The sequence below is a fragment of the Budorcas taxicolor genome, chromosome 6 (assembly GCF_023091745.1).
Source record: "Budorcas taxicolor isolate Tak-1 chromosome 6, Takin1.1, whole genome shotgun sequence".
Lineage (NCBI taxonomy): Eukaryota > Metazoa > Chordata > Mammalia > Artiodactyla > Bovidae > Budorcas > Budorcas taxicolor.
In genome coordinates this window covers 75,259,564-75,403,742 of record NC_068915.1, presented here as the reverse complement: position 1 = coordinate 75,403,742, position 144,179 = coordinate 75,259,564, and the positions used below count along the sequence as shown (strand labels likewise).

The 144,179-nt window shown below is 36.9% G+C and overlaps 1 pseudogene; it reads right to left on the bottom strand.

Moving 5' to 3' along the window:
- Positions 1 to 31,674: 31,674 nt before the first annotated feature.
- On the bottom strand, positions 31,675 to 125,856 carry LOC128049521 (condensin-2 complex subunit D3-like; annotated as a pseudogene).
- Positions 125,857 to 144,179: the final 18,323 nt, after the last annotated feature.

Sequence of the window (144,179 nt, the reverse complement as noted above, 5' to 3'; positions counted from 1 at the left end):
AAAGGATTCACAGCATCATCTTTCAGGATTTGAATAGCTCAGCTGAAATTCCATTACCTCCACTAGCTTTGTTCGTAGTGATGATTCCTAAGGCCCCCTTGACTTCACATTCCAGAGTGTCTGGCTGTAAGTGAGTGATCACACCATCATGATTATCTGGGTCATGAAGATCTTTTTTGTACAGTTCTCCTGTGTATTCTTGCCACCTCTTCTTAACATCTTCTGCTTCTGATATGTCCATACAATTTCTGTCCTTTATCGAGCCCATCTTTGCATGAAATGTTCCCTTGGTATCTCTAATTTTCTTGAAGAGATCTCTAGTCTTTCCCATTCTGTTCTTTTCCTTTATTTCTTTGCACTGATCACTGAGGAAGGCTTTCTTGTCTCTCCTTGCTATTCTTTGGAACTCTGCTTTCAAATGGGTACATCATTCCTTTTCTCCTTTGGTTTTCACTTCCCTTCTTTTCACAGCTATTTGTAAGGCCTCCTCAGACAGCCATTTTGCTTTTTTGCATTTCTTTTTCTTGGGGTTGGTCTTGATACCTGTCTCCTATATAATGTCACGAACCTCCATCCATAGTTCATCAGGCACTCTATCCATCAGATCTAGTCCCTTAAATCTATTTCTCACTTCCACTGTATAGTCATAAGGGATTTGATCTAGGTCATATCCAAATGGTATAGTGGTTTTCTCCACTTTCTTCAATTTAAGTCTGAATTTGGTAATAAGGAGTTCATGATCTGAGCCACAGTCAGCTCCCAGTCTTCTTTTTGCTGACTGTATAGAGCTTCTCCATCTTTGGCTGCAAATATAATCAATCTGATTTTGTTGTCGATGTCATTGTTAGTTATCCATTTTAAACAGAGAAATGTCTACCTGTCCAAATGGGCATAATATGAAAATAGTGTGTGTTTACTACCATAAAATAGCTAATAGCAAATTGTGGGCAAAATACATTGAGATAAGATGAGCATCACCTATACAAGCGAATAAGGTTTTTTTGTTTGTTTGTTTAATCCCTCTCAGTAGGTCATTAATTACTTAGTTAAGAGTAAGACTATGATGTACCAAATATGTAATGGACAGTGTTTTCATGATAGAAACCTGGATAGGAAAAAGGCAATGACAGACTGATGTTTCTACATATAGATTAACAGTTAATCTGATGGTCATGAAAATATTGCTTTTCTATGGAAGCAGAGAGGAGGATGGGTAAAATATATACCATAAATATTAAACTTTAAACACTAAAATGGAGGGTTTCTGAAGACACACTTGAATACTTCATTATTTGCATGTTTCAGGTTAGTAATCAGAGAATGGTGCAATTCACACATTCATTCAAGGAATAAATCCTGTGTGATATAAGTATGTAGAAAGTATTATTAAAGTTGCCTGATTCTATAACACCTATCTTTTCTTTTTTTTTTTTTTTCTTTCTCTCTCTCTTTTTTAACAGAATGAATCAGTTTCTATTAAATCCTAGAGGGTAGAGCTCATGTCTGACACATCTATGTGTTCTTAGTATTTACCACTGTAATTGAAACATTGGAAGGTATATGTTGTTCATAGATGGATGAATGAATGAGATATTTCCAAAAACATTGTAGGTTAGAAATTGGGACATAATGAAGCTTCTAAATATGTTTAAAGAATGTTTGCTGCTTTAGGAATACATTGTCAAGGAGGATAATATTTCTCTTCATTCAAGCTCTGGTTGGACAAATTATTAGAGATGTTTCTAAACAAAACATGCCAGCTATTCTTTTACTCATTAAATATCTTAATTGGAAACACATTAAAATTAAATTTTGTAACAAAAAATTCATTAAGTTTTACTGATTTTTTTCCTGAAATATTGTACAATTCAGTTCAGTTCAGTCACTCAGTTGTGTCCGACTCTTTGCGACCCTATGAATCGCAGCACGCCAGGCCTCCCTGTCCATCACCAACTCCCGGAGTTCACTCAGACTCACGTCCATCAAGTCAGTGATGCCATCCAGCCATCTCATCCTCTGTTGTCCCCTTCTCCTCCTGCCCCCAATCTCTCCCAGTATCAGAGTCTTTTCCAATGAGTCAACTCTTCGCGTGAGGTGGCCAAAGTACTGGCGCTTCAGCTTTAGCATCATTCCTTCCAAAGAAATCCCAGGGCTGATCTCCTTCAGAATGGATTGGTTGGATCTCCTTGCAGTCCAAGGGACTCTATATTATACTCATGTTTTACTAGACTAAAGAAATCTAGAATAACATGACTAATACAATAATTTTTTTTTCAAATGCAGTGAAAATAAAGTACACAATAATTTTAATGAGCTGGAAATCTGTACAAAATAATAATTACTCCTGGTGGAAATGCTTTTCAATTAAGATTTTTCTGTGTACCAATTCTAGAATATTAGCTATGCATTTATTTACCTAGACATTTTGATATTAGGAGTTTAGAAAGTAATCTGATAAGTGAAAAAAGATATTTATTTGCTGAATTTTTAATATCTCTCAATTTGTTTACCAAGGGAAAATTAGGTAAAGAAATAAAAACATGCCCGTTTATTGGACTGCTTTGCATTTATAAAAAATCAATCATTCTTTATATGCTGCAATAGAAGGATGTCCAACATATATTAAGTGACATATATTAGAACCATAGAACATCATTTAATTTCTGTTAAAAAAAAAAAGAAATAATTAACAATCATTTTTAAAATTTTTCATTTAGGGGAAGAATAGTTTTACCTTTAACGTAAAAAGTATATTTCTCTTTTAGAACATATCAAAATTATAGGTGTATTTAGAAACTTTAATATATCACCAGTTTCAGAATGATTTTGGTAAATACTCTGAAATTTTTTTCTAAATTTGGTTTGATTACTCAAGAAGAATTATATGAGGTATAAATTTATATGATATGTTAGGTAGTTAGAATAGGATTAAGGAGGCCAAAATGGCAGTGGCTAAAAGACAAAGAAAGGAAAAGCCCGCTAAAATGGAACAAAGGAAAGGTCTGACGACCAGAGTGGGAACCTCAGGTGAAACAAACATCCCTCCTGCCTAGCCCAGTTTACATAGGGCAGGCTCAGGGGGAGGAGGAAAAGCATATTAAAAAAAATTGAGCCTCTGGCTCTCTTTGTGTCTTTTGTGTTGGCCCACCCTCACACCTCTAGGATGTATTTTCCTTTGCTTGCCAAATAAAGCTGAGCTGTGACACTGGGTCTGTCCCTCGCTTCAAATTTTTGTTGTGGAGAGACAGAACTGAGGAAATTACAAACTCCCCCAACATATATGGTGCCATTTCTTGGATTTAAACTGGCTGAAACAACCTCAGTTTGGCCCCAGTGAGGCAGAGGCCAAAAACAGCAGAAGTCCAACTCTGTGAAAGCTCCTACAGTGGAAACTGAACCCAAAAAATACCCAGCTCAGTGGAAGTGACAGGAAGCCCAGCAGGCTGGAAAGCAGGACAGCAAAAACAAACTCAGCAGAAAGCTCACACAGCTCAGTGTCAGATTCCAGGAAAACTCTGACTGAGGTAGAAAGTCCTCACCCCTATGACTGGAAGGACATATGGCTAACAGAATCTTGATTCCTATATAATCTCTCATTCCTTGAACCCCCTGTGAACAGGTGAGCAGTAGTAGATGTACCAGGGTGTCCTGAAGGCTCTACATCTGCTGTGCCTTAGTAGTTGTTGCCCAAGCTGGTGGGGGTTTTTCTGACCTTAAGTTTCTTTGTGTCAATGATCAGGCCAATGAAAAATGTGAGTGCAGGTCAGGTATTTAGCAGATTTCCTGGCAGGTTATGAAGGGGATTCCTTGGCATGATTTTTCCCTGTTGCTTTTTCCTCCTGTCCTTCAGCTCCCCTTTCCTGGGACTTGAGCCTGGCCAAAACCCATGGTGCCTGGTTTTAGGACATAATGAACTCAGGCTCTTGATGTCTCATTGCAAAATTTCAGTGAGAGAGACAGAGATTGGTAACAGGTGGATTTGTTTGCATTCAGAGAGAAGCATACTCCACAGGGGGTGAGCCATAGCAGAGGGTGAGTGCAGAGGCCATGGAATGTGGTGTGGTTAGTTTTCCCTAGCTGGATGATTTCCTATGCTAATAAATGGCAGGATCATTTCAACAGTTAGGGAACCACCCACTCCTTGGTCTTTTGATAGTGTCTTAGGATTGTCCCTGCAATCTTGATTCCAGCTTGTGTTTCTTCCAGTCCAGCGTTTCTCATGATGTACTCTGCATATAAGTTAAATAAGCAGGGTGACAATATACAGCCTTGACATACTCCTTTTCCTATTTGGAACAAGTCTGTTGTTCCATGTCCAGTTCTAACTGTTGCTTTGTGACCTGCATACAGATTTCTCAAGAGGCAGGTCAGGTGATCTGGTATTCCCATCTCTTTCAGAATTTTCCACAGTTTATTGTGATCCACACAGTTAAAGGCTTTGGCCTAGTTAGTAAAGCAGAAATAGATGTTTTTCTGGAACTCTCCAGCTTTTTCCATGATCCAGCGGATGTTGGCAATCTGATCTCTGGTTCCTCTGCCTTTTCTAAAACCTGCTGGAACATTAGGGAGTTCACGGTTCACGTATTGCTGAAGCCTGGCTTGGAGAATTTTGAGCATTACTTTACTAGCATGTGAGATGAGTGCAATTATGAGGTAGTTTGAGCATTCTTTGGCATTGCCTTTCTTTGAGATTGGAGAAATATCAATGACCTCAGATATGCAGATGATACCACCCTTATGGCAGAAAGTGAGGAGGAGCTAAAAAGCCTCTTGATGGAAGTGAAAGAGGACAGTGAAAAAGTTGGCTTGAAGCTCAACATTCAGAAATGGAAGATCATGTCTTCCGGTCCCATTACTTCATGGGAAATAGATGGGGAAACAGTGGAAACAGTGTCAGACTTTACTTTTTGGGGCTCCAAATCACTGCAGATGGTGACTGCAGCCATGAAATTAAAAGACGCTTACTCCTTGGAAGAAAAGTTATGACCAACCTAGACAGCATATTCAAAAGCAGAGATGTTACTTTGCCAACTAAGGTCCATCTAGTCAAGGCTATGGTTTTTCCTGTGGTCATGTATGGATGTGAGAGTTGGACTGTGAAGAAGGCTGAGCGCCAAAGAATTGATGCTTTTGAACTGTGATGTTGGAGAAGACTCTTAAGAGTCCCTTGGACTGCAAGGAGATCCAACCAGTCCATTCTGAAAGAAATCAACCCTGGGATTTCTTTGGAAGGAATGATGCTAAAGCTGAAGCGCCAGTACTTTGGCCACCTCATGCAAAGAGTTGACTCATTGGAAAAGACTCTAATGCTGGGAGGGATTGGGGGCAGGAGAAGAAGGGGACCACCGAAGATGACATGGCTGGATGGCATCACTGACTCGATGGACGTGAGTCTGAGTGAACTCCGGGAGTTGGTGATGGACAGGGAGACCTGGCGTGCTGTGATTCATGGAGTCTCAAAGAGTCGGACACGACTGAGCAACTGAACTGAACTGAACTAGGATTGTCCTGGGGCATCTGGGTGTGTCATTTAGCTTGCAGATTGAGGATCAAGGTTTAGTTGAATTTAACTTGTCTTCTTGGACCTATTTGATTTTAATTGCTTTATATTATGCCCTTGGATTTGTCATTCTTTCAAAAGTTGTGCCCTGCTCCTTTCCCTCCTGTTTCATGCTCTTCTCCTGAGCCCCTTCCAGGCCCACAATGTTCCCTTACAATCTTCTGAAAGGACAACCAGAAAATAGCTGGCCTTTTGGAGAGAAATAATGTATAATATCCAATTCGTCTAGATATTCAGGCCTTCATCTTCCATGTTTTCTACAACGTGTAACAACAACATCTCTCAGTGAACCCACTAAAAGAAGTCCTCTAAAAATTTACCAATATGTACTTAGGCTTTTTCAAGGAACAGGTGATTTTTAAAGGACAAATTCCTGTCCCAATGTCCATCAGACATCAAGATAAAGTTACAACAGCTACAGGAACAAGACTCTGCTGCCTCATTAGAAGAGATGGTCCAGACAGCCCCCAGTACCATTTATAACAGAGAACAGGAGGAGGAGGACAAAGCACAGGAAAGGGAGAGAAGGAAAGAGATAAGGCATGTCCAGATGCTGGCTGCCCTCCAGGGAAGCCCTTTGGCAAACCCGGAATCCTTGAAGGACAAGGCAAATGCCTAATCTGTAGACAGGCAGGACAGTAGGCCAAAGAGTGTCCACACAGAGACAGGTCTCCTAAAAGCACTTGCTACAAATGCCATCAATTGGGATATTGGGTGGCACTCTGCCCTTGGGACCCAAGAGCCTCAAGGTCAAGAGCCAAACCTTCTTGCAGGATGGTTCAACAGGACTGAAGTGGCCCAGCCAGTCTGCCTGTCACCGATAACCATCATGTCATGGGGCTGGAGCCAAGGGTGCAACTGGATGTGGCAGGGTAAGTCTGAGAATTTCTTGGTTGATGCAGGAGCTACCTATGCTGTGCTGACCTCCTATTCCAGAGACTTCTCCTCCCAAACCTGTACCATTTTGGGTGCTACAAGAAAAACAATTACAAATGATTCATCCGACCACTTCTTTGTTGCTGGGATGGACAAATATTTCCCCACCAGTTTCTGGTGGTACCTGGATACTCCCTTATTGGGAAGAGATCTCTCCCTGCCTTCAAACTCTTGCAGCTATTGCCATCCTGATAGAAGATGCTTTAAAACTCTCTTTTGGGGGCAAACTATTTTTACCAGCTACCAAGTGAAACAACTCCTAAATGGGAGAGGCCATTTATGGATGTCTGATCAAAGAATCCTCAGATATCAAGTAGTGCTGATGGAAAACCCACACCTAACTATAACCCTTTGTGAGGTTCTTAACCATGCCATCCTCCTGCCTACCCCCGAGGGCTCTCTCTCCGTTCACTCTTGCCTAATGCCCCTACTAATCCTTGTTATCACCATATTGATTCTGCTTATGATTGCTCCATGTATTATCAATCGTCTAACCTGTTTTTTCTCTGCCCAAGTCAACAAGCTACAACATGGAGTGCCCGTTCAACACAGATATATAATACTACACCCAGCCATGAAAAATACCATTCACCTTAGATTTACATTACTATAAGGACTGATGCTTGAGACTAGCTTGCTAGTTCAGCAGAAAGTAGCCAGAGAGACCTCAATGCCCTTATTCCCAAAGAATCGGGCCTCTCATCTCTTGAGGGGAGAATGTTAGGTAGTTAGAAAAGGAAAAAGGAGTCCAAAATGGCAGTGGCTAAAAGACAAAGAAGGGAAAATCTTGTGAAAATAGAATAAAGGAAGGTCTGAGGACCAGAGTGAGGACCTCAGGTAAAACAAACAGCCCTCCTGGCTAGCCCAGTTTACATAGGTCAGGCTCAGGGGGAGGAGAAAAAGTATATAAAAAGAGGAGCCAAAACTGAGCTGGGGGCTTCCCTTCTCTTCATGTCTTTTGGGTCAGCCTGCCCTCACCTCGAGGATATATTTTCCTTTACTTACCAAATAAAACTGAGCTGTAACAGGGAGCTGTAACACTGGTCCATCCATCACTTCAAATTTTTGTTGTGGCAAGACAGAATTGAGAAAATTGCAAACTCCCCTGACAGAAGTATAAATTCATAAAGAGAAAAATAAATTCAATTAATAAACAATAAATTTGTCCCTATATCTGATGTTGTTCATGTGCATATTGTCTAACTTCTGGTGTATTTTTTCCACGTGGAGGGAGTTTCAAAAGTGCAACATTAACTAGTCTCTGCTCTCTACCTCTCGCAACTCATTCCTTTTCCAAAAATTAGTGACTTATTTAGGTATTGAGTTTAAGAGCAGAACTTGACATTTATGAAGGCTTGTTATTTCTTTGCTGTTATTTTTTTGTGGGAGCCAAACTCCCACACAAACAGCCATTCTCTTCTAACTCCATGTGATGAGTTTCACAAAAGCAGGTGTATTAGAAATGGTCAAACACTACCTGTGACTGGGGAGTCTTTGTTGTTCTGTGCTTAGTTGCTCAGTCATGTCTTACTCTTTCCGACTGTAAAGAGTTGCAAAGTAACCCCTTGGACTGCAACCCACCAGGCTTCTCTGTTCATAGGGATTCTCCCGGCAAAAATATTAGAGTGGGTTGCCATACCCTTCTCCAACTGATCTTTCCAATCCAGGGATTGAACCCAGGTCTCCCACATTGCAGGCTATTTCTTTATTGTCTGAGGCACAAGGGAAGCCCAACAATACAAATATGGGTAGCCTATCCCTTTTCCAAGAGAACTTACCAACCCAGGAACTGAACCAGGGTCTCCTGTATTGCCTGCAGATTCTTTACCAGCTGAATAACTCGGGAAGCCTGTAACTGGGGAGGGAGGACATCGAATTTTGAAGTTCACTATTAAATCAACTAACTTGCAGATGCTAGCTTTATCTGTAACAATGTATTTTGACTTTGCGCATTCTGTTCCTATTTTTGCTATGTTTCTCATTTAGTTCAAACTTTAGGTAGAAGAGACATATTATTTATTATTTCTCTAAGTTTACGAGTGTCTTGGATTCTAGATATTGAAAACATAACTCAAAATTTCTCCCCAAAAATCTTGTTGTTATGTTTTTTTTTTTTATTTTGTTGGTTTTATCTAATTACAGAGCTAAATATATATTGCTGGGAATTTACTGAGAATAAAATGTAAGAAATGTAATAAACATACTCAAATATAAAAGAATAACATAGAAGAAATACAATAGCTTATTCCAACACTCAGGAATAACTTTAGCTAATACGCTGTCATAGCATAATATGTTCTTAATTACTATTTTAAACATTTGTGATTATGTCAAAAATACAATTTGCATATTGGTAAATCAATTAACAAACATGATAAATACATCCTTTGCTCATAAGATGCCCAATAAGCTTGACTTTAGTTATCCCATTATTGTCTACTATTGAGATGCATCTTCCTTTAAATTTCCCATATATTAGGGATTTTTGTACATAGTGTTGTCATGAATATCTTTGTACATAAATCATTGTTTGAATTTCTTTGCATATAGACCTCATACAAGGAAATTGCTGAATGTAAATTTACATGGCAAACTCAATTTCCAAAAGAGTAACAGGAATTTAAATTCTTATAGAAGTGAAAATCTTAAATGTTTTCCTTAATTTTTTATCAAAAAAAAGTAATGAATGTTCATTATAGCAAAAGAATTTGAAGCTTTATAAAGATAAAAAGAAAACAAATTGAAGTTTTAGAAAATATGTATTAACTTATAAAAGTTTTATATGTGTTTTTTTTTAGTTTTAATATAAACCTGGCCTCCCTGCTTATCCTTCCTAGAGAAATAGGATAGCTGCGTTTTCCTAGGTAATATATCTTCAGGATTAACTACAACATTGGGACATACATACACATTCTACTTGAATCCCTTAAAGGATCTGTCTTGTCTAATAACATACAACATGCTTAAAATTGAACTCGCTTAAAAGAAGAAAAAAAAAATCCAAAATAACAGTTGCAAAACTCAACCTGCTGTGGCTTTACGATCACCCTTGTGGAATGTCTTTTTTTCCATTTCCCTAACTCAAATACCTCAGATCATTCATGAAGCTATTCTTGATACTTCCAGGGTAATGTTCAGCATCCCTTGAGTTGAATTATTAGGCTAAGTCAGGGAATATGTATTTTCCTCCCTCGGTCTGATGCATTCAGTGATGTCACTTGGCACTGCTCTCATTACACCAAAGCATTAGCCATATTCCCAAACATAATAGATATTCAACTGTAACTGCTGCTTCACATCTATTAAGTATTTAAATTTAAACACTTTAAAAATAAAGAAAAACACCAATACAGTATACTAACACATATATATGGAATTTAGAAAGATGGCAATGACGACCCTGTATGCAAGACAGGAAAAAAGACACAGCTGTGTATAATGGACTTTTGGACTCAGAGGGAGAGGGAGAGGGTGGGATGATTTGGGAGAATGGCATTCTATCATGTATACTATCATGTAAGAATTGAATCGCCAGTCTATGTCTGATGCAGGATACAGCATGCTTGGGGCTGGTTCATGGGGATGACCCACAGAGATGTTATGGGGAGGGAGCTGGGAGGGGGGGTTCATGTTTGGGAACACATGTAAGAATTAAAGATTTTAAAATTAAAAAAATAAATAAATAAAAATAGATCTCAGTTCCTTCTCCTTATATAAACATATTTCTAAATATATTTATCTAAAACATATCTAGATATGTTCACTGTCTTGGAGAAGGGCAGCACCCTTCCCCAGTTTTATGTGTGTTCTAAGTTGCTTCAGGCATATCAGACTCTGTGTGACCCTATGGACTATAGCCCATCAGGCTGCTTATCCATGGGATTCTCCAAGCAAGAATACTGGAGTGGATTGCCATGCCCTCCTCCAGGAAACCTTCCTGACCTAGGGATGGAACCCATGTCTCTTATGTCTCCTGCATTGGCAGGTGAGTTCTTTACTGCTGGCACCACCTGGGAGAGGGGCACCACCCTTCCCCAGTTGCTAAAGTCAAATCCAAGAGGTCATCCTTCACTTCTCTATTTTTCTGTTTATTGACTTCTAATCCATATATCAGTTTTTTCCAAAACATATTTCACATGTTTCTACTTCTCTCCAGCTTCTCTGTATTTTTAGTCTAACTTAGACTCTTTTTGAATTTTTTTTTAATTGGTGTACAGTTGCTTTATAATGTTGTTAGTTTCTTCTATATAGCAAAGTGAAGCATTTATATATATATCCATTCTTTTTCTCATTTTCCTTCCCATTAGGTCACCATAGAGAATTGAATAGAGTTCCCTGTGCTATACACTAGATTCTCATTAGTTATCTATTTTATTATATAGATATAGTGTATACATATATATATATATATATATATATATATATATATATATATATGTCCATCTCCATCTCCCAATTCATCTCAGCCCACCTTCCCCCGTTGGTGAAAGTGAAAGTCACTTAGTCATGTCTGATTCTTTGTGACAGTCCATAGAGTTCTCCAGGCCAGAATACTGGAGTGGGTAGCCTATCCCCTTCTCCAGTGGATCTTACCAACTCAGGGACTGAACCCATGTCTCCCACATTGCAGGTGGTTTCTCTACCAGCTAAGCCACATAGGAAGGCCAAGAACACTGGAGCAGGTAGCCTATCCCTTCTCCAGGGGATATTCCCAACCCAGGAATTCAACTGGGGTTTCCTGCATTGCAGGTGGATTCTTTACCAGCTGAGCCATCAGGGAAGCCCTTCTCACCCACCTTGGTAACCATTCTTTTTTTCCTACATCTGTGACTCTACTTTTGCTTCACAAATAAGTTCATCTGTATCATTTTTCTAGATTTTACATATGAGTTTAGTTCAGTAGCTCAGTCATGTCCAACTCTTTGCAACCCCATAGACTTCAGCACACTAGGCTTTCCTGTCATCATCAACTCCCAGAAATTGCTCAGACTCATGTTCATCGAGTTGATGATGCCATCCAACCAACTCATCTTCTGTTGTCCTCTTCTCCTCCTGTGTTCAATCTATCCCACCATTAGGGTTTTTCCAAAGAGTCAGTTCTTGGCATGAGGTGTCTGATGTATTGGAGGTTCAGCTTTAGCATCAATCCTTCCAGTGAATATTCAGGACTGATTTCCTTTAGGATTGACTGGTCAGATCTCCTGGCAGTCCAAAGGACTTTCAAGAATCTTCTCCAACACCATAGCTTAAAATCATCAATTCTTTGTCACTCAGCTTTCCTTATGGCTCCTCTGTCCATGGATTTTTCCAAGCAAGAATGCTGGAGTGGGTTGCCATTTCCTTGTACAGGGGATCTTCCCCACCTAGGTATCAAAACTGGGTCTCCCACATTGCAGGCAGATTATTTCTGGTCTGAAACACCAAGGAAGACTTACAAATGATAGATGTTATATATATGCCTTCATCTGACTTCATTCTGTACAACAGTCTCTAGATACATCCATGTCACTGCAAGTGGCATTATTTTGTTCATTTTTATGCCTAATATTCCATTGTATATATGTACCACATCTTCTTTATCTACAGTTTCTTTAGCTATTTCTCTATTGGTGGACATTTAGGTTGCTTCTATGTCCTGGCTGTTGTAAACAGTGCTTCAGTGAACATTGGAGTGCATGCATCCTTTTAAATTGCAGTTTTCTCCAGATGTATGCCCAAGAGTGGGGTTGCTAGTTCCTATGGTAGTTTTATTTTTAGTTTTTAAGGAGTCTTCATACTGTTCTTCATCGGAGAAGGCAATGGCACCCCACTCCAGTACTCTTGCCTGGAAAATCCCATGGACAGAGGAGCCTGGTGGGCTGTCATCTATGGGGTCACACAGAGTCGGACACAACTGAGTGACTTCACTTTCACTTTTCACTTTCATGCATTGGAGAAGGAAGTGGCAACCCACTCCAGTGTTCTTGCCTGGAGAATCCCAGGGATGGAGGAGCCTGGTGGGCTGCCGTCTATGGGGTCGCACAGAGTCGGACACGACTGAAGTGACTTAGCAGCAGCAGCAGCAGCTGCATACTGTTCTCCATAGTGGCTGTACAAGTTACATTCCCAACAACAACGTAGGAGGATTCCCTTTTGTTTGCACTCTCTCCAGCATTTATTATTTGTAGATTCTTTGGCCACTTTGGCTGGTGTAAGGTGATACCTCATTGTACTTCTAGAAAAGTGTCTATTTAGATCTTCTGCCCAATTTCTGATGGGTTGTATGTTTTTTGGCCATCTATATCCATTCTTTTGATTCTTGGATCTCAATCTATTGATAAACTTAATTCTAGTTACGGCAAGTAGAAATAATTTTGCTATTTGTAACTTGTTAGGTTTTGTGTTTAGCAATTCTTACCAAAAGAGAATGCAGGCAACAAAACAGACTCTTAAGGAAATAGGGATTGGAGATGGTTATCTGACATGATTAGTGTAGAAGATAGCAAAAACACTATTGTCATTAAAGGATGAATAACTGAGAGAATGAATACAGATATAGAACTTTCACCTATTGATGAAAGCCCATCATTGATGAGTCAAGGTACAGCTACTGAAAACCACTAACTAGCACAGGAATGGTTTAAACTGCAGCCTTATCTGGTCTTTTTTAATGAAAAGTAGTATGTCGATTGGTAAACAGAGAGATCCCACTATTGTAATTGAGACATATTGGTGGATTTAAATAGATCTTTATAACCCAGGGTCCCTAACTTCATAAGCTTCTTCTAGCACAAGCTGCCTCCTTACAAGTTCAGTGAAATAGTCCATGCTCTGAAAAACATGTAACAGCATCACCTGCACGATTTACATTGTCATTCTCCTCATGCCCTATTCCTCGTATCCCTCTATAATTACATCTAGATTTATAACTAGATCAGATCCTAGCTTTCACAGGATATTGTACACAATTTTTTTAATTCAAAAAGAAAAGCCTTTTATATCAGAATAATCTCAAAATTTTATTTATGTTAGTGTAAATCTTGAGAGCATGTGTAGAAATGAATTAACAGAGCGCTACATGAGAGAAGCTGACTTTAAATTAAACAGACTTTATCAATAAGGGTGCACTAATAATTTGTATCAGAGGTGCCAACTCTTGTTTGGTTGACCAGCATCTGGACTCAATGTTGGTCATTGCAAAATGCAGTTGAGTTGTTGGAAATTTTTAGTTAATGAATCCTGGAAGTAAAACCTGAATTGTTGGCTTAAATATCTGATTAATAAAAACTAAGTAGCATGTCAAATCTTTTCGTAATCATGGTAATACCTTAGCAAACCCACTAATGGCATTTGCTAGCTGGAGAGTCCTTCCCCCCAAAATCATTTTAGCAGGCTATATCTGACATATTCAGGAATATTTTGGTAAGTACGTTTGGAATCTATGAATTTTGAAATCTTTGGGGAGGGGCTTCATGGAAAATATCACTTAAACTATGTAACTATTGGAATATAAAATAAAGCTATTTCATTGACCATGACCAAAATAGCTTCCTTTTTTAGTAACACATATCACTCAGGGATCTCCTATGTTAAATCTGGGCCAAGAATCATCCTAACATGAAAAGTCAAGACATGGAGAGTGGTTTCAATAGCCCAGATCCACATTTCACTCAGGTTTCACTATGATCTGCATCCTTGAAAGTATTACTACAGTATTAATACAGAGCAAGGCCACTTATCCTCATTGTTAGTCTGACATTCTGTATTATCTTGGTATCATTGGCTGTAACTTGAATGTGTAGGCAACAGCTATTTGGAAGGCTGGAAAAATATAGGCTAAGCTCTGGACTGTCAGATATCTCACTAGAAATAGAAAATTTACTTATAAAGGAAGAAGGGAAGCCTGGATACTGAGGCAATTTGGCTGTTTCTAACAGAAGGTAAAGAGAAAGAAATCAGAGCCCTTTTTAGGGACTTCTGAAGAAGACTAATGATGGAACAGTCACTTGGCAGAATGATCAAAATTGGATCATAGATGGACTTCTGCCCTGAGCTTAAGTGTCCTGATTGTGAGCTCCCATCTTCCCTCATCTGCTTCAGTCACCATCATGGCAAATCTTCTGTAACTCACTTTGTTCATCTGCTACAACAGACAGAAAAACTTTGCAGTTGGTTTTTAGCACATTCAACCATTTGCTTTCAGTCATATTTTTGAAAAGTGAAAAGTAATTTTGACTGTAGAAATTTCTTCCTGCACCATGAATGGCTTTGGTTTTGTTGGTATAGTTTTAAGAAACTTTAATTCCTACTGTATAATAAGATGTTTACTTTTAATACCAGTTAGCTTTCAAAAAGTTTCTTAAATTTCATTCTTTATTCTTAGTAGTAGTGTTAGTCACTCAGTCATGTCAAACTCTTTACAGTACCATGGAATGTAAGATCATCAGGCTCCTCTGTCCATGGGATTCTCTAGGCAAAAATATTGGAATGGATTGCCATTCCTTTCTCCAGAGGATCTTATTCTTAGCATATATTTTAATATACTTCAAGTAAAGAAACTCCAAAGTTTTGACATAACACTGTGCAAGAACATACCTTAAGCATGTTTATGAAATTATTAATTAATATATCCATTCACTGAAAGCTATCTATTAGGGGCAGCAGCAGCATTGTATTCTATGGGCTTTATAAAGTGTTTATAAAATGATCAAATTTTTTCTTATCACATGTTTGTAGTAAAACTTCCACATGAAATCCAGACCACACCAATCTTAAATTATTGAACATTTTGGGAAATACTGAGATGGATTTCCAGAGTTTATATAGACGGAGTACTAAAGAGCTTGCAGGAAATTAATTTACCCTCCAATGTAAGAAAGAGATTAAAGTCTAAAAAAAAGTCTTCAAGAACCAAGCAGGGAATTGTATTAGGATAGAATATAATAATTAACAATAAGTCTGTGGGTAATTGAATTAGAGGTCCAACTTAAAGGTACAAGAATATTTTCTGCCACCAATACTAGTTCATAATCTCTCTCCTGAACATAAAGATTTGGCTAAAGGTCAGTCAGTCAACCATTGTGTTTGCTCCAGGAGAAAGCTAAAGCAGTGTACAGTAAGACAGAAAGTAGACAGATGATCTCTTTGACTAAGTCAGGTCTCTGTGGGACAGGGAGATTGCCACAGCATCAGCACCCTCAGAGACAGTGGTCCCTGCTGGGTTGGGAGCAGTGCCAACAGCAAGCACGTCCTCAGAACATCCATCGGTGCTCACAGCATCAGGACTTGGCACCTTTCCTGACAAAGATGCCTCTGGGAATTGTTGAGCTATAGTGTGATAGCAGTAAATTTGGAACCTGTAGCCAAATGATGACATTAGCTGTCTATGACGCCAGAAGTTATTGCCAATGGTAATAGAAAAGATGCTCAGGGCCTTCCTATGGGCCGCACTCATTCCGAGGGCTTCCACATACTGACTTGCTGATTCCTGTGACCTTAGCCCTCTTGTTCAATGTTGCACATAACATATGCTGACCTAAGATTCAAAAGCAAAGTCTGTGCTTGCAAACACTAAGCTATGCTGAAAGAATGTATAAAGAGACATGTTAAAGATTTCCAGGGACTCTCAAAATGAGTTGGAAAGTTTAGAAGTTGGCAGGCATGTGGGTTACATGGAGGAGATATGGTACAGCCAGAGAAAGAGTTTAGGGTCATGGATGTAACCTTCTCTTTTCTTTTAGGATTGCTCAAGGGAAACATAGGTTATAGCTTATTAGATAAAATGGATCCTCTTAAGTAATTCAAAGATGAATTGTTTGCCTATGACGATAACACTGACCAAGTTTCAATTATAAAATGGAAATATTTCATTTCATTTTTTGTATTCTATCCACAGGAAAGATATACAGGGGCCCAGGTTAACAAAGAGCTGCATTCCAACAGTTTCCAATTAAAGAGTCTCAAAATAAGTTACAACATCTGGAAATCAGCATTTACTTGAGTAAATAGTATTGCATCCATGGCCTCAGGAACAGACTTTTTTTTCACAACATAACAGATTATGGTTTCAGAACAACATCTATTTCTGCTTTATTGACTATGCCAAAGCCTTTGAGTGTATGGATCATAATAAACTGTGGGAAATTCTGAAAGAGATGGGAAAACCAGACCACCTGACCTGCCTCTTGAGAAACTTGTATGCAAGCCAGGAAGCAATAGTAGGAACTGGACATGGAACAACAGACTGGTTCCAAATAGGAAAAGGAGTACGTCAAGGCTGTATATTGTCACCCTGCTTATTTAACTTTTTTGCAGAGTACATCATGAGAAACGCTGGATTGAATGAAGCACAGGCTGGAATCAAGAACGCTGGGAGAAATATCGATAACTTCAGATATGCAGATGACACCACCCTTATGGCAGAAAGTGAAGAACTAAAAGGCTTCTTGATGAAACTGAAAGAGGAGAGTGAAAAAGTCGGCTTAAAGCTCAACATTCAGAAAGCTAAGATCATGGCATCGTGTCCCATCACTTAAGGGCAAATAGATGGAGAAACAGTGGAAACAGTGGCTGATTTTATTTGCGGAGGCTCCAAATCACACAGCAGATGGTGACTGCCGCCATGAAATGAAAAGATGCTTACTCCTTGGAAGGAAAGTTATGACCAACCTAGACAGCATATTAAAAAGCAGAGACATTACTTTGTCCACAAAGGTCATCTAGTCAAGGCTATGGTTTTTCCAGTAGTCATGTATGGATGTTAGATATGGAATTTAAAGAAAGCTGAGTGCCAAAGAATTGATGCTTTTGAACAGCATTGTTTTTGAACAGTGGCCTTGGAGAAGACTCTTGAGAGTCCTTGGACTGCAAGGAGATCCAACCAGCCCATCTTAAAGGAGATCAGTCCTGGGTGTTCATTGGAAGGACTGAGAGTCTAATACGTAGGCCACCGGATGAGAAGAGCTGACTGATTGGAAAAGACCCTGATGCCAGGAAAGATTGAGGGCAGGAGAAGGGGATGACAGAGAATGAGATGGTTGGATGGCATCACCGACTCAATGGACATGAGTTTGGATGAACTCCGCAAGTTGGTGATAGACAAGAAGGCCTGGCATGCTGCTGTTCATGGGATCCCAAAGAGTCGGAAACGACCGAGTGACTGAACTGAACTGAACAGATTATAATCAGTTTTGTCAGATACTAATTGCATGGGAATTATGTGATAAGTATTAAAAAAAAAAAGTTTCCAGTTTGTATAATTAATATATTTTACTTTAAAAATAGTGACATTTATAGACTGTTTACTAGATTTGGATTGAAGTCCTTATTACTCAATTAGAAGTAGATTAAACTAAATTCACATTCTCACTAAAACCTTAATTAAGTGTGTCATCTCTTAGAGCAATGGTATTTAAATTTCAGAAAAAAATTCCAAACCTTTTACTAAATAATTTTTAGTAAATTATTTTACTAAAATATTTTATTATTTTACTATTTTGCTCTATTTTATTATTTTACTATTATTAGTTACTAAATTGTTATTAACCAGTACTCTAAAATATAAATATGTTAAATTGTATATGGGGTGACTATCCTCATATGGCAGGGCTTCCCTGGTAGCTCAGACAGTAAAGCATCTGCCTGCAATGCGGGAGACCCAGGTTCAATCCCTGAGTCAAGAAAATCCTCTGGAGAAGGAAAGTGCAACCCATTCCAGTACTCTTGCCTGGAAAATCCCATGGACCAAGGAGCCTGGTAGGCTACAGTCCATGGGGTCATAAAGAGTCAGACACGACTGAGCAACTTCACCATCCTCAGATGGCACATGTTTTATAAACTTTATCAGAACACTCACAAGTCTTTAAGAGGAAATAGTTTTATAAATATATTTCTAATCACAAGAAGTTCAGCACATTCTTAACTCAGAAATTAAACCACAAGATAGGGCACTGTTTATTTTTAAATATAAATCCCTTTTTCCAATAATCTGATATTTTCCATCTGTTGCCAATCTTTTATTAGATACGATTAAAATAATCATCATTTTGTCTCATGATATAGCAGATGAAAAGCTTTAACTGGAATATACTAAATGTCCTATCTGCTTTTTTCTCATTTTGTTTGAATCACTGGTGCTATTTTTAATAAGTTGTTTCCTTACAAGAATATTTTAAGATCCTTAGGTCATTATTCAAGATTTATTTAGCTTAAGCTAGCCATTATAACATATAAATCATGTTAATCTGGCATATGTATGCTGTACTTTGTCAAAACACAAAGAGAGAAAAGAAGCTATAGAGGGTACAATTTTCACCTACTACCTCATGGAACTTTACACTTCCTTAAGGATATATCCTATTCTGAACATCACACATGACCTTCTGATAGATATGGTCTTAGAAAATGTGCCATTATTGGTCAAAATATTAAATGTTAGTAAAGCATAATGCCTTTTTATTTTTACATTCAAAATTTAACGGAGCAAAAGGAGAGGGAAAAGGTACTTCCTGTCAATGCTGGATGCTAAATAAAAAATAGAGTTCCTTCAAAGGAAGAAAGTTGTCCTTCATCATAGGTAGTGGGATAGTTGACCTCTTCTGAAGAGAAATAGTAAGCTATTTAAGTACTATAGTCCTTAATAGTATTTTAATCAAACAGCGGTTTGATTGTGTTATCTATTTCATTGGTCATGCCTCTGTAACCATTTATCAGTGAGTGCAAGGACTTGCCCTGCACCACTTTCTCAGAGAAATGAACTCCTGTTGTAGGAAGGCAAAGGGAAGAAATTCCTTGGTTGGCAATAGAAGCTTATTATTATTATTAAAAGATAGTATATGCTGGAAACAAAGTACAAAGTCCCTATAAAAGCCTAAATAAAATAGGCAACATCCTGGAAAATCTGTACCTAAGGCCTCCAGTTCCAGTGTTGCTTCTGAAAGCCAGGTGAGAGGGGACCTAACAGGAGGGAATGTCTCTGTCCAGATGTGCTTCTCTGTCCAGATGTGCTTCTTAACAGATGAAGATCTATTACTCGAGGTCCATTTGAGTCACATAGGATCCATTTCATTGCAAGAAAAGATACTTGACTTGAAGTATGTTAAATAATAGAAATTTGCATTTCCATGTTAGCGCTAGTCCATGCTAGGAAATTACAGACCTGATACAGCACTTGAACAAATAAGTTCTTCATATTCACTTCTTTGGTCTAGTTTTATTTATTCATTTTGGTTATAAGAAAACTGCAGTAGCCTCTGAGTACCATTTCTTTGTTTCAGTTACTGAAACAGAAAGGTGGAAAGGATTGTTTATTTGTTTTGCTTGGAGAAGAAAATCATGCCTGGAAGATCTGCATCCACTTCCCATAATTAAATGCTAAGCATGTGTCATATGCTCACTCATAGGCTAATTACTGGCAAGTGACATAGAGGAAATATGTTTCATACCCTGGCACATGGAACATTGCCACTCCCAAATGAAATAAAAGACACAAGGAAGAAGTGGGTAGCTTTTATTGAAGAGGAGCTAATCTGCACTACCTAGCCCATTATTACCTAGCCCATTATTTTTGTCATTATTTTTTTCCTCCTTGGCTCTCTTTGTACCTTGGGATCAACAACAACAACAAAATTATTTCATGGGCTTTCATACATTGTTTTATTAAACATCAATTGTGTTTGGGTGCTGGACACTGCAAATATAAATCTTTATATGAGACAGATCATAGTAGCATATTCACCTTACCTAGTCTGGAAGACAAGATACAAATAGAAATGAAAGGTTTTCAGTATGAAGGGTCTGAGTTTTAAAGCAGAGTAGATATTGTCTATGTAAAGGTCAGGTGATGAGGATTGGCATTTGCAGGGGGACGGGAACAAAATTATGAAGGATACAACCTACAAACAGCCAGTTTTGAGTACAGGGATTATAAGCAGGTTTGTGTTTCTGGAGAGTGTAGGTTAAAGCTAGAATTTGCTAGATATAAGGTGGTTGACTGCCTCTTTAAATTAACTTTGTAAAGTTATAGATTAATAGGTGATTATGAACTGAATCGGAAAAGGCAATGGCACCCCACTCCAGTACTCTTGCCTGGAAAATCCCATGGATGGAGGAGCCTGGTAGGCTGCCATCTATGGGGTCGCACAGAGTCGGACATGACTGAAGTGACTTAGCAGCAGCAGCAGCAGCATGGACTGAATGTCTTGGTCCTTTCCAAAATTCATAAGTTGAAGCCCTTATGTGATGGTAATTGGAGATGGAATTTTAAGGAAGCAATTCAATTTATGTAAAGTCATGAAAATGAAGTTCTCGTGACAGAATGAGTTTCCTTATAAAATGAGACTAGAGAGCTTGTGCTCTCTATCAAGGTACATCAAAAAGCCAGCCATGTGCAAGCCAGAAAAAGAGCTCTCATCAAGAACCAATTGGCCAGAATCTTGGTCTAGCATGCTCTAGCAATCAGAACTGTAGTAAGTAAATTTATATTTTATTTAAGCTACCCAATCCCTGGATTTTTTTAAGATAACAGCCAGAGCTTAAGACATGCATATACAAAATCACTGGGATACTTAAATCACCCAGGTAAAACTGAAGAAACTAGTGACTCAACTGAGAGCAGAATCGTAGATAAGAAGCACAGCACAGAAGTTATTTAGCATCAGCAAAAGCCTTTAAGGACAGAAAAATGAAGGCAATCTAACACCTGGTATAAACAGGAAAGCAAACTCTAGTTATCTAACCATCATATCAGGGATTCCCTGGTGGCTCAGCAGAAAAGAATCCACCTGCCATACAGGAGATGTGGGATTGATCCATAGTCCAGGAAGATCCCCTAGAGGAGGAAATGGCAACTCACTCCAGTATTCTTGCCTGGGAAATTCCAAGGACAGAGGAGCCTGGCAAGCTAGAGTCCATGGGGTCACAAGAGTCCAACATGACTTAGCAACTAAACCACCACTACCAAGCATCATATCATGGTAAAGAATACTGAGGTCACTACCTTTGAAGTCACTTCTCTTTCCTAAGAAAGAGAAAGGTCATGCTGGCTTTCTGGATATTGTAGCAGCAAAGACTAAGGGGGTGACAACATCTCCTGTCGAATGTTGAGATATGTAAGTTGTGAGGAAAAAATGTCACTGCTAAAAGCTCTGCTGGGGAGACCTTGGTCTCTGGGGACAGACAAGTTATAGTTAGAGCAACCAGGTGGTGGGCAGGTACAGACAAGTAATAAAGTATTGGGAAATTTTGCTGGGGGACCAGATGAGGGAGAATATGCCTCTCTTTTTGAGAATTTTCTTAGGTAGTTATGACTAGGTGGTAATGATCTTCTTGTGAGATTAATACTGGTGTCTTGTGTATTTTGCTCTTCCCTGGTGGCTAAGAGGTTAAAGTGTCTTCCTCTAAGGGGTGAGACCTGGGTTTGGTCCCTGGGTCGGGAAGATCCCTTGGAGAAGGAAATGGCAACCCATTCAGTATTCTTGCCTGGAGAATCCCATGGACGGAGGAGCCTGGTGGGCTACAGTCCATGGGGTCGGAAAGAGTCAGACACGACTGAGCGATTTAACTAACTTAACTTGTGTATTTTTAACGTGGTAATCCAAGTCTATGCCCCAGCCAGTAATGCTGAAGAAGCTGAAGTGGAATGGTTCTATGGAGACCTACAAGAGCTTTTAGAACTAACACGTGAAAAAGATATCCTTTTCCTTATAGGAGACTGGAATCCAAAAGTAGGATGTCAAGAAACACCTGGAGTAACAGGCGTATTTGGCCTTGAAGTACAGAATGAGGAATGGGCAAAGGCTAACGGAGTCTTGCCAAAGGAACACACTGATCATATCAAACAACCTCTACCAACAACACAAGAGAAGACTCTACGCATGGGTATCACCAGACGGTCAACACCGAAATTAGATAGATTATATTTTTTTTCAGCCAACGATGGAGAAGCTCTACACAGTCTGCAAAAACAAGACCAGGAGCTGACTGTGGCTCAGATCATGAACTCCTTATTACAAAATTCAGACTTAAATTGAAGAAAGTAGGGAGAATCACTAGACTATTCAGATATGACCTAAATGAAATCCCTTACGATTATACAGTGAAAGTGGGAAATAGATTTAAGGGACTAGATCTGATAGACACAGTGCCTGATAAACTGTGAATGGAGGTTCAGGACATTGTACAGGATACAGGGATCAAGACCATCCCCAAGAAAAAGAAATTCAAGGAAGCAAAAGGACTCTCTGAGGAGGTCTTACAAATAGCTGTGAAAAGAAGAGAGGCAAAAATCAAAGGAGAAAAGGAAAGATATACCCATTTGAATACAGAGTTCCCAAGAATAGCAAGGAGATAATAAAACCTTTCTCAGTGATCAGTGCAAATAAATAGAGGGAAATAATAGAATGGGAAAGACTAGAGATCTCTTCAACAAAGTTAGAGATACCAAGGGAACATTTCATGCAAAGATGGGCTCAATAAAGGACAGAAATGGTATGGACCTAATATAAGCAGAAGATATTAAGAGGAGGTGGCAAGAATATACAGAAGAACTGTACAAAAAAGTTCTTCATAATCCAGATAAGCACGATGGTGTGATCACTCATATAGAGCCAGACATCCTGGAATGTGAAGTCAAGTGGGTCTTAGGAAGCATCATTACAAACAAAGCTAGTAGAGGTGATGGAATTCCAGTTGAGCTATCTCAAATCCTAAAAGATGATTCTGTGAAAGTGCTGCCCTCAATATGCCAGCAAATTTGGAAAACTCAGCAGTGGCCACAGAACTGGAAAAGTAAGTTTTCATTTCAAACCCAAAGAAAGGAAATGCCAAAGAATGCTCAAACTACAGCACTATTGCACTCATCTCACATGCTAGCAAAGTAATGCTCAAAATTTTCCAAGCCAGACTTCACCAGTATGTGAACTGTGAACTTCCAGATGTTCAAGCTGCTTTTAGAAAAGGCAGAGGAACGAGAGATCAAATTGCCAACATCTGCTGGATCATTGAAAAAGCAAGACAGTTCCAGAAAAAAACATCTACATCTGCTTTATTGACTACACCAAAGCCCTTGACTGTGTGGATCACAGTACTGCTACTGCTAAGTCACCTCAGTCGTGTCCGACTCTGTGTGACCCCAGAGATGGCAGCCCACCAGGCTCCCCCGTCCCTGGAATTCTCCAGGCAAGAACACTGGAGTGGGTTGCCATTTCCTTATCCAATGCATGAAAGTGAAAAGTGAAAGTGAAGTCGCTCAGTCGTGTCCAACTCCTAGCGACCCCATGGACTGCAGCCTACCAGACTCCTCCATCCATGGGATTTTCCAGGCAAGAGTACTGGAGTGGGGTGCTGTTGCCTTCTCTGTGGATCACAGTAAACTGTGGAAAATTCTGAAAGAGATGGGAATACCAGACCGCCTGACCTGCCTCTTGAGAAATATGTATGCAGGTCAGGAATCAACAGTTAGAACTGGACATGGAACAACAGAGTGGTTCCAAATAGGAAAAGGAGTACGTCAAGGCTGTATATTGTCACCCTGCTTATTTAACTTATATGCAGAGTATATCATGAGAAACCCTGGGCTGGATGAAACACAAGTTGGAATCAAGATTGCTGGGAGAAATACCAATAACCTAAGATAAGCAGGTGATATCACCCTTATGGCAGAAAGTGAAGAGGAACTAAAGAGCCTCTTGCTTAAAGTGAAAGAGGATAATGAAAAAGTTGGCTTAAAGCTCAACATTCGGAAAACTAAGATCATGGAATCAGGTCCCATCACTTCATGGGAAATAAATGGGGAAACAATGGAAACAGTGTCAGACTTTATTTTGGGGGGATCCAAAATCACTGCCGATGGTGACTGCAACCATGAAATTAAAAGACACTTACTCCTTGGAAGGAAAGTTGTGAACAACCTAGACAGCATATTAAAAAGCAGAGACATTATGTTGTCAATAAAAGTCTGACTAGCAAGGCTATGGTTTCTCCAGCAGTCATGTTTGAATGTGAGAGTTGGACTATAAAGAAAGCTGAATGCCAAAGAATTTCTGATTTTGAACTGTGGCGTTGGAAAAGACTCTTGAGAGTCCCTTGGATTGCAAGGAGATCCAGACAGTCCATCCTAAAGGAAATCATTCCTGAATATTCATTGAAAGGACTGATGCTGAAGCTGAAACTCCAATACTTTGGTCACCTGATGTAGAAAGCTGACTCATTGGAAAAGACTCTGATGCTGAGAAAGATTAAAGGTGAGAGGAGAAGGGGACAATGGACATGAAATGGTTGGATAGCACACCGACTCAGGGGAGATGATTTGGGGTAAACTCTCGGAGTTGGTGATGGACAGGGAGGCCTGTCGTGCTGCAGTCCATGGGGTTGCAAAGAGTCAGACATGACTAAGAACTGTACTGTGCTGAACTGTACTGAAGCTGTGTACTTACAGGAAAAAGTTTATCATGCATAGAACAAAAGACTCAGTGGGCTCTCTTAATTCACATAGTCGGTGTTTCTAATCTACTGAATGGAAATTAAATGTGTATATTTATTGTTACTTAAGAGTATTTAAACAGTACTACGTTTACTTGAACATTTTTCTTAGCTTTCGGTTCAGTTCACTTCAATCGCTCAATCGTGTCCAACTCTTTGCGACCCCATGAATTACAGCACGCCAGGCCTCCCTGTCCATCACCAACTGCCGGAGTTCACTCAAACTCACATCCATAGAGTCGGTGATGCCATCCAGCAATCCCATCCTCTGTCATCCCCTTCTCCTCCTTCCCCCAATCCCTCCCAGCATCAGGGTCTTTTCCAATGAGTCAACTCTTTTCATGAGGTGGCCAAAGTACTGGAGTTTCAGTTTTAGCATCATTCCTTCCAAAGAACACCCAGGACTGATCTCCTCTAGAATGGACTAATGGATCTCCTTGCAGTCCAAGGGATTCTCAACAGTCTTCTCCAACACCACAAAAGAATTAATGCCACCATGTCTAACATATTGTAGAACTCCAGGATGAATTTGAAACGTGTACCATAGATTTGAGACTTTTAGTTGGCTTAATGGTAAACAATCTGCCTGCCAGTGCAGGAGATGCAGGTTCAGTTCCTGGGTAGGGAAGATCCCCTGGAGAAAGAAATCACACCCTACCCAAGTATTCTTGCCTGGTAAATCCCATGGATAGAGGAGCCTGTTGGGCTATAGTCCATGGGATTGCAAGAGAGTCAGACATGAGTTAGCAACTAAACAACAAGAAACCACAGACTTGCTCCATAGCATTTGGAGAACAGGTGTTCTTTCCTAAGTACAGAATAAGTAGTGTTCAGTTCAGTAGCTCAGTCATGTCCTACTCTTCTCGACCCCATGAACCTCAGCACACCAGGTCTCCTTGTCCACCACCAAATCCCGGTGTCCACCCAAACCCATGTCCCTCGAGTCAATGATGCCATCCAACCATCGCATCCTCTGTCATCCCCTTCTCCTCCTACCCTCAATCTTTCCCAGCATCAGGTCTTTTCAAATGAGTCAGCTCTTTGCATCAGGTGGCCAAAGTACTGGAGTTTCAGCTTCAACATCAGCTCTTTCAATGAACACCAGGACTGATCTCCTTTAGGATGGACTGGTTGGATCTCCTTGCAGTCCAAAGGAGTCTCAGGAGTCTTCTCCAACACCACAGTTCGAAAGCATCAATTCTTCCATGCTCAGCTTTCTTTATAGTTCAACTCTCACATCTTTACATGACCACTGGGAAAAAACCAGAGCCTTGAGTAGACATGCCTCTGTGGACAAAATAATGTCTCTGCTTTTTAATATGCTGTCTAGGTTGGTCATATATTTCCTTTCAAGGAGTAGGTGTTTTTTAATTTCATGGCTGCAATCATCATCTGTAGTGATTTTGGTGCCCCCCAAATAAAGTCAGCCACTATTTCCACTGTTTCCCCATCTATTTGCCATGAAGTGATGGGACCAGATGCCATGATCTTAGTTTTCTGAATGTTGAGCTTTAAGCCAACTTATTCACTCTCCTCTTACACTTTCATCAAGAGGCTCCTTAGTTCTTCTTGGCTTTCTGCCATAATGGTGGTGTCATCTGCATATCTGAGGTTAGTGATATTTCTTCTGGCTATCTTGAATCCAGCATGTACTTCTTCCAACCCAACATTTCTCATGTTGTACTCTGCATATAAGCTAAATAAGCAGGGTGACAATATACAGCCTTGACATACTCCTTTTCCTATTTGGAACCAGAATATGTAGTTTATGAGCTGTTAAAAGGTAAATTTAGGTACAATGTAATTTTTCAAATGTTTATTTGAATGTGCATATATTTCAGTCCAGCAGTTCCAAATAAAAAGTGGTAGGATCACTCCAGTGACAGGAGCTTGGGGAGAGATTTTTTATAGAAAACACATGAAAGCAAAGCAAGGAAAGTTATTTGATTGTCTATATCTTAAGCTGCCCCCTTATTTTGCAGAGTCTCCTTGACTATTTACTATTGATTGCCATTGTTTCATTTTCTTGGATTCAAGTGCATTGACTCTGACTTAGATTTTGGTTTGCTTATGTAGGTTACCAAGGAATTAGAGCCACTTCAGCCTTATGACCTCCTTGTTTAAACGCTAATACAATGGGCATGAGTTTGAGCGAATTCCAGCATATAGTGGAGGAAAGGGAAGCCTGGCATGCTACAGTCAATGGGGTTGCAAAGAGTCTAAAACAACTTAGCAACTGAATGACAATAGCAATAGCACTGTTGAAAATAATAAAAACACAAATATTTACCATTATGAATTGTTGAGGATTTCATTCAAAGGATAAATATGACACACCTTCAAGAACTGTTTAATCTACATACTAAAAACTCTATAATGTGTTTCATATATTGTATTTATAAATCACAGGTTAACATCTGAACAAAATAAGTTTTATCCAGATGTAAATTATATGTTAATAAAAATGGTCTATTTTTATTGACACAGTTATACATTTATTTATTTTACCCACAAGAATCAGTATTTACTTTGATTTTATTTTGTCTTGTTTTACTTTATTCTTTATAAATATAGTGTTTTATTAAGCTTGGTGTGCATTGATACTTTGAAAATAATGACATTAAATGTATTAAATCATGTAGAATACATTATAGTAAACAATTCTTTTATTAAGTACCTATTAATATTTTCATTTTAGAGCAATCTTAGGTTTACAGTAAAATTGAGCAGAAAGTGCAGAGATTTCCTGTCCATTCCTTGTTCCACCTCATGCATAGCCTCCTCCATGGTCAACATTCCCTGCCTGAGCGATTCTTTTGTTTCAATTGATGATCTTATATTGATATTATCAATCAAAGCCCATTGCTTATGTTAGGGATCACCCTTAGTGTTGTATATGTTTGGGGGTTGGACAAATGTATAATAATATATATCCATCATTATAATATCACAAAGAGTAATTTCACTGCCCTAAAACCTCTTTTTATATATATATATATATATATATATATATATATTTACAAAATAATATGTTTGTGCATTTTGTCTCATTAGTATGATTCCACTTTACTGTGTTTTCACTCCCTAAAAATAAAACAATTTAAAAGATTACCATGTCTTTTCACAGTGAGTAGAGACACATTTAGAAGACCTTGTTGTGTGTCTCACCATTATCAAAAACATTTCTTCCCCTACAAGAGTAGTTAACTCAAAAGAGGGAACAGATGGTAAGAGAGACATAAACAGAATAGAATTGATTTGTGCAGGATTGCACCTGGGCAAATCATACCTTTGACCCTGTCTTGGAGAATAGGAGAAAGGAGTTCCAGGAAACATTTTCTCTTTTTCTTGTTTCCTGTCACAGCATTATTAATCATCTTTTAAACCCATAAATTAACTCCAGAGAGTCTTAGAAAGATGATCTTTATCTTGTAACTTAGCCCATGTAAATGTCACTGGATTAAAATCATGCTCATAATCACTCTATGAAATTATAAAGTCTGGGTCTTTACTCTGAAAGCCCTTTTTACTTGTCAAGGTGATAGGTGACCTGATTAATTAAAGTTAGGTCTTTAGGATAAAGGCTTCTGACTACCTTCATTGATTTAAGCCTTGATTTAATAACTGTCAACTTTAAAAAATCAGTTTTCTATATCAAACAAAATATTAGAGATATCTGGAAATTTTATTAAAGCTGGTAAAAAGTATATGTGATTGAATTGTAAATATTAGAAATATTTTTTTAAATGTTGAATAAAAATCTGGCTAGTGTACACCATATTTTTTATGTCAATTTATATTATGTCACAATAAGTTCCTGGGTCTAACAATAAACTAAAAGTCAGTAACATGGAAAACATCTTTCCCAAACAAGGGGAGAATTTGTTTTGTTTTTCTTTAAAGAAATGGCAATAATCTTTTATCATGTAAGACTCTCAACTGATGGATCAAGAAGACTCGAGTCTGTTTAAGAAGACAAATTTTAAAGCTTTACGCATATTTTCAGTTGTTTTTTTTTAATATCCAAGATTTAAAATCATCTTATGTCTCTTTAATGACCCCTAAAACTGAAGGAGTAAATAGACTCTATGAAATAATATGCTGTGTAAGCTGACTTTTGCAGCCACAAAATGGAAATACTTGAACTCTTTTTTCTTCTTTTTTTTTTTTTAAATTTTACTATGTTTTACAGAAATGCTTGTGGTAAAATAAGATGTGGCATTCTATTGGAGAAAACATATCAACATCAAGCTCTTTACTCATCATGAGACTGTTTGTTTGTTTGTTCATTTGTTTTTGTTAATGTTGTGATTTCTTAGATAAACATATGGTATCCGCTTCCTCTTTTTAGACTTTTAGTGTCTTTATTACACAGATGTGATCAAGGCCTTCCTGCAGAGAGTGTCTGAAAACTAAGCAAGAGAAGATGAAAATTTCATTGTTTTAATACTCCCTGCTTTTGACATTTTAAACAGGATTTGGTTAATACTTCTAGTTCACTTCCCATAAAGTTTAAAGGAAAAAAAAGTACTTTTCAAGATATAATCCAGAATTATTTTGTTACAGCTGAAATAACAATTCATTTAACTGGCAATTTGAAGTCTGGTTATGTCAGAAAAGATAGATGATTAGGAAATATATATTAATCTAAAACAAACCCTATTTGAGGGCTAAATCCTAAGTAATCCATTATGTAGTAATCCATCTTGCACAGTTAGATTCTCCTTTCTCTGCAATTCCACAGAACTGGGCTAGCTTTTTTTCTCAGTATTATAGTTGTCCATTTGCCAGGCACCCTTCCCATTATACTGTTCCTCTAGGTCACGAGCTATGTCTTATTCTTTGTAGACATTCCAGTGCCTGGATAGTGAATGATTGAATAAATAAAGATAAGATCACACAAGTAAATAATGTCAGTAAGAAAGATTTGAAATATAACTTGGGGTACATGATTATTCAAATGTAAAATAATGTATTGAAAATGATAAATTTAAAAAAGATATTATGTAAGTAGTGAAATGAATTGTATATAATTTTTTTCTAAATACTGAGTTATGGGAGTTGAAAGGAATTAATATTTATTGGACTTCTTGGATGATCTAATTAGTCAAAGAAGGAATGGGGAAGGGAGGAAAAATATAACGATGAGTAATCAAATTTTATTAATCAGGGTTGAATTTTAACCACAGAAACCTATCTAGCTTGTGTATTCAAATAAAGCTGAAAATCAGTTTTCTGCCATGTAAACTTTGGACTTTTTTTTTTTTTTTTCACGCTTAACCTTAATCAATTCAAAGAATTAATGGCTGTGAATTGTGGTGCTGGAGAAGATTCTTGGGAATCCCTTGGACAGCAAGGATATCAAACCAGTCAATCCTAAAAGAAATCAACCCTAAATATTCATTGGAAGGACTAATGCTGTTTCATCTGAAGCTGAAGCTCCAATAGTTTGGCCACCTGATGCAAAGAGCACACTCATTGGGCAGTAGAAGATGAGATGATTGGATGGCATCACTGACTCAATGGACATGTATCTGAGCAAACTCTAGAGATAGTGAAGGAGAGGGAAGCCTAGAGTGCTGTAGTTCATGGAGTTTCAAAGAGTTGGACACAACTTAGTGACCAAACAACAACCACCTTTATTTATTCGAACAAACGTCAAAAAGTTTGCAAAATATAAATAACATTAGAAACATATTAGGACTTCCCAGATGGGTCAGTGAATAAAGAATCTGCCTTCAATGCAGGAGATGCAGAAATATATTATATATAGGATTTTGACATCAGATATAGAAAGCTAGGTACAGCTACCAAAAGCTGGATTTACAGAAGAGAAAGCTCAGTATTAGGACCAGAATAGAACTTAATAGAATAAGCCAAATATTTACAAATATTTAAATTTGTATTAAATGCATGAGGCATTTCTCTAGTATCTTACGGTATCTTACAGTTCCAAACTAGGTATTGACCAGCCACACAGGTGAACAGATAGGTGGCCCTGATGCTCCTAATGGAGGCTTCCAGGGAGAGGTGGTCAGTTGCCTTTTTCTTCCAGGCCTCACAGTCCAACATCCTGGGGGTTGTCACATTCCATTGAGAAGTCTAGGATGGCTGCATGGTCTGCAAGTCAGGCAGTGACAGACACAGAATGTTGTCCCCAGGTTTTGTCTACCTCTGACTTCCCAGGGTGAGCCTACTGGACCAGGTTGGGAGGGTCTGGCCTCTGGGGGAAAAAGATGAACCCAATGAGAGACATAGCTGATTTCCTCTCAGAACATGACATTCTGAATGGTCCACTCAGGGGTCCTGACCCCTCACTTCCTTTTCAGGTCAATAGCTCCTCTGGACTCCATCTCTAAGCCCTTTAAGGACTCATATTGACCAGATTACCCAGGCTCTCAGGACATATGTCTAAGGTTTATAGCTCTACTCTCTAGCCACAAGACCAGCTCCATGCCTCCCCAAACTTCCTGAAGGAACTCAGGATGACATTGGTGCTCACTAACATGAGCCTGTCTTTGGACACCAGGAAGAGAAATGCAGTCATGTGGGTAGCATGGGGCCTGGATGTGGATGGATGGTCTGCAGCAGTGACCATGGAGTCTTTCTTGGCCAGCAGGAGTTGACATTGTTTCCAAACTTGGAACAACCTACCTGACTTGTGCCTCCTTGGAACCTGAGACCATCCTGTCTGTGGCTGCCTACCTCCCCAGCTCCTACTCCTAAGTCAGCTGCTCTTAGTAGCATCTGGTGTCCTACTCAAGTTTTGTGACCAGCTGCTTGTCAACTGTACAAAAGTCCTTGATTTCATCTCAGTAATCCCACATTGCTCCCTGAGGTAGTGCATGAGTTCCCAAAGAGCTGGGATCTTGTTCTTCTCTAGGGCAGACTTCAGGGAGATGATAATTGGAATATTACTTTCTAGGAAATTCCTCCTTTGAACTTAAAACAAGCTCCTTCTGCACTTCCTACATGAACACTTTGGCTTGGGCCAGGTCCTTGTCTGGCTTAGCCCTCAATACCTACAATCTGATCTCCTTCAAACTGAGCCCCTCAAACATGTCTGAGAGGAGTTTGCTGTCTTCTGTGTCCACAGGAGGTCACTGTCAGTGAAGTATGCCAGGATGTCGCTGAAGACTCTCGAAGTGATGTTGAACCCCTGCTCATCAGTGAAGTAGTGTTCCAGGAGAAACTTGTAGATTTTCATCTACTTTTCCTTGTCCATATTCCCTTTCAGGGAGAATAGCCACTTCTCTCTCTCCACCTGGGGGAACCTATTGAAACTTTTGTGTTTCTCAAAGTTGTTGAAGAGCAAAATGAATGCAATGAGGTGCTGGAAAAATATGTTTGGGTTCCTCTTCAAGAGCAATGGGCCAGACAGACTGCCCTGGTGCTGGTGACCTCTGGGTTCAGGTCTACTGGTGTGCTGATGAAACAGAGGAACAGGCAACACTGTCACTTCATGAAGTTCTCCTGCAGGGGTCGGGTGAACAAAAGTAGTGTATGCTTCTGGAAGAAAGGGTTCAGGTCCTTCAGATGTGTGCGGATTTTGGGAATGTACTTGTTTGTTGGGGCTGTGTAGTGGACACAGAGGTCACAAAGGATAATGTTGTTAAGGACATTCCTGCCCATGCCCACCTTCTAGCCCCTCTTTCAGGTTCACGCGAGTCGTGCCCTCTGTGATCAGAGGACAAGCCATCATCACCTTGGGAAAGCTGTGCTTACAGCCCGAAGACCTCATCAAGAATAGTGTCCCCATCTTGGTGTGAGAGCTAGAGGTGGGCATAGACAGGAGCTCTCATTGTCTATCACACCCAGGATAACCCCCTCCAGCCAGGCCTTCTGTAGATGGACACACCAGGATTGGGCCATCAGCGGCTCGGTAGAGATTGCAAAGCCTGCTTGCCGCAGACATGGTAATATCAAAACACTGATTATGCAGGACAGGCAGCTTGTCTCTCATACACAAGATGGTACAGTATTTCAAGATGTTCACTAAGACTTGGATTGCAGATTTCCTGATGCTGATCTTTTCATCACTAACCCTGTTCCTCAGCATCATCATGAAATCCTCTTCTGTTGAATTTTTCTGAGCACTCTTTTGGTGGCCCTCTACTCCTGAAACTGCAGGAGTGTTATCCAGAAATGCCTCCATGCTGTCCAATGAGGACATGGAAGAGGACTCTAGGCCATGTGCAAAACTGGACACAGCTTTGCTATGGACCACTGGGTCCTTGTCTATACAACAGGCAAACAAGATTTCCTGAACCAAGAACTTAAGAACTTCTCATGCTCCAGGGGAAGTGGGTCATCCACCTCTTGTCAGGTAGTTCCAGAAGAGCCACGGCCACATCTAGAGTGAAACATGGAAGAGACTTTGGCATCTGGTGCTAATTCATAAATCTGGGCCATGAAAGAAGCATATTCCTCACAAGGAAGCTTGTTGAGCTGGCCCAGAGAATGAGCCGCATAGGTTTCAGTTCAGTTCAGTTCAGTTGCTCAGTCATGTCTGACTCTTTGTGATCCCATGGACCACAGCATGCCAGGCTTCCCTGTCCATCACCAAGATGCAGAGATTGCTCAAACTCATGTCCATCAAGTCGGTGATGCATTCCAACCATCTCATCCTCTGTCGTCCCCTTCTCGTGCCTTCAATTGTTCCCAGCATCAGAGTCTTTTCCAATGAGTCAGTTCTTTGCATCAGGTGGCCAAAGTACTGGAGTTTCAGCTTCAGCATTAGTCCTTCCAATGAATATTCAGGACTGATTTCCTTTAGGATGGACTGGTTGGATCTTCTTGCAGTCCAAGGGACTCTTAGGAGTCTTTTCCAACACCACAGTTCAAAAGTGTCAATTCTTTGGTGCTCAGCTTTCTTTATAGTCCAACTCTCACATCCATATATGACTACTGAAAAAACCATAGCTTTGACTAAACAGAACTTTGTTGGCAATGTAATGTCACTGCTTTTTAATATGCTGTCTAGGTTGGTCTAGCTTTTCTTCCAAGGAGCAAATTATCTTTTAATTCATAGTTGCAGTCACCATCTGCAGTGATTTTGGAGCCCAAGAAAATAAAGTCTATCACTGTTTCTATTGTTTCCCCATCTATTTGCCATGAAGTGATGGGACCAGATGCCATGATCTTAGTTTTTTTTAATGTTGAGTTTTAAACCAGCTTTTTCACTCTCCTCTTTCACTTTCATCAAGAGGCTCTTTAGTTCCTCTTTGCTTTCTGCCTAAGGGTGGTGTCATCTGCATATCTGAGATTATTGATATTTCTCCCTGCAATCTTGATTCCAACTTGTCCTTCATCCAGCCTGGCATTTCGCATGAGATTCTCTACATAGAAGTTAAATAAGCAGGGTGACAATATACAGCCTTGATGTACTCTTTTCCCAATTTGAAACCTGTCTGTTGTCCCATGTCCAGTTCTAACTGTTTCTTCTTGACCTGCATACAGATTTCTCAAGAGGCAGGTCAGGTGGTCTGGTATTCCCATCTCTTGAAGAATTTTTCACAGTTTGTTGTGATCCACACAGTGAAAGGCTTTGGCCTAGTTAGTAAAGTAGAAGTAGATATTTTTCTGGAACTCTTGCTTTTTTGATGATCCAATGGATATTGGTGATTTGATTTCTTGTCTCTATGCCTTTTCTAAATCCAGCTTGAACATCTGGAAGTTCTTAGTTCACATAGTTTTGAAGACTTGCTTGGAGAATTTTGAGCATTACTTTGCTAGTATGTGAGATGAATGCAATAGGTTTGATATTTAGATTTATTGAACACCTTGCCACAGATATGTTGTAGCAGAATTCAAAGGACTGGATGTATATAGGGTTTCTTTTAGCTCACCCAGAACTTACAAGCTGGATGACCAGGTTTCTACTGCTGACAACTGGAGACATGATGGCAAGGGGGCTGTGATGGCAGTCTTTGCTCAGTTGTTTCATTAATATAATGTAGAATATTTGATGGAAAACACATCTGAGAATCTTGTTTCCTTCTCTGTGAATAGGGAAGCAAAGCAAACACAACCCATGATAGGCCAGTTCTGGTATATATTTTGCTTCATGGAGATCTCCAGCTTACATAACATGAAATTCATTAAGAACTGGTTCAAAACTAGCTAATGCAACAAAGACTTTCTACACAATTATGTAATACACTCTGGCTTCTCTTCTAGGGAGAACTTGGGAAGAAATCTTGAAAGCTCTTCAAACATGAAAGATGGCATTTAGAATTTGACAATGGTCTTCAGAAGAAGAAGAAAAAAAAATCTCTTTATCTCCTTTGTCTCTTCATCCTCTTCTTTAGTAACCTCATCCGTCTTCATCACCTCTTTCCTGCAGGCCTCAGTGTTTTTGGTTGCTCTTTTTTCTTTTCTCATCCAAGCTGGATTCTTGAGCCCACTCCTCTTTAGAATCTGAACATATTTGTCAAACAGCAGTGGGTGGAAAACTTGATTGAATTACCCTGTCTGCTACTTCCAGAACAAGAAGATAAAAAGCCTAGCAGTGTGAAGACTGAATTCCTGCTGTTGAACACTGTCATTTTTCTTAACCACCTTATGAATGAAGTGATGAAACATGGCCATCAGCATGATGTGGGAAATTCTGTTCTCTCTAAAAAAGGTCTAAGTGCTCTTATTCTAAAGAGATTGGCTTGCCTTTTTGGAAGTCTTTGGTCTTCTGCCTGTGTTCAAAAGATGTTCTGTAGGAGCTGTTCCATATGCAGATGGATTTCAGATGTATTTGTGGGGAGGGATGCACTCTTCCTGTCTTATTCCTCTGCCATCTTGGAAGGTCTTCTGGACTCTTTTTTTCTAAAGTAATCTCTGTTATTTTATGTAACAGGGTCACAAGGCAGCCTGCATTTGCTTATCTGTTTCTTGTAAGATAACCAGAAACATGAACTTGTTCTTCCTTCTATTTAATTAACATTATAATTCTTAGTATAAAGGATAATGCAATTTTCCTGCACCTATTATATTAAATATTCTCATGGTTGTAATCTGTCATTAAAGGATTACATTAGAAGATAGCTGGTAGGAAACACACTGAGGAAAAAAAAAGTTGTTTTTAACTAAATTCTAGAGAACCTCTGTTGTGGAAATTTGATCCTTTGAATACTGGAATAATATTACTATGGAATATGTTATTACTGGAATACTTGGAAACAATTACTATGGAATACTGCATAGTAATTGTTAAAGTGTATTGAGCATAATCCAAGGATAGTTTTATGCTCTGTAATGACCAAAATGGGAAGGAAATCCAATAAAGAAGGGATATATGTATATGTATAGTTTATTCACTTTGCTATACAGCAAAAAAATAGCACAACATTGTAAAGCCATTATACTCCAATGAAAATATATATGTTTAAACAGATCACTTTTGATAAATTAATACAATGAAACATAGTTGTTACTGTTACTTTCATATCCTAGCTTTGCTACTTGCATATTATTTGGAGAAAATTACTATGCTTTCTCAAAAATAATCCCAATTTATAAGATAATGCTAGTTTTTAGTCAAGTTTATTATATTGTCATAAGACATATTTCAGAAAAGGTACATAAAATGCCTATGGATCATGTGGAGGCATACAACCCACAATGCCTGGCTCAGAGCAAATGTTCTATGAATAGTATGTATATACTCACTCACTTCAATGTCTAGAGATTTTAAATCATTGGTCCAAATCATACATCTTATATGTTACACTTTTAACCCATATCAGATAATAAAGTCCTCTTCTGTCTCTATAGAATGTTTTCCACTATTCTCCACAGGCTTCTGTAATATATGAATTTGAAAATTAGCAGTCCTGAAAATGAAATTTAGAATAGTTCTCTATCTCTTAGCGACAGGGATTTTTCTCTCACCTCAGGTTATCACTACTAAGTTAAGTCACTTCAGGTTATCACAGGTTATATCAATTCAGTTCAGTAGCTCAGTTGTGTCTGACTCTAGGTGACCCCATGAAACGCAGCACCCCAGGCCTCCCTGTCTATCACGAATTCCCAAAGTTTACTCAAACTCATGTTCATCGACTCAGTGATGTCATCCAGCCATCTCATACTCTGTCATCTGCTTCTCCTCCTGCCCCCAAATCCCTCCCAGCATCAGAGCTTTTTCCAATGAGTCAACTCTTCGCATGAGATGTCTAAAGTACTGGAGATTTAGCTTTAGCATCAGTCCTTCCAATGAACACCAAGGACTGATTTCCTTTAGAATGGACTCGGATTTCCTTGCAGTCCAAAGGACTCTCAAGAGTCTTCTCCAACACCACATATCAAAAGCATCAATTCTTCAGCACTCAGCTTTCTTCACAGTCCAACTCTCAGATCCATACATGACCACAGGAAAAACCATAGCCTTCACTAGACGGACCTTTGTTGACAAAGTAATGTCTCTGCTTTTGAATATGCTATCTTGGTTTGTCATAACTTTCCTTCCAAGGGGTAAGCATCTTTTAATTTTATGGATGAAATCACTATCTGCAGTGATTTTAGAGCCCAAAAAATAAAGTCTGACACTGTTTCCACTGTTTACCTATCTATTTCCCATGGGGTGATGGGATCAGATGCCATGATCTTAGTGTTCTGAATGTTGAGCTTTAAGTCAAATTTTCCACTCTACACTTTCACTTTCTTCAAGAGGCTTTTTAATTCCTCTTCACTTTCTGGCATCAGGGTGGTGTCATCTGCATATCTGATGTTATTGATATTTCTCCTGGCAATCTTGATTCCAGCTGGTGCTTCTTCCAACCCAGTGTTTCTCATGATGTACTCTGCATGTGAGTTAAATAAGCAGGGTGACAATATACAGCCTTGACATACTCCTTTTCCTATTTGGAACCACTCTATTGTTCCATGTCCAGTTCTAACTGTTGCTTCCTGACCTGCATACAGGTCTCTCAAGAAGCAGGTCAGGTGGTCTGGTATTCCCATCTCTTTCAGAATTTTTCACAGTTTACTGTGATCAACCCAGTCAAAGGCTTTGGTGTAGTCAATAAAGCATAAATAGATGTTTTTCTGGAACTCTCTTGCTTTCTCCATGATCCAGCGGATGTTGGCAATTTGATCTCTGGTTCCTCTGCCTTTTCTAAAACCAGTTGAACATCTGGAAGTTCATGGTTGACGTATTGCTGAAGCCTGACTTGGAGAATTTCGAGCATTAATTTACTAACGTGTGAGATGAGTGCAATTGTGCAGTAGTTTGAGCATTCTTTGGCATTGCCTTTCTTTGAGATTGGAATGAAAACTGACATTTTCCAGTCTTGTGGCCACTGCTGAGTTTTCCAAATTTGCCGACATATTGAGTGCAGCACTTTCATAGCATCACCTTTCAGGATTTGAAATAGCTCAACTGGAATTCCATCACCTCCACTGGCTTTGTTCATAGTGATGCTTTCTAAGGCCCACTTGACTTCACATTCCATGATGTCTGGCTCTAGCTAAGTGATCACACCATCGTGATTATCTGAGTCATCAAGATCTTTTTTGTACAGTTCTTCTGTGTATTCTTACCACCTCTTAATATCTTCTGCTTGTGTTAGGTCCATACCATTTCTGTCCTTTATTGAGCTCATCTTGGCATGAAATGTTCCCTTCTTATCTCTAATTTTCTTGAAGAGATCTCTAGTCATTCGGTTATTTTCCTCTATTTCTTTGCATTGATCAATGAGAAAGGCTTTCTTGTCTCTCCTTGCTATTATTTGAAACTCTGTATTCAGATGCTTATGTCTTTCCTTTTCTCCTTTGCTTTTCACTTCTCTTCTTTTCACAGCTATTTGTAAGGCCTCCTCAGACAGCCATTTTGTTTTTTGCATTGATTTTCTTGGGAATGGTCTTAATCCCTGTCTTCTGTACAATGTCACGAACTTCTGTCCATAGTTCATCAAGCACTCTATCTATCAGATCGATTCCCTTAAATCTATTTCTCACTTCCACTGTATAATCATAAGGAATTTGATTTAATTCATACCTGAATAGGAAAAGGAGTACATCAAAGCTGTATATTGTCATTCTGCCTACTTAACTAATATGCAGTGTACATCATGAGACACACTCCTCCCTGCCCTCCTGCACCTGGCAGCCTCTGCTCCTTGGGCGTGGGGTAGCTCCTCTCATTATATAAGGTTATATACAGGTTATATAAGATTGATAAATTATATTTGTCTCTTATAAAGAATGAAAGTTCTCAGCAGTTTATATTTTCTAGTAGTTGCTTGTACTTTCTGCTTGTTTTATTTTTATGATTCTGAAATTATTATTATTGATCAAGTAGGAACGCAATTATCAAATGTAGTTGTGTCTTCTTAGAAGAAACACTTTAAAGTGCTCCTTTTAAAGAAACAATTGCAATTTTAAATTCTCAGATGACTCATCCATTGTCTCTTTTACTTCTATTTAATAGGGGGAAGAGAGAGGTTTTATTTTTCATCTCAGAGAATTTTTTCATTATTTTAATTTGTTCAGTATTCCTGTGAACAAAATGTTGGAGTTTGGGATACGAGAAGGTAGAGAAACTATACCAAGTTCCCAGATTATAAACACCGCCTATACAATAAAGGATATTAGATACACCTGGTTCAGAAAATAAAGCATCTGCCTACACTGTGGGAGACCCAGATTTGATCCCTGGGTGGGGAAGATCCTCTGGAGAAGGAATACAGTCCATGGGGTGATAAAGAGTGGGAAACGACTAAGTGACTTCACATCATAAAATAAAGGAAAGGGAACACTGGTGTTACGTATTAATCATTTCGTATGTTCCATAGAAAAATATAGAATAATAACAACTATATTTTGTATCCCAGGTGGTAACTCTGCATTGCTGCCAACATCTGCTGAATCATTGAAAAAGCAAGAGAGTTCTGGAAAAACATCCATTTCTGCTTTATTGACTATGCCAAAGCCTTGACTGGGATGATCACAGTAAACTGTGGAAAATCTGAAAGAGATGGGAATACCAGACCACCTAACCTGCCTCTTGAGAAACCTGTATGCAGGTCAGGAAGCAACAGTTAGAACTGGACATGGAACAACTGAGTGGTTCCAAATAGAAAAAGGAGTATGTCAAGGCTGTATATTGTCACCCTGTTTATTTAACTCACATGCAGTGTACATCATGAGAAACATTGGGTTGGAAGAAGCACAAGCTGGAATCAAGATTGCCAGGAGAAATATCAATCACCTCAGATATGCAGACGACACCACCCTGATGGCAGAAAGTGAAGAGGAACTAAAAAGTCTGTTGATGAAGGTGAAGGAGGAGCGTGAAAAAGTTAGCTTAAAGCTCAACATTCAGAAAACTAAGATCATGGTATCTGGTCCCATCACTTCATGGGAAATAGATGGGTAAACAGTGGAAACAGTATCAGACTTTATTTTTTCGGGCTCCAAAATCACTGCAGATGGTGATTGCAGCCATGAAATTAAAAGATGCTTACTCCCTGGAAGGAAAGTTATGACCAACCTAGATCACATATTCAAAAGCAGAGACATCACTTTGTCAACAAAGGTCCATCTAGTGAAGGCTTTTTTTTTTTTTTTTCCCAGTGGTCATGTATGGATGCGAGAGTTGGATTGTGAAAAAAGCTGAGCACCGAAGAATTGATGCTTTTGAGCTGTGGTGTTGGAGAAGACTCTTGAGAGTCCCTTGGAGTGCAAGGAGATCCAACCAGTCCATTCTAAAGATGGTACGGAGAGGGAGGAGGGAGGGGGTTTCAGCATGGGGAACACGTGTATACCTGTGGCGGTTTCATGTTGATGTATGGCAAAACCAATACAATCTTGTAAAGTAAGTAACCTCCACTTAAAATAAATAAATTTGTATTAAAAAATAATATTAAAATAAAAAGAAAAAAATAAAAGAGATCAGTCCTGGGTGTTCTTTGGAAGGCATGATGCTAAACCTGAAACTCTAATACTTTGGCCACCTTATGCAAAGAGTTGACTCATTGGAAAAGATTCTGATGCTGGGAGGGATTGGGGTCAGGAGGAGAAGGGGATGACAGAGAATGATATGGCTGGATGTCATTACCAACTCTATGGACGTGAGTTTGAGTGAACTCCGGAAGTTGGTGATGGACAGGGAGGCCTGGCGTGCTGCAGTTCATGGGGTCACAAACAGTTGGACAGGACTGGGCAACTGAACTGAACTGAACTGAATCAGAGTTCAGTTATGCAGTTAGTATATTCTTACTATTGCCTTTTTGATCACCAAGAAAATGGCTGTTTTAAAGTTAAAGACTCAAAGGATTCAATTACCATGTAAATAGTAGGAAGAAATAAAGCTTAATATACAGCTCATGTATTATTATAAGATAAACATTGCTACCATAATGCAGGGTAACTCAAACCAACTAATCTTATTTACTAACGCAATAGTAACTAGATTTACATTGTCAGATAAGACACCTACAAACACAAGATAAAAGACAGTACATATACAAAAATGGGAATTATAATCTAACATCAAGGGATTTTTCTTTAAAACATATTAGCTTGGATAATCAAGAGTTTTTTCCTTCATCTTTAACATTTCTATTAGTATGAACTTATGAATAGATATATTTCAATGAAATAATTTAAGAAGATAGGACAACTTAAAGAATAAATCAATTAGCTGTAATATTCAATTCCATTAATAATTTTCAATAAATGATTTACAGTTCATTTTATATCACTGGGGCATAGTAAGGCCACAGGTTTTCTAATGTGTTTTTATTGCTGAAAATCTGCTAAATGTTCTCAGAGATTTGCAAATTCCTAACTCATGGTCAACATTTTGTTGAGGTTTATTGTCTTGTTACTGTGAGCAATTTTTCCTAATTCCACTTGTTTACACAAAGCCTAGCTGTCTGACTACAGAGGATACTCAAAATCTTCAGTCTATAATTTTTTATGTCTGAACACAATTATTCCTCTTACAGAAATATGATGAATCCCATAAATGCCTAAAATATAACTAAGTAGCAAAGCAAGCTTGATGCCTGGGACCATGAAAACAGCTGGTTTATACTGTTTTCTGCTACACTCTGTTCTTTCAGTTTTAAAGAATCTGTTAAAGAGTCTATGGACTGTTCTGTTGGGATTGTCCCTGTGAACTTGAAGCAGAGAAAAAGGGACACCGTGAACATGGAATAGAGACTTCTCTTCTAAGTCTCTCATTTACCCTAAAATAGGGAATGGAATTCATATTATAGGTAGTGTCTGCTATTATACGTGGGTTTCCCAGGCAGTTCAGGATAAAGAATCCACCTGCCAAGCAGGAGACACAGGTTTGATCCCTGGGCCAGGAAGATCCCCTGGAGAAGGAAATGGCAACCATTCTAGTATTCTTTGCCAACAAAGGTATATCTAGTCAAAGCTATTTTCCAGTAGTCATGTATGGATGTGAGAGTTGGACCATAAAGAAGGCTAGGTACTGAAGAATTAATGCTTTTTAACTGTGGTGTTGAAGAAGACTCTTGAGAGTCCCTTGGACAGTGAGTAGAACAAACCAGTCAATCCTAAAGGAAATCAATCCTCAATATTCATCAGAAGGACTGATGCTAGAGCTCCATCACGTTGGCCACCTGGTGAGAAGAACTGACTCAAAGAAAAGACCCTGATGCTGGAAAAAAATTGAAGGCTGGAGGAGAAGGGGTTGACAGAGGATGAGATGGTTAGATGGCATCACCAACTCAATGGACATGAGTTTGAGCAAACTCTGGGAGATGGTGAAAAACAGAGAAGCCTGGCATGCTGCAGTCCATGGGGTCACAAAGAGTCAGACATGACTGAGTGACTGAACAATAACAATCAATATTATTGCCTGGGAAATGCTATGGGCAGAGGAGCCTGAAGAGCTACAGTTCTTGGGGTCTCCAACAACACATTGTGCATGATTTTTAATGATAAGTAAATGGATACATAGAATTATTTAGACAGAAAATTAGATTTGTATGAGATCTTACCTCAAACCTTGAAGATAGGTATTTCTTTGCTCTATACTTCACAATATATTAGTATTAATTTTTAAGAATCTCAGATGAAGCATAGTTTATAGCATTATTTCCTTTTACATGAAAGTCTAAAGGGAGTGTGCATCGTTCAACCCCCTTTCATGCATTGCTATATTTTAGGTAGGAGTTCTGGTTGATTGAACTATATAAAGAGAACTAAACAAAAGAGATTATACATGGATATTTTTGCTGGAAAAAAGTGTGGCACTTAAGATATTTCTATAATTCTTTTGAATTTTGCCAAATTAAGATGCTACAATATCAAAGATCACCAGTCAGTTCAGTCGCTCAGACATCTGACTCTTTGCAGCCCCATGGACTGCAGCAGGCCTGCTTTCATGTCTAGCACCAACTCCCAGGGCACGCTAAAACTCATGTCCATCAAGTCAGTGATGCTAACCAACCATCTCATCCTCTGTTGTTTCTTTTCCCTCCTGCCTTCAATCTTTCCCAAAATCAGGGTCTTTTCAAATGAGCCAGTTCTTCGCATCAGGTGGCCAACGTATTGGAGTTTCAGCTTCAGTATCAGTCCTTTCAGTGAATATTCAGGACTGATTTCCTTTAGGATTGGCTAGTTGGATCTCCTTGCAGTCCAAGGGACTCTCAAGAGTCTTCTACAACACCACAGTCCAAAAGCATCAATTCTTTGGCCCTCAGCCTTCTTTATGGTCCAACGCTCACATCCATGCATGACACTGGAAAAAGCATAGCTTTGACTAGACAAACCTTTGTTGGGAAAGTAATGTCTCTGCTTTTTAATATGCTGTCTAGGTTGGTCATAACTTTTCTTCTAAGGAGCAAGCATCTTTTAATTTCATGGCTGCAGTCACAATGTGCAGGGATTTTGGAGCCCAAGAAAATAAAGTTTGTCACGGTTTCCGTTGTTTCCCCATCTATTTGCCATGAAGTGATGGGACTGGATGCCATGATCTTAGTTTTTTTAATGCTGAGCTTTAAGCCAACTTTTTCACTCTCCTCTTTCACTTTCATCAAGAGGCTCTTTAGTTCTTCACTTTCTGCCATAAGGGTGGTGTCATCTGCATATCTGAGATTATTGATATTTCTCCTGGCAATCTTGATTCCAGCTTGTGCTCTACCCAGCCTGACATTTTGTATGATGTACTCTTCATATAAGTTAAATAAGCAGGGTGACAATATACACCCTTGACATATTCCTTTTTCTATTTGGAACAAGTCTGTTGTTCCATGTCCTATTCTAACTGTTGTTTCTTGACCTGCATACAAATTTCTCAGAGGGCAGGTCAGGTGGTCTGGTATTCCCATCTCTTGAAGAATTTTCCACAGTTTGTATCATAGTATCAATTTTATTTCAATATTTAAAAATAGTGTTACCAAAAGTGGGGTCTGGCTTCTCACAGCTCTAAAGTCAATAAAGGAAAGGAAAGGAAAGCAAGTTTGCTTTAACTTAATTTCAAAGGCTGGCAACAGAATGTGGGGGTCTCTCCTGTCCAAAGGCTGACTCCCCCTACTGACAATCAGCATTCAAGAGATTTTAGAGGCAGAGGGAGGGGCTACATGCAGAAATGGCACAGTCAGCTCTCACAGTCATCTTAAAATTGGTCATGTTGTGATCTGATGAACATCATATTGATTGTTTTAACCACAGTTAATCTTCAGTTCCAGGGTCAGTCTTTTTCCCTTTCTTTGAGGCCAGTTCTCAGAATTGTGGCAGCTTATATCATGGTTATAGTCTGGTCATCATGTAGTTAACTTCTTCACCTGGATGGGGGGAGGAGAGTGGATTCAGTATCTACATGACAGCTCAAAGATCCTGTAGACACTTTTATCTCAGTTGTTGCCTAGAAGTGGAGGGGAGGACTAAGGAGCTATTGTTTAATAGGCATAAATTTTCAGCTTTGGAAAATGAAGAATGTTTAACGAATGGTGGTGAAGTTAGCTAAAAAAAGGTGAGTGTACTTAATGCCAGTAAAGGGTACACACTTTTTTTTTTTTAACATGGTAGGAAAATATACTATACTTTCCTCTTAAGGCTGAGATAGAACAAAGTACAAAGATAGAATTTTAAGATCTCATTCTTTAAGCTTGTACTATTTCTTTCATTATTGTGTAGAATTATCTGTATCTGTTTGGGATCACTATTTACATCCATTTTAGTTAACAAAAATCTTGTTATTTGACTGCATTGTTTATCTGTGATGACTGTAAACTTCTGACTAATTTTAAACAAATTGCAAGAGAGTTCCAGAAAAACATATTGTGTGGGTCACAATAAACAATGAAAATTATGAAAGAGATGGGAATACCAGACCACCTGACCTGCCTCTTGAGAAATCTGTATGCAGATCAGGAAGCAACAGTTAGAACTGGACATGGAACAACAGACTGGTTCCAAATAGGAAAAGGAGTACATCAAGGCTGTATATTGTCACCCTGCTTATTTTACTATATGCAGAGTACATCATGAGAAATGCTGGGTTGGATGAAGCACAAGGTGGAATCAAGATTGACAGGAGAAATATCTATAATCTCAGATATGCAAATGATATCACCTTTACGGCAGAAAGTGAAGAAATAAACACCCACTTGAGGAAAGTGAAAGAGGAGAGTGAAAATGTTGGCTTAAAGCCCAACATTCAGAAAACTAAGACCATGGCATCTGGTCCCATCACTTCATGGCAAATAGATGAGGAAACAGTGGCTGACTTTATTTTGCGGGGCTCCAAAATTACTGCAGATGGTGATTGCAGCCATGAAATTAAAAAACGCTTACTCCTTGGAAGGGAAGTTATGACCAACCTAGACAGCATATTAAAAAGCAGAGACATTACTTTGCCAACAAAGGTCCATCTACTCAAGGCTATGGTTTCTCCAGTAGTCACTTATGGACATGAGAGTTGGATTATAAAGAAAGCTGAGCACTAAGGAATTGATGCTTTTGAGCTGTGGTGCTGGAGAAGACTCTTGAGGGTCCCTTGGACTGCAAGGAGGTCCCACCAGTCCATCCTAAAGGAGATCAGTCCTGGGTGTTCATTGGAAGGACTGATTTTGAAGCTGAAACTCAAGTACTTTGGCCATCTCATGCGAAGAGCTGACTCATTGGAAAAGACCCTAATGCTAGGGAAGATTGAAGACAGGAGAAGGGGACGACAGAGGATGAGATGGTTGGATGGCATCATCGACACAATGGACTTGAGTTTGGATAAACTCTGGGAGTTGGTGATGAACAGGGAGGCCTCGTGTGCTGGGGTTCATGCGGTCGCAAAGAGTCGGACACAACTGAGCAACTGAACTGAACTGAAACAAATTGCAACCAAAATTTAGAATATTCACAAAAAATGTAATGTTAAAATAGAAGCTAGATTAATTTATAAAGTAGTTCCTCAAAGGTACAAATATTTTCAAAGTCTTATTGATAGCAGGCTGCAGATAGAAAACATATTCTTGCATGCATATATTTATGTTTTATCTCAACATTTTTATATAACAAGTATAATAGGCATATGAAACATTTTAAACTTTTGACAATTTTTACTTTAATATTACAACTTGTTTAGATGCAATTTTTTAATTTTATGTTCCTAATAATTGCATATATTTAATTCATATTTTTCTAATTTACTAAGTGATTTGTTTATCAAGGTCATGTGCTATACCAAAACTTGTGTTTGTGTTATTACAAAAATAATTTGCCTGAAATTTGAGCTTTCCAACTGAATTTATATTAATAATCCCAATGACATAAAATGTTTCATGTTTAACCAGGGTGAAATTCCAAAAGGTTTTTGATTCCATGAATTAGTTGAAAAAATTAAACCATTGTTGGAATTAATTCAGCTTCTTTTCTATTTGAAGAAATAATATTAACAATTTGTTAGTTCTGTGTAAACTTCTGCTGCTGTAATGAAGCCTACCAATTAACATCTATCCATCACTTACAACATATTCAAATAAATAAGGTTATTGCAGGAGAATAGTTATTTAAGTGAAAAGTAATGTTTCATAAAGAAACATATGAATCTAACTTCTATAATTGCACTTGGGAACAGGGCCCGGCCCAGGTGGCTCAGTTGGTAAAGAAAACACCTGCCAGTGCAGGAAATGTGTCTTTGATCCCTTGATGAGGCCAGTCCCCTGGGGAAGGAAATGGCAACCCACTCCAGTATTCTTGCCTAGGAAGTCCACATGGTTATAGTCCGTGAGATCCCAAAGGGTCAGATACAACTGAGCAGACATGGACACAACAGTATGTTCAGAGATGATGACTTAACTATCTAATTAGATGAAGCTCATCTACTTTATGGAGGATAATCTGCTTTACTCAAACCGATTTGAATGTTAATGTCATTCAAAAAGTTTACCTCCTTAGCAACATCCAGACCAGTGATTGACCATATATCCAAGCACAGTGGAGTTGTCAAGTTGATACATAACCACAGGTTCATTGAATGAAGTAGAATTGCTGCAATGAATATAGAATGTATTTCCAAAAAGAACAATATATTTATTTCCTGATATGACTGCCTATTCAACCAGAAAAGTAGTTTTAGGTTGAGAAAATGGGAGGCATGGGTCTTATTCTTTTGATTTCAGCAAGCTTTAGCAAAGCAGGTCTTGGGGGTCAAATTCCATTAGCCAGCTTTTTTGTAAATAAAGTTTATTGGAACAGCCATTCACTTAAGCATCGTGCACAGCTGCTCTCATGCTACAAAGGAAGAGTCCAGTAGTTGTCATGCAAACTTGGTGGCCCAAAATCTAAACTGGTTACTACATTTTTATCTATAGAAAATTCTAATCATTGGTCTAGAATCAAAACATCCATGTGTTACCCAAAAATTCTAGAATTTTAATATGAAACAGATAAAATCCAGGAAAAGTAAAGCTATAATATTCATCATACTTTCCCTCTGTCAAATAATGGGGAATAACTTCAATTGGTGGTAAATTTGTGCTCTTCGTAATTTTGCAGTAATTATAGTGTGTGTTTGAATGTCTTATTATCCTTAGAAATTGCAACCAAAGTTTTCAAGGGAAAACTTTTGTATTTGAGATGTTATTGCTCATTGAAAGAGCTTTACTAATATATATATATATTTTTTTTTTTTTTTCTTTCTTTGTAAGGTCAGATTTACTACTCTCAATACTTGCAAAATGGATCCTTGGAACAAAAAAATGAATTATGTGAACTGAGTGGATTATAAAGTGTGACCAGATAGGCTGTTAGGAAATGAACTCACTACTAGTTTTCCGGTTGGAGGCAACTTATGCTTTTTAATCTCTAACTTGCCACATCCCACTATATTTTGCATAGAGAATAGTACATTCAATAATTTGATTTCAAAGGCTAATGTGGTCATGAAAATTCAGTGTTTGTAGCCACTCAAGCTAATTGTTCCATTGAAAATATAATGAAGAAGCCATAAAGGAATTTCATAGATTTTTCAAAGTGCTGGAGCAATAAATGATCCCTCGTGGTTCCTCTTTGAAACTTTATTTTCTGTGCTTCACAGCTCTTACTAACAGAATGAGAAATATCTGGAATGTATTTATGCATTAAAGGAATATGGACATTCCTGGCCAAGGCACAGATGGTAGAAATTAAAGTTCATTCCCAGGGACAGGATTCAGTATATGAATATAAACATGCTGATAAATGATTTAAAAAGTTGAAGTTTACCATAGAGTGTGAAATCTTTCTAAGAAACATGTGAATCTATAACAGTATTACCAGGTAATTCTCCAAATGTGTTTTCATATATCTCTTTAAAATAGATTACATTTATTTTTAAGATATAAAATTTTTAGCAGATACTTACACCATTTAGAAAGCAATAAGCAAAGCATGTATACCAATATAATAAGGAAAAACTAAAACTGCTTACATTAAAATAAAAGCTTATATTATACCTAGTATTTAAGCTAAACTGCTGTTGTTAAAGCCAAATATTAGCTCCCTTCATTAAATCAAGCCCACCGGTTTAGAAACATCTAGTCTGAATTCAGATCATCAGTATTTTGGTGACCATACTAAGGCTTAGGCATGAATTTTGATGTTTCTTGTCATCAAAATTAACCTACTATTTCTTACATAAAATAATGTAATATTTATAGTCTATTTTTAACTGTCTTTTATGAGTATATGTTACTTGCCAACTATGTGTTTAAAGCATTGGCTTTGGAAAGGAAAGAAAAAATGCAGAATTCTAGGATGACTGCCAATGACCAAAACCATTGAATAACCTTTGTTATTTTATTTAAGCAGAACCTCTGAATATGATGGAATATCACTTCCATGATTAAGATATGTTATATGACAAGCAAAAAAGTAACCTGATATTTTGAGAGAAGAGAGCAATTAGTAAAAAGAATATAACATTTGGCAATTTTCTTAATCCAGAAGAAAAAATAAGTAATAAAAATCCATAACTTACTATCTTCATCAAATTATTATTTAATTTAGCTATAATTTATAAAATAAATTGTTGGTTCTAGATATTGATAAATAATGGAAAATGAAAAAAAAAATTCATCCCAACTTTTGCTTCATTTTCAGCAAAAGTTTAAAAAGAATATCCTGAGGTTGCTGAAATTGCTTTAGAATTTTTCTTTTATTCTCATTTATATATTTAGTTAGATTGGTTTCTCATATAAGTGATGATAAAATAAAACATAGAAATTTTCACTGTAGAGTGTCAGATACTATATCATTGCCATCAACCCAACTTAGGTTAGACAAACAAGCAAACTCATAACACTTTATATGTATAATGTTCAAAATGTGTAAATATACCTTAATATGGATAATTTCTTTTCACTTATGACATTTTTAATTAATTTATTTTAATAGGAAAATAATTACTTTGCAATATCGTGATGATTTTTGCTGTACATAGACATGAATCAGCCACAGGGGCATTGCAGATGATTAAACAGTTGTGAATATACAAACATTTTCTCTAATGCCTATGTGATTATTTCTAATTTTTATGATAAGCTTTAATTGTATTTATTGAAATGTAACTTTAACAGTAAAATTTGGGGTTTATAATTTGTGTATATTTTTCTACATTTCAGTTTCTAGTTCTTAGTTTTTTTTTTTTTTTTTTTTTGCTTGTGTATGTGTCTTATAGTAGAATTAATCCATGGCTTTTCTTCATGGATGAAGAAAATCTGGCTTTTCTTTATGGATGGTTTTAGAAGCAATATCCTAGACTTTGGCATAATTTTTTAAAAGTTATATGCAGAATATATTTATATAATTTTAAAGTCATATCTGGATAGGACCCTTGAATACAGAATTGACTCAAGAACTGCAATAGGATTGAAGTGCTAATGGTGGATCATGCATAGATTTAGTTGTGAAAAGTGGCTAAGAATGGATGTATGAGTTGTACTTGATATTTGTTACAAATAAATACAAAGAAGATAACTCAAGCATAGTTATCTATGCTTGAAAATAAATATCTTAAAATATATTCAAAAGCTATTTTGAATAAAACTTAAAGTGATGAGTATCTAAAGAAACTGCTGAGTTGCACAGGAAGTTCTCTGAGCTCTCTCCTAAATGGCCATGTACAACATTTACAAGGAGAGAATCATACTTATCCATTAATGCCAAAAGTGGTATACAGCAACAAATTCAGAATATTCAATTACCTTTACTTGGGTTTGGAGAAAGCAGTGGAAAACATCAGTAGATTTGAGGATCACCAAAACACTGGCCCCTAAGGCATAAAAGATATTGGTAGAAAATTCTTGGTGAACCTTACCACTCTGGACCCCTAATAGTCCATGCAGAATAGGCATCAAGATGTCAGGAAAGGAAGCACTGGCTTTGTTGCTAGACATTAAAGATGTGCATTTCTTAGAATGCCCTGAAAATTTAGGTCTTCATTATTTGTTATTTTAACAAAAGAAACAGACAGTCTCAAAGAACACTGCAAAGCTTACCAAGCAAGAATTGTGCAGATAATAGCCCATGAAGATGGAAGTTGGGAGGTTAGAAATGCACAGCTTGCATTCTGTACCAAAGAGTGATAGCTGATAGGAATTTTAGAAGTGAAAAAATTCTCTCGTTAAAAATAAATGTGAGCTCAGATTTTGTATGTGAACCTGCAGCAGTTGGAAGCCCTAGAGCATTTTTGACTCCAGGAATGTTCTTCTCTCACTTTGACTGCCAGCTTCTGGTAGAATGAGACTTGGACTTTGCAGGTGAAGCTCAAGGACAAAACCAGGAGTCACAGTCTGGGATGTCAAAAATCAAATCAGATGGCAAGTGCCGAAGATGAGTCCTATCCCTGGGAATATATGGCCAACAAGAGTCAAAGGAATGGACTAGAATTAAAAGTAGGAATAAGAGAAAGTAATAAATTATAATATTAATAAAAAATAACAATGACAATAATAATGCCTAGCATAAATTGATCACTTGTTCTAAACATTGTCCTAGGCACTTTATGTATATTAATTCATTTAATTCTCTCCATGTACTTAAGAGATGGAGTTTTTTATAACCAATCTTTTGTTTAAAGGTACAGAGATTAGATATAGTGAGGATAAAACTTGTTCTTATTCAGGTAGAAAGCAGAAAAACTAATGTAAAATTGGCTTAGAGATATTTACCCTGGTTACACTTGTGAAGGGATGCTAGGTTCATTTAAAAGATAAACAATGAAGCAGGTAGACCAGCTATTTGGATTTAGTTTTTAAAAATGTTTGAACAGCATACTAAATACTTCAGATTTCATTATGTTTCTCTGCTCAAGTAACTCCATAACTCCTTTTTAATAAGAAATAAAGAATTGTCTAATAATTAGAGTTTTTAAAATCCATTAGCCACCGCAAGAGTTCTTCATTACTACATTGTTGAACATGCTCATGCAGAGTCTAGAAGTCTGTCAAGGGTTGTTTTAGAGTAGAGTCCTACGTTGTTTGAGATATTTTTAATTGTAACCTCCAAGTTAGAGACCTTAAGATCCATTCTGACCCAAGTAACTTTTATTGTCTCTTAAACAGATATCCTAATATTAAATATATGATATTACAAATTTTTGAAAATATTACCCTGTATTGTAATATAACATGCTATGTGTGATTTTACTCAAAAATTAGAATAAAAATCACATGCTCAGACACCCTTCCAAACATCAATGTAATTTCAGTTTGCTTAAAGGAATCTTTGCATAATAAAGGAATAATTACACTGAACTCCTATTATGTTTGTGTTAAAGAGATATGAGATGTAAACTTTGTTATGCTTTCTCATTGTCTAATCCTGCTATTAGGATTATTACTATTACTATTACTATTACTGATTATTTAAAGCCGATATATACCTTAAACTTCTTTTCATCTCTAGTCATCAATATGCCTCAGTATCTGTTATTGAAACATTGTTAACATTCACTAAAATAGCAAACAAAACAGAAGAAGCATAAATTTAGGTTTGTGTGTTGGATAATAAGCAGACTTTGGTTAGGCAGAGAGTGTTAGATATTGAATTTGGTTTTGAGTTTGCTATGCCTGAAAGACAAAGAAGTAGGTGGTTTGGTTTTGCTGAAGTTTTGTTGTTGTTGTTTTCCATAGAAAATTATAAATAGTCTTCAGTTCAGTTCAGTCACTCAGTCGTGTCTGACTCTTTGCAACCCCATGAATTGCAGCACCCTAGGCCTCCCTTTCCGTCACCAATTCCCGGAGTTCACTCAGACTCATGTCCATCGAGTCAGTGATGCCATCCAGCCATCTCATCCTCTGTCGTCCCCTACTCCTCCTGCCCCCAGTCCCTCCCAGCATCAGAGTCTTTTCCAATGAGTCAACTCTTCGCATGAGGTGGCCAAAGTACTGGAGTTTCAGCTTTTAGCATCATTCCTTCCAAAGAAATCCCAGGGCTGATCTCCCTCAGAATGGACTGGTTGGATCTCCTCACAGTCCAAGGGACTCTCAAGAGTCTTCTCCAACACCACAGTTCAAACGCATCAATTCTTCAGTGTTCAGCCTTCTTCACAGTCCAACTCTCACATCCATACATGACCACAGGAAAAATCATAGCCTTGACTAGATGGACCTTAGTTGGCAAAGTAACGTCTCTGCTTTTGAATATGCTATCTAGGTTGGTCATAACTTTTCTTCCAAGGAGTAAGCGTCTTTTAATTTCATGGCTGCAATCACCATCTGCAGTGATTTTGGAGCCCAAAAAAATAAAGTATGACACTGTTTCCACTGTTTCCCCATCTATTTCCCATGAAGTGATGGGACTGGATGCCATGATCTTCATTTCTTGAATGTTGAGCTTCAAGCCAACTTTTTCACTCTCCACTTTCACTTTCATCAAGAGGCTTTTCAGTTCCTCTTCACTTTCTGCCATCAGGGTGGTGTCATCTGCATATCTGAGGTTGTCGATATTTCTCCTGGCAATCTTAATTCCAGCTTGTGTTTCTTCCAGTCCAACATTTCTCATGATGTACTCTGCATATAAGTTAAATAAGCATGGTGACAATATACAGCCTTGACGTACTCCTTTTCCTATTTGGAACCAGTCTGTTGTTCCAGGTCCAGTTCTAACTGTTGCTTCCTGACCTGCATACAGATTTCTCAAGAGGCGGGTCAGGTGGTCTGGTATTCCCATCTCTTTCAGAATTTTCCACAGTTTATTAGGGAATGTTGAATTTCAGGCAGAGTTATAGATTTGCAACGCATCCATGTATTGATGATAATTAAGAGAATAGGAGTGAGCTTTCCCAGAAAAAGAATACAGAATGGTTTGAGACCCTGGGAGAGAGAATAGGCTATAGCACATTGTAGGGAAAGTGCTTAGCATCAACAGAGTCCTTCCTGAGTTGGAGAAGCAGATATGATTTAACTGTAACCATGGAATCTTGAGAGTTAGGAGATAAAGCTATTTCTCCTGTGTCTGGTCTTAGACTCACGGGACTTGAAGTTAAACAGGCCCAGGTTAAATCTGAGTGTGACAATTTCAGTACACTCAATTTTATACTACTTACCTGTATGTCAATCTACTATTCTTACCTGAGCAATTGTGTGTCCTCCTCAAAGAATACATGCTCGTCCTTGCCACTTTTTGCATATACTCTCTGTTTTACACACAGGAACCAACAGACTGTTTTAAAATATAACAGATTTTGTTATTAATCTTGCTTAAACGCTTTTAATAAAGCCTGAAGTCCTCATGGTGAACAAGTTCTGCATGATCTGCCCTCCTCCAGCCCCGCTCTCTTGCTGTATCAGCCACACTGTCCTCCTTTGCTATTCCTTTCACCCTTGTACTATCCAAACGCAAGCCTGCCTCAGCACTTCTGCAGTTTGTTTTCTGCCAGGAATCTTCTTTCCCAGATGATTGCATCTCTCCTAGTTTCTATTAGGTTTGGCCTCATATGGGTACACACACATACACATATATATCTCAGCAGGCTCATTCATTGCCCTCTAAAACATTTATCTGCTTAATTTTCATGGTGATACTTATTGTCACTTAATATTGTACATATACACTTGTTTAGACCTTATCTATCTTCTCCCACTAGAATGTAAACTCTTTGAAAGCATTAACATTGTCTGTTTTATTCATGACTATATCCCCTATGTCTAGAACAGGTCCTGTAAACACTCTATAAACACATATTGAATGTGTAATAATAGCTAATGCTGATATAGCATTAATTGTATGCCTGGCACAGTTTTATGTGTCACCTGTATATCAATTCATTTGATCCTTGCAATGAAGATAATATTGCATATGTACCATTATCATTCCTGCTTAGAAATAGGGTCACTAATGCCCAAAGCAGTAAAGAAATGTGGTCAAAAACACAAACAGTTAGGGGCTGAGCCAGGACTACTATCCAAGCAGCCTAGCTTTAGTAAACTTGTCATGAAAGCAGTAGTGGGGATGGATAGATGGACAGATCTTCTAAGAACAGCTACATAACATGGTATACCTTCTCTAAGCCTCAGTTTCCTTGCCTGTAAAATGGGAATACTTATAAAATTATCTACTTTATAATATTGTAAATGTCAGTTATTAACATTAGGATGAAATGATATATTAATATAGTGCATCAATTTACCTCTCCAAGACTGGGTTTTTCACCTTTTATAAGTAATATTAGGCCAAAGAAACAGTAAATTTCTCCTGTTATCCCAGTAACATAGTTTTAAGAGCATGATCTCTTGAACCAGAATGCTGGGATTAAAATCTAGGTGGAGAATAATGTTCACTTACAACTGGACATAGAAATGCTAGCCTTACCTCTGGGGATGCCTGCATATATGACCTTGACCTTTGGCTAATATCAGGGTAATGGAATTTATAATGGGCTGTTTATAACGTGCAAAACTCCCATGGTGACACGCAGAGCTGGTTTGTTTGTTGCTATTTTTCACCTGACCTCTGTGGTTAGACTGCCGGGCTTGACTAACTGATCAGAGGGGCATGAAAAGACCCCATTTCTGGGGAATTTGTGTCCTGAGCTATTCTGAAGCCAGGAATCAGGACACATACTAAAGAACTGGTGTTTTAATGCAGAGACAAATCATGCCCATGTGTTCATAAAGACCTTAGTGAGATTTTTCCTGGATGTCTCATGCATTCTCAGTGCTTGTCTGTATACTCTCATTCTGTAACATTTAAATAAAACTTAATTGTGAGTAACTCTGGGGAATTTGGTAAATCCTTTCAAACATACAAATTTATGCAGATAATAGTTGCCTGTGTTGTTGAACAAGTTAAGTTTTTTCTCTGGTATTCAGTTTTTCCTCTACTAAACAAGGAAACATTATCTTACATACTGGGATGATAAAAGTTCAATTTAATTACATATACTTCTCCTAAAAGTATGTAATATATAGTGAGAAATAAATGTTATTTTTATACATTTGATTCTTTCAAAATCAACCTTTATACAATGGCTTGACTCTGTGCTGATAGTAAAGATTATTTAAGGTCACACTTGCAGTCTAATTGTGGCACTTCCAAAAGTACATTTGAATGTCATCATATAATTGTGTATTTTTGTTAACACTTAAAAATGTGGTGAAGCATCACATATACCTGACCACTATTCTTGACTTATCTATAATAACACAACATATTACCTAGGAGAAATGGACAACATGAAAAATAACCAATTATGAAAATGTCAACTGAGGAGTAATTTTCTTTAGAAGCAATCTCCTCTTTTAAATGCAATAAAAACTAGGAATTATAAATAATGAGTTGTTGAACTACCTCTTAAAATTTCATTTATTCAAACCCTGCCCAGTCACTTACCAATTATGACTTAGGAGAGTGAGTTAACCTCTCTGTGGTTCAATTTTCTCCCTTATAAAAGTAAGAAAAGTAATAGAGCCAACTTCATAAATTGTTGTGAGAATTCAATGAGATAATCTATATAACATTAAGTGCTCAATAGATACTTTACTTTCTTTTCATTTAAAATTGATGATTTCAGAATTTCAGAAGAGCAAAATTAAATAGTTGCAATTTAGCGTGATAATAGAAAACATTTATACTTTCTTAAATTTATTTGTGTATTTAAAAAAGATATAGTGAGAAAGTACCCATTATATCATACTTATTATTTGATTATTTTCTGTGTTTATTATTGGCCAGTAGTCTGATAGATGAAGGAATAAAAGGTTGAAAGATAGTCACAGTCCTTCCTAGGGGAATTTATAATAAGTCAGTAACTTAAAGAGTGATAAGTATTATAATAAGAGAATTGCCATGTAGCAGTAACATATGTAGAAACATGAACTATTATTAATACCTTGAAGACTTCAGGAAATTAACCAGAGAAAATTTGTTCATTTGTGACCTGAAGGACAGGTAGAAATTAATCCTGTGGCTTACAAAGTTAATAGCATTTATAGATATCCAGACACTTAATACAAATTTGTTTATTTCATGGATTGGGTGAAGTCCAGAATGTTTGGAGAATAAATTAATAACTAATAGTTTCATAGCTCAACAAGAAACAGTTGATACAATCTAATTAAAATAAGTCATTAAATCAAGTTTTGTCATTAGCAAACATTTATATATCCCACTTTTTAAACTTCCATTATGAGTAAAGAAATTCCATTAGAAGTTATTTTACAGCAATTCTGGTAGCAAGTTCAGTTCAGTTCATTTCAGGTGCATAGTCATGTCTGATTCTTTGCAACCCCATGGACTGCAGCACGCCAGGCCTCCCTGTCAAACACCAACTCCCAGAGTTTACCCAAACTTATGTCCATCTAGTCGGGGATGCCATACAACCATCACATCCTCTGTCATCCCCGTCGCCCTCCACTTCCACTCTTTCCCAGCATTACAGACTTTTCCAATGAGTCAGTTCTTCACATAAGGTGGCCAGAATATTGAAGTTTCAGCTTCAGCATCACTCCTTCCAGTGATTATTCAGGACTGATAACCTCAGATATGCAGATGACACCACCCTTATGGCAGAAAGTGAAGAGGAACTAAAAAGCCTCTTGATGAAAGTGAAGGAGGAGAGTGAAAAAATTGGCTTAAAGCTCAACATTCAGAAAATGAAGATCATGTCATCCGGGCCCATCACTTCATGGCAAATAGATGGGGAAACAGTGGAAACAGTGTCAGACTTTATTTTTGGGGGCTCCAAAATCACTGCAGATGGTGACTGCAGCCATGAAATTAAAAGACACTTACTCCTTGGAAGAAAAGTTATGACCAACCTAGATAGCATATTCAAAAGCAGAGACATTACTTTGCTGACTAAGGTCCATCTAGTCAAGACTATGGTTTTTCCAGTAGTCATGTATGGATGTGAGAGTTGAACTGTGAAGAAGGCTGAGCACTGAAGAACTGATGCTTTTGAACTGTGGTGTTGGAGAAGACTCTTGAGAGTCCCTTGGACTGCAAGGAGGTCCAACCAGTCCATTCTGAAAGAGATCAGCCCTGGGATTTCTTTGGAAGGAATGATGCTAAAGCTGAAACTCCAGTACTTTGGCCACCTCATGCGAAGAGTTGACTCATTGGAAAGGACTCTGATGCTGGGAAGGATTGGGGGCAGGAGGAGAAGGGGACGACAGAGGATGAGTGGGCTGGACAGCATCACTGACTCGATGGATGTGAGTCTGAGTGAACTCTGGGAGTTGATGATGGACAGGGAGGCCTGGCATGCTGCGATTCATGGGGTCACAGAGTTGGACATGACTGTGCGAATGAACTGAACTGAACTGAACTGACTGTTGAATCCTGGTTTGGAGAATTTTGACGATTACTTTACTAGAGTGTGAGATGAGTGCAATTGTTCAGTAGTTTGTTCATTCTTTGGCATTGCCTTTCTTTAGGATTGGAATGAAAACTGACCTTTTCCAGTCCTGTGGCCACTGCTGAGTTTTCCAAATTTGCTGGCATATTGAGTGCAGCACTTTCACAGCATCAACTTTTGGGGTTTAAAATAGCTCAACTGGAGTTCCATCACCTTCACTAGCTTTGTTCGTAGTGATGCTTTCTAAGTAAGGCCCACTTGACTTCACCTTCCAAGATGTCTGGCTCTAGGTGAATGACCAACCCATGGTGATTATCTGAGTCGTGAAGATCTTTTTCTGTACAGTTCTTCCATGTATTCTTGCCATCTCTTTTTAATCTCTTCTGCTTCTGTTAGATTGATACCATTTCTGTCCTTTATTGTGCCCATCTTTGCATGAAACGTCCCCTTGGTATCTCTAATTTTCTTGAAGAGATCTCTAGTCTTTCCCATTCTATTGTTTTCCTCTATTTCTTTGCATTGATCACTGAGGAAGGCTTTCTTATCTCTCTTTGTTATTCTTTGGAACTCTGCATTCAGATAGGTATATATTTTCATTTTCTGATAGCAAAAGATTGTCTTAATTTTTCTTCATATGACAGTGTCTTTCTCCTGCATTCCTAAAGAATATTTTCACTAAATAATTATGGGTTGCCCATCTTTTTCTTTCAGCATTTGAAAAATGTCATTTTCTTCCAAACTCTTGGCTTCTGATGAGCAATCCTCTGTTATTCAATCTGTTACTGCCCTATAGATTACGCATCCTTTCTTGCTGGCTGCTTTAAGATTTTTCTTTTCCTTTGGGTTTAAAACAATTGATTCTTATTTTCTGGTTATTTACTTCTTTGAAATTATTTATTATTATTTTGGATTGTACTAAGCTTCTTATATCTGTAGACGTAAGAGATTTACAAATTTAGAATGTCTTCAGACATTAACAGATTTAGATGTTATGGGGAGGGAGATGGGAGGGGGGTTCATGTTTGGGAACACATGTAAGAATTAAAGATTTTAAAATTAAAAAAAAAAGAAAGTTTTCAACCATTCTTTCTTCAGTTTTTTAAATTTGAATATTTCTCCTTTTCCTTTTCCTGGAAAACTATTGGCTATGACTGATCTGTCAGAGTGTTGCTGAAGTTCTGATCTGGGCTGCTTCAAATTGCTTATGTAGACGAAGGTCCTGACCAAAGTGTCTTGTATATACTCAGTGTAGCTTTGAAGAAGATATGGATCAAGATTGATGCTTTTTACTAGTGCTAATCTTATTATTCCAACACTTGAATAATGTTTGAAAATCAACTGACAATATACAAGTAGGTCTAGTTCCTGTCTCTATTCTCTTCCATTGACCTACGAATTTATCATTTTAATAATATTATGCTACCCTCACTATATAATTTTTTAGTTCCTTAAATTATATGTATTTCAACTCTTTTCTTCTTTTTTTAAACTGTTTTTACTATTAGTTCCTTTAATTCTTCACAAAATGTTTAGATTCACATTGACAGTTTCTGCTAAAATATTGTTGATTATAGGTTTAAAAGCTGCTGATATTGCATAGAAATTGCATTTATTATAGAATTATTTTTGCATTTAATTTATGGGTTTGTTAGAGGAGAATTGACATCTTTATAATGTTGAGCAATCTGATCCATGAACAAAGAATACTGTTCTACTTACTTAGTTCCTGCTTTATTTGCCATATAAGTATTTTACAGTCTCAGTAAAAAGTATGATTAGTGTTTCATACTTTTTGCAATGCTACTGTAATTTTAAAAATTCTAATTTTCTATTGTTCTTTGTTATTATAATTAATTATATACATTAATCTTATATCTAGTATCCTTGATAATATAATACTACTTGATAATAGATTTTTTTTGTAGTTTATTTAGAATGTGTTGCATAGAAAATCCTGTCAATTGTGAAGAAAAATAATTTTCTTCTCACTTTTTAAACTATGTTTTATTAAAATTTTCATACCTTATTGCACTGGCTAGAACTTTCAGTGCAATATTTATGAAGAGTCACATCATTATCCTGCTCCTAATATTAATATTACGGGGAACATAGTGTTACATCCTAAAGGTCAGGTTCATTATACATTCTTCAAGGATACTATTTATCAGGTTGAAAATGTTCACATTAATTCCTACCCCCTTATAGATTATTTCAATGAGAAATTGATGCTGAATTTTGTCAAATACATCAGTTGTGATTATAATATTGTTTTCATCTCCAGTCTGTGGTTTGAGCTACATTGATTGATTTTCAGATGTTGAACAACCTTAAGTTAACAGAGTAGACTCCACCTTATCATGTATAGTACCAGCTTTCCCTTGCACTGCTCTGCATATCCTTAATACAACTTTGTTGAAGAAATACATAAAGATTTATATTTATCTATATTTACTATTATTTTGTGGAAGTTTTTGCATTTATGTCCATGAAAGTTATTCTGTAGTTTTATTATAACTCCTTTCTTTGGTTGGAAATCAGGATAATTCTTACCTTGAAAAAATCAGTTGGGCATGTGTTCCTACCTCCTTCTCTAATGTCAAGGGATTGTTTCTTAAATACTATATAGAAGTAATGAGCAAGATTATTTAGGCCTAGAACTTTCTTTGTGGCAAAGTTTTTAAATATAAATTTAATTCATTTAAAATGAAATAATTTGTTTTGGATTGTTCTTAAATTTCTATTGATGCTTTCTATAATTCAAGTAACATACATTCATACACATTGTCAAACATATTAACATGTTTCTTTTTAATCTCCCCTTAGTTTTCCTTTAATATCTGCAAAATCTTTATTGATGGACCAATTTTATTCCCAGCATTGGTAATTTATTTTTATTTTTTAATATTTTAAAGTAATAGTAGATTTACAGAAGTGTCACAAGAGAGTTCCTGTGTATTCTTTACCCATCTTCCCCTGAAGCTAACATTTCACATAACCATTGCACAGGAAACGGCTAACCTCTCCAGCATTCTTACCTCGAAAATTCCATGGACGGAGGAGGCTGGCAGACTACAGTCCATGACGTTGGAAAGAATCAGACACTCAATCTGAGTGTGTACACACACAGCATAGTTATCAAAACTGAGGAACTGACATTGGAAAAATACTACTAACTAAAATTTTATCTATATTTAAATATATCTTTTATGACTGCAGGGTCTAATCCATAGTCTTACTTGCCATTTAGTTGTCATATCTCCTTGATCTCCTCCCATCTACGGCAGCTTCTCAGTCTTTGTGTTTCATGACCTTGGCATATTTGAAGTGTCTTTGTCAGTTATTTTATAGAATATCCCTAAATTTAATTTGTCTGATGTTTCTTATGCTTATTTTGAGCTAATGCATTTTTGGTAAGAATATCACAAAACTGATATGCTCTTTCTTGGTGATTTGTATCAGAGGTACATGTTGTCAATATGAAGAGGAGCCTGGTGGGCTACAATCCATGGGGCAGCAAAGAGTAAGACATGACTGAGCACAGCCAGAACAGCGATGTTGTCATCTCTATAAATTTGTGCCACAGAGTGTATCTTCTCCATTAACTTTCCCCTCTCTCAGTGTTAACCAGTTGCTTTTTGTTACTTAGTGCTTGCCAGTATGATTTTGGAGAGAGTATCCTTGCCTCATGTGTAGGATTTTCTGTTTCCTCCTGTCTTCCCCATGAGACACAATTTTTAAATCTGTAGTGAGTTTTGCATGGGAAAAAGTGTGTTCCCCTAGAAAGAAGAGATTTCTAATCATATTGATATAGGATCCTGAGCTGTAGAATGTTTCTTGATACTCCCCTAAGTTTTTAAGGTGTTTTCTTCCACCCTTCTTCAATTCATAATCAAATTTCACTTGCATCTGGCAACATCAGAATCTGTTGCTCTTCTCTCTGGTGAAGGCTTTCCCTCAGTATGAGAAGTGAATGCACCAAGAGAGTACAGTTTATAATCTTTCCAGCAGCACCAGTAAATTCCTTCCTGCTGGCACTGAGGGACAGAGATTCTCTTTGGGTTCATTCACTACTCTACTCTTTCTTATAAGCTTCTAATGAAGATCTGTGACAAGGAACGTGCAACTAACTGTGAGTTCCCTCTTTTCTGGGGCTCCACGCCATTCTCTGGTAGCTCAGCTGGTAAAGATCTGGTAAAGTTGGTAAAGAATCCGCCTGCAAAGCTGGAGACCCCGGTTCCATTCCTGAGTCTGCAAGATCCACTGGAGAAGGGATAGGCTACCTACTCCAATATTCTTGGGCTTCCTTGGTATCCCAACTGGCAAAGTATCTGCCCACAATGTGGGAGACCTGGGTTCAATCCCTAAGTTGGGAAGATCCCCTGGAGAAGGGAACAGCTACCCACTCCAGTATTCTGGCCTGAAGAATTCCATGGATTGTGTAGTACAGGGGGTCACAAAGAGTCAGACACACCTGAACAACTTTCACTTTCACAAGGGGTCCTCTATTGTCACTGCAGATCACATGCATTCTTTTCACAGTTCTTTACATTAGTTCTGTTTAGTCTTATTCACTTAGTATCAGTCATGTCTTCCTCTTAAGTTCTCCCACATGTAAATCAGTCCCTGGCATCCCTTCTCTCTCCTTAGAGATGTATATCTCTCCAAATTTATATTTTTTGTAGCCATTTCTCATTTACCAAGTGAGATTTTTCTTCCAGCTTTTTAATTCCAAAAGGAAATGAGATCTTTATTTATTTTTTATTTTTATTTTTTCAATTTTATTCTATTTTATTTTTATTTAAATTTTTATTTTTACTTTATTTTACTTTACAATACTGTATTGGTTTTGCCATACATTGACATGAATCCACCACGGGTGTACATGAGTTCCCAAACATGAACCCCACTCCCACCTCCCACCCCATATCATCTCTCTGGATCATCCCTGTGCACCAGCCCCAAGCATCCTGTATCCTGCATTGAACATAGACTGGCAATTCATTTCTTACATGATAGCATACATGTTTCAATGCCATTCTCCCAAATCATCCCACCCTCTCCCTCTCCCTCAGAGTCCAAAAGTCCGCTCTACACATCTGTGTCTCTTTTGCTGTCTCGCATACAGGGTCATCATTACCATCTTTCTAAATTCCATATATATGTGTTAGTATACTGTATTGGTGTTTTTCTTTCTGGCTTACTTCACTCTGTATAATCGGCTCCAGTTTCATCCATCTCATTAGAACTGATTCAAGTGTATTCTTTTTAATTTAAATATGGTTATAATTGAAAATACATAATAGCCTAATTTTGATCCTCTTAAAACAAATATATAATAGAATTTTGATGTTTCAGTTTCCCCAGAACATTTGCTAATGCAGCTAAGATGTAACAAATCTATGTTTCCAAGAGAAGTTTTTACAAGATAAACTTGTTTAAACCTACTTGAAAGAATTACCTCTAATCATGATAAATTCTTCCACATGCTTAGAGCTCCAAGAACTTAAGATCTTTGTCATTTATTTTCCCATTAACCAGTTCACTCTATGGGCAGAATATTCTGGGCATTGATAGCTCAGTCTGTCCTCTTTCTCTTATGATCTTTGCACTAATAGAAATCATGGATTGTCTTCTACTTCTCCATATTACAAATGTAACTAGCCAGACTACATACATGGAGAGCAATTCTTTGGCTTGATATTGTTAATAATTCAATAGATGTAATTCCTTAATTCCTTGAATTCAGTTATAAGACCCATTTGTATTCCATACTAACTGCATTCTCTTATCCAATTGCTATTAAAAAGAGTGGTCATATTTTATTCCTTATCTAATTAGTTATATATATTTTTTTAATTTTCAGAACCTCAACAGGGAAGAGGTGCCCTGTTAGAGACACCAATATCTTTTGCATGACTGTAGACTTTGTAGAGTAGGAAAACACAAAATATATAGAAGTAACTTTTTATGGAATCTAGCTATGTGTCTTTGGACCTTATAGGATTTGGGTAGCGCTTTGATTTTAATGATTTCTAGTGGCATCCTGACAAGTTTTAAGCCTTGGGCTTTATGGTATTTTGAATTTGGTGGTGAGTCCTGTTCATGGAAGAAGCTTTGTTCATGATTCAATGGCCATGTTTAGAAAAGCAAAGAAGTAGGAAAATGTAAACAAATCTTGGGGAAGGTGTTGGGAATGCAAACATGTAAAGGTAAATGAGTTTATGTGAGCAAAAGCAAATGCAAAAGGAAAAAGGGATGAGTGGCTACTTTGGGGGCTGGAAGAGAATCATATATACTGCAGGTAAAGAAACCAAAATAGGTGGGCACAGATCCAGAGATAATTCAGTTATAAGAACAGTAGCTGGGTGACCTTTCCAACACTAGGTGGCCAAGAGAGGAGTCACAATTCCAAGGGCATGTATTCAGGCTCAGGTAGTGTAAAATTGCAGGCTGTTGCTAATTTGCAATACAGGTGCAGTATCTCCTAGGAATGTTTGGCTGAAGCAAAGATTCGATTTTAAGAAAATGGATATTTTCAGTCTTTTTAAGCATTTATGTGCAGAATAATTTCAATTGCAGTTAAAATGCAAGGCATCTGAGCTTGCTTGTTCTGTGGAGCACAGGGGAATTCCCAGCTTTAAATTGTTAGAGTGAGGCTTATGTAGACATGACTAAGTACACTGAATCAAATTCCATTCTGCGTTCTGGGCCATAGAGGATTCTGTAGAGGGATATAGAGACTTGTCCACAAGCTCGAAAATGAGAATTACTCTATGAAAATATTACAGGTAGTTTAAGGTGAGAGTATTATAGTAAGTGGCTATGCAGATACTGCTTGTGCCCATAAGGATTATTCCTGAACAACTTATAGAATTGAAAATAGAGGAAAACAACATTTTAAGTAGCACATAACTGAAATTTGGTCCATTCCAGTTCACCTCACCCATAATTTCCACCTACTGTGGCCTAGGGTTCAGCAACATAGCAGTTTCAGGTCAAAAATATGGTGAATATGATTCTCCAGTCAAAACAAATGTGGGGACCTTGCCTAGGAGGTAGATTTCATAGAATGGCTGGCTTCTAGATGTGGTAAATGTGTTGTAACAAAATCAGGTTCCTGTTGAAACTTTTCCTAATTGAATGTTAATGAATCCATCATGGATTCCAGACAACTGGCACAGACTTCCTGGTGTTCCTGGCTGCCCAGTGTTTCAGCTTTTCTTTTTCTTTTTTTTTTTCACTAAAGCCGAACAGTACATTTAGGTACTCGCTCCTTCATTTGAGTACAAATAAAACTCAGTCTTGGACTATAGTGATCATGTGTACTCAGTCTTGGATTGTTTAGCATTAGAGTGACTTTGTTTCTCAAATATATGGCTAATGCTTGAAACATCTTGTGTTTTTTTTTTTTTTTTTTTTGTAGGGGAGGGGTGGTGGGTGGGTACAGGGAGGATTTTTATTTATTTATTTACTTATTTTGAATTAATTACTTTTTTTTTTTTTTTACTTTACAATACTGTATTGGTTTTACATCTTGTTTCTTAATCTTTTATTCTCCTTAAAATATGAATGATTCCACTAGGTATATGTATGATAATTTGTTTAAATGGTTATTTACAGTTTGTTAAACACTTAACTGAACACAGTTCAGTTCAGTCGCTCAGTCGTGTCTGACTCTTTGCGACCCCATGAATCACAGCACGCCAGGCCTCCCTGTCCATCAACTCCCGGAGTTCACTCAGACTCATGTCCATCGAGTCAGTGATGCCATCCAGGCATCTCATCCTCTGTCGTCCTCTTCTCCTCCTGCTCCCAATCCCTCCTAGCATCACAGTCTTTTCCAATGAGTCAACTCTTCGCATCAGGTGGCCAAAGTACTGGAGTTTCAGCTTTAGCATCATCCCCTCCAAAGAAATCCCAGGGCTGATCTCCCTCAGAATGGACTGGTTGGATGTCCTTGCAGTCCAAGGGACTCTCAAGAGTCTTCTCCAACACCACAGTTCAAAAGCATCAATTCTTAGGCGCTCAGCCTTCTTCACAGTCCAACTCTCACATCCATACATGACTACTGGAAAAACCATAGCCTTTACTAGATGGACCTTAGTCAGCAAAGTAATGTCTCTGCTTTTGAATATGCTGTCTAGGTTGGTCATAACTTTTCTTCCAAGGAGTAAGCTTCTTTTAATTTCATGGCTGCAGTCACCATCTGCAGTGATTTTGGAGCCCCCAAAAATAAAGTCTGACACTGTTTCCACTGTTTCCCCATCTATTTGCCATGAAGTGATGGGACCAGATGCCATGATCTTTGTTTTATTAATGTGGAGCTTTAAGCCAACTTTTTCATTCTCCTCTTTCACTTTCATCAAGAGGCTTTTTAGTTCCTCTTCACTTTCTGCCATCAAAGTGGTGTCATCTGCATATCTGAGGTTATTGATATTTCTCCCGGCAATCTTGATTCCAGCTTGTTTCTTCCAGCCCAGCGTTTCTCAAGATGTACTCTGCATATAAGTTAAATAAGCATGGTGACAATATACAGCCTTGACGTACTCCTTTTCCTATTTGGAACCAGTCTGTTGTTCCATGTCCAGTTCTAACTGTTGCTTCCTGACCTGCATACAGATTTCTCAAGAGGCAGGTCAGGTGGTCTGGTATTCCAATCTCTCTCAGAATTTTCCACAGTTGATTGTGATCCACACAGTCAAAGGCTTTGGCATAGTCAATAAAGCAGAAATAGATGTTTTCCTGGAACTCTCTTGCTTTTTCCATGATCCAGCAGATGTTGGCAATTTGATCTCTGGTTCCTCTGCCTTTTCTAAAACCATCTTGAAAATCAGGAAGTTCACAGTTCACGTATTTCCGAAGCCTGGCTTGGAGAATTTTGAGCATTACTTTACTAGCATGTAAGATGAGTGCAATTGTGCTGTAGTTTGAACATTCTTTGGCATTGACTTTAATGATAGAAAGCAGCTGACGAATTTCCATGGTCCAGGAGTTAACCTAAAAGTGTTACAAAGGAGATTTTGGAAGTGATAAAAATGTTATATATCATAATTTCAGCAGTGGTTACAGGGCTGTACACATTTGAAAAGTTCACTAACTTATACACTTGGAATTTTTCACTAACTTGTACACTTGGAATTTAAAATTATGAACACATTTGCACATTTAATATTGAACCAATACAATTCAAAGACTCTATAGAAACTTTAACAATCAACAGACAAAACAGCATAGGCTGCAATTGCATAAAGAAAATAAACTTTGAGAAGAAACTTGAAATTCAACAGGAAAAAGGAATTGGGGAGAATAGTTTTAGACTTAAGGTTTTGGTCTTTGAACTTCTAAGTTTGAAAGGAAAGAAAAATATTTTGAACTTAAAATGTTTTATTATTTTAAAATTCAAAAAAACTGATATTTAATCTTAATTTCTCACAGAGAGTTCATTAATTGGAAAGGGTGTAATATAATCAAGTTTGGCCAAAATACTGATACCTAATTAAGATAGGTTCCAAATAAGAAAAGGAGTATGTCAAGGCTGTATATTCTCACCCTGCTTATTTAACTTATATGAAGAGTACATCAGAGAAATGCTGGACTGGAAGAAACACAAGCTGGAATCAAGATTGCTGGGAAAAATATCAATAACCTCAGATATGCAGATAACACCACCCTTATGGCAGAAAGTGAAGAGGAACTAAAAAGCCTCTTGATGAAAGTGAATGAGGACAGTGAAAAAGTTGGCTTAAACACAACATTCAGAAAATGAAGATCATGGCATCTGGTCCCATCACTTCATGGCAAATAGATGGGGAAACAATGGAAACAGTGTCAGCCTTTATTTTTGGGGGATCCAAAATCACTGTAGATGGTGACTGCAGCCATGAAATTAAAAGACGTTTACTCCTTGAAAGGAAAGTTATGAGCAACCTAGATAGCATATTCAAAAGCAGAGACATTGCTTTGCCAACAAAGTCCGTCTAGTCAAGGCTATGGTTTTTCCTGTGGTCATGTATGGATGTGAGAGTTGGACTGTGAAGAAGGCTGAGTGCCGAAGAATTGATGCTTTTGAACTGTGGTGTTGGAGAAGACTCTTGAGAGTCCCTTGGATTGCAAGGAGATCCAACCAGTCCATTCTAAAGGAGATCAGTCCTGGGTGTTCATTGGAAGGACTGATGCTAAAGCTGAAACTCCAATACTTTGGCCACCTGATGCAAAGAGTTGACTCATATCTAAAGACTCTGCTGGTGGGAGGCATTGAGGGCAGGAGGAGAAGGGGACGACAGAGGATGAGATTGCTGGATGGTATCACTGACTCGATGGACATGGGTTTGTGTGAACTCTGGGAGTTGGTGATGAACAGGGAGGCCTGGTGTGCTGCAATTCATGGGGTTGCAAAGAGTCAGACATGACAGCAACTGAACTGAACTGAACTGAACTGAAGCTATATCCATAATTTTCTTTTTCTAAACATGATTTTAGTTTATATGATATCCTGGCCTATCAAAGTAGTTGGGAAGCTTTTCTTATATCTCATACTCTCTTTAGTTTGGATAAGATTAGGGTGAGTTTTTCTTGAGATTAGAATGGACCCTGACTATAAACCACTTATAACATATTCTATTTAAGAAGTACCCAAAAAAGGTCTGAGAGTCAGTTTTTTAGATTAATGTATTCATCCAACCAAATGAATTCCCCCCTCCCCCCTCCCACAATTGTATTTTTGATATCACTATTTGGATATATTTTAAATCATGCTCTCTTTTTAAAATTCTTGTGTTCAAACTTTATTTTTACTCTTCCTATTCAGTAATGAAAATATTGAAGCCTAATAACTTTGTGTCTAACTTTGGCCATTGTTCAAAGATTTTGAGAATGTGTTTGGCTCTTTATAGCTATTTTCTAAAAATGCCACAGTCATGATTTTGCTTTATGCTATGTACTCTAAGTCTGATTTTTGTTTAATTGCTGGTGATGAAGTTTATACTATTTCTAATGTTCTTGGATTTTGGGGGTTTTCTATGTCTTTGCTGTGTTATATTATTTTTACATTTAACCACTTTTTTTTTAATTATGAAGAAATGATGATGACATTAATAATATTACAATACGAGTTTCAAACAAGAAAAAAAAATCCTTCAATGTATATCACTGAATAAAAATTAAAGCCTGTAAATTGCTGACTTCTTTTTTAAAAATTTTTGTTGGAGTATATTGATTTATAAAGTTGTATTAGTTTCTACTATACAACACAGTGAATCAATTATGAAATCAAATTATGAAAGTGAAAAGTGCTAGTATCTCAGTCGTCTCTGACTCCTTGTGACCCTATGGACTTTAGCCAGCCAGGCTCCTCTGTCCATGAAATTCTCCAGGCAAGAATACTGGAGTGGGTTGCCATTCCCTTCTCCAGGGGATCTTCCCAACCAAGGGATCAAATCTGTGTCTCTTGTATTGGGAGGCATATTCTCTACCATCTGAGCCACTAGGGAAATAGTTACATAGCAGGAATAAGTTGTACAAATGCATACATATACTCTTTTTTAGAGTATACGGCCCATATAGGCTCATATAGGCCCTATAATGGCACATATAGGCCATTACATAGTATTGAGTAGAGTTCCCTGTGCTATACAGAGGTTCTCATTATATATATATATATATCTCACTAGTTATCTTAAATATATATATGTATATATCTCATTGTCTTAAATATATATATACATATACTAGTGTGTAAATGTTAATCTCCCAATTTATTCCCCAATCCCTGCCTTCACCTTTCCCCCCTGGTATGCTGTGTTCTTAATTTAGTTTAAGATGTCTGTTTAGAGCTTCTATATAACCTTTTTTGCTTGAACAATTAGAGGAGACAAACACATTTTTTGCCCTTCTTATGTTACAAGGACTTTTGTTTCTTATATTTTGCTACTATTTATTATGTATTTAGAATTTAATTTACTTTCTAACATGAACATCATGGCAACTGCTTTCTTTTTATTTGCATTTTTTCTAGATCTCATCCATTCTTTTACAGTCAAGCCTTGCAAATCAATTGAGTTTAGGCAAGTCTCTTTGTACATAATATACTGTTGAATTTTATAACCCTATATAGTTGGATTTAATTTTATAACTTTGAGTGGGAAGTTATTATATTTACATATATTGACTTGGCATATAATTTTGGTTTTATTTTGTAATTGTATTTGATTTTCTGTTTTTTTAAATGTTTTACTAGCAGTTTCCTTTGTTTTCTAGCATGTACTTTATGATCTGTATTATTGTTTCAATTCTGTTTTCTTTTGATAATCTGGAAATTATAGAATGCTTTTCCCTATATTAGCATAATTTTCTTCATATGTTTATATCCATCATTAATCTATATATCTTGATTTATAGACCTCAGAAACCAAGCTAAGGGTCATGACCCTCTTTATAAAAACTAAACAAAAAGTTACTTATGCCTTGTTCTATCACCATTCCCAAATCATTTATGTCTGAGATTTTGCCTCAGATATTTTAAAGATAAATCATAGTAACTTTTGCAATTGACAGTGAATTTTTCACAAGTTGTAACACAAATCAATAGCCATAATTATCAAGTTAATACAATTCTGTTTTTATAGCTAGATTTAATGCTACCATTACTACTTCAATACTATTGCGTTCTTATTTTTATAGTTTTTATTTCCATTAATTGTTCAGTAATCTAGAGGGTGACATGAAGATTTTATTTGGAAATTATATAGACTATATGCTTCCACAGAGTGGTTGGGGACTTTATTTTTATTAAAACTATTTGGGTGTTTGACATCTGGTGCTTATTTATTAAAATAGTTATTAATAATCTAGTGACTCTTTCCTTTCAAACATATTATCAGGTGCTGAGTATACAGCACCGCATGAGCAGTCAAAATCTTAACCCTAACAGAGATTCCATTGCATTGGGAATGTAATAAACGATAAAACAAATAAATACATGTTATACAGAAATATCCAGTATACTGCGTGAAGAATATGAAGGCGGTTTTTGGAAGCCTTGTTAGGATAGGCATTTGGGAGCAAGCAATCTAAAATTAGGAAGGAGAGTACCTAAACAGAGGAAATATCAAATGGAGATTTAGAACCTTTAAACATCCTTGCATTACTAGGAATAATATGGAGGCCAGCGGTTGTTGGAGGATTTAATGATGGAAGAGACTGCATAAGAGGTTGGAACTTTGGTAGTGGTTTAGTCGATAAGTCATGTCCAAGACTCTTGCGACCCCATGGACTGTAACACTCCAGACTCCTCTGTCCAAAGATTTCTCAGGAGTGTCTTGCCATTTACTTCTCGGGGTGATCTTTCTGACTCAAGGATTGAACCCAGGTCTCCTGGATTCCAGGCACACTCCTGCAGTACAGACAGATTCTTTGCCTATTGAGCCACCAAGGAAGTCCTTGAGCTTTGGGCCAGGTCATTTAGATGTAAGTAGCTTAGATTTTAATATAAGTATGATATAAATCACTGCAGTGTTCTAAACAGGGGGAAATAAGTGATCTGGAGGAGAAGGGGATGACAGAGGATGAGATGGTTGTATGGCATCATGAATACATGTGATGGATATGAGTTTGAGTAGGCTCTAGGAGTTGAGGATGGACAGGGAAGCCTGGTGAGCTGCAGTCCATGGAGTTGCAAAGAGTTGAACACGACTGAGCGACTGAACTGAACTGAAGTGATCTGATGTATGACTTTACAAATTTCTGTGGCTGTTGTCTTATAAATAGACTTTGAAGTCACCGGATATTACTTAGAAGCCTGAGATCAGTTTTCTTAGTAATTATTTATTTTTTTTTAGATAAATGACTTCTTTTCAGGAGTATTCATTGTCCCCAAAGTCTTTGTTTTTTGTTTAGAATATTTTTTCTCCAAAATATATTATTTCTTTAATGTTTAATTAAGTTGGATCAATGGAATATTTTCTTGATGGTCAATGTCAATGTCAACTATTGCCAGAAAAACGCCATGTAATAAATCACTTAAAAAGTCACAGATTTAAAATAATTCTTGATATGTGATTCTATGCTAGTAGATTAGTCATAGGGCTGGTTGATACAGACTGAGATTAGCTGAAATAGGCTCCAAGGTGCAGTTTGGGCCCTTGTCTGCCTGCATGTTTGTTATCTTCTCTGGACCATTGAGTGAACTGAGGATTGGAATATACGAATGAGAGGCATGGACACTTTGGGCACAGAGGATCTTCTCATGGGATTGGAAGAAGCTCAAAAGAAACAGGAGGAAATATGCAATGTTTCTTAAGGCTAAGCTTTCGGAGAAGGCAATGGCATCCCACTCCAGTACTCTTGCCTGGACAATCCCATGGACAGAGGAGCCTGGGAGACTGCAGGCCATGGGGTCGTTAGAAGTCAGGCACGACTGAGCAACTTCACTTTCACTTTTCACTTTCACCCATTAGAGAAGGAAATGGCAACCCACTCCACTATTCTTGCCTGGAAAATCCCAGGGACATGAGAGCCTGGTGGGCTACCCTCTATGGGGTCGCACAGAGTCAGACATGACTGAAGCGACTTAGCAGCAGCAGCAACAGCAGCAGTGGTTATATGTTGCCTTTCCTCACATATCTGTGGTCAAGCAAGTTTCATGGTTAAGTTCTTCATCAACGGGGCAGGGAAGTAAATTTCACTTCCAAAGGGAAGAACTACAAAGTCATATGAAAAGAGTCTATTTTGAATGCAAGGAGGAGTGGGGAATTGGGATCAATAATCCAAGTTGCACTGTGTCAATTATTTACATTTTTCCATGTAATGAATGCAAACATTTTCATTAATGATTCATGATTTCCTTTACTTCATTGAACATTTACTTTTTTTTTTAAGAATTTGAATATTTCCTCCTTCATTGCCTTTGTTCTTCTTTTGGGGTAAACTAGAATCCCACTGTTGCAGATCTCCTTTTTCTGTCCTCTACTTATTGTGTTCTTATATGAACTGATCCTCTCTGCCTTTTTCTTTCACATTATATATGATTTTTGTGAACCTGTCTTCCATGAAACTGATTTAGCTTTCTACATTACCGATTCTTCCCTTTCTGCTTCATTTCCACCCTATGGTATCTAATCGAGTTATTTCTCCTTAATTTATTGCCTTTGTGTACCTGGCCCAATCTTATCTTTTTCTTCTTTCAGGAGATTTCTTATTTTTATAGCTTAGAGTATAAATGGAAATCTATTTTCCAATTATTCCTCATTTATTTACTTTTGTATAATATCTGTTTACTGCATTTTATTTGCATACATCCTTTTCTTTTGTTTGGATGATTAAATTTGAACATAACACTTAGTTTTCCCATGAGATCCCTTTCTCTATCTGTATCCTACTCCTAGTTCTAGGACAAATCATTACTATGTACCAAAGTATCCTAGTTATATTTTGGCTGAACTGCACAGCTATATATTAAATTGTCCATTTTGATGTTAGTTTTGAGGTCTAATTATCCTTAAAAAATTACTATGAAGAAATAGATTTTTTTGTTATGCTTTAAAACTGCTTGTCCCTCTAGCTACCCATATCATTAAATGGTAGCCTTGTCAACTCAAATGTCAAGCATTCTCTTTTAATTGGGATTAAGCAGTAGTTTATCTGGAATATACTCTTCTACATTTTAAGTATGAGATTATGATCATTTCCTAGCATTTTAGCATATATGAAGATCTTTTAACCGCTCTTTGGTAAATTATGTTGTTTTCAGGGATGGGATATTGTAATTGTTCTTCCTTTTATCCACAAGCACTATTTTTTAATAATTATGAAGACAGCTATCACTCAAAGTAACTCCTTTTGAGGAAAAAAGTATTTTTTTAAAAAATGGAAACAATTAATGAGGTTTTCCATAAATCATTATTCTAATGTTTTCAGAATTAATAAAATTATCAATTTATAAAAAATAAACCCTGTTTGTCAAAACCTCATCTCTCCAAAAGATTCACACTGGTTTGTTTTTGCCTGCTCCAGCAATGTTACTATGAGGTTCTCAGCTTGTATTGGAGAAGGCAAGATCAAAGTAGTAGACTTCTTGTTTAAAAAGAAATGTTATTTAAAAAAACAGAGAATCTGTAATATGCTAAAACCTATTTTCATATGATGCTTATACTAGTTTCCTGTGGTTGTTGGTACAAATTTAGATAAACTGAAGGCTTAAAACAACAGAAGTTTACTTTTTATTTATTTTTAACAATTCTGGAGGCTGCTGAATGTGTGTGTGTGTGTGTGTACGTGTGTGTGTAAAATCTCCCTTTATTTCCCTCTTAGAGGGAAAAAAAGTGAAGTCGCTCAGTCGTGTTCGACTCTTTGCGACCCTATGGACTGTAGCCTGCTAGGCTTCTCCATCCTTGGGATTTTCCAGGCAAGAATACTGGAGTGGGTTGCCATTTCCTTCTCCAGAAGATCTTCCCAACCCAAGGATTCAACCTGGGTCTCCCGCATTGTAGGCAGATGCTTTACCATCTAAGCCACCAAGGAAGTCCAGAAGTCTGGAGGCCAGAAGTCTGAAATCATCTCTGGGCTAATATCAAGGAGCCAGCAGCGCTCCCTCTGGAGAATATAGGCAAGAATCTATTCCTTGCCTCTTTTAGCCTCTGGTGACTGCTGAAATTCCTTGTTTTGCCGGAATTCCTTGTTTCTTAAAATACATGTAAATACATTTAGGATCCATCTTTATAATTCTGGATGTCTCAAGATCCTTATTAATTACATTTGCAATTACCTTTTAATTTATTATGTAATGTTTTTAGGTTCCAGGGAATAGGACCTGATATCTGTTGTTCAGTTGCTCAGTCATGTTAGACTCCTTGTGACCCCAGGGACTGCAGCACGCCAGGATTCCCTGTCCTTCACCACCCCACAAAATTTGCTCAAGCTCACATCCATTGAGTTGATGATGCCATCCAACCATCTCATCCTTTGTTGCCATCTTTCTCTCCTGTCTTCATTTTTTCCCAGCATCAGGGTCTTTTTCAATGTGTCAGCTCTTTGCATCAGGTGGCCAGAGTACTGGAGCTTCAGCTTCAGCATCAGTCCTTGCAATGAATATTCAGGGTTAATTTCCTTTAGGATGGATATCTGTAGGGAAATGTTTTTTTTTTGTTTTGTTTTGTTTTTTTTTTTTTTTTTTTTTTATTTTAGCCTACCACAATGCTGTGGCATATCCTATCTCTAATCTACTTTTAACTAAAATAAGTTCTTCTGGAATTCACCTTCCTTTGGTCCTCTTTCTTTCTCCCAAATGTTAGCTGCTTTTATTCTCTATCCTTTGGGTTTTTAGTAGATTGGAGGGAAACAATCAGCTTTCCTTAAATATCTCCTTAAAAGTACTCTCATCCATATTAAACCATGCACACTTCATGTTACTTATAAATGTACTTTTTAACATAAAATAATTTCAAAGAAGTTTTAAACCTATTTTATTTGATAAAAAATGCAAGCAAGCATCTCATTTCATATAGAAATAATGCTCATTGTATGTGATAGTTTCTGTAAGTAGCCCATGCCAAATTTTATAAACATTTTATTATTAATATCTTTTACTCTTATTATCTAATTTTCTTTGTAAATAATTTTTCCTTCTCCATAATGACATTATGAATGTGTAGATTTGTGTGTGTGTTTAATTTTAGCCTACTTAAATGGGTTTAGAAATGGAGAAATGTAGCTTGTACCAATGAGAGTACAAAAAAAAGTCATAAATTTTGATCACAAAAGAATACGCTTCTTTTTGTAAGAAAAAAAAAAATCCAGTTGTATTGAGGTATAACTGACATGTGACATTGTATTAGTCCAAGGTGTGAAAAACAATATTAGTATAAATTGTGAAATATTCACCACAATAAGTTAACATCAATTACCTTGTAGTTAAGCATTTTTTTCTTGTCATGAGAACTTTTAAGGTCTACACTCTCAACAGGTTCAAATATACAATACCGTATTATTAACTATAATCATTATGTTGTATATCACACATGCAAAATTTAATTATCTTATAATTGGAAATTTTCACCTTTTTATGAAAGGGCAAAAATCCCACAAACTCATAGACACAGAGAACAGAACAGACTGATGTTTGCCAAAAGTAGGGGTATAGAATGGTAGAAATGGATGGAAATGGTCAAAAGGTAAAAAGCACACTTCTGACATAGAGGTTTTTATTGATATTATTTGAGAGACATGGCCTGGAATTGCTAAATACATAACTAATAATGCTAGCTTTTTAGCTTAAATATCACAATTTCTGGGCTGAGTCACTGAGACTGTAGAGCAAGCATGAAAGATCAATAGCTTGCCTTTGGAGATAACTTTTAATGTATGTATTTTTTAATGGTAACACTTATTGGATTCTAAGTACATATCATAGAGTTAATTAGCAACCTTAAGGATTTGCAATGCACTGAAGAATTGATGCTTTTGAACTGTGGTATTGGAGAAAACTCTTGAGAGTCCCTTGGACTGTGAGAAGATCCAACCAGTCCATTCTGAAGGAGATCAGTCCTGGGTGTTCTTTGGAAGGAATGATGCTAAAGCTGAAACTCCAGTACTCTGGCCACCTCATGCAAAGAGTTGACTCATTGGAAAAGACTCTGATGCTGGGAGGGATTGGGGGCAGGAGAAGAAGGGGACGACAGAGGATGAGATAGCTGGATGGCATCACTGACTCGATGGACGTGAGTCTGAGTGAACTCTGGGAGTTGGTGATGGACAGGGAGGCTTGGTGTGCTGCGATTCATGGGGTCGCAAAGAGTCGGACAAGACTGTGTGACTGAAATGAACTGAACTGAACTGAAGAGAGAGTTAATATGCATGCTAAATTAATGCAATTCCTTTGTATTAGGTCCATGACTGTCTTTGATTCTTAGGTCTATACATTTTTACTAGCTTGCAATTGTCTAGTCCAAATATATATTTTTTCATTATTTATCAGTAGGCTAAGAAGTGAACTAAGAAACAATGAAGGCACTGAACCCAAGGTCACATCTGTCCACTGCCACCAATTAGAATTGCATTAAAATAATCCTTTTTTTTTGGCTATAATGATGACTGAGTTTTATTAAAAATGATAAACTCCCAGCTATTAAATCTGTAAAAAGCAGAAATGGCTCTGCTGGCAAACAGCAGCACATTCTCAACCACATATCAATAATGCTTACAGAATACAAGAAATTATCCAGCTATACTATTTTGTGAGCTGAACTGAACTCCAGGCCACAACACTGCCATACTGCTAACAAGGTTGACTGCTGATCCCCCAGCCATGATAACTCTCCTCCTGACAGTGTGCTATCAAGAAGTTGCCCCACTACCTTGGAAACTGTCATCAATTCCAGCCCAAGTACAAATTCTGTTAAAAGCCAGCAAGCCCTTCTAACTCGCATTCTCCCATATGTGATACCCCATGCTTGCTCTGAGGTATGTCTCCCTTGCTGCAGCAAGCTTACTAAACATCTTCATTATTATTACTGTCTACTGATGTGTTTCTTGGGGCATTTGATCAATGTGATTTAACCATGATCTCTCGAAAGTTCAACCATCTTCTTTAATATATTCTTCACAACTGTATTTTCATTGGCATATCTACTACCAAACTTTTGCATCACGTCATTTGTGTCATTCATACATATTCACATATATCCACCTTCCTCCTCCTAACCCTTCTCCATCAAAGCATAAGATGCCCTCACCTTTGAAGTTAGACATGTCCCTGTTACTTTCTATGTTTAATGAGCCAAGGGTATCTATCCTGCACAGAAACTGCAAAAATTAATCGTATCTTCTCTTCCTTCTGTCTAGTTGATTTTGAAAGCATATATTGAAATGGACCCTCTCTTACTCCTTAACCCAGAGGAACTACAATGAGAATACTCTCTTTGCCCCTCCAGGATTGTTCTACATACACAGCATAAATAAAAATAATTTTTAACATGTTTAGCAACTGGGGAATTCCTTGGCAGTCCAGTGTTTAAAACTTCTTGCTTCCACTACAGAGGGCATAGGTTCCATCCCTGATCAGGCAACTAAGACCCTACAACCTGTGATGCAGCCAAATAAAAGAAAAAATTAATTAAAAATAAATTAACTGAAGAAAGTTAAAAAAAATAAATTAAATACATTAAAAAACAGGTTTAGGAGCTGGGAATTTTGAGTATTGTAAAACCACAATACCAACTAACTTTCCCTGACTGATACAATGCAAAGTTGTATTCGTGAATGACTTTTGGCTGTAATGTTATAAAATTCCTAGACAATTCAGAACTGTGATTTGTAACTGAATTTCACTTGTATATCATTAATAGGTACCTTTATTTATGCTGAGAATTATTTCTAATGATTCAGAAACTCATATATTTGTCAAAGTATAGACTGTTGTTAAAAATGCATTTTGTGCAATTACTTCTACAATATTCCAGAGTCATATATGCTAAGAATTATTTTCAAACTTCAAAATTTTATATTTTATAATTACTTATTTTTGAATCGGAGCTATTTAGTTAGATGACAGTTTTAATATAGCAGATAAATTAAGGAAAGAAAACTCTTTAAATATTTATTGTAATGAAACCAACCACTGGGCTTTCCTGGTGGCTCAGTGGTGAAGAATCCGCCTGTAATGCAGGCAGTATGGGGAAGATTCCCTGAAGAAGGAAATGGCAACCCACTCCAGTATCCTTGCCTGGGAAATCCCATGGACAGAGGAGCCTGGTGCGCTACAGTCCATGGAGTCACAAAGAGTCAGATACGATTAGGTGACTAAACAACACCAAACACACCATTAAGTATAGCATCTATAGAATAATCTTCAGTAGCAGGGCATGTTCATTATGTGTTGGTCCAATATACCAAAGGGAGAGAATTGGATTTATAAATAAATTTTTTAATTTTAGAAATATCCTCCTTTGACATTAAGGGTGCATTTTATTTATAAGTTGATTTTTGCTAACAAACTGAACCACAAGGCACAAATCACCAGCTAGATCCTCTTTGAGAGACAGGTTGCTCACAGTGGAAACATAGGCTGCCTCTGTCCTCTGTGCTGTTATACAACTGAACTCCACTTCCTTGGAAGTATGGGCACTTAATAAAAAAGAGGGGAATGGCACTAGTTTAAGCCTTCAGAATAAGTAACCTCAAGGAAAAGCAGTGGCATCCCAGAACAAATTTCACTCTGAGCCTAAGACAGAGGTTCTGAAACCACTGATGTTTGCAGATTTATGGTCTAGTCACACATTTACTGCTTCACAAGACATTGTTCTTGGGACTTCTCTGTTACCTCTACATTGATAAACATCTAGAAAAAGTTAAATCTCTTCTTCTTTCCAGTTGCATACCAGTATCACCAGGAGTAAATTTCTGGTTGTATTTTTGTTTGAGGGTTTTTTGTTTGTTTGTTTGTTTAGGATGTTTTAGGAAAGAACAAAATCATCAGGCAGAGAATCTCAAGGGTGCAGTGCAAATCCTATCAGGCTAAAGACCTGTCTTGCCTCCCAAAGCAAAGCACTCTGTTCTCCCTGACCTATGTTAGACTCTCAGGGCTATGATTATGTTAAAAAGAAAAACAAAACAAAACAAAGCAAAACAAAACACCTCTCAGTGCCATATCCTCTATCTATCTAATACCTAACATTTTAATCCTGGCAATGCAGACTTGCCGTAAAATACATGTCCAAACTTTTGAGGCCTTATTCTCTCTTGTTTATCCTGTGCCTCAGTCAAATAGCACCTCTTAGGCCTTCCTCACACATTCTTTGCATTACAGCCTGTGTACATTTGCTTATGCTTTATCTTCTGTTTGATTCACCTCCCCTGTCCTACAAGATTGGACTCAGTTTTTCTCTGATCACTCAGTGTCTTCTTTCTTTTTATAAAAATTTATTCAAGCTAAAGAAAAAATTCAACCAATTTTTTCACCCCACCCCCTCATCTCTGGCAACCACTAATTTGTTCTCTGTATCTTATGTGCTTGATAAATTTATGGGCTTGACACACACGTGTGTGTGTGTGTGTATACACACACAGGTACACGTGCATAATTCCACATACAAGAGATGCTATGCAGTAATTGTCTTTGATTTATTTCACAGCATAATGCCCTCATATCCAACCATGTTGTCATAAATGGCAATATTCATTATCTTTTTGTGGCTGAATATGATTTTTTTTTTCATTGCTGAATGATATTCTGTTATACACATATATATATATACTACAATTGTTTTATGAACCCATTTAAAAACACTTAGGTTGTTTCTATATTTTGACCACTGTAAATAATGTTGGAATGAATATAAATATCTTTTAAAATTCTTGTTTCCATTTTATTTTTCCAAATAAATACCCGAAGTGGACCTGCCAGATTATAAGATACTTCTATTTTCAGAGTTTAGAAAAGCATTTATTTTTATTATTTATTTACTTGAGTAAATAAGCTGCACTGGGTTTTAGTTGTGCCACACATGGGATCTTCATTCTTTGTTGTGACATGCAGAATCTTTTAATTGTGGAATGCAAAATCTTTGTTGAGAAACTGGACCACTTAATTGTGGCTTGTAGGATCTAGTTCCCTGATCAGAGATCGAACCCTATCCCTCTGTGTTGGGAGCATGGAGTCTTAGCCACTGAACCACCAGGAAAGTTCAGATTTTCATACTATTTTCATTAGTGGCTGCACAAACTTATATTTCCAACAACAATGCACAAGTATTCTCTTGTCTCCATGTCCTTGCCAGTATTTGTTATTACTTGTCGTTTTTCTGATAGTCATGCTGGCAAGTGTGAGATGAGATATTCTTGGTGTTTTGATTTGCATTTCCCTGATTAGTGATGCCATTCATCTTTTCATGAACTTGTTGGCCATTCTTTTGCCTTTTTTTTGAAAAATGTCTATTTCTCAGACACTGTGCCCATTTATTAATCAGATTGTTTGCTTTGCTATTGAGTCGTATAAGTTCTTTATGCATCTAAGATTGCTGGCGACTGAATGAAACACCAACACTGCAGAGTGGTTTGAATCTTTATATTTTTAACACTTGCTTCTTACAGCTATTTTATTTTATATCCCTTGCACAACAACCTACAGGGCAAGCTGCCAAGCACTATGATTCAGAGACTATACAGTGCGCAGGTGCAGGGCGAGATAACCTTTACCTTGACTTATTTACTGCAGCTAAGACTGTGTTTTGGGGAACTTCTTTATCAACTTAGAATCCGTTTTGTCCCAGGGTCTGTTCCTTTTGAGGAATCAGAGAAACATCCTTGTGTGCAAGAAATGTTCTTTTCCCACGGGAACAAACAGGATTTTTAGCTGAACATCTCGTTTGCAAGAATGTTCAGACCTGGTTGAGAGTCTCGTTTGCAAGCACTTTTCAACCTTTCTTAAACCTAGTTCCCTACACTGGGCAGAGCATCTCGTTTGCAAGAATGTTCAGCCCTGGTTGAGAGTCTCGTTTGCAAGCACTTCTCAACCTTCTTTATACCTTGTTTCCTACATAAGATATTAGTCCTTTAACAGGTATATGATTTGCAAATATTTTCTCCCATTAGTAGATTGCCTTTTTATTCTGTTGCTGGCTTCCTTTGCTATGCAGAAGTTTATTATTTTGATGTAGTCCCACTTGTTCATTTTTGCTTTTGCTTGTTGTGTCAGATTCCAAAAGTCATTGCCAAAACCTGTGTCTAGAAGTTTACCACCTGAGTTTCCTTCTAGGATATTCATGGTTTCAGGCCATATATTCCAATCTTTAATTTGTTTTGAGTTAATTTTTGTGTATGGTGTAATATAATGGTTCAGTTTCATTCTTTTGCATGTACCTCTTCACTTTTTTCAGCACCATTTATAAGAGACTATCCTTTCTCCATTGTATATTTTTGGCTTCTTTGTTGTAAATTAGTTGACCATTTATGTGTGGGTTTATTTCTAAACTATTTATTCCGGTCCATTGATCTATGTATTTGTTTTTATGCCAGTACTACATTGCTTTAACTACCAGAGTAATTTGATACAGTTTTAAATTAGAGAGCATGCTGCTTTCAGTTTTCATTTTATTTCTCTAGAATGATTTGGCTATTCAAAGTCTTATATGGTTCCATTTAATTTAGTACTACTTACTCTATTTCTGTGAAAAATGTCATTGGAATTTTGATTATAATTGATCTTCATATTGCTTAAGTCAGTCAGTCAGTCAGTCAATTCAGTTGCTCACTCGTGTCCGACAATTTGCCACCTCATGAATCGCAGCACGCCAGGCCTCCCTGTCCATCACCAACTCCCAGAGTTCACTCAGACTCACGTCCATCGAGTCAGCGATGCCATCCAGCCATCTCATCCTCTGCCATCCCCTCCTCCTCCTGCCTCCAATCCCTCCCAGCATCAGAGTCTTTTCCAATGAGTCAACTCTTTGCATGAGGTGGCCAAAGTACTGGAGTTTCAGCTTTAGCATCATTCCTTCCAAAGAACACCCAGGGCTGGTCTCCTTCAGAATGGACTGGTTGGATCTCCTCACAGTCCAAGGGACTCTCAAAAGTCTTCTCCAACACCACAGTTCAAAAACATCAATTCTTCGGTGCTCAGCCTTCTTCACAGTCCAACTCTGACGTCCATACATGACTACTGGAAAAACCATAGCCTTGACTAGACGGACCTTAGTCAGCAAAGTAATGTCTCTGCTTTTGAATATGCTATCTAGGTTGGTCATAACTTTTCTTCCAAGGAGTAAGCTTCTTTTAATTTCATGGCTGCAATCACCATCTGCAGTGATTTTGGAGCCCAAAATCACTGTTTCCACTGTTTCCCCATCGATTTCCCATGAAATGATGGGACTGGATGCCATGATCTTAGTTTTCTGAATGTTGAGCTTTAAGTCAACTTTTTCACTCTCCTCTTTCACTTTCATCAAGAGGCTTTTTAGCTCCTCTTCACTTTCTGCCATAAGGGTGGTGTCATCTGCATATCTGAGGTTATTGATATTTCTCCCAGCAATCTTGATTCCATCTTGTGTTTCTTCCAGTCCAGCGTTTCTCATGATGTACTCTGCATAGAAGTTAAATAAGCAGGGTGACAATATACAGCCTTGATGCACTCCTTTTCCTATTTGGAACCAGTCTGTTGTTCCATGTCCAATTCTAACTGTTGATTCCTGACCTGCATACAAATTTCTCAAGAGGCAGGTCATGTGGTCTGGTATTCCAATCTCTCTCAGAATTTTCCACAGTTGATTGTGATCCACACTTTGGCATAGTCAATAAAGCAGAAATAGATGTTTTTCTGGAACTCTTTTGCTTTTTCCATGATACAGCATGGATCCAGATGTTGGCAATTTGATCTCTGGTTCCTCTGCTTTTTCTAAAACCAGCTTGAACATCTGGAAATTCATAGTTCACGTGTTGCTAAAGCCTGGTTTGGAGAATTTTGAGCATTACTTTACTAGCATGTGAGATGAATGCAATGTGTGGTAGTTTGAGCATTCTTTGGCATTGCCTTTCTTTGGAATTGGAATGAAAACTGACCTTTTCCAGTCCTGTGGCCACTGCTGAGTTTTCCAAATTTGCTGGCATATTGAGTGCAGCACTTTCACAGCATCATCTTTCAGGATTTGAAATAGCTCCATTGGAATTCCATCACCTCCACTACCTTTGTTCATAGTGATGCTTTCTAAGGCCCACTTGACTTCACATTCTAGGATGTCTGGCTCTAGATGAGTGATCACACCATCGTGATTATCCGGGTCATGAAGATCTTTTTTGTACAGTTCTTCTGTGTATTCTTGCCACCTCTTCTTAATATCTTCTGCTTCTGTTAGCTCCATACCATTTCTGTCCTTTATTGAGCCCATCTTTGCATGAAATGTTCCCTTGGTATCTCTAATTTTCTTGAAGAGATCTCTAGTCTTTCCCATTGTGTTCTTTTCCTCTATTTCTTTGCATTGATCGCTGAAGAAGGCTTTCTTATCTCTTCTTGCTATTCTTTGATACTCTGCATTCAGATGCTTATATCTTTCCTTATCTATCTCCTTTGCTTTTCACTTCTCTTCTTTTCACAGCAATTTGTAAGGCCTCCCCAGACAGCCTTTTTGCTTTTTTGCATTTCTTTTCCATGGGGATGATCTTGATCCTTGTCTCCTGTACAATTTCACAAACCTCATTCGATAGTTCATCAGGCACTCTAGTTATCAGATTTAGGCCCTTAAATCTATTTCTCACTTCCACTGTATAACCATAAGGGATTTGATTTAGGTCATACCTGAATGGTCTAGTGGTTTTCCCTACTTTCTTCAATTTAAGTCTGAATTTGGTAATAAGGAGTTCATGATCTGAGCCACAGTCAGCTTTGGCCATTTTAACAATATGGATTTTACAGTCAACAAACATGAAATATATTTCCATTTGTGTCTTTTAAATTTCTTTCATTAATGTTCTCTAGTTTTCTATATATAGCTCTTTCACCTCATTGGTTAAATTTATTTCTAGATATCTTATTCTTTTTAATACAATTGTAAATAAGACTATTTCAATTTCTCTTTATGAAAATTTATTACCACTATATAGAAATGCAACAGATTGTTGTACATTGGTATCTTGCAACTTTAATGAATTTGTTGATTAGTTCTAAATGGTTTCTTATGGAGTCTTTAGGCTCTTTTATGTATAATGTCATCTGCAAATAGTGACAGTTTACTTTTCCAATTCCAATTTGGATGCTTCTATTTCTCACTTTTGCCTAATTGTTCTGGCTGTGATTTCCAATACTATGTTGAATAAAAATGGTGAGAGTGGGAATCTTTGTCTTGTTCTTGATATTAGAGGAAATGCTTTCAGATTTCACCATTGAATATAATGTTACTAGTGGGCTTGTCACCTATGGCCTTGGTTTTGTTGAGGTATGTGCCTCTACACCGACTTTGTTGAGAGTCTATATAATAAGTGGATACTGAATTTTGCAAAATGCATTTTCTGCATCTATTGAAATGATCTGATTTTTATTATTCATTTTGTCAATGTGGTATATAACATTCATTGATTTGGAGATGTTGACCCATTCTTAAATTCTTGGAATTAATTCTACCCTGGTCATGGTATAGGATCCTTTGAGTGAGTTGAACATTTTAATTTTAAATATGTTTATTTTAAATTATTATACTTGTAAATTGAGAAAAATAGTGACAATTTAAAAATTATGTTTTTTTATACTTCTGTTTATTTCATATAGTTACTTAGAGTGACTCTATGTGTTAACTTATATTGCCTATAGCTTATAGGAATTTATACTTGTATTAATTGATTTATTTGGTTATACTACAGGCACAAAGGATAAATTAGTAAAAAAATTTGGCTGAAAATCTCTGTCCTTGTATAGTTTACATTTGTAGTGGGAAGAGACATAAATAAATAAGCAAATATATAGTAAAATCAAATAATGAAGAGAATAGAAGGTTGAAAACAGTACAGCTTAAAATAGTATCACTGGGAGTGTAAAACAAAAGGTAAAATATGAATAACAATCTAAAGGGAGTGACTGAGCCTGCAATTGTAATAACTTTTAGTTTTATTCTAAGTGTTACAAAAAGACATTAGCAGATTTTGAAAGAGAAGGATGATATAATATGCCTTATGCTATATCAGTATCACATTGGCTGCCCAATAAATATTACTCAATAAGTAATATTGAAACATACTTCTTGATAATGTATTCATAGTTAGATGATAAAAAAAAAATTCCCTTAGCCACTTAAGTCCAACATTTAACTTACCTTTTTTATTAAATTAAATAACTTTTAGTTTTATTCTAAGTGTTACAAAAAGACATTAGCAGATTTTGAAAGAGAAGGATGATATAATATGCCTTATGCTATATCAGTATCACATTGGCTGCCCAATAAATATTACTCAATAAGTAATATTGAAACATACTTCTTGATAATGTATTCATAGTTAGATGATAAAAAAAAAAAATTCCCTTAGCCACTTAAGTCCAACATTTAACTTACCTTTTTTATTAAATTAAACATTTCAATAACTCAAAACATATTTTAATCAATTACCAAGACTTCCTAAATACTAAATGTTTGCAAGAAACATTCTATTTTAAATATCAGTTATCTCTGGTTCACTAATTTCTATAACTTTAATAAGTCACTAGCAAACCTTAAACTGATTCATACTATCCCCTGAAATGATTTTTTCTAATTCAGAACATAGTGCTGCCACTGCTAAGTCACTTCAGTTGTGTCCTACTCTGCGACCCCATAGATGGTAGCCCACCAGGCTCCACCATCCCTGGGATTCTCCAGGCAAGAACAGTGGAGTGGGTTGCCATTTCCTTCTCCAATGCATGAAAGTGAAAAGTGAAAGTGAAGTCGGTCAGTCATGTCCAACTCTTCGCAACCCCATGGACTGCAGCCTGCCAGGCTCCTCCGCCCATGGGATTTCCCCGGCAGGAGTACTGGAGTGGGGTGCTACTGCCTTCTCTGTCAGAACATAGTGCTGTGTTCTTAATTTTATTAATGATATAGGAAAATATCCCATTTGCATAGAATTTGTGAGGTTTTGGCAAAATTATAATTAAAATTTTGACCAGTCCAAGATGTGGGTGCACACCACAATCTCATGATGTAGGTGTATAGATTAGATTGTGGAAGGGGGAAAAATAAATACAACAACAGATAAGAATACTGTAATGAACCATGGATAGGGGGTTGAAATTTAAGGTAGAAGGGCCATGAAAGACCTTTTTTTAAGAGTGACATTTGAATGAAAATATGGGAAAGTAAGAGAATGGTCAAGCAGATGTAAATGAAAAGAGAAATCCAGGCAAAGAAAATAGTTCACTCAAGAAAGCACCTTCCTGGAATGGAGAAACTTTGAGATAGCCAGTGAATTAGAAATAAATTTAAGAGAAGGGAACGTGAAGTCACTCTGTCGTGTCCGACTCTTTGCAACCCCATGGGCTGTAGCCTACCAGGCTCCTCTGTCCATGGCATTTTCCAGGCAATAGTCCTGGAGTGGATTGCCATTTCCTTCTCCAGGGGATCTCCCCAACACAGGGATCGAACCCGGGTCTCCCACATTGTAGACAGACTCTTTACCGTCTGAGCCACCACAGAGGTAGAAGTCATATGAGGCCTCATCCTTGATTAAATAGTTAATGGGAAAAAATAACCTGGGAATTTACAAGTTTTTGTCTTTTACTACAAACAAAGTCATTCATTATTTTAGGCAGATGATTGACAATACCTGCCTTATACCTAGATGAGATAACTGTTGCTTCCCTATGAAGAACAGACAAAGCTGAAGATGGTTTAGCTAACATAGCAGAGTATCTAAATTTTTAAAATAGACATATAAATTCATGTAAAATTAGGGTGTACAACATGTTGGTTTGCTACATTTATTTATTACAATATGATATCACCATAGAATCAGCTAATACCTCTGTCATGTCTCATAGTTATCTTTCCTTTTTTGTAGTGAGAACTTTTAAAATTTCTTAGCAACTTTTAAGTATGTAATAAGGATTATTAACTATAGTCATATTGTTGTTTATTAGATCCCTAGAACTTATTTATCTTTAACTGCAAGTTTGTATTCTTTAGCCTACATCTAAGATTAAACAAATAAATGACTAGCTTTGACAGCTAAGTCACAAATAGGATTTTGACTGGTGCCACTTCAAAATTTCTTTCTCTAATCTGAAAAATAGCTGACAGACTGTTTGAAACCAAACCCAATATTTCAGAAATTGTGTGTTGGTGATCTAAATGACAGATTTAGCCTGTAGATTTATTTTGTTTGGCACATAACTATTGGGAACCAACATTTAAAAATTGGAAGTATCCATATAAAGTATGGCTTTGCAGATTATCTGGAAATGTCAGACACTCTGGTAACATTAGACCCAGTATTAACAATAGGAGCTGGTTAGTGTCTGCCTTTACACAAAGCCGAAGACTTCCTGATTTTCTACAGTTGTTACCAGACAGTACTGAAGCTTTAATAACCAAAGCTAATGGCAAGTTGCATTACATTATCACATTTGCTCTACTGTTTTTCTTAAGATACAGAAATATCCTACTATAAACTTCTCTCTCAAAAATGACAAAAATAGAGGAAGAAAGTTGCCATCTTGATTTTTATTTTGTTAATCTATGAGTATTTGAGCTGGTGACTTTTGACTTTTACATATGATGTAACAAATTTAATTATCCCATATAGGAAAATAATTAGACAACACATTCAATTGAGTTATATTTTAATATTAGAAAACAAAAAAAAATTATTGCCAACAGAGGTGATTTCTAAGACATTCTTCATTAAATTCTGAAACTGGCAATGAGGAAAATTGTTATGGGTCTAAAGGTCTCTTCACTTTTCTGAAATTGTTTCATTTCATACCTCATAGCTCTGCTGTAAGTCAAAAATTCATTTGTTCCTACATTTTGCTTAATTATATACACATTTTAAGTTCTAATTGTGCCTTTAATGTGTATAGAAAGAAATATCCACAAAGGTTAGTATATTTTGAAATATACTATTGGTTTGATGTTTCTTATAGTATTATAACTATTATAATATTTAATTACCCATAGAAATAATATATATATCTACATTTATTTCTATGTATCTAATAAATGCACCTTTGTAGCCACAGATGTAGAATCTCTATGCCGCCAGTGAAAACAAGACCAGGAGCTGACTGTGGCTCAAATCATGAACTCCTTATTGCAAAATTCAGACTTAAATTGAAGAAAGTAGGGAAAACCGCTAGACCATTCAGGTATGACCTAAATCAAATCCCTTATGGTTATACAGTGGAAATGACAATAGAATCAAGGAATTATATCTGATAGACAGAGTGCCTGAAAAACTATGGACAGAAATGTGTGAAGTTGTACAGGAGGCAGTGATCAAGACCATCCCCAAGAAAAAGAAATGCAAAAAGGCAAAATGTTTGTCTGAGAAGGCCTTAAAAATTGCTGAGAAAAAAAGAGAAGCTAAAGGCAAAGCAGAAAAGGAAGCTATACCCATTTTAATGCAGAGTTCCAAGGAATAGCAAGGAGAGAAAAGAAAGCTTTCCTCACTGATCAATGCAAAGAAATAGAGGAAAACAATAGAATGGGAAAGACTAGAGATCTCTTCAAGAAAATTAGAGATACCAAGGGAACATTCCATGCAAAGCTGGGCACAATAAAGGACAGAAATTGTATGGGCCTAAGAGAAGCAGAAGACGTTTAGAAGAGGTGGCAAGAATACACAGAAGAATTATACAAAAAAGATCTTCATGATCCAGATAACCACGATGGTGTGATCACTCACCTAGAGCCAGACATCCCGGAGTCTGAAGTCAAGTAGGCCTTAGGAAACATGACTACGAACAAAACGAGTAGAGGTAATGGAATTCCAGTTAAGCTTTTCAAATCCAAAAGATGAGGCCATGAAAGTGCTGCACTCAAGAAGCCAGGAACTTTGGAAAACACAGCAATGGCAACAGAATGGGAAAAAGGTCAGTTTTCATTCCAGTCCCAAAGAAAGACATTGCCAAAGAGTGTTCAAACTACTGCACAATTGCACTAATCTCACACAGAGGCAAAGTAATGCTCAAAATTCTGTGAGCCAGGCTTCAATGCTACATGAGTGGTGGACTTTCAGATGTTCAAGCTGGATTTAGTAAAGACAGCGGAACCAGAGATCAAACTGCCAACATCTGTTGGATCATAGAAAAAGAAAGAGAATTCCATAAAAACATCTACTTCTGCTTTATTGACTATGCCAAAGCCTTTGACTATGTGGATCACAACAAACTATGGAAAATTCTTAAAGAGATGGGAATACCAGACCACCTGACCTGCCACTTGTGAAATCTGTATGCAGGTTAAGAAGCAACAGTTAGAACTGGATATGGAACTACAGACTCGTTCCATTTAGGAAAAGGAGTACATCAAGGCTCTATATTGTCACCCTGCTTATTTAACTTATATGCAGAGTACATCATGTGAAATGCCAGGCTGGATGAAGCACAAGCTAGAATCAAGATTGTCAGGAGAAATAGCAATAATAACCTCAGATATGCAAATTACACCACCCTTATGGCAAAAAGTGAAGAACTAAAGAGCCCTTTGATGAAAGTGAAAGAACAGAGTGAAAAAGTTGGCTTAAAACTTAACATTCAGAAAACGAAGATCATGGCATCTGGTCCCATCACTTCATGGCAAATAGATGTGGAAACAGTAGAAACAGTGACAGACTTTATTTTGGGGGGCTCCAAAATCACTGCAGATGATGACTACAGCTATGAAATTAAAAGACACTTGCTCCATGGAAGAAAAGCTATGATCAACCTAGACACAATATTTAAAAGCAGAGACATTACTTTGCCAACAATAGTCCATCTAGTCAAAGCTATAGTTTTTCTAGTAGCCATGTATGGATGTGAGAGCTGAACTATAAAGAAACTGAGCACTGAAGAATTGATGCTTTTGAACTGTGGTGTTGGAGAAGACTCTTGAGATTCCCTTGAACTGCAAAGAGATCCAATAAATCAATCCTAAAGGAAATAAGTCCTGAATATTCATGGGAAGGACTGATGCTGAAGCTGAAAATCCAAATATTTGGCCAACCGATGCAGAGAACTGACTGACTAGAAAAGACACTGATGCTGGGAAAGACTGAAGGACTGAGGAGAAGGGGACAGCATAGGATGAGATAGTTGCATGGCATCACTGACTCGATGGACATGAGTTTGAGTAATCTCCAGGAGCTGGTGATGGACAGGAAAGCCTGGCATGCTGCAGTCCATGGGGTCACAAAGTGTTGGACATCACTGAGCAACTGAACTGAACTGATTTAATGAATCATATCATATTGATTAATTGAAAAAATTATGAAGAATAAATAGTCTCTTAAATAGTAAGTGATGTTACTTTGAAGTAGTTATGTTCCTGAGAGAGGGCAAGACATAATGGTTATTACATATTTAAAAGGAAGATAGCTAGAACTCAAAAAACTGAAGTATGAAAAAAGAATCCTATTAAACACAATATATCAAAATGATTAGAATAAGAGCCCTGGGTCTCATTTAAGGGAGGTGTATGTATTCTTTTTAATGGCTGAGTAATACTCCATTGTGTATATGTACCACAGCTTTCGAATCAGTTCTGATGAGATGGATGAAACTGGAGCCGATTATACAGAGTGAAGTAAGCCAGAAAGAAAAACACCAATACAGTATACTAACACATATATATGGAATTTAGAACGATGGCAATGACGACCCTGTATGCAAGACAGCAAAAACGACACAGATGTGTATAATGGACTTTTGGACTCAGAGGGAGAGGGAGAGGGTGGGATGATTTGGGAGAATGGCATTGTAACATGTATACTATCATGTAAGAATCGAATCGCCAGTCTATGTCCGACGCAGGACACAGCATGCTTGGGGCTGGTTCACGGTGATGACCCAGAGAGATGTTATGGGGAGGGAGGTGGGAGGGGGGTTCATGTTTGGGAATGCATATACACCCATGGTGGATTCATGTCAATGTATGGCAAAACCAATACAGTATTGTAAAGTAAAATAAAGTAAAAATAAAAATTAAAAAAAAAAAGGGAGGTGTATGTTTATGTCCTGAATCTGGCTCCATATTGAATAATTTGAAGTTATGCTTTCTGTGCCCAATTTTCCTCATTTATTAAATGAAAACAATATTATCAATCTCAAAGTCTTGTTGTGAAGATTAAATAAAACATTTAATAGTTGTATTCTTGCTTCAGTATCCTCTTCTCTACAGTTCAGGAGTTGAATATCTTAAACACTATTTTAAATTCAATTACATTTATTATTTTGTACAATTTTTTTCATTTGAGAGTCCATCCACTGGTCCTGGTTTTTGAAAAAATAGAAAATGGTAAGTATAACAGAATATTAAAAGTTTTGCCATAAAAATCTAGACTTTTTTTGAAATGTTACATTGAAGCAAAACAATTATACCATTCATTGGCTGCTAAGTCACTTCAGTCGTGTCTGACTCTGTGTGACCCCATAGACAGCAGCCCACCAGGCTCCCCCGTCCCTGGGGTTCTCCAGGCAAGAACAGTGGAGTGGGTTGCCATTTCCTTCTCCAATGCATGAAAGTGAAAAGTGAAAGGGAAGTCACTCAGTCGTGTCCAACTCTTCGAGACCCCATGGACTGCAGCCTACCAGGCTCCTCTGTCCATGGGACTTTCCAGGCAAGAGTACTGGACTGGGGTGCCATTGCCTTCTCTGATCATTCATTGGTAGAGGATTTATTTTTTTCACAACTGACACATCTAATAAGTCATGGACCTAGCCTCTGAAAATCTAAACTTTAAAATATAGGTCATGAAAATAGGAAACAATTCTTTGCTGACTTTTGTCAAATAGTTCTGGACAGACTGATTTTTTTTTTAAATGTGAATTCATTTCAATCTTCTATCCAATACTGAGTTTCCAATGTTTACATCACAAATGGCCTATATAACACCAGAAAATCTTTTTGGGTTCAGGCTATAAAATAGAATGTATGCCTTGAATCCCCTACAAATCGGCAAGGTTCAGGTAGCCTGGATTTGTATTTGGCTATGTGATGTTAGGAAAATTACTTATTTTCTCTATGCCTAGTCCCCCCCCCCCCCACCCCAAATTAAAAAGGTGAAATTAGTATAATTTCTTAGGTATATTCTCATATAAAATGAGATAAATCATTGAATCGGTTTGCACAGCTAGTGACACAATGAGTTTAGTAAAATATGGTGATTTTTGTAACTACATAAACACAGAAAAAACAAAAGATCTATAAGGAGATGGTGTTATGAGTTAAACTGTATTCCTCCTAAATTCATATTTGACATCTAAACCCCCAGAACCTTAGAATGTGACTTCATTTGGGCATGAAATAATTGCAGATGTAACTGGTTAAGATGAGGTCATACTGGAATAGAGTGGATCTGTAATCCAATATGACTGCTGTCCTTATTCAAAGGAGAAATTTAGAGACCTGCCAGAGTCCAGCGCCAGCAGCCAGGGAATCACCCTGAAGGGGTGAGTGGTGTCGGCAGATGATGATGTAGTCTCTGACTCATAGTAAGGAACTACATGTTTATTTCAAGCTTCAGGTTCTCTTTTATACTTTGACAAAAGCATTAGGTCAGAGGTTTGAGGATTTTAGTTTCCCCCACCCAGATTTACTGTACTTAATTTGTGATTACATTGTAACTCATACTACATTCCTCAGTTCACTTCTTATCTTTCTAAATCTTATTTTCCCCTAGCATCTTAAGATCACTATCTCCTAAAAAGACTTCTAGCTTTTATTAATTATCCCTATACCCTAAACTGAGAAATCTTCTTTTGCCATAAATATTTCCCTCATAAAGAGGTCTCAGATAACAATCTTTCGCATGACCTCAAGCTGCAGCCTACATGCTCATCCTGGGACATTCTTTGTAAAGATCTTTGAACAAATGTCAGTGGTTATTTTATAGATTATTTTCTGGGCACAACTGTGGAAGGCTTTGTGCTTTCTCATGCTTCTCTCAAGCACCTTAACATTCTTTTCAGCCAACTCAACCAAAGAAAGGAAAGAACAAGTCAGAATCACAAGGCCCAACTCCGTCATCCCGGGGCCATGCCTGCGAGATGAGGAGAGGGGGTTGGAGCCATGCCTCCATTTTGTCAGTAATGCCTAATGTGGCTCCCGACAGAGACCAACACATAGACGGGGATAGGATCCTATGACAATGATAGTAAAGCTTTGGATAATACAGTAGCAGCAAAGGAACAACAATATTGGCAGCAAAATATTATAAGCTAGGAGAAAGTTTAGAACTTACACCTTGATTTCAGGTTTCAAGTCTCTAGAACTGTGAGACAGTTGATTTGTGTTGTTTAATCCACACTTTGTGGTATTTTATTATGGCAGTCCTAGAAAATTAACACAGATGGTAAATAGTAGTTATCTCTAAACTGAGAAATGATGAAAAATTTTAATTTTCTAAAGTGTCATTTTGTTAAACTTTTTAATATCAATATATAGTACTTTTATAACCAATATATGATAAAAATTATGCATCTATTTTATTTCATAATTTAGAAAATTAATAGTAAAATATGCTGATTATAATATATATAGGACAGCCTGTGAATTACTATTTTGATAATATTTACCACACATAAGGCCTTTTCTCTTTGATTTGAACTAAAATGAGTTAGAATTATGCTATTGGGACTAAACATATAATCATGAAGAATTTGGGGAGCTAAGAGACCCTACAAAGAATGACAGTTCAAATGCCACAATAATCATTGTCATGGCTCAAAGCAGGATTTTGTAAAGCAAAACATGAGATAAGTACGTGCATGGTTAACACATTAGCCTTAAGATGGGCTCCTTTTGATTTCTTAAGTATCGAAAAGTGCCTGATTAAGAGAGGGATGAAATCAGATTTTTCCTATACAGGTGAACTTAGCAGGAATTTTGTCTTAGTATAGACTCTTAAAAAGAGGGAGAGGGAACCAAAGTTATTATATGAATGGGAAAGTCAGAAAAGAGTGTAATGGGATAACACAGGAAACTTACATAATATTCTCATTTACACAGATTTTTTTTTTTTTTAATCCCTCGGTCTAATGGTGTGATAAAATGTGGCAGACACAGAAATCACTCCAAATATATATTACAGAATACTGAGTCAAGTTCTGCGTGGTACACAGTAGGTACACATTTCTTTCTCTATTTTATATATAGTAGTCTGTATCTGTTAATCAGAAGTTCCAAATGTATCCCTCCCCCTCCTTTCCACTTTGGTAATCATGTTTGTTTTTTATATCAAATTACTCTTTAAGTATATCAATCAAATATTCATACAACCAGGTAACATTTTTCATTTTTTAAACTTGAATAAAATACTTAGTAAAGGACATAATCATCCCTCTTTAAATATTATTCACTTTAATGTTTTTGAAGTTTAACAAGTCATCACTGTTCCTAACTTGTGTTTGCATCATTTAATCATAAAACATTATACAGCTCTCTTCCTTAGAGTTGTTGTTAAACATCCCTAAAGCTCTTTGGAAGAGTCTCTGATGCCTCTTACAAGCTCTGTTTTGTTTATTTGCCCCTTTGGAGAACCTCCAGCTAACATCTGACTGCACAGCCTTCTATACTGGTTTTGTTTATTCTGAAGGAAATCAATATTGTAAAGGTTACACTACTTGGTCCTCATTTTCACATTACTTTAAAGCAAAGAAAGGAACTGGGAAATTTTAGGTTTAGGATTAAGGCCCCTTACCAATCATCTTGCAAGCAAAATCTTTGTTCAGTCTTACTGTCCAGATACTTCAATGGTAATTGCAACAAACAGAGCTAAAATTTCCTCCCAATAGCCTTGCCTTAGCTGCTGAAATGCACAAATTCATGTTATGAACAATTCGACTGATTATGAAATTAAATAGAATTAAACAAAATGATTAATTCAGGGATTATAAGTAATCACCATAACAGGCAGGAAAAGGTGAAGCTAAGAAGAAAAAGAGGAGAAATTTTAAAGACCTTGAAGCTCCTTTTTGAACAAATACATTGATAAGATCATGATAGCCTCTTTACAAGTCTTCATTTTCTGAATTTTAAAAAGTTCCTTCAACTGCAAAGTTAAGTATATACTGTTATAAATGGTGAAATGGTGTGTTACTATTACTGGGAGCTATAACATTTTCCTGACCTTCTGAAAAAAGGCCATCTTGTCCTGGAGCACTTGAAGCACTAGAATTTCATCTTTTGTCTATTATTATAACATGAATCACAGAGCTAGAACATCAATTATAATTAGACATTGCATTTTAGAGCAGAATTTTGCTATCCATCTACACCCTTTGCTTTGATAGTGGCAGTGCTATGCCTGTAGATTGGCTCAAGTTTGTATATTGCTTTGCAGGTTAGTTTCAGCTCATAATTCACTAAGAGGAACCAACTACTTCTTAAAGAAATGAAAGAAGCAAAGCACTAATCATGGGCTCTTTCCACCTGCTGGTATCTGATTACTTATTAATTCAGTGGTCAAGGCTGAATGGTCTGTAACTTAAAAAGTCCTCTAGTTGTGCTTATCTCCATGTTAGCCAGGGTTCAGCTTACTTCTTTATTGCATTTAGCATGGAGCAAACTGCTTCCAGTTATTTTATTTGTTTTTATCTCCTCATTACCCATAAACCTCAAAGATTAGAAGCACAATGCCTTATTACACACTATATCACTGGAACATTCTTTCTCCCAAAAGGGAAATATTTGCTGTTGTTAAAATGCATCCTCAGGGCTCTATAATACTAAATATCTCACAGAAAACTCTAAAGTTCTATTATGTACATGATAAACTCCCAAGGAAAATGTGCAGAGTGGAGATGATTATTGGTTACTGATTCTTCACATATCATTTTCATTTCATAAATATATCCAAAAAAAAACATAGTCTTGCAGTTTGAAAAATAGAGTACATCAAAACATATTAAATCAGCAGAAGAAATTATTGATGTATATGAATCATCCAGAATGAGAGTTTAGTAATGGATTTAAATAGACTCATCCAGATAGGATATTATTATCATTACAACAAGAATAATAAATTATCTGTTAGCTTTAATGACAAATAAATGTGGTATTATAGTTAATCAAAAATTTAGAGTAATGCTATGGTGCCTATCATAGTTTTAAGCAAATACAGCATGCTAAAAGTATTATTAAAATCATGCTGAAAAGAATTTAATAGATAATGAGTAAGATAATATTGAGGTGTTCACATTATCATAATTCTAAATAAATGCTGACTAATAGAGTTTTGATGACTATAATACTGAATGAAATAAAAGTAAAGGAAATATCTACATGTCCCAATGCTAAGGACTGAAATTTCAAAACCAAGGTTAAATCAGCCACCCCTTCAGGGTCCAGCAAAAGTCAATTATTCACTCTTTTATCACGTACTTATTGAACATCAAAAATGAGACACTCAGTTGAGTAAGGGCTATAAGTACTTTAGAGGACAAGACATAGTCAAGTCCTCAAGAAACAAAAAGTCTCAAGGGCAATTTAAGGAGGTAAGCATACAACCTAACATATAAATGACCCTTCTCAGAGCTTGCAATAATTTAGATTCATGGAGCCACTAAAGGGAAAAGTTGAAGACCATTTCAGACAGCCAAACGGTAAAGACAGTGGACCAGAACAGAAGATGCATGGCCAGAGGGAAAAATGAAGTTTTAAAATTAAAGCAGATTTCAGATTATAAAAGGTCATTGTCATAAATTATAAGAGTATTTATTTTCATTCTAAAATATAACATAATTAGATAAAAATTAGCTGAATTTCACTGGGTCAATATCATATTATGGACACTGAGAAAATACTTGTTTCAGACCTTGTAATATCACACAGAAAATTAATAATTAAGCAAAAAAAAAAAAAAAAAAGAAGCCAGTTGCATTTTAAACCTTTTGTTAGTTCCGATGGTGTGGGTGGATAAGAAGATGGTTCCAGTCCCTAATTTCAGACTACAGTTATTTGAATAGCCTTCTAAAGCAGCTACACAGTAATATGAAAATTATCAAGGACACTCTAGCAAAACCTAATTTATTACCATTAGAGGCTGTGGGGAAACATTATGATAATGAAATTATTAGGACAGAAATTAGAATGTGGACTATAGGGTTTATAGGTATGATGTGGTTTACTTCATTCCATCACTTATTCATAAATTATATATATGAATATATATGAAAAGTAAAAGTGTTAGTCACTCAGTCTTGTCTGACTCTTTGCAACCCCATGGACTGTAGCCTGCCAGGCTTCACTGTCTGTGAAATTCTCTAGGGAAGAATACTGGAATAGGTAGCCATTCATCTCCAAGGAATCTTTCTACCCAGGGATCAAACCCAGGTCTCCTGCATTGCAGACAGACTCTTTACTTTCTGAGCCACCAGGGAAACCCCATAAATGTGTATATGTATGACTATAATTTAGGAATAAATGATGGAATGCTATATATACTATAGTGTATATAAAACAAATGTTCAGTAGTTACTATGCTAGGTAATTTTGTGGTCACTAGGGACAATATGGAATGATGAATATCACAGACTAGGCCATATCTCTGTCTTTGGGGAATTTACACTTTTTTTGTATTATAAGCTTTTTACTGTGAGTTTCAGTTTAGAATTATATGAAGTTGCAAAACATGTTCAGTTTGGGTAAACTTGCTAACAGTAGGGTGTGTGTAAGATTATGGGGAGATTTTATACCAAACACAATGAAGGGATAGTCTGTAAAATGCAGTTTGAATGAATATTTTGTTTTTAGACTTCAAACTGTGTTTGACTATATTGAACCTTCAGCTTGTATTTACATTTTGAAACTTGTAATCAAAAGAGAAATATTAAGTTTTATTTAAAAGTAAGAATTATTACACTTTTCCTAAACTGACCATACTGGGCCTATGTGATCGTGTGGAACCTCCATAATGTTTTTAGGTAGTATTTGTACCTCTTGAGCTGGGGTAGGGGAAGGGATGCCCACTTTGAAGTAGAGTCTCATATGTGAAAAATTCATTTGATATGCCAAATTTTATGGGATTTTATTTTTAAAAGACTTTAATTTTGGTTCCACAGAAAAATTAAGAGGAACATTCAAATAATTCCCATATACTTTCTACTCTCACACATGCATGGCTCCCCCCATCAACAACATTACAACATTTTATGAACCTATATTGATGGATCATAACCACTCAACATCTATAGTTTATATTATACTTTACTCTTGGTGTTGTACATTCTATGAGTTTGAATAAATATATAATAACATGTAGCCATTATTACAATGGGTCTTCCCTGGTGGTTCATGTGATAAAGAACCTGCCTGCGATGCAGAAGATCCAGCTTCAATCCCTGGGTTGGGAAGAGACCCTCTAGAAGGGAATGGCAAGCCACTCCGTGTTCTTGCCTGGAGAATTACAATGACAGAGGAGCCTGGAGGGCTACATCCCATGGGTCACTAAAAGGTGGATACAACTAAGGAACTTCAGCAATATGTGAACCGTGAACTTTCAGAGGTTCAAGCTGATTTTAGAAAAGGCAGAGGAACCAGAGATCAAATTGCCAACATCCGGTGGATCATCGAAAAAGCAAGAGAGTTCCAAAAAACATCTATTTCTGCTTTATTGACTATGCCAAAGCCTTTGACTGAGTGGATCACAACAAACTGTGGAAAATTCTGAAAGAGATGGAAATACCAGACCACCTGACCAGCCTCTTGAGAAACCTACATGCAGGTCTGGAAGCAACAGTTAGAACTGGACATGGAACAACAGACTCGATGGACATGAGTTTGAGTGAACTCCAGGAGTTGGTGATTGACAGGGGAGGCCTGGTGTCCTGTGATTCATGGGGTCGCCAAGAGTAGGACATGACTGAGCGACTGAAGTGAACTGAAGTGAACTGAAGTGAAACAACTAACACTTACTTATTATTACAATATCATACAGAGTATTTTCACTATCCTAAACCACTCTGAGCTCCACCTATTCATTCCACTCCCTCCCAAATCCCAGAAACCACTAATCTTTCTATCTCTTCATAATTTGCCTTTTCCTGAATGTCATCAAACTGAAATCATACAACCCACCAACAAGAGTTTCCTTTCTCTACATCTTTGGCAACATTTGTTCCTTAGTCTTTTTGAATATAGTTTTTCTAATAGGTGTGAGGTGATATCCCATAGTTTCAAGTTGCATTTCTCTGAAGATTAGTGATATTGCACTGTTTTTTTATGTAACTTCAGAGAGGGCAATGGCAAGCCCACACCAGTACTCTTGCCTGAACAATCCCATGGACAGAGGAGCCTGGTAGTCCACAGTCCATGGGGTCTCTAGGAGTCGGACACAACTGAGAGACTTCACTTTTACTTTTCCCTTTCATTAATTGGAGAAAGAAAGAGCAAACCATTCCAGTGTTCTTGCCTGGAGAATCCAAGGACAGGGGATCCTGGTGGGCTGCCATCTAAGGGGTCGCACAGAGTCAGACATGACTGAAGTGACTTAGCAGCAGCAGTTTATGTAACTGTTTATCCTCTGTATGTCTTCTTTAGAAAAATGTCTATTTGAAAAAAGAAAGTATTAGTGACTCAGTTGTGTCTGACTTTTTGTGACCACAAGGACTGTAGTTTACCATTCTCCTCTGTTCATAGCATTATCCAGGCAAAGATACTAGAGTGGGTAGCCATTCCCTTCTTTAGGGGATCTTCTGGCCAAGGATCAAACCCAGGTCTTCTGCAATACAGGTAGATTCTTTACCATCTGAGTGACCAGGAAAGCCATCTGTATGTTTTCTTTGGAAACATGTCTATTTCAGTTCAGTTCAGTTCAACTAAGTTGCTCAGTCACGCCCGACTCTTTGCGACCCCTTGAATCGCAGCATGCCGGGCTTCCCTGTCCATCACCAACTCCCGGAGTTCACTCAGATTCACGTCCATCAAGTCAGCGATGCCATCCAGCCATCTCATCCTCTGTCGTCCCCTTCTCTTCCTGCCCCCAATCCCTCCCAGCATCAGTCTTTTCCAATGAGTCAACTCTTCCCATGAGGTGGCCAAAGTACTGGAGTTTTAGCTTTAGTATCATTCCTTCCAAAGAAATCCCAGGCCTGATCTCCTTCAGAATGGACTAGTTGGATCTCCTTGCAGTCCAAGGGACTCTCAAGAGTCTTCTCCAACACCACAGTTCAAAAGCATCAATTCTTCGGCACTAAGCCTTCTTCACAGTCCAACTCTCACATCCATACATGACCACAGGAAAAACCATAGCCTTGACTAGACGGACATTAGTCGGCAAAGTAATGTCTCTGCTTTTGAATATGCTATCTAGGTTGGTCATAACTTTTCTTCCAAGGAATAAGTGTCTTTTAATTTCATGGCTGCAATCACCATCTGCGGTGATTTTGGAGCCCCAAAAAATAAAGTCTGACACTGTTTCCACTGTTTCCCCATTTATTTACCATGAAGTGATGGGACCAGACGCCATGATCTTCCTTTCTGAATGTTAAGCTTTAAGCCAACTTTTTCATTCTCCTCTTTCACTTTCATCAAGAGGCTTTTTAGTTCCTCTTCACTTTCTGTCATAAGCATGGTGTCATCTGCATAGCTGAGGTTACTGGTATTTCTCCCGGCCATCTTGATTCCAGCCTGTGTTTCTTCCAGTCCAGAGTTTCTCATGATGTACTCTGCATATAAGTTAAATAAGCAGGGTGACAATATACAGCCTTGACAGTTTTTGCATTTCTTGATTTTCTCTATCGATTCATCATTTTCAAATGTGTTGATTGTTTCTCAATTATTTCTTTTTTCTCTGTTTACTGTGGATTCAATTTGTTGCTCTTTGTCTAGTTTCATAATTTTAAACCTTTTTCTTTGTTAATATATTCATTCCATGTACTGAATTTCCCTTAAATATGTTTTCCATGTGGTAGTTTTTGTTTTAATGCCATGCATAATTTATATTTCACTCCATAGTGTACCTTTTAATGCAAACATAATCTAGAAAAATTAATACAGCAATAGATACAACATTCCTTTCTGTGGATTTATATGTTGTAGGTTATGCTGCATAGCCCTAAGGATATAAACATTTCAGGTAAGAAACAAACTGGTAAATTAATAGTTTTTAAGGAAAACAATTGTGGTTGAAAATATGACCTGGAAGGCAAGATCATTTCCTTAGGTTACAAAAATTCTGTTGCCTCTCAACAGTTACCTGTTGCTTTAATACTGTTTCTAAACTATTATTGACTCTGTGGATCACAATAAACTGTGGAGTGTTCTGAAAGAGATGGGAATAACAGACCACCTGACCTGCCTCTTGAGAAACCTCTATGCAGGTCAGGAAGCAACAGTTACAACTGGACATGGAACAACAGACTGGTTCCAAATAGGAAAAGGAGTATGTCAAGGCTGTATATTGTCACCCTGCTTATTTAACTTATATGCAGAGTACATTATGAGAAATGTTGGGGTGGAAGAAGCACAAGCTGAAATCAAGACTGCTGGGAAAAATATTGGTAACCTCAGATATGCAGATGACACCATGCTTATGGCAGAAAGTGAAGAGGAACTAAACAGCCTCTTGATGAAAGTGAAAGAGGAGAGTAAAAAGTTGTTTTAAAGCTCAACATTCAGAAAACAAAGATCATGGCATCTGGTCCCATCACTTCATGGCAAATAGATGGGAAATCAGTGGAAACAGTGTAAGGCTTTATTTTGGGGGGGCTCCAAAATCACTGCAGATGGTGACAGCAGCCATGATATTAAAAGACGCTCACTCCTTGGAAGGAAAGTTGTGACCAACCTAGATAGCATATTCAAAAGCAGAGACATTACTTTGCCAACAAATGTCCGTCTAGTCAAGGCTATGGTTTTTCCAGTGGTCAGGTATGGATGTGAGAGTTGGACTGTGAAGAAAGCTGAACACTGAAGAATTAATGCTTTTGAACTTTGGTGTTGAAGAAGACTCTTGAGAATTCCTTGGACTGCAAGGAGATCCAACCAGTCCCTTCTAAAGGAGATCAGTCCTGGGTGTTCATTGGAAGGACTAATGCTGAAGCTGAAACTCCAATACTTTGGTCACCTTATGAGAAGAGTTGACTCATTTGAAAAGACTCTGATGCTGGGAGGGATTGGGGCAGGAGGAAAAGGAGATGACAGAGAATAAGATGGCTGAATGGCATCACCAACTCGATGGACATGAGTTTGGGTAAACTTCGGGAGTTAGTGATGGACAGGGAGGCTTGATGTGCTGTAATTCATGGGGTCACCAAGAGTTGGACAAGACTGAGCAACTGAACTGAAATGAACTGAAGTAATAATAGAGCTAATAGTCCAGGAAATTCCCAAAATTGAAAGAAATGTTTGCTACATTAAATCAAGCTCAGACTTTAAAAGTTCATCACAGAGCATTTTTTTATTTTGTGTGTCTAACGTTTTTGATGCTGTGTAGTCTATGGGTAGTAGAAGGGATTGGCATAATAGCAATATTGAAAAATTTGAAATTGAACCTTCTTGACTGAACACGTTTGCTAAGAAGTCTTTTTTAAAAATATCCATTGCTAGTAAATGGTTTCAGTTTACCTGAAAATGTGTTTGTTTTCTCTTTAATATTATAGTTTTCCTTAGTATATGATTTTATATTGACAAATATTTTCTCTTGTCACTTTGATTTTATGAAGTAATATTTTTCTTTGCTGTTAAAACCAATGCTGTCTAATAACCAATTCTTTGTATGCAATCTGTCTTTTCTATTAGGCTGCTTTTAGATTTTTGTCTTTGATATTCTTTAGATATAAATTTCTTTGTCATGCATAGAATGTGATACCTTTCATGAAATGGAGGACTTACATTTTTCATCAGTCGTGGAAAATTCTCAATATATTTTTAAGTATAGCCTTCCCATTGTCTTCTTTATTCTTTTCTGGAACTCAGATGAGATGTCTTGTACAACTTTTTATGTTACTGACTGCGTCTTTTCTCAATTTCAAACTTTTCTCTTTCTTTGTACTGAATCATAATTTAAGACCAATCCAGTAAGTGTTTCTACACTTGCTTTTGATTTGCTCTTTAAGATCTAAGATATTTTTTATTTTGTTTTGTGTTTCTTTTATGGCAATACCTTTAATTACCAGAGTTTAAGTTAGCTTATTTTTAAGTATGCAGTAATATTCTAAAATTCTGTCATATTTTTTCTCACTCACTTACAATCTTTGCATTCTTTTTAAAACCTCCTATATCATTATTTTGGGCTACCCTGTTAGCTCAGACAGTAAAGAATCTGCCTGCAGTGCAGAAGACCCAGGTTCAATCCCTGGATCAGGAAGATCCCCTGGAGAAAGGAATGGCAATCCACTCTAGTATTCTTGTATGGAGAATTCAATGGACAGACCATAGAGTTACAAAGAGTTGGATATGACTGAGTGACTAACACTTTCACACTTTCATATAATTATTTTATAATCTATATATAATAATTCCAATCCTGGATTATTTGGGTATAAATTTGTTTTGAACTGTCCTGGCTAACTCATGTTTATGGTAGTCTTCTCATGGCACTTGGTACTATGTTTTTCAATAAACTCAGATTTATTGGTACTTAATATGGATCACAAAGAGTTGGACATGACTGAGCACACACACATAATCTAAATGAATTATGGGACATCTGTGTTGAGAGATGCCTTTTATAAGGGTCCAAGAACCAAAATTCTATGTTCTGTACAGTCATTCTTCTCTACACACTTATGTTTCAACAAATATGAAGAAATGAAAAAAGTTATGGCTTCCATATTCAATAGCAACCTAGATTTAGCTTGTTTTGTTTATTGTTTTCTTATTTTTAGATAATTTCCTTGTTTTTGTGAGTACAAAAGGTTTAAAAATATTTTCTATAATTTACCTAGCATTTATATATTTTATTGATTATATTTATAAAATATATTAAAATACTTATGTTTTTATTGATTTTATATTCTAGAATATATTATGACTTTTACTGGAGTGAAGGTGAAGGTGAAGTCGCTCAGTCGTGTCCGACTCTTTGCGACCCGGCGGACTGTAGCCTATCAGGCTCCTCCGTCCGTGGGATTCTCCAGGCAAGAATACTGGAGAGGGTTGTCATTTCCTTCTCCAGGGGATCTTCCCGACCCAGGGATTGAACCCAGGTTTCCTGTTGAAGGCAGAGGCTTTAACCTCTGAGCCACTAGGGAAGCCCTTTACTGGAGTAGTTTTCATTAATATTGAAATTTTCTCAAAATTTACCCTTACTAATTCTTACCTATAGAAGTATATAAAATAAATACTGACTCACAGGTTAAATTAACTTAATCAAATTAATCCTCCCTTTTTATTTAATGAAATGTTGGTATTAGTACTTAAGTATTAGGAATCAAAAGTTTTAAATTAAATTTTAGAAATCAATATAGGATTTTCACTACTGATAGTATGGACACATTATAATGGTACATAGATATTTTTACATAGTTGCAAGTATTTTCATATATATATTTGCAATTAAAAAGACTATCTTTCTAAATCTGTGTGAATTTATTCATTTAAGAATTAAAATCTCCAGTGAGTTTTGAATACATATCAAAAAGTTCTTTTAATGAGTACATTAAGCCTTCAGCAGTGTAATGAAGAAAGACAGTAAGGGAATGTTACTTGGTAGCAATGGTCAGAATATTAGTTGCTTCCTGAGTGCTTAGACAAGCTGAAAGAATCCCAAGATGGTTCCTACTTAAATTATAAAATGCAAGCATGGCAAGACCCTCAGTATTAGCACATCTTTGTAACTTATACTAACATATTAAAGTCTACCTTACAAGAAGGACAGAAAAATTAATTTTTTTTTCAGACATGTATCTGTGCCCATGAAGAAAAAATTGAAAGGATGTATCTGAATTCTTAAATATATTTCTTGAATGGAAATTCTTTTGAGATTCTTTTTCTACTTTTAAATAGAATTTTCAAAATTATTCCACCCAAAATTATTCCTTGTAATATAGCTAGATTCATCTCTGTACTTTTATCATGAAATATATCATTGACTATTTTTAGAACAAATTTTTACAAAAGGTTTTTAAAAATACTGTTAATATATTATGAACAAGAAGCATTTAAGGCATTCTCCCAATTTTCTTCATTTATTGATGTAATATTAAGAGTTCTAGACGTAACTCAATGCCAATAAAATAATACCATACTATAAATATAAAAATTCATAAAGAATTAATTAAATAGAATAGAACAACATTGAATAGAAAAGTTTTCAAAAATTGTTTTATTGTCATATTAAGCATCACTAGAACTCATTCTAAGTGAGTTACCCTTCTTGAATTTTTATTCAGAAAGTTTATGGTCATGAAGCTCATTAACAGAGACTAGGCAGATTAAAATTTAAGTGTCATGGTGAGTTATCTCAGCACCTGAAGTTGTATGAAAACTACTATCCAGAATATCAAAATAAAAGCCAGCATCTTCTGTTTTCCTCAACTGGGGCATTTGAGCAAGACAGTTCTGTGTCCTTTGTTATGTTAATGACCCTATCCCCCAAGAGCATAGGCCAGTGGCCTCCCCACATAAACATGAGCTCAATAGATTGTCCTCATACCACCAACAGTCTCCAGAGAAGCAGTATAAATCCAAGTTATTGATACACATGGAACTATATACCCAAGTTTTGCATTGATATGATTTATAGGTCTTTCCCTCTCTCTCATTATATATCATATCCTAAAATGCCTATACTTTTCCCAAAGATATGATCTTCTTCTGATATAGATATCTCAGACAACCACAAAGTCTTATATTATCCATATTGCACAGTTCTTTTAAGACTAATCTTTGCAGACTCAGTAAGTGTTGACCATAAAATATTTCTGATATCAACATGTAAAATTTTACCCTTCTTGTTACAATGTGGTGCTGTTGCCGTTTTAATATTTTTACAAACAATTGACATTTTTAAAATATATTGCTCAATTCTTCAAGGCATATGTATACATTAGGCAGTCTTTTTCTACAATTTCCATAAATTTATTTTTATCGGCAAATTTTAATTTTTTGTATTTTAATTTCATAATCCTAGTTTCTTATGAGTATGTATATATGTGTATAAAAGAAATAAGTAAGTTATCCATATCATTAAAATATTTGTAAGGGATTAAATAACTTACCCTGCTAACATTACAAACTAAATAATAGATTTTTTTTAACACTTGATGCTCTGTTTTTCAAACAGAAAAAATTTTCAATTTTTATATACTAACAAAAAGAAAAGTCACATGAGTTGCACAGATGTTTTCATAATGTAAAATATTTAATTGTATTCAATGTCAATTTTTTTCTTGATGTTCAGTCTCTCAGTCATGCCTGACTCTTTGCAACCCCATGGACTGCAGCATACCAGACTTCCCTTTACTTTATGCTACACCAACTTTTAATCCTAGATAAAATTGAGACTAATATGTAACTTTATATTGCTAATGAATTTTTATTTTAAATGCAATATAAATAAAAGAAGGATTAAAATTTTAAAATTGCTAATGCTTGTAGATAATACATGTATGACCTCAACAAAGTCACATAGCGAACTCAATTGTATGTACCTGAGTTTCAGTGAACTCTGGGAGTTGGTGATGGACAGGGAGGCCTGGCGTGCTGCGATTCATGGGGTCACAAAGAATAGGACACGACTGAGCTGAGCGACTGAACTGAACTGATAGTATAAATGTATTCAAGTAATATGTTACCACTGTTGTTATTTAGTCACTAAATTGTGTTCAACTGCCTAGACTGTAGCTCTCCAGGCTGCTCTGTCAATGGAATTTCCCAGGCAAGAACTGGTATGGGATATAATTTCCTTCTAGAGGGGCTCTTCCTGACCCAGGGATTAAGACTGCATCTCCTGCATTGGCAGGTGGATTCTATGCTTCTGAGCCTCCAGAGAAGCCATGTCACTCAGTTCAGTTCTGTCACTCAGTTCAGTTCGTCGCTCAGTTGTGTCTGACTCTTTGCGACCCCATGAACTGCAGCAGGCCAGGCCTCCCTGTCCATCACCAATCCTGGAGTTCACTCAAACTCATGTCCATTGAGTCAGTGATGCCATCCAGCTATCTCATCCTCTGTCGTCCCCTTCTCCTCCTGCCCCCAATCCCTCCCACCAGCAGAATCTTTTCCAATGAGTCAACTCTTCCCATGAGGTGGCCAAAGTACTGGAGTTTTAGCTTTAGTACCACTCCTTCCAAAGAACACCCAAGACTGATCTCCTTTAGAATGGACTGGTTGGATGTCCTTGCAGTCCAAGGGACTCTCAAGAATCTTCTCCAACACAACAGTTCAAAAGCATCAATTGTTCAGCACTCAGCTTTCTTCACAGTCTAACTCTCACATCCATACATGACTACTGTAAAAATCATAGCCTTGACTAGACAGAGCTTTGTTGGCAAAATAATGTCTCTGCTTTTGAACATGCTGTCTACGTTGGTCATAACTTTCCTTCCAAAGCGTCTTTTAATATCATGGCTGAAATCACCATCTGCAGTGATTCTGGAGGGCAAAAAAATAAAGTCTGACACTGTTTCCACTATTTCCCCATTTATTTCCCAAGAAGTGATTGAATGGGATGCCTTGATCTTCGTTTTTTGAATGCTGAGCTTTCAGCCAATTTTTTCACTCTCCTCTTTCACTTTCATCAAGAGGCTTTTTAGTTCCTATTCGCTTTCTGCCATAAGGGTGGTGTCATCTACATATCTGAGGTGATTGATATTTCTCCCAGCAATCTTGATTCCAGCTTGTGCTTCTTCCAGCCCAGCATTTCTCATAATGTACTCTGCATATAGGTTAAATAAGCAGGGTGACAATATACAGCCTTGACATACTCCTTTTCCTATTTGGAACCAGTCTGTTGTTCCATGTCCAGCTCTAACTGTTGCTTCCTGACCTGAATATAGGATTCTCAAGAGGCAGGTAAGGTTGTCTGGTATTCCCATCTCTTTCAGAATTTTCCGCAGTTTATTGTGCTCCACACAGTCAAAGGCTATGGTATAGTCAAAAAAGCAGAAATAGGTGTTTTTCTTGAACTCTCTTGCTTTTTAGATGATTTAGCAGATGTTGGCAACTTGATCTCTCATTCCTCTGCCTTTTCTGAAACCAGCTTGAATATCTGGAGTTCACGGTTCACCTATTGCTGAAGCCTGACTTGGAGAATTTTGAGCATTACTTTACTAGCGTGTGAGACGAGTGCAATTGTGGATTCTTTGCCATTGCCTGTCTTTGGTATTGGAATAAGAACTGACCTTTTCCAGTCCTGTGGCCACTGCTGAGTTTTCCAAATTTGCTGGCATATTGAGGGCAGCACTTTCACAGCATCATCTTTCAGGATTTGAAATAGCTCAACTGGAATTCCATCATCTCCACTAGCTTTGTTCATAGTTATGCTATCTAAGGCCCACTTGACTTCACATTCCAGGATGTCTGGCTCTAGGTGAGTGATCACACCATTGTGATTATCTGGGTTGTGGAGCTTTGTTTTGTACAGTTCTTCTGTGTATTCTGGCCACCTCTTCTTAATATGTTCTGCTTGTGTTAGGTCCATACCATTTCTGTCCTTTATCGAGCCCATCTTTGGATGAAAGATTCCTTTGGTGTCTCTAATTTTCTTGAAGAGATCTCTAGTCTTTCCCATTCTGTTTTTTTCCTCTATTTCTTTGCATTAGTCACTGAGGAAAGCTTTCTTATCTCTCCTTGCTATTCTTTGGAGCTCTGCATTCCGATGCTTATATCTTTCCTTTTCTCCTTTGCTTGTCACTTCTCTTCTTTTCACAGCTATTTGTAAGGCCTCCTCAGACAACCATTTTGCTTTTTTGCATTTCTTTTTCAAGAGGATGGTCTTTATCCCTGTCTCCCGTACTTTATCATGAACCTCCATCCATAGTTCATCAGGCACTCTATCTGTCAGATCTAGGCCCTTAAATCTATTTCTCACCACTGTATAGTCATAAGGGATTTGATTTAGGTCATTCCTGAATGGTCTAGTGGTTTTCCCTACTTTCTTCAATTTAAGTCTGAATTTGACAATAAGGACTTCATGATCTGAGCCACAGTCAGCTCTCGGTCTTGTTTTGGCTGACTATATAGAGCTTCTCCATCTTTGGCTTCAAAGAATATAATCAGTCTGATTTCAGGGTTGACCATCTGGTGATGTCCATGTGTAGAGTCCTCTCTTGTGTTTTTGTTAAAGGGTGTTTGCTATGACCAGTGCATTCTCTTGGCAAAACTATATTAGCCTTCATTCTGCATTCCAAGGCCAAATTTCTCTGTTACTCCAGGTGTTTCTTGACTTCCTACTTTTGCATTCCAGTCCCCTTTAATGAAAAGGAAATCTTTTATGGGTGTTAATTCTAAAAGGTCGTGTAGTTCTTCATAGAACCCTTCTACTTCAGTTTTTTTCAGCATTACTGGTTATGGCATAGACTTGGATTACTGTGTTATTGAATGGTTTGCCTTGGAAATGAACAGAGATCATTCTGTCATTTTTGAGATTGCATCCAAGTACTGCATTTCAGACTCTTTTGTTGACCATGATGGCTACTCCATTTCTTCTGAGGGAATCCTGCCCATAGTAGTAGACATAATGGTTATCTGAGTTAAATTTACCCATTCCAGTTCATTTTAGTTCACTGATTTCTAGAATGGCGACATTCACTCTTGCATCTCCTGTTTGACCACTTCCAATTTTCCTTGATTCATGGACCTAACGTTCCAAGTTCCTATGCAATAGTGCTCTTTACTCATTGGATCTTGCTTCTATCACCAGTCACATTCACAACTGGGTATTGTTTTGCTTTGGCTCCATTCCTTCATTCTTTCTGGAGTTATTTCTCCACTGATCTCCAGTAACATATTGGGCACCTACTGACCTGGGGAGTTCCTCTTTCAGTATCCTATCATTTTGCCTTTTCACACTGTTCATGGAGTTCTCAAGGCAAGAATACTGAAGTGGTTTGCCATCCCCTTCTCCAGTGGACCACATTCTGTCAGATCTCTCCACCATGACCCACCCATCTTGAGTGGCTCCACGTGGCATGGCTTAGTTTCATTGAGTTAGACAGCGCTGTGGTCCGTGTGGTTAGACTGACTAGTTTTCTGTGATTATAGTTTCAGTGTGTCTGCCCTCTGATGCCCTCTCACATCACCTACTGTCTTACTTGGGTTTCTGTTACCTTGGATTTGGGGTATCTCTTCATTGTTGCTCCAGCAAAGCACAGCTGCTGTTCCTTACCTTGGACAAGGGGTATCTCCTCACAGCCGCCCCTTCTGACCTTGAACATGGAGTAGCTCCTCTTGGCCCTCCTGCATCTTCATATTCTCTGCTCCTTGGACGTAGGGTTGCTTCTCTCAGCCGCCACCCCTTACCTTGGGCGTGGGGTAGCTCCTCTCGGTCGCCAACTCTGACCTTGGGTGGGGAGCTATATGGTCCTATAGGAAACCAATCCTGTTGGCATCTTGATCTTGGACTTCTAACCTCCAGATGTATGAGACAATGATCTTGGACTTCCAGCCTCCAGATGTATGAGACAACATATTTCCATCATTTAAGATAGCCAGCTTGTGACATTTTGTGACATTTTTCCATATCACTATGATACTACAAATCAGTAATTTTGAACCTGGCATTTCAGAAAACATAAAGTAATGGATATCATACAGTAAACAACTCTACAGTGGATTTTTTAATGAAGAAACCTAAAGTTTTATAGATGTTGAGTGTTAGGAACCGTATATTCAAGGAAGTGTTTAATGTTTTACATAAGGGAACTGAAGCTAGTCTGACACTGAAGCTAGTCTGAAGCTAGTCTGACATAAGGGACTGAAGCTGGACTGAAAGTCTCCCAGTCTTTAAGATTTTGCATAACAGAAAGCAATATAGCAAGGTGATTAAAAGTACCAATGGCAGAATTTGAATATGTAGCTTTTATTTCACATGCTTTGCTGTGCTTAGTTGCTCAGTCATGTCTGATTCTTTGTAACCCCATGGACTGTAGCCCACCAGACTCCTCTGCCCATGGAAATTCTCCAGACAAGAATACTGTAATGACCTCCTCCTTGGAATCTTTCTAACCCAGGGATCGAACCCAGGTCTCTCTCATTGCAGATGGATTCTTAACCATCTGAGCCAGCAGGGAAGCCCTTATTTCATACGTGAAAGAGAAAAATATGCTAAACTTGTCTATTTCATTTTTTTTATATGCTAACATATGAAAATATGCCAATATCTGTTTACATTCTTTGAAAATTAAAAGTTAGCATATGCGAAGAACTCTATAACATAGTGCACACTCATCAAATAAGAGCTATTCTATTAGTTTTACAGAGCTTTAGGGGCATGTTTCTCCTGGATGTTCTTTCTGTTCATTATTTCTTTTAATACTTTGTTTTATTTTGTTTCTATGGTTGTGTTTTTTTTTTTTTGTTTTTTGTTTTTTAAACACCAGTGTGTTAGGTAATGTTTTACTGGTAGACACAATTTCCAGTTTCATCTTGAAAGCATGCCCACTTGGTAGTGATCGGCATTCTTTCTGATGTGCACTCTAGACACTTCTGGCAATTACAGATCTTGCATTTTTTATGACATTGTACCATAAATTTATATTCCAAACAAGAACTGTTTGTGCTGATGACCTTCATGAGTGATGAGTTTCTCATGTATAGCGTGGGTCAAACACAGATGTATCCTTTCTGTTTGCCATGATAAATGATGTTTTATTCTATTCTATAACTTCTCACAAAAGATGGAATCTTTTTAAATTTCATACTATTCATGGGGTTCTCAAGGCAAGAATATTGTGGCCTCCTTTCTCCTAGACTTTTTGCTGTAAGTTTCTTGGTTACAAGGATTGATAAGTTCTCCTGGACAGCTGAATATCAATGTAAGCTTACTTGTCTAGCTTCATGCTTGCTGTTTATATTTTGACCTTAGGATATTTACTCAGCTTTCTTAAAGTCTGTTATATATTTAAAATAATTTTTACACATATTTTATCAAGTGTTCCAACATTTGTGGCAGGAGACTAAACATTGCAAGAAATAGCAATTATGATTGACTTTTTTCTTTTAAGACAATGTTCTAGAATGGTATACAAAGGTGACTAGGCACAAGTAAAGATAAGATGGTCAGTTTGAAAGCTTTGGAAGTAGTCATAATGAAAGAGAAAAATGACTAGGACTAGTTTCAACAACAATGAGTAAATGTGGTCAAAACAGGAATACATTTGGAAGTAGAGTCTAATAGGAGTCATTGAAGGACTAGCTATGGATTGAGGGAATCATAGAGGAAAATGTGATTTCTAAGAGTTTAACCTGAAAAACAAGGAAAATGGAAGTATATTTTAATTACCCAGGGAAAAATGAGAGCAGCACAAAAGTCCCTAAGAGTGAGGCTGGAGATACACTAAAGTTTTGCTGTAGAATTCATCAGATTTGATGACAGAAGGGTGATGTGTGTAGCAGAGAGGGAGATGGTTTATACATGGTGTTCTCAGTTGAGGAAATTTCCAATAATTAAGATAATTAAAGTGGCAAGGGGAGATGGTATACAAAGAGTGCTGACACAAATTCTGTTTTTGGCATATGTATAAGACAATCATATATATATATGTGTATATATATACACATATATATATATATATATATACATATATGTGTTTTTTAAAAGGATTTCATCCTTAGGATAAAGTTCTGAGGCAGAGATAAAAATTTTGAAGTCATATTTACATTAATTATCTAAGTTTCTGAGACATAATATATAAACTTTTGGGAATTTATTGGATACTTTATACAAAGTCAGGAGCATTTATGAAACTACTAAATCAAATTATACCACAATATTGGGGAGATTTCAAGTGTCTCTTCATATTTTGGATTTGTTTTACTTGCAATATAACTTTTATTTATAACCTCTGTTCTTTGCAGTAATGAATTCCATTAATATGTATTTGAGTTTTTAAACTTTGACTTTAAATGCTACTCTCCTGTTGCAGTTAAACTGGTTGAAATTAAGGCCCAGAAAATTCTTTTATCAACCTGTAGTTTAGATGCTTTCTTTCAATTTCTTGTATTATGTAACTGTGCTTCCAGGCTGAAATCTGCAAACAACTACACCACTGTGACTGAACTTGGCCAAAACACAGGAATTTATTTTAATGATCTCCATATTTTCAAATTCTTCACTTGAAGTATAGGACACTCTCTGGAAAGCAGAATCGATAAACCTTGAGGAATGCATATGGAACATTATTTAAACGAAGAGCTGAAGGGAAGCTCGCAGATGCAAAGGAGCACTGACGGTGAACTGCTGGAATCTACTAGGGACAACAGGCACATGAATGAAACATGTATCCACAGGATGGTAACTGTGGTATAATGAGAAAAGTGAAAAGAGAAAGAGCAGGGAAAATAGTTATTTACAGAGCAGTAAGGGCCCTGTGTAAGTGCATGTTCACAAAATTTATGTATTCACCTATTCATTTAAGAAAATGATTGGGACTTCCTGGAGCTGTGCTTTGTTCTAGCAGTACAGAATTGAATAAAATTTTGAAAGGAATACTGATCATTGTGATATTATTTATATACTCTAAGTAGCATTCAGTATTGCCATGGGAAGCCTTGGGAAGAACATTTGATGCCAATTAGTAGGTTAGGAAAGGTATTCATCCCACTGGGAATTTAACCTTTCAGGGATATCTTGGCGTTAGAAAATGGAAAACCTTCAAAGGAGAGAGAAAAGCACGTGCAAAGGCATGAAGGCAAGAAACAATGAGTGTCCTTGGGATATGGTGCCTCCAATATGTCTATGGTATAGATCAGAGAGGATATGAAAGCAATGAGCCTGGAAGTGTTTTAAAAGGGCTGAGATATAACTGAGTTTGTGTGTTATCCTCAGGAGTTTGCTTCTTAATTTGAAGGGGATGGAGAGGCACTGAATTCTTAGAAGTACAGAATGAAGTAAGAGATATACACTTTGATAACAAGGCAGATGATAACATGAAGAAAGGCGAAATCCATTTTGGACTTATAAATGACTGTAGTATTTAAGAAGCAGTGGTAAAAAAATTGGGTGTAAGTAGAATTTGCAAATAATCCAACTACTAAACATTAAAATTCCCAAAGTCTTTGAAATTCATTCACAGGTGCTTTATATGAAGAAAGTTTTTCTAAGAAAACACACAAATATTACCCACAAAATAAAATAACAAAGAATAATTAAATTAAATATCATGTACAATCTTTACTTAGCTTATTCAATGCATAGCTGTAGCAACCAATGTCTAATGGATATTAACTTTCCAGAGTGCTACCAATCTGCTCTATACATGTTTGCTCCTCTGTTAACTGTTTGAAAGAGAGACATTAATACATAATATCTTTCAGTGACTAATAGGATGAATAAGACATTTTCAAACCTAACTTTAAACATTTAGAAATCTTATAGTTTTCATAATCACTTAATATTTGCCTTTTTTTCTCAAGAAACTTTTAATATATGTGGCATGCTCACTAGCTTTAAACTATTGCATGATACTAATGACATTACAAGGTAATCAAAATGAAGTCAGGAACATCTTGACTTTAATTCCTTCACTGTTATTCTTTTTGTATGACCAGTGCTAAGCAAAATTCCTTGTCCTGCCATGAACCACTGTATTATCAGAATGATTTTGATTAAATTAAATACTTTATTTGTTCACCTATTCAATTATCACATTAATAAATATTTCTTGAATGTTTTAGTGATGCGAGTTACTGAGCTAGGAATCAAGGATATGAAGACAATCTAAAGAATTAAGTGGATAAATAGGAGCAGGTCCTACAAGAAACTTATGACAAGATGCAATTAATGAAATGATATAGCTTAAATCCATATCAACACATCAAGCCATAAAAAGCCTTATATTAACCTGATTTGTTGGTAAAATAATGGTCAGCTAATTATTTTTGGTTAAGGTTAGTGTCGGAGAAGGCAATGGCACCCCACTCCAGTACTGTTGCCTGGAAAATCCCATGGATGGAGGAGCCTGGTAGGCTGCAGTCCATGGGGTCCCTAAGAGTCGGGCACGACTAAGCGACTTCCCTTTCACTTTTCACTTTCATGCATTGGAGAAGGAAATGGCAACCCACTCCAGTATTCTTGCCTGGAGAATCCCAGGGACAGAGGAGCTTAGTGGGCTGCTGTCTATGGGGTCGCACAAATTCAGACATGACTGAAGCGACTTAGCAGCAGCAGCAGCAGCAAGGTTAGTGTGGCTGCACTGAAATAAAATATGAATTAAACTGGTAAATGCAGAGAAAAAATATCCCATGAAATATTTACTAGAATTTATAATGTAGAAAGTTGGAAAACCTTACCCTTTTCAAAAGTGTGATTATATATATGTTCTGCTTTTACCATTCCAGTGGCAGCATGAAGGATGCATTTGAAGGTAACAAAAATACAAAAAAGTTAGGACAGTACTGTACGAGTCCAAACTAGAGATAATAAGTTTTACTGAGAGTAGCAAAGACGGTACAAGATCCAGGGATGCAAAACTGGTCAAATCTAAAAATATAAAGGTGGTTCAATGTAGCAATGGAGGAAAGTAGTTACATGGGGTTAAAGAACAGGGTTATAGGAGTAATGGAATGCAAGGGCCAGAAGTGAAAATGATGGTTATGAACAATTATTTGCCAATATATTTCAAATACTAGGTAAAATGGATACATTCCTAGGAAAGTGCCAGAACAAAAATGATAGAAGAGGTATTTGAATAGCTATGTATCAATTTTAGAATCTGAGTCTGTAATTTTAAAATCTTTTCACAAATAAACTTCTACATCTATGTGGCTTCACTCATAAACTTTAACAAATGTTGAAATTGATAAATTCTACTAAACTATGAATATCTCCTAAGGAATAAAAAAGTCAGAACATTCCACAACTCATTTTATGAGGCTTAAATAACTTTGATACAAAAATCAGATAAGGATATTATAAGAAAGTAAAATTTTAAAAGAACATAATTCATGAATATAGATGCAAAAATCTTAGAGTATATTATCACTATAAATATACTATTATTTTATGAAAAAGGATAGTAAGGAAAATCACTACCATTTAAAATAAGAATAAGTTCGCTTCATAGAATTGTCATCTATATACATAGTTAAGAGAGTGAAATGCAATTTGCTCAATTGCAGAAGGCATTTTCAACTCATATAACCTATAAAAGTCTTATATCTAACTTATATGAAGTCTTAAGCAATAAAAAAATCAAGAACCTAATTTTAAGAAGTCTAAGAAAGAATTCCTTGGCAGTCCAAGGATTAAGTCTCTGCTTCCACTATAGGGACCCAGATTCAATCTGTGGTCAGAGATCTCACATGCCACATGGTGTGGCCAAAAAAAAAAAAAGTACTAAACTTTTCTTCCCAAGTGGTGCAGTGGTAAGGAATCTGTCTGGCAATGCAGGAGACATAGGAGATGGGGTTCAACCCCTGGGTCGGGAAGATCCCCTGGAGAAGGGAATGACAACCCACTCCAGTGTTCTTGCCTGAAAAATCCCAAGAACAGAGGAGCCTGATGGGCTGCAGTCCATGGGTCACAAAGAATTGGATGTGACAAAGCATGACAAGGGAGACATAAAGAATCAGTTTATGGTTAAATTATTTTAATTAGCTTATAAATACAAAAAGGTATTAAAATGCTATGTAATTACAGAAATGCCAATGTATACTCAGCTGAATGACCAATATTAAGAAAAAAGAAGGAAAAGTAAAAATCTGACAAACTGATGGTGGAAATGCAGAGCAGTGGGAGCCCCCATATAATATTTGAAGGAATATAAATTGTTAAAATTTCCTTTTGAAAATTATTTGGCATTATTGACAAACATTTGCAGGTTGCTAACATTGAACATTGTCAAGAAGGCCAGGAGAAATATCAATAACCTCAGATATGCAGATGACACCACCCTTATGGCAGAAAGTGAAGAAGAACTAAAGAGCTTCTTGAGGAAAGTGAAAGAGGAGCGTGAAAAAGTTGGCTTAAACCTCAACATTCAGAAAACTAACATCATGGCATCTGGCCCCATCACTTCATGGGAAATAGATGGAGAAACAGTGGAAACAGTGTCAGACTTTATTTTTAGGGGCTCCAAAATCACTGTAGATGGTGACTGCAGCCATGAAATTAGAATATGCTTACTCCTTGGAAAGAAAGTTATGATCAACCTAGACAGCATATTAAAAAGCAGAGACATTACTTTGCCAACAAAGGTCCGTCTAGTCAAGGCTATGGTTTTTCCAATAGTCATGTATGGATGTGAGAGTTGGGATGTGAAGAAAGCTGAGCACCAAAGAATTGCTGCTTTTGAACTGTGGTGTTGGAGAAGACTCTTGAGAGTCCCTTGGACTGCAAGGAGATCCAATCAGTCCATTCTAAAGGAGATCAGTCCTGGGTATTCTTTGGAAGGACTGATGCTAAAGCTGAAACTCCAGTACTTTGGCCACCTGATGCAAAGAGTTGACTCATTGGAAAAGACTCTGATGCTGGGAGGGATTGGGAGCAGGAGGAGAAGGGGATGACAGAGGATGAGATGGCTGGATGGCATCACTGATGCGATGGACGTGAGTTTGAGTGAATTCTGGGAGTCGGTGATGGATGGGGAGGCCTGGCGTGCTGCAGTTCATGGGGTTGCAAAGAGTTGAACATGACTGAGAGACTGAACTGAACTGAAATGAACTGAATATTGAATCTGCAAAGAGTGTATGAGACAGCAATTACATTTCTACATATATACCCAATTGATATTCATGAGTATGTGCATCAAGACTCTTAAAGCTGTCATGAGAATGCTAAAATAGACCAGAAAACAACTAAAATACCTACTAAGAGTAAATTAGATAGATTGCTATAAAGAAATACAATGGAATACTATACAGCTGAAAACAAAGGAGTTATAAACAGTGACATTTTATACATATTTGGTGAACAAAAGAATCCAGATAGAAAATGGTACATGCTGAATGATTACATTTACATTAGGTACAAAATACTGGCCAAATAAAACTATAGCTTTTAGCGTTGTACTGAGATGGGCAAGAAAGCTATTACCCAATATTAAGATAATATATGTCTCTCGGGGAAAGCCAGAAGATGTATAAAATGAAAGTGATAATGAAATATCTTTTGGGGAGGTGGCAATATTCTTTTTTCTTTGGATCATTAGGTTGTACACTTTTTCTGTGTATTTTCTCTGTGCTATATATTGTAATGAAAAATGATAAAAGCTACTGCTGAATAATAAATTCTCATTGGTTTAATCCTGTTTATTTCAAATAAGTTTATCCTACTCAAAATGACCCTATGTGTAGAGTTAAGTAATTCAGCTCCTCAGAAATGTGTTTTCTAATGATGGGAAAGACTGATATTGATAGTTGCTATTTGGTTTTATTCTGAGAGGTAAATGAGAAAATGATGATTAAAAGGATCTGAAGTAGCAGATTTTCCTTATATGTCAAATTTCTAATGTTAAATTATTTTCTAATCTAATTATCTATATCATGTCAAACAAACTTACTCTCATCTTCATTCTCTCTTCTTCATTACTTCTCCACTTCAATAATGATAGAAGTCTGTCCATTTATTATCAAAATATCTAAAGTCTCCTTTAAATTTCCTACTCTTTCTACTATGATTCCTTTGATATTATTTCAGTAATGAGAGGTGGCTGGAAAAATAGCATCATATTGAATAGAAATTACTGATATGGAAGTTGAAGGATTTAATAATTAGGAAAGTTCAATGGAAAAGCCTTTAAATGAGTGAAGGAAGGAAGTGGTGTTTGATTATATGTTTAATATCAGAAACATGCTATGTGGAAAATTTAATAAACTGTGGTATAGTTCATTTGTTCTGATCATTTGGATCATATAATAGGAGGGAATGCTCAGGAATGTGATAGGATATTCAGTGATAGGATATGCATATTTAAAGAAGGATATTTGAACTACATGTTTATAAAATAATATTTATTAAAACACTTTATGTAAATTAGATCAGTTATATATAACAAATAGAATGAGAAGAACAGTGGGGTTAAAAATTAATCCAGTGGCATACAAGTTTGAAATAGTGATTGGAATAAACATAAGCAAAGAAACCTCGTTGTTGTTCAGTCACTTACTTGTGTCCAACTTTTCACAACATGAACTGTAGCACACCAGGCTTCCTTGTCTTTCACCATCTAACGGAGCTTGCTCAAACTCGTGTCCACTGAGTCAGTGATACCATCCAACAATCTCATCCTCAGTCATCCCTTTCTCCTCTGCCTTCAGTCTTTCCCACCATCATGGTTTTTGCTAATGAGACAGCTCTTTGCATCAGGTGTCCAAAGTATTGGAGCTTCAGCTTCAGCATCCGTCCTTCCAGTGAATATTCAGGATTGATTTCCTTTAGGATTGACTGGTTTGATCTCTTTTCAGTCCAAGGGACTCTCAAGAGTCTTTTCCCACATCACAGTTCAAAAGCATCAATTCTTCAGTGCTCAGCCTTTTTTATGGTCTTACTCTCACATCCATACATGAGTGTCATCACTCAGTTGTATCCAACTCTTTGTGACTCCATGGACTGTAACCTACCAGGCTCCTCCATCCATGGGATTTTCCAAGCGAGTACTGGAGTGGGGTGCCATTTCCTTCTCCAGGGGATCTTCCCAACCCAGGGATTGAACCCAAGTCTCCTGCATTGCAAGCAGATGCTTTACCCTGTAAGCAAGACTACTGAAAAAACCATAGCTTTGACTAGACAGACTTTTGTTGGCAAAGTAATGTCTCTGCTTTTTAATATACTGTCTATTTTGGTCATAGTTTTTCTTGCAAGGAGCAAGTGTCTTTTAATTTCATGGCTGCAGTCACCATCTGCAGTGATTTTGGAGCCCAAGAAAATAAACTGTCTCACTGTTTCCACTGTTTCCCATCTATTTGCCATGAAGTGATGGGACTAGATGCCATGATCTTCATTTTTTGAATGTTGAATTTTAAGCCAACTTTTTCACTCTCCTCTTTCACTTTCATCAAGAGGCTCTTTAGCTCCTCTTTGCTACTTGCCATAAGGGTGGTGTCATCTGCATATCTGAGGTTGTTGCTATTTCTCCCAGCAATCTTGACTCCAGCTTGTGCTTCATCCAGCCTGGCATTTCACATGATGTACTTTCCCACAAGGGGCTTCCCTGGTGGCTCAGAGGATAAAGCATCTGCCTGCAATGTAGGAGACCCAGGTTCGAACCCTGGGTTGGGATGATCCCCTGGAGAAGGAAATGGCAACCCACTCCAGTATTCTTGTCTAGAGAATCCCATGGACAGAGGAGCCTGGCGGGCTAGTCCACAGGGTCACAAAGAGTCGAACACAACTGAGCGACTTCATTTTCAGTTTCACTTTCACTCAGCATATAAGTTAAATGAGCAGGGTGACAGTATACAGCCTTGACATACCTCCTGTCCAAATTTAGAACCAGTCCATTGTTCCATGCCTGGTTCTAACTGATTCTTTTTGATTTGCATACAGATTTCTCAGGAGACAGGTAAGGTGGACTGGTATTGCCAATGCTGTAAGAATTTTCCAGTTTGTTGTGATCTAGACAGTCAAAGATTTTAGATATTCAATGAAGCAAAGGTAGATGTCTTTCTGGAATTCTCTTCCTTATTCTATGATCCAACACATATTTGCAATTTGATCTCTGGTTCCTCTGCCTTTTCTAAATCCAGCTTGAACATCTGGAAGCTCTCGGTTCACAAACTGTTGAAGCCTGGCTAGGAGAATTTTGAGCATTACGTTGCTAGTGTGTGAAAGAGTACAATTGTGTGGTAGTTTGAACATTCTTTAGCATTGCCTTTATTTGGGATTGGAACAGAAACCTACACAGCAACAAAAAAAGCACACATTTCAGATACACACAACAGTATAGATGAACCGTAATGGTATTGTTCTGAGTGATAGAAACTAAGTATAGTGAGAACAGGCAAAATCATAGTGAGAGAAAGCAGATTAGTAATTGCTAGGGACTGGCATATGTGCTATATTAATGGCAAAGTGTCAGGAGGAAGCTGTTAAGGTGATGAAAGTATTCTATATTATGAGTATGATGGTGTTTACATACTATGATTTCTATAGTAAAAAGATAATAAAATTATATTTTTATGATGGCCGAATTTTGTTGTGTGTATTTGTCATCAGTTGGTCTGTATTCACCAAAATGAGATGTTGAAGTCCCAGCCCCTGGCACCTGTGAATTTGACATTATTTGGTGATAGGATCTTCATTTGCAGAAGTAATCAAGTTAAAATGAAATAAAATATTAAAGTCTTTTCTAAATCCAATGACCAATTTCCTTATAAAAGGCCATGTAAAGGCAAAGGTACAGAGTCAGAGAGAATGTCACTCAGAGACTGGAGTGATACAGCTGTAAACCAAGGAGTGTCAAAGATAGCTGGTAATTGCAAGAAGATAGAAGAGAATCACTATAATTTTTATTTATTTTAAAACCTCAAGAAGGAACCAATCTTGCTGACATCTTGATTTTAAGCTTCCAGCTTCCAGAACTATGAGCTAATAAATTTCAATTAGCCACCTTGTTTGCCGTCATTTGTTATAGCAATCCTAGAAAACTAAAATAGTATATTTTACCTCAGTAAAAGCTTCCTTTTGGAAAATAGCATAAGGGCATATTGTGAACAATATATGCAAATAGCGCTGGTGAAGTGACATGTCACTATTATGAGTAAAAAAAAGAAAAATGCTTAGATAATGATAGTTATTAACTTAAAGTAAAAAAGATTGGATGACACATGACCAACTGTCTTTAACTGATTTTAAAGTTGTGTACAAAATTGCTTTGTGTTTTAAATTAAATTCTAGGTTGTATATTAGTTAGCATTACCCAACTGATGTAATAACTAGGCCCCAAATGTGTTATATGTTTGCTCAGATGATAATACTGGGCAGGTGAAAAAGCTGGCAGTGATCCAGCTTGATGTAGCTCTGTCACATTCAACAGTTTGTTTCCTACATCTCCTGTGGAGAAACACAGAAGAAAACAGGTGGGATGGTTTTATGAGCCAAAGCTGGAATAGGTGCCAATCACTTCTACACATATTTCCTTAGCTGGCACACAGTCATATGGCTCAACCTAACTGCCAAGGAACCTTGTAAATTTGTTTAGCTGTGTACTAGCTCTTGAAGAAATATTGCTTCAGTTTGAAATGAGCAAAAATTGAATTTTCTCAGCTAAAGAATTTCTGTGAAAGTTCACTATGACCATACCACTTTAGATCAGGCTATAGCTGTAATATTACAATTGGTCTTCATGTAGCTACTCACTTCTCCACCTCAATCCAATGTGGACTTCTTAAAATGTGAGCCTCTTCTTGCCACATTTCAGTTTAATACACTTCAGCAGAGAGCCAGTGTTGATTTAAATGAAAATACTTAATAGAGTCTAGGAATTCAAGCATGATCTGAGTTCTGCTTACATTTCCAAACTTACTTAGTTCTGGTCCTCTGTATTCTGTTCTCAAACCAATTTTAGACCTCTCACAACACCTAAAATATGATACTTCAGTGTCTAAAACCCATCATGCTTTATCTTACCTGGAGTATTCATATATATGAAATATTTGCTGAACAATATCAGTCCTGGGTGTTTTTTGGAAGGAATGATGCTAAAGCTGAAACTTTGGACACCTCAGATGAAGAGGTGACTCACTGGAAAAGACGGATGCTGGGAGGGATTGGGGGCAAGAGGAAAAGGGGACGACAGAGGATGAGACGGCTGGATGGCATCACCGACTCGATGGACGTGAGTTTGAGTGAACTCCGGGAGTTGGTGATGGACAGGGCGGCCTGGTGTGCTGCAATACATGGGGTCGCAAAGAGTCAGACACATCTGAGTGACTGAACTGAACTGAAGTTCGTTCAAGTTTTTTTCATATGCTGTAATGGAAAAATGCTAAAGCTGAAACTCCAATACTTTGGCCACCTCATGAGAAGAGTTGACTCATTGGAAAAGACTCTGATACTGGGAGGGATTTGGGGGGGGCGGCGTGCAGGAGGAGAAGGGGATGACAGAGGATGAGATGGCTGGATGGCATCACCGACTCGATGGACATGAGTTTGAGTGAACTCCGGGAGTTGGTGATGGACAAGGAGGCCTGGTGTGCTGCGGTTCATGGGGTCACAAAGAGTTGGACACGACTGAGCAACTGAACTGACTGAATTTAAAAACCTGAACAAACTTTTTGACCCAACCCAATACTAGTCTTCTCTCTCTTTACCTTGATAAACTTTTCTCATCATTCAGATATAGCTTAAAAATTATTTCCTTAAGGAATACTTTTCCATTGACTCTTATGCCCCAAGAGTAAGTTTGTTTTCCTGAATTTAGGCTTATATAAAATCCTGTACTTATTCCTTTAGAGCACCAGCACATGAGTAACTTTCAATAATTATAATAATTAGTTTTTAAACCTGAGTTTCCCAGTTAAAAATTTACAGGGAGAGATTGTGGCAGTGTTGTCCACCATTTCCTGTTTCAGTGATTATCATGTAGTAGGTTGCTAAAAGGCTAATTGATAGAATTGCTTACTGTTTGATAGAAGGGTATCTAATTATGTATTTACAAAGTGGATTTTTGTTAAAAGAGACATAGTAAGGCAACAAAATGATTGTATTTTTTAATTGGAATTCATGAGATAGTATACCATTGATAATAGCACAAAATAACACACAACTAACCCCTTCCTCATTTTATAATCAAGTGTGTAATAAAAGTACACAGTGGAAAAGACAGGGACTTATTCTTTGGTATATAACTCATAAATTCTAAAGATGCTATTAATATTTTAAATTTATTTATTTCTATATTCACATGAAGTCTACATTAAAGAACAGACTTTTTTCCCAGATACATAGTCTATTTCACAAACAAACATACTTACAACATCTATAACCCCCTGCCTCCCACCACAAAGCAATAGTGCTTGATTAGGACTGATTGAATAAATAAAATGAAACAACAAAGATAAAGTTTGAATGCCTTAAATTGTAAAATTTGGTTCATTAAAAAATTCTTAATGTTTTAAATGTGCATAAATATAATGGATAAGGTAGATGTTTATTAAAGATTGCTCTCAGAACTTATCCTTTACAATCATAAGACATGTCCAGAATTTACATGAATCTAAAATACTCATCACTTATAATTTGTCCATTTTTCATAAATAGCTTCCATTTATCATGGAAAATTTCACTGGGTTATCAAAGTGGGAGTGTGGTGCTGGAACCCTCTTGCTGAGCCAGGAGATGAAGCAAGGCAGCGATCCTGTAGTACTACCCCAGAGAGCACTGACGATGCTCACAGCCATTCCACCTGGGTCACAACCCAGGGCCCCTGGTCTTTAGAGAAAGACTGATTCTCTTCCCAGGGCCAGATTGGTTCAGACTTTATGCCAGGCTGTGGTGTAGAGTGAGCAGGGCCAGGTTAGTCACACCATTTGGATTAGGGAATGCAAGAAGGTGGCAGCTGCCTTTGAAAAGCTCTTCCTGTTTTGATTGTTGCCAAGCCAGGGCACAAGCACTCCTCAAAAGTAGAATAGCTTCTATTGCACTTTTGGTCTTATCAAGTGGTTCTCCTAACAGCCAAGGGGGCTTGTCTCCTCCATGTAGGACACCAGGATTGGGACACTCCCTGTGTGGCCTGACCCAATTACTCTTATAGTGAGTCTGCCCATACAAACTTTTTCTCCCTTTCAGACCCCTCTTAGGGGCTGAGTTCCTATGCCTTTCTTCATCTACCACGTCACTTGGAAATCTTTCTTACAGCTTTGGTTGTATAGGAGTTTCTCTGCCAGTTTCTAGCTACGTTTTCTGTGAGAATTGTTCCATAGGTAGATGTACTTTTGATGTGTTTATAGGGAGAGATAATCTCCATGTCCTCCCACTCTGCCATCTTGATACCTGTTCCCCTATGAGTCATGTTGAATTAAAATTTCAACATCATTATTAAGAATTTCTTAAAATTTCCCTTCAAGCTCTCATAAAATTTAAAGAGTTGGGAGTGGATTAACAATAACTCTATATTGTTAGGGAAACATTTTATATATCTTTAAATGAAAGTTGGGGAATCTCAGTCCCATATTTTTTTCTTTACATTTTTATCTAGAGATTGTTTTCATTCTAATACTGAAAGAACATTTTTAAGAACATTATTTCAAATATTTTGGACTAATAGATGTCTCATTTGGGATTTTTAAATGTAAATACTTATAAATTATGTTACTAACTTATTCCATATTGCTACTGAACATGGAAGATGCACTTGGCTCTGTGTGTTTGCACACACTCATAAGGTATGATACATAGTCAAATAATTTACAAATAGTGTATTTTGCAGTCATTCAATAGTAAAAACTAAATTGAGTAATTTGTGGAATCTTCAACAATATCATCCAATGATAGATGATACCCTGAAAGTGAAACATGTTACGTCCAAATTAAATTCCATTTAGTCCAGCTTAGACCTGAGCCTAGTGTTCCCTAAACTAGGGTTTCCTGATAAGAATATGAAGCGTGCATTTAAAAACAGTTTCATAAGCATGAATATTAAATGAGTAAAACTAAATTATTAACTTGAAAAGAAGATGAAAATGTATATTTGATTCTCTGTACTACAATGAAGAGAAAGAAATCTTTAGGATTACATAATTCTCGAAAAGTAAAATACCCAAGGCTAACTTTGGTGGTGGCGGTTTAGTCGTTAAGTCATGTTCAATTCATGAGACCTCATGGACTATAGCTCACCAGACTCCTCTGTCCATGGGATTTCCCAGGCAAGAATACTGGAGTGGGTTGCCATTCTTTCTCCAGGGTATCTTCCCAACCCAGGAATGTAACCAGCATCTCCTGCATTGCAGGCAGATTCTTTACCACCGAGCCATCAGTGAAGCCCAATACTAGTATTATGTATTATCTTAGGAAAGGCTTGTTTATTCCATATTTATTTCTTCTACTGCATGACTTTTTCCACACTGAGTAATATTGCCACAAATTTACCTGTCTCAGAGTTCAATTCCTTTTAATCTTGGAGGTATGTATAGATTTTAAATAATTAAATGATAAAAACTTCAAATTACTTTACAAAATATATGTAGCAATATTCTGCTTAGCTGGAAAACTCAACATTCACTAGGGCTGATTTGCCAACTTCCCTCACAATACACACATTATATAACTTTACCTATATCACCTTCTCCCTCCTACCTTCTCTCTCATACATCTTGGGTACTTGATTTCTAACAGAAAGAATGAAACTTTAAAGTCTCAGTGAACCTTGACTCATTTTTCCCCCCAGCTCACATTAAAGGAAACATCAGTTTTTTTAAGATCTATTTCCATTCTCTTTCTCCAACTATTATTGACAGTGATAAACAACAATGAAAAGAATAACAACAAAGTAACACCCTTATGCTTTTGAATTGTGGTGCTAGAGAAGACTCTTGAGAGTCTCTTGGACAGCAAGGAGATCAAGCCAGTCAACCCTATAGGAAATCAACCCTGAATCTTTATTGGAAGGACTGATGCTGAAGCTGAAGTTCCAGCACTTTGGCCACCTGATGTGAAGAGCTGACTTATTGGAAAAAACCCTGATGCTGGGAAAGATTGAGGGCAGGAGGAGAAGGGGACGACAGAGGATAAAATGGTTAGATAGCATCACTGACTCAATAGACAAGAGATTGAGTAAACTCTGAGAGATAGTGAAGGATAAGGGAGCCTGGAAGTCCATGGAGTTACAAACAGTAGGACAAAAGTTAGTGACCAACAACAACACCCCTATTAATGTGAATGATATATTTTAATATCTAGATGGTGGAGAGGTCATGAACACACAACTCTTCTTTATTATAGACAAAATTGATAACCAACAATTGATAAAATAAAAATATCTAACTAGAGAAAAATAACTGCAAATGAATGTAGAGAAAAAAACTTAGTGGAACCTATTAATAGAATGTAGTCTGACATTTACAGAGGTGACCTGGAGGGTGGTTGAGAAGACTATCCAGATAGATAAGCATCTGAGAATTGAAACTCAGAAAGAAATATCTGATAAGGAAATTTAGGTTGAAGTCCCAGGTAGTGAAATTTTCTTCTCAGGTTTCTCTCCAGGAGTATGATGAGAGTCTGACATTTACTGGGACATCTCCTGACAGCTCTTCTTTCTCCTTACTCTCTCTCTCCACTGTTGTAAAGAGAGTTGTGGTGTTGCTGAGGAAGTTGGAGGAGTTGTGGACAAGTGAAAACAAAACAGTAACCCATGTAATATTTTATTTTTGGTGAGTAAACAAAGTACATCTAGTCTAAAATTTATAAACATAATGCAAGCTTCCTTTGTTTTATTGTACTTCACAGATGTCATGTATTCTATAAAGTGAAAGTTTGTGGTAACCTTCTGTTGAACAAGTATATTGGTGGCATTTTCCCAGCAGCATTTGTTCACTTTTGTTTCTCTGTTTCCCATTTTTGGTATTTCAGACTTTTCCATTATTATGTTTGTTATGATGACCTGTGGTCAGTGATCTTTGATGTTATCCTATGATTTACTGAGGGCTCAGATTGTGGTAAGAATATTTTAGCCATAAAATATTTTTAATTAAGGAATGAACATTGTTTTTGTTTTAAGACATAATGCTATTGTACATTTAATAGACTGTACAAAGTAGAAATATAATTTTTATATGCCTCAGGAAACCAAAAAATTCATGTGACTTGCTTTATTTCAAAATTTGCTCTATTGTGGTATTCTGCAACTGAAAACACAATATTTCTGATGTATACTTGTACCCTCAAAATTATACAACAGAGTTTCTCACAGGAAAATGAGACATGCTTAGGAACATCTTTGTCCGAGTAAACAATAAGGTGATGTACTTGAATATCTTAATCTTACAGGCCTCAGACTCATTTTTTGTTCATGTATAAAGTTTTTAAATAAAGCTAGAAAAGTGATCAAATGCCGATTAAAAAGGATGATTTTCAATGGCACCCTGGGTTCACAAAAACAAAAGAAAATTAGTGACAACTTGAAGCTCTTTCTTTTTCATGAATTTAGTTAACCACCTAAAACTCTGTGAAAATGAAATGGTGACTGAAAAGGGTAGGTGTCATGTCATTATCATAACCTTCTACACTTCACATAAAACTCCGAGTTTTCTTCCTATTTAGGAATGCCAAATTTTACTGGAGTTATCTCCCTTGGGGATATCTAAAACACACAAAGAGAGAGTTTAAATTTCCATGACCAGTCAGACCAGCCTCATGCATTTCATTTAAAAATGAAAATTGTATTTTCCATACATTTTCCACTTCTTTGTCAACTCTTCTGATGAGATGAATTCTATGCCTTGTTGTGCAGAAGCAAGGTGTTTGAAATAAGAGAGATAACATATATATTGCTCAGTAAAAACTGCCTATTTCTGAAAGAAAGAACCCAGGGTCTGTGAGACTTACCAGCGTGTTCAATGAAGCATAGTTAATGAAATGAGCAGGCTTGGGACTGAGGTGCTCATTTACAAAAGTGGAAGAGACAGGTCAGCTATTGGCAACTGGAACCACCAAACTTCTGAACCAAATAAACAAGAAGTTTATATGCATTCACAGCAATGATGAAAACAAATAGGAAAAAGATAGACTAATCAGAGGAAAATTATTTCTGAAGTCAGGACACCATGCTGTGCTAAATTATCTTTTCTGGTTGTTGCATAATGAATTTTAAATCAATAGTTCTAGTGTACACTTATGTATAAAATTTTCAGTCAATGTATTTTACTTTTTAACATTGTGGATAAAGCTATTGTAGCAGAAAATTGTAAATGATTCAGAAGTGGAGAAGAATAAATGAAAAATTCTAAAAACCTGACAAAAATAGAGTAGAATTGTGGTAAGGAGCTATCAAAATAACGTTTGTGGAGAGAAACATTTGTTTTTCAGTATATGTATCATTCACACTTATGGTGTTTGAAAGTATTTTTATCTAAATCTTTAACTTTTTTCATTCACCATGATGTTGCCAGGTGAACCATTTTCTCTACGCTAAATGCAAAGTGAAGAAGTGAGACTCTTTCTCTCAAGAATTTTGTTTGCTTCACAAAGTGCCCCCACAACAAGAACCTCTGTCTCCTCGCTGTCCTTGACTCTTCTGCAAGTTTTACAGCCACTTCTTCTTTTTAGTTTTACTCTGCTAATAAATGCTTTCCTCAAGATTGAACAATGGGGGCTTTTATGGAAGAGAAAGATAAAATTATTTTCCCCTGCCAGTGGAGAAATTAATGTTTCATTCTGTTGGTTATTTGATCATTTCTTTACAATCTATATGTTTTGTTATGTGTGTATTATATGTGGATAAAGCATGTATATGAAGGTACATATATGTTTGTATGCTCAGTCTATGATTATATCTATATTCTATTCAATAATAAGACACAGAGATAATCTGCCAGATAAGCTAGCTATATAATATTAAGAGACCAAATCTGTCTCTTGTCAAAATGAGGTCAATCTGTTAAGTTAATTTTTTTCTTCTCTCTGACTATTAAATTTATTCAAAAGGTTCTATCTCAAAGATCTGGTTAATTAGTAGTTTCCCCCCTTAGAACAGCATTAGTTTTCTTCATCTGGAATCATTATATTTCACAAACACCCACATTTAATTTCCTTCAATCTATTTATCTTAGAAACTGAGGCATTGAATGAGTCAGTATACCTAATTCCTTTGTGGTTTAACCAGTGAGAGCATGTGTAGCAGGCCATGCTCAAACAGAGTCTTTTGTCTCCAGGTCTGTCTTTGTATTCAAAAGAGCCAACTGGGAATAACATCTGTAGTTTATTTACAAATGATATTGTTATGTGGCCACAGCTTCAGACAGTCTCCTAAATGCTAGCTATATGTTGGCAATCAAAACAAAGTGGGTACCCATTCAAATCTGTATTCTCTTGAATATGCATAAATTCTCCATCACTGAAGAGTTTGCCAGCATTGAGAACTTGGATTCAAACATGAGATTTAAAACCCACAACATGATTTTTAGTCAAAAATGAAAAACAAAATTGCCATTTAAACAGATGATTAGAGGATAATCAGAAAGAGATTCACAATGACGGGTAGAAAAAAATACACCGGGAGAGAAGAGAATGAAAAAAAAAAGGGAAAAGTTAAAAAGCTTTTGAATGACATGTAATATATTACTTACTTTATGAATGATCAACATTGCAGGGAATATGAACTCTATAAAAATAATAGATATTTTGTAAGCTGAAGGCAAGTGTAATACTTAATAAAATTATTAAAAATCAGTTGAACAATAATTATAAAATTATGTACTAAAGACTAATTTTTGTGACAAAAGTGTTAAAACATGAAGGGATGAAGAGATGAGAGAGAACTGGTAAAACAGGAAAAAGTTTAAAGGCAGATGTTGAAACCAGGATGAATGATACTTGCATAAAAAATACAATTTACTAGGTCAAGAAAAAATTGAGTAACGTCATAAGTGAAGGAATACAGGCAAAAAAGTGAGCTTGTATTATTTTTTTCCTGTGTCTGCTGTTACAAATTACCACTGCTGGATGGTGTAAAACAACAGAACTTTATTTCTCATAGTTCTCATGGCCAACAGTCTAAATTAGGATCACTGAATGAAAAGGTGTCTGCAGAGCTCTCCTCTCTCTGGATGCTGTAAGATATGGTACATTTCTTGCCCCGTGGAGCTTCTGGTGCTATTGGCATCTCTGGTGCTTGCAGCCAAATCACTGCTGTGGCTGCTTCCTTGGGCACATTGACTCCTGTTTCTGTTAAATCTCCCTCTTCTCTCCTCCTAAATGTGCACTTGTGGTTGTATCTAAATATCTGTACATGAATACCTTGATTTAACCATATCTGCCAAGATTGTTTTCTCATGTAATGTAACATTTAGACATTCCAAGGACTAGAAATCTAATCCCCAGGGTCTGGGGACCATTATTCATTATTATTTCCACCACGTGAAAATTCCAAGAGAGAGCAATGAGACTGAGCTAATGGGCAACTGAAGGAAGGAGGTTAACTGAGGAAACAGAAGTAGAAACTAGCATTATTTTATAAATGACCCCAAACCAGGTGTAACTTATATTTAGTAAGATAATACATGATATTCCAATCTACTTTGTCCTGAAGATACCATTTATAAGAACATATTATTCTACAAATTTCTCCAAGATATTTTTAACCTTTTATTTTTGAGTATGCTATTATAAAAACACTTTTGAGTATTAATGTTTTTGAAAAACATATAATCTTAAGGTGAAACTGATCTTTGTAAAACTTTATGTAATGTGATAAGGATGTACTCAATTCATATGAAATTTTCAAGAATATAGGTCAATGAAACAATCAACATGTTTAGTTTTCATTGTTAAAACTTCTAATTAATCAGATCTCAAATGAGGCTCAAGAATACATTTTAAAGATTCTAAAACGATCATTTATTATCTGATTTCATTGCTAACAACATTATGATTTGGAAGGGAGAAAAACATGTTTCAAGGTGACCACAGAAGTTTAAATAGAAAAGCGGCATTAATCTTTTTAATTGAAAATTAAAATAACATGAATTTAAGAAATGAAGTCACTACTGTTTTTTTTTTTTTTTCATTTTTGTCACATGCTATTACTCTAGCGTGATCATATTTTTCTCTACAGGTATGAAAGAAAAGTCTTAAGCAGTAACATTTTATTGCTTCTTCATTTTATGAGTAGCAAAATCCCAGGGAGTTTGACACTTTCTTTGACTAAAAAAAAAAAAAGAGATCTGGGAATTGTACTCTTGATTTGCCAGTAAACTGCTTGCCTTCATTTATGAGGTGATGCCTTTAAATATTACATGTGTTTACATATACTTAGATTCAAATTCAAATACAGTTATAGAAAGCATCATGAAATGTCTTCAACTTAATAAGATTAAAGCAGCAATATATTATTTGTTCTTTGTACTAAACAAATAATGAGATCCTTTATTTAACAATCACACTCAAACCTAACAATATTTACCACATTAATTCACAAGAGGGATATATTTTTAAGTACTTTATTTCTTTGTTAATACACATTATATATTGATTTTAAAATTTTCTTTTATACATGTTTCTACAATAGTAATCAAAACAAAAGGACATATAATTTGTTGTAACATAATTGAGGCAATAAATGTTTCTCAAAACATCACCGTTTTGTGGTGAAGAAAATGGCAACCCACTCCAGTATTCTTGCTTGGAGAATCCTAGGGACAGAGAAGCCTGATGGGCTACTGTCTATGGGTTCACACAGAGTCGGACACGACTGATGCAACTAAGCGGCAGCAGGAGCAACGTTTTGTGGATATAAGAAAAATTACTGAACCAAATGTTGGGAAATCAGAAATTGTAGGCTAATTCATTTTACCAGAAAAAAACATTTCTGTTAGCCCTGTATTAATTCTGAGTAAAAAAAGAGAAAATTCTCTGTATTAGCAATAGCAACATATATCGAAAGAAAACCCCAGAGTAATTACAAGTAAACAAAATAAAATCTTTTGTGTTATATTTTTTCCAATCAAGAAAAATAAAATATTTGATGGGTAAGATTATCTTTTCCAATTTAAAATGTTCAGGTGTCTAGCATAACATTTTATCCCATGTTTAAATATTGTATTTAAACTGTTTGCCATAAAAACAAAAGTTATTAACCACATAATTCAGGTCAAGAGATACTTTTCATAAAAATTGTTTAGAGTACAGAAAATTGTAGTTTACAGTTAAATAAAAAAGAGCTTTTGAGTCAAAACATTTGAATTCCAACTGAAGCACATACACACTTTGTCACTTTACCCTTTCAGAGCCTCAGTAGCTTTATGTAAAATATGGATGAATATTCAATTATTCTGAATAGCAAATATGATCTACTTAATAAAAATAGCTAATGATCATTTAAAGCTTATTATGTGAAAGACACTGTGTAAAACTCTTAAGTGTATCATATGTTCACTTATTTAATCCCCACAGTAACTCAGTGAGGAAAATATAAATATACTCTATTTTACAGAGGAGGCAAATAGATACAAAGAGAGTTAGGAACTTGCCCAATTATCACACTGTTACTAGATAGAAGAAACAGGATTAAGACTTAAACAATTTTGCTCCAGAGGCTTCTCTTAATAATCAATAGCATAATGGCACAGCAATAATCTACCTCCCTAGAACTTATCTAATATGGTGGAATAGACTATGTGCTCAATGTGAGTGTGAGTCATGTTGCGCAGTGTTTGCAACCCCATGGACTATATAGCCGGCCAAGCTCTTGTGTCCATGGAATTCTCCAGGTGAAAATACTGGAGTGGGTTGCCGTTTCCTTCTCCAATGTCCTCAATAAATGATAGCTTTTTTTAAAACTCTTGGCTCTCATCTTATGCATATTTAGGAGTATGGACAATCAGTAAGCCTTTCTAAGTCCTAATCTTTCATTACATGATTGAAAGTATGAATTTAATTGCTTCCCCCTAAATCACAAATTCTATAATGATGTCATCATATTATGTTTATACAATGATGCGCAAAAAAGCAATTTAATTTTTCTTCAATAAATTAAGCTATGACAATTCTGCTCACTCTACACCAGAGTGTGTAATATATAATAAGCATTTTTTTTTGATGAATACTTGTAAATCAGGAATGAAACTCAAAGTAATTACAGTAGAATTATATAAAAAAACTTTCACTTTAGAGTGCACTCTAGCACATTTAGTATTTGTCTGCACTTGAGAAACTCATGTTTTTTAAGACCAGAAAATGATTCTAGCTGATGACATGCTCATATATGACTAACTCAACCTTTTGTTAGTTTGTGCCTGAAAGACTGCAAATTGATACATAAAATGAATTTCCTTCCCTCAAACATCACTTCAAAATTCAATCACAATAGTTTGGTGATTTCTTTAGCAAAGTCTTTCCAGTCAAATTATAATTAAATGGAACAAATGTTTATTGGAATTTACTCTGTCAAGTACAACAGAAACTGTTCAGGAAAAAATAAATAAGACCAATATACAGTACCTACTCTCCAAGGATTAACAGTTGCAATTGCATGTCCACATACACCTTCTAGACAAAGCAGAGTGAGATAAAATAAGTGTGTGTGTGTGTGTGTGCACGAGCAGGTGTGCACACATGCACGTGTGTTTGTTTGGAGGTATTCATTAAGAAAAGAAAGAAAACTTCAGGTTATAAACTGCTGACAGGTCCAAATAACTAAAGATGAAATTGAAATCAGTGAGGCACATTATACAGGATTTTCACTGACAACAAGCACAGGGGAGTAGAATCATGCCTAGTAAACTGGAATAATAGCATTACTTTTAGAAAGTTTAAAAACACTTTTGGAATGAATATTTCTTTAGAGTTCTTTCAACCCTGTTGAAACTTAGAACCATATTTAAAAGATTAAAGCAGTAGAAAAAAGATTAAAGCAGGAGAAAACAACAACAAGAAACTTCCCTGATCAGAGACTTTTGATCAGACAAACTTTTTAAAAACATTTTTGTATCAAACCAAAGTCATGTCTCTGACACAATGACAAGTTCTAAATACAGATCAGTGAAGAAAAGTTCTTGATTTGTTAGGATCAATTTATATGTGGCATTGATAGACTGTAATGGCAATACATTCATCTAAAAACATTTCAAAGTACAGAATGCAGCTACACCTTGGAAACCTGAAAAGGCCTTTTACCTTCAGAAGGTGATCTTACAATACTAAGAAGGTAGTAAGCTTTTCTTAATCTGGATTTTAAATTTGGAATAGTGCTCTCAACATCTCAGATATAAAGCTGGCTTGTCTATTGTGGTTGTGGTTTCTGTTGAAAGGATGGGTGCATTCATCAGAAACTCCACTAATTTTTAAGATTTTACACAAATGATGCTAGTAAAGTAAAAGTGGCTCAAATAAAAAGCAAGCTGATTTTTTCTCAAAAGTAATGATGTGAGAGTAATCTATCCAAGAATACTGAATTAGCATCATGGTGTCATAGACACAGGCCCTTGTATTTTGTGGTTCTAACATCTCTGTGACACAGCCCTCATTTACAAGGTCCAAGGTTACTTGTTGCCGTACTTGTATTCTTACAAGAAAAATGCAGGAAGAAAGGAAAGGATGGCAAAGCTGTTCTTTTAGGAATATGACCTGAAGTTTCTACTCATCCATACTTCTTATATGCCATGAGTCATCACTTTAGTGTGACTACTCATTAAAGTTGCAGGTAAGGCTGAAGAATGCATCTTCCAGTTAGCTCCCATGTGCCAAGATACAATTTCTATTCTCTACAGAAAAACAAGGAGACAGGTATTGTGTAAGAACTCATAGTTTCTTCCACAATAATTTTCACATTGTATTGAAGGTGGTTTCCCTTGATAGTTCAAAGTCTCTGACAAAAAGGAGCTGGCCTGTTTTGCTGGGTAATTAGATGGCACCTTGAGGTTTTGTCAGCAGATTAGAAACAAGCCATTGTGGAAGAGTTTACTGTTCATTTCAGCTAAGGGGAAATGGTGTTGAGTTAGAGAAAAGGAGTAAGTTTGGTCCTTTTCTATGATCTATCCAGGGACAAAGATTCTGAGCCATTGTAACACATGCAATCACGTTTAAACTCATTTTGGACTCTCTTACCTTCCATTATTTTGTAGAAATATATAACAAAGATGTACAATCATGGAATAATTTTAAGGGACTTTTCAAATATTTTCTGTTCTCCCCCTCTGGAGTTTATTTATTTTATTGTACCCATTGTTTACACATGTACATTCTATGTTGCTTCAGCCAAGTCCAGCTCTTTGCAGCCCTATGGACTGTAGCCCACTAGGCTCCTCTGTCAAATGGGATTCTCCAGGCAAGAATACTGGAATGGGTTGTCATGCCTTACTCCAAGGGGATCTTCCCAAACCAGGGATTGAACCTGTGTTTCTTAAATCTCCTGTATTGGCAAGCTTATTCATTATCACTATTGCTACCTGCAAAGAATGGTTTTGATATAATCAGGGAACTAAAGGGAATTGTAATACATGTGATTGTCAAGAGGCTCTGGAACCATGTTGTAGATTTTCCAAGGGGCTCCCATACCCAGAAAGGTAGGTATTGCCATCTAAGAAATTATCTAGTATGTAATGGGTTGGTAAAAAAGTTCATTTGGATTTTTCCATGACATCTTATTGAAAAACCTTAAAGAACTTTCTAGTCAACCCAAAAATATAAAGACACTTTAATCCACGGAGATCTAACTAATGTCTCTCATATAATCAATCCAGTTTAAGATCTTAAACTAAAAACCAAATTCTGAAAATTAAAATTGTAATGACAAAATAATAAAAGAAATCCATCAGCCTCAGCATGGTGGGTCTAGTAGTATATTGGTATTTTGTTGTGTCTGGCAATACCCTAGGTATAAATCAAAACTTGTCATTGTCCTACTTGTTATAGTAGCCAGTGTTGCATAAATTAATAAAATAATGTTATTGAATTTCTAATGGAAAGGTGCAGACAGTGGTTGGACAAAGCCTCCTTTGATATTAAAGGCAACCATTAGGTTGGGTGGATTTCTGAGAAAAATTCTTGACTTTACCCAGTCAACTGGAAGTTTCATTTTTAACTTGACTCTGTGGTAATCCATAGAAGATTTTACCTATTATTATTTCACCTGACCTAACAGTTATACACGGAATCGACTGCAATTGTATTTTTTTCAAATTCAACTTGAATCTGAACTGAATCTTTTATTTTTATAATGATGAAAAAGAGAGCTTTGTATCTAAGGCCAATATCTTTAGAGTAAAACAGGATCAGGTAACTGTCAGAGTAATACAAAGCTAAGGAAGTTGCTAGAACAATAAAATGTACCAAAAATTATCCTGTGACAACACCCATTGATTAGAGAAAAGACCCATTCTCCTGACTATTGACAACACAGCCTCCTTCATTGCTGTCTGTAATGTATAACTAAAAAGCTTGACTTACAAAAACCCAATGCTTCAGAGGGATACCTTTTTTTTTATTTTTTTTTTAGAACAATGTACCTCCACTAACAGAGAGCAAAGGAAATAGAGCTATTGCTGAAACAAAAGAATTCATAGAAATATCAAGAACGATTTCCCTATGGACACACTAGCAGAAAATTGCAAGATATCATTTCAGTAAGGGATAAAAGTAATTCCAGGAGGTATGGAGAAGTCAAACAACCTTCCAATTCATTTATCGAAATGCCTACAGCTCCCTTTTCAAGTCAGGTGAAACAACAATAAATATTTGCCAAGTAAATTAATCTGTACTGAAAGAAATTTAATACATAAAAGGTCAAAAGAACAAAGTACAGAGCTTTTAGCTCTTGCCAATTCTGTAAGTGAGATGTGACTACAAAGTAGGAAAAAATAGCGTAAAGAAAATAAAAATACAAAGAGCTGTTGAAGAAAAGCTGCTCCAACTCATTTTATATTCATTCCTTGAATTCAATTTGAATCGTAAAATGGTCACATAATATAAATTATAGTAGGTAATTAGTAACCAAAACATAGACCTAAAATTTTCATTTTGATTACTGGTAGAAAAAAATAAAAAATGCTCAGTACAAGAAGAGGTGGATGTTTATTTTACTAAATTGCAATGGGGAGTTAGAGGAAATTTCAGTTGGAGAAAGAATTCTTCTAGGAGCAAGCTCAGATAATTCCTTTGTTTCTGTGTCTCATGTGTCCCCAAATTAAGTAAACACAGATTTCCTAAAAGTTCATGGAAACATCTAACAAAAATGTTTATTCTGAAGCAGTGCTTGCATATTTTCAGTTTATTTTCATTAAAAATAAAAGGTTTTCATTATATAAACTGAAGTTTGAGACCAACCACATTAACAGTAACTGAAAAAAATTACAATTGAATTTCTACCTTCTGAGTAATTTCTTGTGTGGCAGGCCATATTCTACACTTACAAGTTTAAGAAACTATGAAACAAAACTCTAGAGCCCTATGGATGGCTAAAAGCAAACACAGCTCCAGAGTACTGGATATTATTTTGTATTGGACATCCTCATTCTTGCCAGGCATGCATCTCAAGCCCACCCATCCATCATGTGTTAAACTCAATCTGTTTATTTTGTACACTTTGTATTCTTTTTTTTTAGGAAAAAAAAAACATAATTGACTTCAGTGTTACTAAAAGCTTACAGGAATTTTCAATTCTCTTCTTTACACCCATCAAATCACAAACACGTGTGTTTCTGTTTCTAAAATGTGCTTGCCTCTTATTTATTCATTTTGAAGACTATTGTATTAATCTAAGTCATCCCACTGCTCATATGAACCATCACAGTAATTCCCTAGATACTCCTGATTCTGCTACACAAAAATCAATTTTCTCCTCTTGGAGCAGTACATAAAAACAAACCTGCCAGCATCAGAGTTTGAGAGCTTGCCATGGTTCCTATTACAAAGGTGAAATCTTTAGGCATAACTTTTAAGACAGTCTATGATTTGGTCCTATACTCCCTCTTCTTAACCTCGTTTACCACTCCGTGCCCCATTCACCAAATTTCTTGTGTTTCCATGCACATACCTTACTGTTTTTGTCTCCTTGACTTCACTTATTTATTATTGGTGTCTGTGCACTGTATGTTTAGTGCTTGTCATCTCTAGAGTAATAATACTAATAATGGTAATAATAATAGTAATAACTTCTATAGACTTTTTTCCTCTAAAACAAGACTCATTGTAAGAAATATGCATATATAAATGCATTTAAATCTAACAAAAAGTCTATCAGAGATGTACTATTATATCTCATTTTATACATAAAGAAACTTAGGCAAATTTATTCTATTTAACCTACCTAGTCATTTGGGAGTGGAATATATATCTAGGCAGTCTGGTTTCAGATTTTATGTTGTTTAATTTTTTGCAATTGGTTATTTCTACTCATTGTTTTAAAACAAATGTAGGACCTCAATCCTCTAAAATATATTCAATTATCCATGAGATAAATTAGGTACATGTGCTCTCTACTGTAGCCCTTATATATTGAATTCTCTTCTCCCTGAAATTGAAACAAGCCATTTGACTTGCTCTATCAAAAAAAAAAAAAAAGAAAAGAAAAGGAATTAACCACCAATTAAAATAATTAAATTAATATTTTAAAAAGAAAAGGATATAAAATCTGTTCAATCTATAAGCTTCCAAGCACATAATGTAGTTTATAAATGCTTGTTGAACCTAACATTCTTATTGTTTATGTAAAACACATTTGCATAGAAATCTGGAGTATATATCTTTTCTGAGTTTCCTCTTTAGTAGTTCTATTCAATTGGGTCAAAATTTTTTTAATTGTTATTGTGCATGGAAGCTATCTAACTTATAGCAATTAGTTCTATTTAACATGATTTATAAAGCGTTTTGGGCTTTCCAGGTGTCTCAGTGGAAAAGAATCCACCTACCAGTGCAAGAGACTTAGGTTTGATTCACGGTTTGGGACGATCCCTTGGAGGAGTAATTGGCAACCCACTGTAGTATTCTTGCCTGAATAATCCAATGGACAGAGGGGCCTGGTGGCTACAGTCCATGGAGTGGCAGAGTCAGACACAACTGAGTGCTTATATATGTATGTATGAACGCTTCTTTTTTGGAGCACCCTTATTTGTGGAACAGTAGGTTGGAGAAGGACATGGCATCCCACTCCAGTACTCTTGTCTGGAAAATCCCATGGACAGAGGAGCCTGGTGGGCTGTAGTCCATGGGGTCGCTAAGAGTCAGACATGACAGAGCGACTTCACTTTCATACATTGGAGAAGGAAATGGCAATCCACTCCAGTGTTCTTGCCTGGAGAATCCCAGGGACTGGGGAGCCTGGTGGGCTGCTGTCTATGGGGTCACACAGAATCAGACACGACTGAAGTGACTTATCAGCAACAGCAGCTAAGGAGATATACATCAGTTCAGTTCAGTTCAGTTGCTCAGTCATGTCGACTCTGCGATCCCATGGACCGCAGCACACCAGGCCTCCCTGTCCATCAACAACTTCCAGAGTGTACCCAAACTCATGGCCATTGAGTTGGTGATGCCATCCAACCATCTCATCCTCTGTTGTCCCCTTCTCCTCCCGCCTTCAATCTTTCCCAGCATCAGGGTCTTTTCAAATGAGTCAGCTCTTCACATCAGGTGGCCAAAGTGTTGGAGTTTCAGTTTCAACATCAGTCTTTCCAATGAACACTTAGGATTGATCTCCTTTAGGATAGACCAGTTGGATCTCTTTGCACTCCAAGGGACTCTCAAGAGTCTTCTCCAACAACACAGTTCAAAAGCATCAATTCTTTGGTGCTCAGCTTTCTTCACAGTACAACCATCATATCCATACATGACTACTAGAAAAACCATAGCATTGACTAGACAGACCTTTGTTGACAAAGTAATGTCTCTGCTTTTGAATATGCTATCTAGGTTGGTCATAACTTTTCTTCCAAGGAGTAAGTGTCTTTTAATTTCATGGCTGCAATCACCATCTGCAGTGATTTTGGAGCTTCCCAAAATAAAGTTAGCCACTGTTCCCACTGTTTCTCCATCTATTTGCCATGAAGCGATCGGACTGGATGCCATGATCTTTATTTTTTGAATGTTGAGCTTTAAGGCAACTTTTTCACTCTCTTCTTTCACTTTCATCAAGATGCTCTTTAGTTCTTTTTCATTTTCTGCCATAAGGGTGGTGTCATCTGCATATCTGAAGTTATTGATATTTCTCCCAGAAATCTTGATTCCAGCTTATGCTTCATCCAGCCCAACATTTCTCATGATGTACTCTGAATATAAATTAAATAAGCAGGGTGACGATATACAGCCTTGGCGTGCTCCTTTTATATATTGGAAATAGGCATGAAGTGAAGTGAAGTCGCTCAGTCGTGTCCGACTCTATACAATCCCATGGACTGTAGCCTACCAGGCTCCATCCATGAGATTTTCCAGGCAAGAATACTGGAGTGGGTTGCCATTTCCTTCTCCAGAGGATCTTCCCAACCCAGGGATCAAACCCGGGTCTCCCGCATTGCAGGCAGACACTTTACCATCTGAGCGACCATACCTACATACATAAAAGAAATATTACCTCTTACCATGGAGATGTGGAAGAAAACAAGATCCATTAGCACTGAAATAATCTAAGTAGGAGAACAGTGGTAAGATATGGAAAAATTTGTCTCAGTAAAGAGACTATGTTTAGAACATGCATCAACCAAACAACTTATGCTTTGCTTATCTCAAAGAATGATAGAAAATAAATGTAGGTAGATATGTATGAGTAGAGTTTTTAACCCTGAAACCCAAAATAGATTTCAATGTGATAGAAAAATCACTGGTTAAAATACAACACTGGATAACTTTGATATTGACTTGCCAATATTTATATTGATAAAATGAATCTAGGTAGATGTTCAGTTCAGTCGCTCAGTTGTGTCCAACTCTTTGTGACCCCATGAATCGCAGCACACCAGGCCTCCCTGTCCATCACCAACTCCTGGAGTTCACTCAAACTCATGTCTATTAAGTCAGTGATGCCATCCAGCCATCTCATCCTTTGTCGTTCCCTCTCCTCCTGCCCTCAGTCTTTCCCAGCATCAGAGTCTTTTCCAATGAGTCAGCTCTTCACATGAGATGGCCAAAGAATTGGAGGTTCAACTTCAGCATCAGTCCTTCCAATGAACTCCCAGGACTGATCTCCTTCAGGATGGACTGGTTGATGTTAGCCCTCAGTAATTAAGAATTTAATATCATTGATATATCTGAAATAAACAGAAATATTTTAGCTGGCCTACTCTTTAAATAGATGGTATAAAATGCCAAAATACAAAATGAATACTTGTACCAAAAAGCAGGTTATCCCCAGGTACTTTAAATTTTCCGTAAGCACTGAATGACTTTTAAGAAAATACACAAGTGAAAACAAAAAAAGCTAGCAGTCATGCATAGTAGATAAGAAATCACTGAAGAATGAATTGAACCATTTTGGATTAACTTCTATCATCTATAAGTCCCTTTTGTCACAAATCATTGTTATAATATTTCTACAATATTTATTTTGAATTCTTCCTTTGTATATCTCAGTTTGTTTTCCAAAATTTTATATTAAATATAATATTATTGAATTAATTATATATTTTATTAGCCCACTCAGGCTGCTATACCAAAATACCATATCCTTGGTGACTTACACACACTAAAACTTTACTTCTCAAATTTCTGAAGTCTGGAAATCTCAGAACAGGGTGCCATCATGCCAGCAGGGTGCCAGGGTCTTATTGAAGGCCTATCCTGGTTGTGAAAGTGAAAGTCACTCAGTCATGTCTAAGTCTTCGTGACCCCATGAACTATACAGTCCCTGGAATTCTCCAGGCCAGAGTACTTGAGTGGGTAGGCTTTCCCTTCTCCATGTGATCTTCCCAATCCAGGGACTGAGCCGAGGTCTCCTGCATTGCAGGTGAATCCTTTACCAGCTGAGCCAGAGAAGCCCAAGAATATTGGAGTGGGTAGACTATCCCTTCTCCAGTGGATCTTCCCAACCCAGGAATCAAACTGGGGTCTCCTGCATTGCAGGCAGATTCTTTACCAACTGAGCTATCAGAGAAGCATTTTGCTAAAACAAAGATGCATTTATAGACTACCAACTTTTCACTGTCTTTGAGTGGTGGAAGGAAGTGAGAGATCTCTCTTATGACTCTTTTTTAAGAGCATTAATCTACTCAGGAAGCCTCCCCCCTTATGACCTATCCACCTCCTAAAGCCCCCACCTTGTACTATATCACCTTAGGGGTTAGGATTCAACACATGAATTTGGGAGTCCAGAAACACTCAGAACATTTATATACTCATCTGTTGATGTTGACTAGAATATTATTCCTGTTTGAACTATTCAACTCAGTCAGTTGGTATGTTGTTAGTTTAACAGACTTGGATTCATGGTAAAATTACTATATAAAAAAGTGACAATTAAACATGCTTAACTGAGCTATAAGCCCATTTCTGATTGGTTAGATCCATGTTGCTTACTGAATATGCAATAGAAAGGAAACTACTGGATGGAGATTAAAACTGTTAGCATACCAGTTGAGTAATATAATTTGGTAGGCAATTCTAAAAGCTGGTTGGGAAATCATTAGAATCAGGAACTGAACAACAAAAGCCTTAACTTTATGGACAATCAAT